Source organism: Diospyros lotus, chromosome 2, assembly GCF_014633365.1.
Source record: "Diospyros lotus cultivar Yz01 chromosome 2, ASM1463336v1, whole genome shotgun sequence".
NCBI classification, from domain to species: domain Eukaryota; kingdom Viridiplantae; phylum Streptophyta; class Magnoliopsida; order Ericales; family Ebenaceae; genus Diospyros; species Diospyros lotus.
In genome coordinates this window covers 5,597,996-5,702,815 of record NC_068339.1, presented here as the reverse complement: position 1 = coordinate 5,702,815, position 104,820 = coordinate 5,597,996, and the positions used below count along the sequence as shown (strand labels likewise).

Here is a 104,820-nt window from a genome sequence, read left to right as displayed (position 1 = left end):
TCAACTCGTCAAGAAGTTCGACAAGGGCTCAGAATTGCAAGTGGTCGCAAGTACGAATAAGCCGATGTTGCAGGCGTCTGGCAATCAAAGAAGGCGACAAATCAATAGGAGGTCGGATGCCAGTTGATCAATGAAGATGGACAACAAATTATCAGTTCTCACAACTAGTGAAGAGGAGAAGTTGTCATCGTCAATGGTCCCTAGGTCGAGAGGAGAAAAAAAGGAAAAGACAAATGTTGTCTTGCTGTTGCACCTGTTGGAGACAAAAGAAAAAGAGGAACAGGAGCCTCCACGGACGTAGTATAGTTGATTCTCAGATAATAGATTGCACCCAAGGATGTAGATTCGAATCATGATAGCCGCAGTGAGAGAGTTTTACCCTCTTGTAGAAGTGGCTCATTGTGGACACCATGCACTGTGTCTCCCACTTAATGTGCTGTCGTGTACCGTGATTAACCCCTTCTACGTGCGTGGGACAGTATGTGAGGAGTCTTTAAGGTGAGAGATTTCACCTTTTGCACTCAAGAAAAGAAACAGGCGAGCAATTAAGGAAAGAAGAGAGAAGAAAATAAGGAGAAAGAAAATAAGTTTCTTGGAAATTGCCCCACTAATGATATATCCATATATTATATATAGATATAATAAAGATATATATACATGTAATTATGTTAAATAATATATTTATAAAATAATTTATTTATAAAATTATAAATAAATTAATTAATATATTTATGAACAAATATATTTTCACGAGCTAATCGTAAACTTCTAATCGAGTCTGCTTATAAACATCTAATCAATCCAACTCACAAACTAATAAGCCAAACTTTATTGAACTCAAATTTAACTCATTTACAAATTGAATTTTAAAATTAAACACAATCTCAATTCATTTACTTTAACAAACAAACTTAAATAAATTTTTATGAAGTCAAACACCAAGTCGCTCGTACACAGCCTAACTCATTTGTGACTCTATGAGACGAGAGAAAAAAGTCACTTTTTATGCTAAGTAGACAGAATTTCAGTCTGGATGTGAGTTCTAAGCATCCATGAATAGTCCCAGATATTCCTGTGGAAACTAAAGGTCATAAACATGAACATGGAAATTATTGATGAAACTGAAAATTCAATATACTCTCGATTCATGATTGAAAGGGCCAGAAAACATAGTTGAAAATTCCCCCAGAAACTGGTAGATGAAACCACCCTTCTTTCAAAGAGCTTGTAAGCGTATAACATTCCTACAAATCATATTTAGCAGATTGACTGATTAATATCAACAAGCAAATTTTCAAGAATTCTGTTATAAGAGAGAATAAAAACCATATTTATCATTTAGTTCGAAGCTAAAAACTGTGATAAATTGATTGTTATCAACAAAAAACCAATAAAAAAGAAATATAAACAATTCTTGAAAACAAAAACTCCACATTTTCAACCTAGACCGTGGGCATCTTGCCATTTCACTGTGGCTTCCTTCTCATCCAGGGGTCCAAATATTGTCACAATTGATATACTCAAGGTAGTTAATTAATGGTACTCTAAATCTTTTTGTTTTTTTTTTTCAAATGGAAGAAAACAAGGACCACATGCAAAAACAAACTAAAGTTCAAAGTTCAATATTTTTTAGTCCATGAACATACACATGTAAAATAAAACTGTAGTTTAATATTTTGAACTAGAAAATGAAGACTAACCAACAACATTACAAATCTACCAAAAAAAAAAGCACAACACTGAGAAATTAAGGTCAGATATGTATGTGCTCCTGGGTTTGAATAAATTCAAGAATAGACCGAAATTAAGGTAGTCAAATCAGTTTCTTTACTTTTTTAATTTAGTTTTGATTTAATTCAAAAATACTGATTAAGATTAATTCAAAATTGAATTAGAGCATTACGCCGAAAGCCCTGAACCAAACAAATCATAAAGGCAAAAACCCTTCTCATTTGTGTATCACCTAATGTAGATGTTCATAGTGAACATCAGTATAGTTGGCGTGCAAACGGTATATGAACTTCTTGCTTGAGTTATAGCACCTACTATGCATGCTCCTTTCTACCCTGCAGAAAGCATATATGTGCTCCATGTTTCACTTGTTACACTTACATTGTAAATTACCCCTTATAATTAGCACCGGGTAATTAAACGCTAGTATTGGTTCTGTAACTTATCAATGGTTTAATTGTATGCTAGTCTATTGCTGGATGGGGATTTCTTAACATCTTACTGCAATTTTATTAAGTCAAACAAGGAATGATATCCTTACTATCAGAACTGATAGAGAACAAGATAAGAAAGATTTGTCAAACTCTGAATTAGATTTCATATAACCCACCTGACTGACATCATGCTCCCACTCAATCTATTGCTCAACTATCTAACACAACACATCTTTATCTTTTTTTCCAAAATCAACCAATTCTGAAGTCAGTTTTTCAACATCTCCAACATAATACAACTCTGTGAAGTGAATCAAAACTAGAAAACAACACAACAAAATTTAAGTTCCAAAATCAATTAACATTAAACAAACAGAATTTGGCGAAAAGAGATGACATTGGAGAAGGAGAACCTAATGAACCACACTCAACAAAATATAAGTGTACCAAAATCGGCCCAATACTAAACAAACAGAATTTGGAGAAAAGAGAACCTTGTAGAAGGCAAAATTAATGAACCGCACTCACAACAAAATATAAGTACCAAAATCAACCCAATATTAAACAAACACATACTTCTATATTATTGATCCCAGATCAAATGAACCAAACTCACAAGCTTCCTGTTGATTCTTCACAGCCATCCACCTAAACCAGTATCAACGGCTGGACAATCAAAAAAATGAAGCTAAGGCAAACCAATGAAGAGATCCGTAACGAAATCAGAAACCCTAGTTTATTTGTTGCAGAGAGAGAGAGAGAGTGCGTGTGTGTGCATAACACCCAAAGTATTTTTAGAGTATTTAGAGGCTAAAGGAAATAAATTCAGACTAAATTTTGAGAAAATTTAGAGAGAGTGCGTGTGTGTGCATAACACCCAAAAAAATATATACAATTATATATAACCCCCCCCCCCCCCCCCCCCCCCCCCTAAAAAAAAGAAAGAAAGGAATCCCTTTCCATGAAAGGGAACCCCACGGCTTTTATTGGGGGGGGGAGCAAGTAGGTGCAGCTACCGCTGCTCGTCTGCCTGGGGGCTGCCTTCAACCAATTTGCAGGCCTACTAGTGTGAGATGGAAATTGGGTCCATCATTTGCTTAATTCATACATCACTTATTCCATATGATTAATGTGTATTGACAAAATAATTTTCATAAAGAAAAATTTACATAAAAATTATTAATATTACTTTTTTATGTTTGGTTTGCTTGTTTGTCATAAAGAAAATATTTTTAAGAAACATTTCTTATTCTTCATGATTCTGTTCATTCTGACAATTTGATCATCTAATAAACACTCCTTTATAGACTTCAACATAACCCTTTTTTCTGATGAAGGTAGGGGTGTGCAATGGTCAGTTCTTCCTCAGTTAAACTACTAATGATGATTTTACTACACTTCAAACCACTACATGCTTGAAACCACCCAAACCATAGCGATTTGGACAATTTAAAGAAATATAACATAATGATAATTAGTATGCGTATGTGATAGGTAGACATAAAGATGCACGACAACTAATTGTTCGAGTACATGAAAAAAGAAAAAAAAATTATTAAAATTATTGTGTCATGTAAGAAGTATGTCAAGATACAAAAACATTTCAATTCTTAAAAACATTGAAATTTATCAATAATTAGTATTTGTAAGGAATCATGTAAATCTATAATCTCCTTTAGTAGTAAAGTGTTATTTTATTTGACAATCAATAAAAATTCATAGCTTTACTACTGAATAGAAAACTTAAACCCAAACTTAGTTATATTGACGTGGGTGGGTGGTCTTACAGTTTATTGGATCCCAAAACCAAACTATTTTTGGTGATTTTTGAAGTTGTAACCATAACCAACCATACAAAACCGCACTTTGATGGTTTTAGTATTGTTGATTTGATTTTTTTCCAGCTCACCCTTAGATCAAGTATTCTCTATCAAAATCCAATTCACCAACACAGAGACCACACAACCCTAAATCCCCAAGAAGAACAATTAATACACAAAGCATTCAAAACATAAAAATTTGATAGGATAACCATAATTGCTCTGCCAAAAGAGAAGGCCCCAAACCATGGGAAACAAAGAATTATGACATAAAGTAGAGAATAAGCTAAAAAAGTAATTCACCAAAATTGAGAACAAGCACACAGTAAATTATACTGTTGTGAAACACGAAATAAATTGCAAACCAAACAACAATCCTAAGCAATGCAAAATAAAAAAAAGGGGAAAAAGAAAAAGCAAGTAGAGAACAATATAACAAAGACTTGAAATTTATGATTGCAGCCTGCAACCAAATGCTAATATGCTGATGGAAATGAAATAATATTTTGACTAGTTTAGGAAGTTGATCTTGGAACACTTCCAATATCACCACCAGATCTAGAGAATAAGCCTTGTAGAACTTTTGTGCTATTGATGGTGCCACCACCTAAGGAACCCCATGCTCCTCCATTTGCACAAAACACCAAATTTCTTTGCAAAGCGAGTGGATTTTACGGTTTATATATTTCAAACTAATGGTATGAATGCCATAGCGAGTGGATATTTCTAACCATGTTTGCTAGGGGCACAAGGGGCAATAACCTTTGTTGCAACAAAGGGTGCTCAACAGTAAAGAAAAACCAATCTCCTGTTTAGCTACTTCCTTAAGTATTCATATTCTGTCCTACATTGGCCACAAACAATCCAAATTGTACATGGGTTCGGGGAGGAATTAGGTGTAAGGTTCTCATCATTCACGTTGTAACAATTTTTGGGTTTGGAATTGAATCCTCTGAAACGACTCAGCATTAAACAATCTACAGTTGTAATTTTCTAATATAGAGCTGCTAGATTATGTCTCTAGTAATAAGCTAGTCTTTTACTCTTATAAGACAATAAATTCCAAATCTCAATGAGAATTGTAATAGCCTTTTTCGTCCCAACCAACTTATTAGGTTGAAGATAAAGAGCAAATTTCCTTTACTATCTATTTAGTGTCTCTTCATCACTCAAACAATTAACACTTAGAACATCGTATAAGCTCACAAGAACTCCTTAGCCACTCAAACCAAATTTCATAAACTTAATATTCTCTTCATGCACCATAAAAGGCAAAACCTGAGCAAGCTAACAAAAGAATAAATTAATAAACCAATAAAAATCCACATTAAGGACTTCTTTTTAGAAAAAACAAATAAATAAATAGGAAGAACAAGAAGAGAGAGGTAGTATGATAGACAGAAGGTTGCCATCACACAATCAGGTCATTATTATTGTTGGAGATCATAAAGAGTGATTGCAGAATTTAAGGGCCGTCCATCAAACTATTTTTTTGAACTATTTCCTAATCCATAGTTAGGTGTACAGATTTGGTAGATTCTGTAAATCAATTAGACATTGTCTCCATTAGAGGAAATTCCTAAATTGAGAGTTTCCTATGATAGATTAGCTAAGTTTTTGTATATATACAATTCTGGACAGAATGAATAAAATTATTAAGCCTTCTCCTCAATTTCTAACGATTATCATTTGTCATGATCATTATGACCAGTAATCCCCAACTACACAAATAAATGTTACTAAAACAATATCAATGGCTAAGTAAAAGCCTTCTTGAAGAGCAACTTACTAATCACTAGAATACAAAACTTCCAAAATATCAAAAGGAATTGGTAGTAAGAAGTTCAATATAAGCTACATGAAGACCATTTGTATTAATCATTCCCTAATTATTAAATTAATTGATTTTTTACTATTGTTGACAACAAGACATTCTATTTATATAAGTAACCTTTAGCTAGAGAAACTATCACATAAATAAAAAAGTAAATGGGAATTTGTAGGAATAAGAAAATCCAAAATGGTTTTGTTGATTACTGGATATATATTTAGAGGGGCCCAAGTCTACTGAGAGATCAAACCATATTATTTTTGTGTTCCTACTTCCATCTCTTGTTTATGTGAGTGTGACTTCTCTTTAATATTGTGTGTTTTCCTATATCCCTGAGGTTAGTGATGGAGAGAGAGACTTGATTTTTTCCAACAATAACAAAGTAAAACTAAGGAAGAAAAATAAACAATCTTGGAAAGTTGTAACAAACTAACTCAATTTTGAGATAATAATTTGGGTAGAAAACACAATCTCACAAAATTAAATCACATATTTTATTTTACTTGTTTTGTTTGGATGTGTGTGTGTTTCTTTTTTCATTTTCTTTTTCATCAATGCAAAGGAGTTCATTTCTGTGATTAACTGCAAGCCATTTTGGGTCAGTCAATATCCAATTAACCTCAAGCCTAACTGGCAAGTTTGTTGAAGGGCTTGACCCATAAGGGTTGAGTATAAAGGAAGGGGAAACCTAGGGCTTGGCCCATGAGGGCTGTGTATAAAGGAGGGGAAACCCTAAAGTTTTCCCCTCCTCCTACCCATTTTCTACGAATACTCTTTCTTTGACGCTCTCTCTCTCTCTCTCTCTCAGATCTCGCTGGAAACCAACCACCTCCCCTGGATTTTTTAGCAACCCTTTCAGTTCTTGGACAATTGACAGTAGATCTGTCAAGGAACTGACCCTTGGCTTTCTATTTCCACCACTCTCAGCGACATATGACGCGTTTTTGGTGAGACTTCGAAAATAGGTGACAGACAAACCTAGGGCTTTCACCCCATAAGGTACGTTTTTAACTCCTTGGTTATTTTGTTTGATTATGTTGCATACCCCTAGGCTAAGGGTAGGATTTGAATCAGTCCTCAACAGGCGATGTCATGATTTCATTGTATTTTGGAATATTTTCTCTACTAAAAAGAAAACCCTAATAGATCTATCAAGGAACTGACCCTTGGCTTTCTATTTCCACCACTCTCAGCAACATATGATGAGTTTTTGGTGAGACTTCAAACATAGGTGACAGACGAACCTAGGGTTTTCACCCCATGAGGTACGTTTTGAACTCCTTGGTTATTTTGCTTGATTATGTTGCATACCCCCTAGGCAAAGGGTAGGGTTTGAATCAGTCCTTGACAGGCGATGTCATGATTTCATTGTATTTTGGAATATTTTCTCTACTTAAAAGAAAACCCTAAGCTGCCCTAAGCCACCCTAAAATATACATATAAGACCCTTCACATACACGAGCTAAACAATTTTAACCCTTTTTTTTTTCCCAGAAAATCTAACTATTTGATCCTTTTGGTTTTTAAGTATGTTAAATTGCCGGTCACAATAGTCTCGATGATGGTCTCCAATCATTAGCGACCATCGTAATGACAGCTGATGACAACTCACCGTTTCCCAATAAATTTTTGGGCCTTGTGATGTTCCCTTTTCTAGCTACGTACCATCTTGCTTTATTTGTTACTTTGAGTTGCATCTGGCTGTTGTTAAGCTAGTAATCTGCTTCATATTTTGCTCCAGGATACTTTGTTATGTTCTTGTTTTTTATGAAATGAACTCCTCCACGATGAGGAAAAAGAAAATAAGAAAAGAAACACACGGACATCCAAACAAAACATGTAAAATAAAAATGTGATTTAATTTTATGAGATTGTGTTTTCTACCCAAGTTATTATCTCAAAATTTGAGTTAATTTGGTAAAACTTTCCAATATTATTTAATTTTCTTCCTTAGTTTTACTTTTTCACGACTCTAAAAATAGAAAGCACAAAAAATTTGAAAAATGTTATTACTGGAAAAAATCAAGGCTCTCTATCATCAACCTTAGAGAGTTAGGGAACACACAGTATTAAAGAGAAAACCACACTCACAAGAAGAAGAGAAATAAGAACACAAAAATAATGTGGTTCAATCTCTTAACAGCCTTGGGTCCACAATCTCTTAATAAATATCCAATAATTAATACAGTTATAATTTTTGAATGGACAAAATTGTAAACCCATTTTCTTACTAAAATTATAATTTTTGAATAGACAAAATTGTAAAACCCCTCATCTCATATGTCCCCAATAAGTTGGTTACACCCTTTGGAAAGGCCTACTTATAGGCAACAACCATTTTACATTTTCTTATTCCTACCAAGAATTTGTTTCCATTTCCTGACTAGATCTGTTTTCTTTCAAACAAAATTTCATCTACTTTCATATTTGAGGTATGTTACAACTCCTCCAACTAAGGTCTATTTATATAAATAGAATGCCTTGTAGTAAACAATCAATTAATTTAATAATTAGACAATGATTAATACAAATGATTTTTATGTAGTCTATATTGATCTTCTTACCTCCAATTCATTTTAATATTTTGAAATTTCTATATTCTATTGATTAATTATTGGTTGCTCTTCAAAAGGCTTTTACTTAACCATTAACACTATTTTGGTAACATTTATTTATGTAATTGGATTATTGGTTCATAATATGTGTGATGACAACCTTCTGTCATCATTCTCCATCCTCCTCTTCTTCCCCTTTACTTATTGTCTTTTTTTATAAAAGCAAATCCTTATTGTGGATCTTTATTTGTTTATTATTTATTAATTTATCCTTTTATTAACTTGTGCAGGTATTGAGTTGGCAAAATTTGGTATAAGTGGTTGCAGGGCTCTTGTGAATATATGTGGTGTTCTAGGTGTCAATCCTTTGAGTGATGACCAAACATTGAGTAGACACTACAGGAAATTCACTCTTTATCTTCAGCCTAATAAGTTAGTTGGGACAAAAAAGGCTATTACAATTCTTATTGAGAATTGAAGTTTACTATCTTGTAAGAGTAAAAAATAAACTTATTACCACAGACATAATCTAGTAGCTCTATATTAGAAAATTACAACTGTAGGTCTATCAATGCCGATTCGTTTAGGAGGATCTAGTTCCAAACCCAAAAATAAGTATAGTGTGAAGGATGAGAACCTTGCACCTAATCCTCCCCCAAATCCACGTACATTTTGGACTGTTTGTGGCCAATGTAGGACCGAATACGAATACCTAAGGGAGTATCTCAACAGGAGACTAATTTGTCCTTATTGTCGAGCACCCTTTGTTGCAACAGAGATTCCTGCCCCTCGTGTACCCCGTGCCCCTCCTAGACATGGTTAGATATCTACTCCCTGCGACACTCCCACCATCACTTGAAATATAAACCATAATATGCTTAACAAATCATCTGCTTTGTGAAGAAGTTCGACGCTTTATGCAAATATGAGAGCACAATGGTTCTTAGATGGTGGCACAATCAGTAGCACAAAAGTTCTGCAAGGCTCATTCTCTAGATATGGTGGTGAAATTGGAAGTGTTCCAACATCAGCTTCTAAACTAATCAAAATATTGTTCCAATTCTATCAACATGTCATAATTTAATCGCAGGCAAAAATCAAAAATTTTAGGACTTTGTTATATTGCTTTTTGTTTGTTTTTCCTTTTTCCCCCTTTCTATTCTATGTTGCTTTGGATTGCTGTTAGGTTTGTAATTTGTTTCATGTTTCACAACAAGATAATTTACTATGTTCTTGTTCCCTATTTTTGTAAGTTACAGTTTTAACTTGTCCTCTATTTTATGTCATAATCTTTGTTTTCAATGGTTTGTGACCTTGTCTGTTTTTGACAGAGCACAATTGTGGTTAATTTCCTATTAATTTTTTATTTTTTCAATGCTTCATATATTGATTGTTCTTCATGGGGGTTTAGGACAAGTCATCTTTGTGTTGGTGAAGGTGGTGAGCAAGAAAGCATCAAACGGCCCAAATCTACCAAACCAACCTGTTAAATTGCAATTTCATAAAAGTACCTATTGATTATGGTTTGACAATTTTAAAAACCACCAAAAATGGTTTAGTTGGGGTTTTGGGATCCGATAGGCTGCGAGGTTGTTTGCTCGCCCCAATAAAACTAAGTTTATTACGATTTAACTTTTTTATTTAGTAATAAAGCTATGAATTTTTATTGATTGTCAAATAAAGTAACACTTTACAAAACAAAGATTATAAATGTACATGATTTCTTACAAGTACTAACTATTACTGATAAATTCCAACACTTTTAAGAATTAAAGCCTTTGTATGTTGGCATACTTCTTACACATGGCTAAATAATATTTAATTGTTTTCTTTTCTTCATGTACCTAAACAAATAATTGTCATGCATCTCTATGTCTATCTATAACATACACATTAATTATCATTATGCTATGTTTCTTCAAACCACCCAAACCACTAAGCTATGGTTTACGTGGTTTCAAGCACATAATGGTTTGGTTGTGGTTTGAAAGATAGTTAAATCACCATTAGTGATTTTGCTTAAGAAACACTTAGCAAACTGTCCAAACCAATCATTGCACACCCCTAACTTGATCGGGAAAGGGGGCTATGTTGAAATCTATAAAGGAGTGCTTATTGGATGGTCCAATTGTCAAAATGAAGAGAATCACGAAGAAAGAGAACGAGAATAATTTTTTAAAAATATTTTCTTTATGACAAACAAGTAAACCAAACATTAAAAATAAGATGAAAAATAATTTTTTATGTAAAACCTTTTTTATGAGAACTAACTTTTGTCAATATACAGTAATCATACGGAACAAGACATGTATGAATTAAAAGAAAATGATGGGCCTAATGTCCATCCTACAACCCCTTTCCTTGAAAGAGGGAAAATAGGGCCAATTGAAATATCTATCCATATACTATAAACTAATAGGGCCCACGCCCACCAACCTAGTACTTGAAGGAGGGAAAGCCCCTTCAAGAGGCATTTCAAACCATTCCCATTAAGCTAGTTCAACAGATTCTGGCTCTTGCCATGATCTAGCTAATTCAGGTATATTTATGTTCTCAACAGAGCAAAGATGTAAATATAACTTAAAGCTAAGTCTTAGAGAGAGCAAGTATGATTCCTTACACAAAGACCAGTTTATGAACATGAAATCCAGACAGTGATTGGAATCATCATCATTGAGAACTTTCCATACAGCAGCCTGCTCATACAATACTGGCCTCCACATCCTCGATATGCATACCCCTGCAGTCAAATAGGCAAATCCCTGTCATGGAAATTAACAGTTAGATGTTTTAATGATCAAACGGGAGGGGAGAGAGCAAGAGAATTGATAGGCATGTTGGACACAGAATTGGCAAATTAAACTAAAACCAAGAACACATGTATAAGTTGTACTTGTTGCATGATCTTGGAGAATTCTGAAAATAGAATCTTTCAGCCCTCTTCATCAAGAACTTTATCAAGCATTATGTCTAGGAGGGCGAGAAGAGTAGTTTCAAGCATGCCAAGCCCAGCCTGGTTAGTAAAGGTGAAAACTGCAGATGCCTGCAATTGTAATTTTGAAAAGACATCACATAGTAGCTCCTTCGTTGAAGGCAAAATAAGATTTGACAAAGCCCTGCTAGGCAAGATATGCAAAAGGAGAAATTACATTTACTTTCACAATGCATCAGTAGCACATTATTGCGTCAGAGTTGTGCCAAAGTTGTTTCAAGACAGCATCACTAGCACGGGTATTAACTCGGAGTAGATCTTGCCCTGTGTGAATTCCAAGATATAAATTGAGCAGTGAGCAAGAAGAATCAGAGGTTCAATTAAAGAAAGTAAAAACAGATGTGCTTTCTTTTTCCAATGATCAAATCCTAGATCTGCATAACTTGTGGTATTGACATCCAGCCTTCTAGCACTGTTCCCAAAACAAAGATTGCTTTACACAAATGATGCCATATTACTTGGTCCCATGAACCCTAAATGATGCTTTAGACAAATGATGCATAACTTGTGGTATTTGACAATATAACCAAGGCACCTCTTTTTTAATGTATTTTGTGAGTTCATCCATTAGAAATGCAAAGAGACAAGGGCTTTGCGCAGATTATTGATATAATAATCCAATTACAATAGGAAAAGTCTCAACATCTCCTTCAGAAGTCCTAATCCATGACAAGCAATCCATACTCCTTTCTTATACAAAACCATTGAAAAACTTCTCTAAAGACTCGTTATTAAGATTTTTTCATGTCTATGAATGCCATATATCCCTCCAACTAGCATTGGACCTTTAAATTTATGTCTGGACATTCTTGGCCTTCAGTTTTTATTATCATTCCTCCAATTTTTTGATTTGGATATCAAGGACTAGAAGACTATGTTCAGTGACTAAGCACTTTCCAACTATAACTCTACAATCCTTGAAACATACATTTTGGTGCATATGAACTGACATATTCAAATTCAATTTCTCTAGAAGAACTCTAATGCCATGAAAATTATCCTTAATAATTATGACACCATTTCTCATACAATCATTTCCTAAGTACCAAAGTCTGAAACCTAACTCACCAACATTAACATTCTCATCAACCCATCTTGTCTCTTGAAAGCAATTAATCATCACACATTCAACACCTTTGTAGATTTTATTATCAAAGTCCAATATTCCAATTGCACTGGCTCCTCAGATTTTGTTTGTTTATTATTATACTCCATATCTTTTGAATCCTTAGAGGGGATAACTTAAAAAGTTCTTTATACCTATGGACACACTCTCTGCCTTTGCAATTTGCCACTGGTCAAACCAACTTTCCTGAGGAAATGGAAACAATGACCTCCTAATATATAAAAAAAAATTAACGTTTATCTAATTATGAATAAAAGTACTGATTGTGGAAAGACAACAAAAATCTTATAGTGAATATATAAGCTAATTGTAAGTTAAAGAGGTATAATTGGGGAAATAAAATAAAGAGTCCAAATTCATATTAGTTGTCCAAATTTGATATTCTAATATATAAATGCAAAGTTTATCATCAAAACATTAATTTTAAAAATAAGAGAAAATTAATATTTATATAATTTTCATTAAATTAGGCAATAGACTTTGACAGAAAATATCAATATAATTTTTTCTAAATGAGACAAATTATGGAATATAGTCATACTTCAAAAATATTGAATGCAACTTACCTTTAAATTTATATGAAACGTAACACATATGAATATGCATGCATAATAAATTATGCTAACTGATTACTTTATAAGATATGTAATACATATCTGCACGAAATTTAATTAAAGATAATTTCTTTATATGTAGTTTAGTTAACACTGAATTCATGGGGTCAGAGACTTCATGGTTAGGGAGGTTACTTGCAATGAACTAAGAAAGGCAGTAAATGAAAAGAAAACATACTTGGTGTTTCTGTCCAAAGATAATTCTGTTTAAAAAAAAAATTAAATGAATAATGTGCTCCCGATCTAATTCCATACACAATGCAGTGACTCTCATTATGTTTAGAAAACAAGTTTATATTTTTTAAAAAATTAACCAAGAAGTTCAGTCTCACAATAAGTATGTGAACTCTTTGGGGTTTATGTTCACAGTATGCAACAACTGGAAAACGAAAAGAATAACAAGCAATCTTCTAGGTAAATCTATTTTGAGACAATAGGTTGGGCGGAAAATCACAAAACCAACAAAATATAGTCATATGATTTATATTATTTGTGCAAGTGTTTTGGGTGTGTTTCCTTTTTTCTAAGAGGAGTTCATTTCATAAAAGAAACTCTTTGGGGTTTATGTTCACAGTATGCAACAAATGGAAAACAAAAAGAATAACAAGCACTCTTCTAGGTAAATCTACTTTGAGACAATAGGTTGGGTGGAAAACAAAATCTCACAAAACCAAAAAAATATAGTCGTATGATTTATATTATTTGTGCAAGTGTTTTGGGTTTGTTTCCTTTTTTCTAAGAGGAGTTCATTTCATAAAAGAACATAACAAAGTACCGTCCTGCAGAACATAAACCTAACACCAGCTAGTAGCAACAGAACAGCAAGTAAAGCATGCAGGCATCTGGCTACAAACCCATGTGCTACAGCATTTGAACAAAATACAAGTATAAAGCGGTAAAGCAGTGAGTCAGTGCGCCAGTTGACATCCCTTCATAAAGTTTGAAGCTTTGTGTTGAAATAAAGAAGCAGCATAGCAAGAGCAAGAACAAACAGGGGGACTATTCTTCTGGACAATTTCATTTCTCAAGAAATGGACTGACAATAGCAAAGCTATTTTCAAATGAAAAATCCATTCATAGTGTGTCCAACATCACGCAATCAGCATCCAGTTTGGACTAGGCTAAACACACACGCACACACATATATAAACGGGACTAGGCTAAATATAAAACATGCACGTGATAAACAATATATTGAGTAAGGATTTCAAACGCTAACTACAAATCCTAATAACTCTTGATACCTTGCAACAAAAACACTTGCTAGCTAAAATTGTTTTCAAATGGTCCCAAAAGCAATTACAGAAAAACAAAAAATAAATAAAAAAATAATTAACAAAAAATGTAAAGTGAACAAATAATCAGATAAAATATTGAACAATATCTGCATGACAAGAAGAGGGATCCCAGAAAATGAGCCCAAATCATCTACATTTATTCTTCCTGAGCGAAAAATTAAATGAATAAAATACAATATAAATCTAACCCTAATTTGTTTTTGAATCTTACCAATTCTCCCCCAGTCAAAAAAACTCGTTTGACTCTCGCTGCTCAATCACTAAACCACGAGGACCTGCAAACAACGAATCGCGTCAAGGAAAGGCAAGCAGTCAAAGATCAAGGAAAGCGAAGACCAGTCTGCAGCAGCAGCAGCAGGCGATGATAATGCTCTTCTTCCTTTCTTGAGACTGTAGGAATATTCGACTCTGTCCGCCATTGATTGTTCTCTTTACCGTAGACAAAATCCAAGGGTTTCAAAGATCTGAATTAGATGATGCGTATGTACTAGAAGAATAAATTTAGGGTTTAGGGTGGTTTCTGTTTCCAGCAGCAACCCTTGCCGCCGAATAAGTAAAAGTAGAAAAAGGAAAAAGGGCAAGGAAGAAGAAGGTTACCTGCGGCTTCTTCTTCTTCTTCCTCCGCTCTCTCTCTCTCTCTCACGCACAAATACACACCAGAAAGCCTAGAGACCGTTGGGATTCGCTTAAGTGGGCTGATTATAATGTATCTTATTTTTATTTTTATTTTTGTTTTCCTATAACATGTCAGAAAAATAAATAAACATACGTAACAAAACTGGGTTTTTGATTAAATAATTTTTTAAGAAAATTACCGAAATTGTGTTACTTCATAATTAATTAAAGGTAATATTAATTATTATTCGTAATAATTAAATAATAATAAATATATTTATTTTTAAATATAATACATTTATTGCTATTTTATTGAGAAATGGTTAATAATAACAAAAATAAAAATAAGAGAAACAAAATTAGAATGATAATATGTTGGCAACTTTCCTTAAGTATCTTTTATTTTTTATTTATTTTTTTAACTAATATTGTTGTCAAAATAAAATAATTGAAACTTGTGATGTGAAAATAGATGTACAGTATCTCTGTATAACTTCAATAAACAATAAATGACTCTAGGTGAAACAAGTCTCTAGGAGGAATGATCTCTCAAGTGAAAGGCTCTCTCTCTTTCGAGAAAAGAACTTGCTCTAGGTGGATGGCTTTTGGAAGGAATGATCCAACTAGTGTCCGTTCATTCCACCTGGTGAGTTGTGTAACCAGACTCAGTTCATTTCATCCTGTAAGTTGTCCACTCAGGATCAGTTTTTCCCCTGTGCAGCCGTTCACCCAGAGCAAGTTCCTTCCTTCTTGGAGTCAGATCATACCTCCCAAATGCCTATTCCATTTGAGGCCGTTTCTTGTTTTTTTTGGGTGCAAAAGGTGGAATCCCTCACCTTAAGGGATCGTTTCTTGTTTTCTAAAGTCAAATATACGCTATACACTCATTTCTACATCACAAATTTTAATTATTGTATTTAAATAACAACTGAACATATAACATTAACATGGGCAACTTCCTTTTCCTAAAGATTGCAGTGATACTTTTATGTTTAGAAAATAGTTTTGATATATTTTTTAAATTACCCAAAAAAAAGTTCTTAAGCATTATAATACCCCAAAATTTTAATGATTTTTTGTAATAAATAAATATAAAAAGTAGTTGAAATTAAATCTAGGATAAAACAAATATTCTCAAATATGAGATTGTTAAAGCAGCTAAATTTTGGGTTATTTCTTCTTTTTACACCGGGACAAGCGGCTTTATATTATAATTGCTATTGCCATTAACGACTATTATATGAAGTTCCTGCACATAAATGGCAACGGTGACAAGCAAGCATAGTTCCCGGACAAACTAAACACAAATCAGCGAAGATGTTCTCTCTCTCTCTCTCTCTCTCTCTCTCTTTCCTTAAAAGCCTTTAACCACTTCACAGCAGCAATGGAGAATGGCATTTCAACACCAAAAGGCAAAAACAATGGAGCAGCAAAGAAGCTCAATCAAATGGGTTTATGGATGGCAAGAAGTAAAAATGCACAAGAGGTTCCACTTTTCTACAGCAAACAAGTTAGAATGGGTCCATTGTAACAGATTCCTATCTATAATTGGATAAATGCAAACCGTCAGAGAAAGGTTGATACAATCAAGTTCCTTGCATCACATAGTTGAGCAACAATTTAATCCATGGAATCAAAACTTGGAGCCGACCACCCTAGCTGGTCCATGATCTTCTTCATTCTTTCTTCTTGTCCCTTGGAATCGCCTAAGGCTGTGGTGAAGGGGTAGATATAGGTCACCTTTGTAGCCATACATCTGTAAGTAACCACGTCTCCTTTTACCAAAAATTCCAACACATCTCGGCCAAACCCTCCATCAACCTCGGCTTGCAGATACAGGCCTGGATTTGTTTCCACAATCAGTAAAGACACAGAAAACATCTAACACTAAACCAAGGGTTCTTAACTGCAAAAAGTAAACACGGATAAAGGAGCATAAATGACTGTTTCCTCCATTTATTAAGCCAATACATCATCAATTTCTTCGGATTCCACTCAATAATTACCACTAGGCTAATTATTTAAGCCATTCAAATACTTTCACAGAAAATACCTTATTATATTTACACATACGGGGCCTATTATAGGCACATCTACATGTTGAATTAGGAATGCTTGTGAATATATGCAAACAGACTGATGCAGGATTTGCGTATGGAGGATCTAACGCACACCCCTCAAGGGTTTGAGTTCAGTCCAATTACCATTCGGGGTATCTTCAACGATCTGAATCTTTGCATTTTTCTGCGTTTCCAGGATGGCTTCTTGCAAATTCTGCAATACAAAAAAGTAGAAACAACTACATTCAAGTTCAGAAAATTAGATGAAAACTTGATTCTCCTTCAGACCTGAATCGCGTTCCCTGTACTGCTTTCAGGAATCCCCCAAGGGAACGCGAATGATGATGATTTTGGATTTGTCGACACGCAACCGGGGTTTATTGATGGACAAGGTCTAATTTTCCTGGAAGAAGAGAGCAGCAAATTAAAACCTCATTAATTATTAGGACATAACACAGCGAATTAGAATGAACCCATTAGCAATAACGGTGATTAGGGAAATACCCATTTTCCAATCCGGTAGGCAAGTTCTTGGATTGGGAGAAGGGAGTGGTGGGCAGAGAGGGCTGAGGCTGAGAGGTGAGAGAAGGGATTGCCACAGAAGGAAGAGGAAGAGAAAGAGAAAGGGCGAAAGCGAGGGATAAGGAGAGAATGTCGTTGAGCAGAGACGGCCTTGTACTGAGATGTTGAGGATTGAATGGAGGGGGGCGAGGAGGGGAAATAATGCTGGGGGAAGAGTGGGGTTTGAAGAATGGGGAGAGAAGGTGGGCACTCAAACTCATGGTGGGTTATCAGTTCTTCCTTTCTCTGCTGCTGCTGCTCTCTCTCTCTCTCTCTCTCTGCGTCTTAGATTTGGGTGTTGGGAACTCGTGGTAGTGAAAGCGAAACGTGGGCGAAAGAAATGGGAAGAACTTGCAGTCAAAATCAATGGTCTCAATGGTCTGTAGCTGTAAATTTGATGGCCGTCTGTTGTTTTTTTTTGGAGATTTAAGTCTCAATTTTAAGTTGAGCGTGGGGTGGTTAGAGGAATTAACTGAATTTTAGGCAGACACTGGTATTTAGTAAAATAGTTTTGTATAAATATGAAATTTAGGGTACCATTATTAATAGCCGTCGATATGTCCGAGTGGTTAAGGAGACAGACTTGAAATCTGTTGGGCTTCGCCCGCGCAGGTTCGAACCCTGCTGTCGACGTCCTGATAATCCTTTTTGTGATTTCTAGTTTGTATACATTTTTGGAAGGACAAATATATAGAATCCGATTTGTTGGACCGAACAATGAAAAGTTAAAATTGCCCTTGAATGATTTGATTGTAACGAGGGCGGAGTGGGGTTGGCCGTGTTCTGATTGTAGCTTTTAAGTTCAGCCCACTTGTGTTGTTTGAAATTGTTTAAATTCCGTCTAATATGATTGATTGATTGATTGATTATTCAATCTATTCCACCTAACTCAGAACACATGTATTTTTATGGATCATATCAATATCACGTCAGATTTGATATCAAACATCACGAGATTTATCTCCGATGGATTAACCCTAATTTTCAATCCTAATTCAGAAGACAACCATTTTCCTGTTCTTGTCTCTTTTGACAATCCTGCCACCTATCTTCAGTGAAATGTATACTTGTCTTGTGATTGTGAACCCTTTTCCAACTCAGAACTGTGTGGCTTCATCATTGGTTCAGCCTTCCGTTTTACCTAAAATAAAATAAAGGTATATCAAAAATATAATATTATTTACAGTTTTTAAACAGAATAATTAATTTACTAATTAAAAATCATGCACTGAATATGAAGACACCTATTGAAGTTACTTGTAAAAGTATTGCTGTCACATCATTTTGATAATATAACAGTATCATTTCTTGTTCATATATTGCTTTTAGGATCTCTATGTATAACAACTACTTAACCAAACAATACTAATAGCTAAATCAATAGCCATAGAGTAAAATGTCTCGGTGAAAGTGACCAATTTGTCAACAATTTTGATCAGTATTGGACGTACTGGAGGCAGGTCCCGTTTCTGAAACAAGCAGCTGGCCAATATTTACAGAAAAACAATGATGATTGGACCAAAAGCTCGAGCAGTTTTCAAGCTCGATTGATTTTCTTTTTTGGCCTATTTTGCCCTTGGATCAACAATCTCATTCACCCAAATTACTAAGTGTTTTTGCTGAAATATAGTAGGTTTATGTCCATCTCTGATCACAAACTGGGATCATCTTATCTACTGCAAGCACACAAACTCAGGCTTAATTATACACAGTTGAATTGTTTTACAAAGCCATGTATCTAAATGATCACCTTCAAGAAGCATTACTTTGAAGCAAGCTATTTCAGTTGCTTCCATTGTCACTAAAAGCAGCTAACTGTAGGAGTCAGAAAGGCCATGGAAGCAACCAAACAACTATCAGAGAGCTACTCTTTATGGGATATATTCCTAAAGTAAATCAATTTGGGATATTGAGAAGAGATAAAGAAAGAGCGGGTGGTAAGATGATTTATTAGTTGTGGATTGAAGATCTGGTGGTGAGTGAGGACCTCATGTCCACAATGGCGGTCTCGTCTGCACCCAACTTGATGGCCTCTTTGCTTGCTCTGACGAACCTTGACACAGCCCCCGTGACATACTTGTGGGCATCTCTCACGCTCATTTTCTTGCTCATTGCATCCGGGAAGCTGTTCAGGAAGTGGTCGCCATTAAGAACAGCAGCCAATTGGACTAACTCGCCCTGAAACTCCGACAATGCCCTACTTTCGTCTGCTATTGTGCTCCTCAAAGGAGTCACATCTGGCAAGACCTCTGTTACCATTGTTAAAACAGCGACAAGGTTAGAGGCGGGGTTAAGCATTGGGACAAAAATCCTCTAATTGTTTGAGGCAAAATAAAGACATAATCGGTTCCTCATCTAAGTACTGGATATAAATAGTTTGCGATCTTTTGATGAATACCCTGAATACTCCGATTACTGGCAACCGGCCAGCATCAAGAAACTAGAACCTATTTGCACAAACCTTTCACAATAGCATGATGTCTTAAATTTTGATATGCTTCTTGCCCATTTGTGTTCATATTTCCCCATTCAAAACAAATTCAATAGAAGCCTTAATATTAAGAAATTTTCGTTGTATTTAACATTCAAAGAGGTGGCAAGTGTAGAAGAAAGTTACCTGGGCAATCAGTTCTCGGAGAGGTTAACTCTCCTACAACCTGCTCAAAGGTACCAGCCCAAGCATCTCGATGAGTTAAGAAGTTTGAGGACAGGTTGAACATTTTCTTTATGGTAGCGGGGATTGAAGAGTGTTCGTATTCAGAATTTGGAGCAGGTCCCCTCGGGCTGTTTATAACTGCAAACATAGCAGAGAACAAACAGACAAGGTCCAAATGGATCAGAAGAGTGAAGACAAGAAACTGAAATAAAAGAAACCACATGTGACCATACCGTGCAATCCATACTAAGATAAACATAGCCGAATGCGAACCAATAAAAGTTTTACTAATTTTCCTTGCAGATATTACCTATAAACGAAATCAAATACAACCCTTATTGTTTTAAATATCATCAATTAACAAAAAACGCCCATTCAAAACCAAACTATTCTTTACAAACTAACCAAGCACAATTTGTTAAAAAGAGACCCAAGAAGACTATTACAAACAAGGATTAGTGAAACCAAAGCCATAAAATTTCAGAGATCTAGTCCAATTCACACATGTGCAAACTTATAAATCCAAAAGTGTTGACCTTTCATATGCTAATTTTTGACATTCACAAATACTGCTAAGGTTAATTCACTTCTATAGTTTTCTGATTCTGGACGATAGCAACAATTTCCTTGTGCTCATTCTTTTTCACGTTCTTTTCTCTTTACTTCCTTTTTTCCTTATAGAAATTTCCTAGTACCATGAACTAGTAGCATTAGCATAAACTAATCATAGAAAGGTAATGAATACTCAAAATTGGTCTTACCAGACCCCTTTTTGATCCAAGGGGAGACCATGATTGTGGGAACCCGAACTCCAAGCCGGTCGAATTTAAAAAAATTTGGAGCAGGACCAGTGTTCCCATCCGGGTTGGGAACATTCTTATAAGGAGTCTGAACATGATCATAAAACCCCCCATGCTCATCATAGGTAATAATCAACAATGTCTCATTCCACTGAGGACTTGCTCTCAATGCCTCATAAGCCTCCTTCACTAGCTTCTGCCCATTGGCAACATCATGGGAAGGATGATCATCATTCGCCGGCACTCCCTTCAGATCAAAGTACCTCGGCTCGATCACCGTCAAGCTAGGCAGCTTGCCATCCCTAGCATCCTTCTTGAACTTCAAATCAAACTCATGGAACTTACATATGTACTTCAATTTCCTCAGGTTTCTATAGAACAGGGTTGCGGGTATGTTCTGGTAGTAGATTCCAAAGTTGAGGCCATTCTCATGAAGTGAATCAAATATGGTCTTTTGTGGGTACCCTTTGGCCAATTGCTTCTTGACATGGCTGATTGAGCCATGGGAGGTTGCAGAGTACACAAACAGCCTATTGGGTTGAGTTGGGCCAGGAATTGAAGAGAACCACCTATCAAAAACTGCAAATTCCCTAACTAGCTGGGCAAAAACAGGCACATTTTCAGGCTTAAACCCTTTCATTACAGTTTCAGAGAGGTTCTGAGACATGGAAAGAGCTTGTTCTACAAAGCCAGACATTGAGGGAATGGGGCTAGACCCAAATACCTGCTGCTCAACAGCTTCAAAGGAGTGACCTGGATCCGGATCCACAAACTCTGCATCATCTTTGAAGCAGATTGATTTGGGGTCCTGGGATTTAGTTGAAAGTGGGTTGCATTCTTGGCCCGTGACACCATTGATTGCAGGGTTGATGGAGTTCTTCATCCACCCAATCATGTGGTCAAAAGATCTATTCTCTAGAACCAGCACCACAATGGTTTTGATGGGTTGCTGCCGGGCAAATGCAGACCCATGTTTGTTTGGTTGGAAAACAGTGGAAAGCGTGAGAAATAGCAAGAAAATGGGCTTGAACCTCCTCATCCTCTTAAGCTTGCAAGTTCTTTTCCTGGCAATGGAGGCAGCAATGTGGAAATTAAATGTGCATAAATACCTGAACCTTGTGTGAAAATAAAATTCCTGTTTGAATGAAGATATTGTGATGAATGGGAAAGGGGTTGGCTTTACTGGTACAAAATGGAGAGAGAGTGAGAGAGAAGAAAAGAAAGATTCTGGTGCCCTTCACTTTAATCCATCCCTGTGAATAAAGAAGAGAAGAGCAGAGAAAGAAGGCAATAAAATATTGTTTCCATTAAATCTTGTTGAATTCCCTCACCTTAGGGGCCATTGTTTCCATTAAATCTTGATTTGACATAAAAGGTTTGAAAGCCATGAGCCATTGATGAATGATACCTCTTGCTTGATGGTGGCCAAAGTGGCCACATCCACCATCCACATCTTTAGCAAATTCTGTTTTGCAGGAAGTTATAAGATGTTGCAAAGTTTTAACCTTATAAATTGCGTTCATGTTGGCCTGTCCATGGTTGTATTTTTATATTCAAAAAATTGTAAATATTTTTTTGGTTAATTTTTTCAGAAATTATTAATTATTTTTAAAATTGTGAACATTTTTACTATGAGTGTAAAAACTGTTTATAGAAGTAATTGATAATTTCATAAAAAATATTATTAATTACTTTAAATTAAATATAATATTAAAACATAATACACAAATAACATTAGTGTATATAAACTGTGTCTTATGATATGTTATGTCTCTTTGTATAAATCATGGGAGATATTTTATGAAAATAGAATTAAAGACGAATTAATTTCTGTTACACCAAGATCAAGAAAAGAAAAATCCAGCTCAAAAACCACACACCAAACATTTTAAATGATAAATAAATTAATTAAATCAAACCAATAAATATATATATATATATATGTGTGATCACATAGCATCAAGATGAAAGGAGTAGAATTTGTTACATTAATTTAAGAGATAATTATACTTCTAGATTTATTAATGCTGGGCATAATATTTGTTTTTTATTAAATTTATTGTTATTTTACATAATTTATTTTTTTATTTTTAACTTAAGACTAATTTCCCCTAACGAAAAATTTCATAAAAGTAGTTACCACACTTTCAAATGATAAAGAAAAGTTTTAACAAACTTACAAAAAAAAAAAAAAAATTATCTGATGGGTTTTAAGTACCAAAGAAATCAACTAATAACTTTAGTATGATTTCATTTCATATTAAAAATATCATAAATTAACTGTAATCTCTCCTCGTGTATTTATCTCTATTGAAATGATTACAAAGATTAATCAATCTGTTGGATGACTTTAATTTGCAGGTAAATTGAGGGTCCGTTTGGCTAAGCGGTTTGACCGCTTATAAGTTATTAGTATAGCTTTTCAATTGTCAAGTTTCTTTAATTAAATATTTGATAAACTTAAATAGTTTAAATGCTCAACAGCTAATAGTTTTTTCAAAAGTTTCTTCCCCTAAGCTTTTGCAAACCATTGTGGGAGAAAAACCTACATTAACCATGGAAATTACTCATTTATCCTCAACCAAAACATCTATTTCCAATCAATATTCTTCATCTTCAACCCTCTGCAATCAATTTTCCACCGCTACTATCGCCATCGCCCTCATCGTCGCCTCCAGCTCCTTCGTTGCCGTCGCCAAGCTCGATCGTTGCAAGTCGGCTCCTTCACCGCCATCGCAAGCCCAGTTCGGCCGCTTCAATCCCGCTATCGCCATCGCCGCCTCTGCTTCCAAATTCGCCGCCGCATGCCACCCAGCGCCATTCGTCTTTGCCGCCACCTCCTATCACGGTTGCCTCCTACACCGTCGCCCATCTCCTTCTCGCCTTCTTCTTCAGTTCTTCACTGTGTATATATGTATATATATATATATAACATGTAATACTATATATTTAGTTTGTATATAAAATATATAGCACAATATATATGTTATATTATATATAACATATATAATAATTTTATACATAACATATAATATATATTAATTTTGATAAAATATATTTTTTAAGAATCTAATATAATATATATTTAGATTTTTATGAATTAAATCTAAATTTATACATAAAGTATAAGAATTATATATTTTAATTATTTTTATAATTTATTAATTGTAAGTATTTTAGCTAGACATCAATTTAATTTTTTTAAAAAAATATATATTTTTTAAATTTTATCTACATTATTTAATATCATGTCTATTTTAGTCTCTCTATCAAATTCTAATAGCTTATCAACTTTTACAAACCAAATACATAATTTTATACTAATAGCTTAAAAGCATATTTATCCAAACACATTATCAGCTTAAACGCTACTTAATTTAAACACTATTACACAAGTTAAACACTATCTAGTTTTTCAGCTGATAAAAAAAAACCTAGCCAAACTAAGCTCGAGTTAGGAGCATTAGGAAAAGTGTGATTCACCTCTAAATTTCATTTTTAAATCAGTTCAATCTACTTTATAAAATATTTGCCAACATTGATCTTTTAACCCTTTTAAATCATATTTGTTAACTAAAATATAGATAAAAAAATATGAAATGTATTCCGAATAAAAGTATTTTTTATTATATTTGTTAAATTTATTTAGAAAGAATTTATGTGACTTCTTATTTTGAATTTTATAGGTAAATTTATCTCTTATTCCATCGGATAAATTATTTTAAATTTTATAAATAAATTATGTTGATGCAAGTTTATCATACTGATTTTAATAAATGTTATTTTAACATAAGTTGTATGAAAATGTACTAAAATAACATTAAACTATATAAGTCCGAGATAATATTATTTTAAAATTTTATGATAAGATAGAATGAGAGTCTATATTTCAGAAATACCTTTGTGGAAGAGTAAGTTTAGCAATATGAAGTTGATTGATGAAAATATATCTGAAATTGAACCCGAAGTGCTAACCTATACTTATATCTGAAATTGAACCCAAAGTGCTAACCTATACTTATATCTGAAATTGAACCCAAAGTGCTAACCTATACCTGTTGTTGTTAATGCACTGCCTACTTGGTTGGCTGTTTTCACATACGCGTTAGCAAAGCGTGTCACTATTTCAGATCTCAAAGTGTTGTGTTGCCCGAGGTTGACATTTGAAGTTGAAGCCCACCGACGCCTTTAATCTTCTAGCCTGGGCCTACCGTTGCCCCCACCGCCGGCCGAACTGCGCTTTGCTCAACTCCAACTTCTTTTATTAATTAATGCTAATAAATAGCATTCTACATTAACTATTCACCTCTCCTTTAAAGTTACTGGGAGAGAGCTAGTAATGGACGGAAATTTAGTGTAATTTACACTCTTATCTTTTATTTGACCTAGAATATTTTATACATAATAAACAGTCATTTGGCAATGCAATATGTCATCAAAAAATTCAAGTCATATGCATTTGCCGCTGCATGGCCAATGTTCAAACTGCCATCACAAAAGGCAAACCTAAAAATTTATTTCCTTTTGGTGAAAATACAACAACAATTACAAATCGCAATCAATTATCACTGAATCATTTTGTGCACAAATCCACACCCCCCTCCGCCCTCCCCTCTTTCCTCCCCAAAAGTAAAAGGAACCCAAAAACTCTTGACAATTTAGAAACCACAAAAAAATGCAGCGAAGGGGGGAAAACATTACTTTGCGCTGTGCAGATCAATGTTGAGAACCTGCCTTTTGAATATCGGCTTGAGAGCACTCTCTGGGCCACAAACTGAATGGTATTAGAAGATTTATCAGCAATTAGCCCTCCTCAAGTATGCTACTACGCCCAGCCCGGCAACCAAAACAGCCCCGGCAGCTGCAGCTCTGTACGCGTTAATCCCCGCATCTGACTGCGCATAATTTACATTTCTGGGTTGTGAACCCATCCGTTGACTTCTTGCACCGGAATAATCCAAGTGCAACTTCAGTCCCTGTTGAAGGCCGCCCTTAAGCATATGTTTTCAGTTGACATACGTATGCAACACAAAGCATACATGCTACATTTTGTGCATTGTTCCAAGCAAACTAAGTAATATTGAGCCATGCCAACATTACCATGGGTGGCATTTTGAAATGCTTGTCCTAAAATGATTTGTCTGTTACGGCTAGAGGATCTAAGATGTTAACAAGTATCTGGATAGCTTGCCTATACGTTTACTTCTGAAAATAAGGACTTGATAAAGGAGCACTATACCTTCCAGCCAGCTAACTTTGCATGGTCCACTGCTGCGGTAAGATCACCATCTGACTCAAGTACAACCTTGTCCTTGTCTTCATCTTCATACTGGAGATGTGGTCATCCATGAGCTTAGAAGTTGGTATGAGAAAAATCAGAGAATCAAGATGAAACCATACGATATTAAAATATACCAAAATGTGAGGCAGGTTGTGCCGGTCGATTTCATCCCCCACCCTCTGAAGCACTGCACTCACGAGACTTGTCAAGCTATGCGTATCTGATCTCAAACGCAGGAACCAGCAGTGGGAGAAATTCAGTTAGTCAAGAATTATTACTTCTGATGGTGTGGGTACTGCAAGTATACTTAAAAAACAGAAAAAAAAACACGTTCAAGACATTTTTTTCAGCCAAAACCCCGACTAGATATGACAAATCTAATTAGTTCTACAAGTAGTTTCTTATAGGATTTGACATGAACCAAGATTCCAGTAATTCTTAACCATCATTAGTTTAATATTCTCAGCTAAGAATAATTAGGAAAAATGACGCAAAACTAAGCAGTACAGGCCGGCACTCACCATAAGACACATGAAAAATGGTACAAAATTAAGCATATTCCATACTAACTTGCATATTGATCTGCACCAACTTGTATGGATCTGAATCTACCATACCAATCAATACTGGAATTTTTTGGATCATACAGCCATGTACCAAATATTTATATTTATATTTTTTATTTTTATTTAAAAGTAAATTTATAACATGTCGATTACAAAAATTGACTCCTTTTTAAGCTCTAAAAAGTGTTCTATATTATTATTTATCTTTATATATATTATATTTTATTTTGATAGAAAAGTAACTTTTAGGGAACAGAATTTTATTTTAAAAAAATTCTACCAACAGCTAAGGAAGATAAAGATTTATAAGTAATAAAGAGGAGCATTCAAAAGATTTATATTTATATTCTGATCATGCATGATTAATAATATAAGTTTCAAAACATTTTATCTGTCTATATGCATAAATTCAATAGTATTGTTATATAAAATAACTTAATGTTAGATAATAGTAAAAAAAAAAAGGTAATATTATGCTACGGAAGTTAAATTTTATGAATAAAGTCTATATTTTGAAAAAATATAGTAAATATAAGAAATCTGAAACAGAACACATAAATACATCCGTATCAATACTTATGGTACCAAAAAAAATTGATGTTTTGTCTGATACGAGAATAATAACCATGCAGCTGAGCCATTTAGATTTATCAATATAAGAAACAAGGTCTAGCCAGTGTAACAGGCAGAACAAGAGGCATACCACATATGAATCTATGCATTCGACCCTTCTTGTCCTGAATTTTGAAAGTAAAGGTACTAGGAAGACTTGATGAAGGATAGGGAATAAATCTTGCTGTCTCGGTAGTTTCAGAAGGCAATTTCAAAGAATTTTCACTGGAACAAAAGAAATATATGTAGTAAATAAACACATACACACAAACGAAAAGAAAAAAGTAGCATTGTGTTAAGAGCAAAAGGTCTTCAACCTTCGATTATCTTCTTCGTCATCCGCAGCGGATAATTCCACTGCAGAATCCCAAAATTTTTGCATCATACTGTTCGTAGCCTCATTACTCATCCCAGCAGCGCTTCCCACCTGCCGAATGCAGGGGGGCATACCATATTATTCAGACAGAAATTAAGAAATCTGAGGTGAAAAAGAATCTTCAACTATAGAAGTTCAGATAATTTACTTTTCTCACTACTAGAATTAGCTTTTATACAATTGGAATTATATATGACAAAAAAGTTAAATTGCAGCACCTAAGGAATTTAAAGTGAAGAAGTTTCTTGGATACAACAATTACAAAAGTGTTGTTGGGTTAAGGATCCACTGGACTGCTATAATTTCCAAAGGGGTCAAGCAGTACAGTGAGACTATAAAGGTTATCTGAAAACGGAAATAGAATACCTCTTTGCTGGTATCAAGAAATCAATTGAGTGAAGTTCAGTCCAAGAATTACTGATTACGTATCCCAAGGGAATTTAGTACAGACGGAATAAAATGTTGAACAACTGCTTAATTTCTTAACTGAACTGTCAGTACTAAGTTATTGTTGATACACAAAAATGGAACCACTAAAAGCTACATTACACTCTCTTTTTTACAGAGAAATATGATTTTTGTGTCTCTGTACCAAGGTTGTCAGATTCAGGATCCTATGATTATTGGTCTACAGGATTAAACAAATATTACAAAATAACAAAAACAATAACTTTATAGAAAGAAATTTATCATAAGAAAATACAAAATGAACCTACATACTCCTAAAACGTTAAAAAATTTCTGAAAATTGTAGCAAATCCCTTAAATATGGTCATATTGGAATAAAACATAAACATTTCTATTGAAAGGCTGAAGAAAGAAGTTCTGCATTGTGTAAAGAGAAAAAATGAGGTGAACAAGAAGAGGTTTGACATAAAGCATTGTGCACTCTATATAGCCAGAGTAAAAGACTGGAATGAAAAAAAATTGAGTTTAGAGGGAAAAAAAAAAGATGAGAAAAAGAATGAAAGAATATTAGAGTGCTACATAACACAAAAGGAAAAGTCTATAGTAGTAAAACAACCTTACTTTTTGATCTGCAATTGTGATTAAATGACAAGTGTATGCACTCATTTAATCACAAGTGTCTTTTTCTTCTATAGACTTTTCCTCAAAAAGTACTGCAATTGTGATTAAATGACATCCAAAATGCACGAGGTTCCCTACTTTTTGAGGAAGAAAAAACAGAGAAGAAAAAGACACTTGTTGAGGAGAAAATAGATTTATGCCATCTAATAAACTGGAAAAAAAAAGAGAGGGGAAAATCTAGTTGAGTGATCTATGATAGGTGTGTGTGTGTGTGTGAGAGAGAGAGAGAGAGAGAGAAACTGCTTGAATTGTATGCGTGCTCCTTCAGTTCTACACCTTTGTTAATTTCCTGAAAATGATGAAATATATGGATGTTTATTTGTCTAATTTTTTTCCTAATATAATTGTTTCATTATGATTATTTTTATTCAATTTAGACCTAGTGTAAAATCTATATTTAGAAGTAAAAGGCTGTCATCTTAAGCAAACTAAAGTTAAAAATTGAATTAGATAGGATTAGGAGACTCTACAATCTAGTAAGATCCTGTTCCAATGGATTTGCTGCAGGATCTAGATCAGTTTTTTCTTAAGATCCCATCCTCTGAAGGATTTTTTTACAGGGTCTGGATTGATTTTGCCAATTTTTGGATCATAGGATTTTAAGATCCCAGCGGATTTTAGTTATACCTCAAAGTCATGCAAGATCAAAATCGATTCCAACAACTCAACCTTTATACAACAATTGACGCAGAAATATAGAAACTTTGACTTACAGTTGCCACAGCAGCATGAGTGATATGAAGTACATCAACAACAGTAACCACTTTTCCATCTGAAATGAACCAAACATAATTGTCATAAAATACAACCGAAGAAATCATAAAATGTCAAACAACCTTCTGCTGTAGATGTGATGATAAATTACCCCTATCAACAACAGGAAGATGCAGAAATTTCCCATTATGCATGGTATGCAGTGCATTAACAATGGGTGTATCCACCATTGCACATTCCGGATTTGGGGTCATCACCTAGAGTTTAGAGAGATTTTCAGCAACTTTAAGATTGTTCTTAATATCTTATAAACCATAAGAAAAGCATAAACATGATGTGCTCCTTAGAAGATTAATAATAATAAAAAAAAAAAAGAGACAAAACGAAGTTTATTTAACAAGATTATTAAAAATAAAACCAATGAAAACAAACTCGCATCAGAAAGAGACAATCACGTTTTCTACTATAGTGGATTCTGGAGGAAGATTTTGAGCTATGACCCTCATCAAGATATCCTTTGACCTGTCCAAAAATTAAAATCAGCTGTCATGATTTATGTTCTGAAGGGCCATATAACAAAGTTTAGAACTTTTGCATCATCACTTTTATGGATGTGGAAACAAACATTTCAATGTGAAGTCAAATAAAAAATCTCACGTTAGTATTCCCCGTGGTCTGTTTTCAACTGTTACAACAGCAGAGCTCACACGACTCTCGAGCATCTTCTTTGTTGCTGCTAATATTGTTTCAGATGGTGAGACTGTTAAAACCCTGGCAACGTAACAAATGGTAAACAAACTTGAATTATGTTGATGTTTAGAGGTTTGTCGACAATAGCCATATAATATGCCATATACAACCAATTATGGAAACTGACAAAGAAAAACAGAGAAGATATTACCTACTTTGAATTCTCAGAAATGATTGTGGACAGTGAGGGCTTAAACATGCGCTCTCTAAGTGTTTCAATGAATGTATTGGGACCTTTTCATCAAAAAATAAATACATAAATAAACAAAATGAAATATTCATGTCCTTGGGGAGACCAAGTAAACATCAATCAACTGCGATAGACAAAGATCTGCTTAAGAATTTTAGAACAAAGAACAAACCAGAAGCAGATGTTCCCCAATGCTTTTCAACCCCTTCAACAGCTGCTGCAATGGCTTTACCCTTTTCCGCTGCCCTTTCCATACGGGCAATACAATCGTACAAACACTTAGCTATGTCAAGCAACGCAATAACCTCACCGTGCTCCACAACAGGCAAATGTCTGAATTTTCCTGTGACAATATATGATATGAAGATCATATTCAATGGGCAAAATTAATTTACAAAAACTAATATAGTGTGGCCTTTCTGATCAATATTAACCTTGCACCATCTTTTGCAAGGCTTCAACAGCGAGAGTGCTAGAAAACACAAAAACCGGATTCCTAGTCATAACCTTAGACACAGGTGTCTCCTCCAGATTGAGACCACGAGCAATAACTCTTGTTGCTATATCCTTTTGACCACAAAAAGTAACAACCAAAGATAAGAAATTTAGACAAGGTCAACAGAAACATGTCGTCTAGCACAAACTCTTTATTGCCCAGTTATGTCTCACACAAGTAAGTACAGTCAAACCTTGTCTGTCAGGATTCCACAAAGCAATGCATTTGAGTCTGTCAGTAACAAAGCATCAACTCTGCGAGTAGCCATTTTAAGGCAAGCATCGTAGATACTTGTAGTTTCAGGAACTGTCAAGGCCTTTGAGAGCCTCAATCGCCTCACGGTACGATCTCCAGCTAGTCCCCTGTACACAAGTGGGAGTAAATAAACATTAACCAATTTCAGGTTTCAATTTTTCATCTTTTTATTAATTTGCCCTTGTTTTCTCCATGTGGATGAGTAAGTAACATGCAAGAAACTCATGCTCATGCTTTCTAAGATCAACCAGGTACTTTAAACTGAGAAAGGAGGTATATGACTTAGTCTGCTTAATAATCTTTTTAACTATCAACAGAGCTTTCTGCTCTTGATTTAGGTACAAAGAAAAGACATCAGTTTTGAGATTATTTCAAGGAAGAGAATGCTGACACTCAAGTCTGCACTGAAGAAAGAAAAATTAATGCCAGTCAAAACAGATAAAAACAAGTTGTTGCCGCGCCATACAGGACACAGTCACACAGCCACAGACAGGGAACAACAATCTGCATTTTGATTCTGCACCAAAAATGAATGGGTATGTGCATTCAGTGCTATCTGAGTCCTTAATATAATTTGTTTTTTTTTTCTGTAAGTAGCTTAATATAATTTGTTGATACAGCCAAATAGGAGCTTAATATTGTCCCTTGATACATGTATATGTTACTTCTGCATATAAGGCTATTGAGATCACAAGTCTCACTGTTTGACAGACAGTCCTTTTTTTTGGGCTAAGTGACAGATAGTCCTGTTTAATTGTTAAGTATTGCTGGTTCTAAAAATAGAATCACAGGAACACATTCTCCAATGGTACTTATCATCTGAAGTTCACCTCGTATGTGGCTCATCTGGCTAGTTTATGAGAAGGGACCTTCCAATATGCAAGTTTAACCTGATGAATCGTGAGCAAAGAAGCATGTACATCAATATGACATGGATGTGTCAAAAGATTCCACACAACAATTTTTTTTTTTTTAAAAAAAATACTTAATAAAAAAACAATAATTTTCAAAAAAATTGCTACAACAAATTAGAGTGCTGTTTTGCATTTACACGTGAACCTTTGCTTCTCATTTTGAAAAAGAAACCATGTAAACAAGAGAATCGAAGCATCTATATTAGAGAGTTTTGTTCAGAAACAATGGTTTTCAAAATTCTTAAATTTAAAAATCCTACAAAAATAGGAATGGATAGATGACCTTTGACAAAAAGGGTTGTAAACATAAATCTTTTAGAACTCATGGAGGAGGAAGAAGAAAAGAAATTAATTCAATTGTTAAGAAGAATGCTACAGAAAATGGTAGAACTCCAACATAGTTGAGTATATATAATTACACAGGTAGCACCGTAGCCGTAGGCAGAAACATGTGCATATCCACTCCAGACATATATATATATATAAATGTATGTATATATGTAGATAAGGAACAAAAGAACATACGTGGAACGAGAAGAAGACAAGGATTTTCTGGCAGGATCGAGGCCGCCGTTGTCTGGAGTTTTCCTCCTGGGATGCAAAGGCGAGCTCGTCAGCGACATACTTTTCCTCGAAGAACCCCCATGACTCGCCATCTTCCCCTTTAATTTCCAGAATCTTATCGCCTTCTAGTCTCTGCGTTATACAATTCAATCAACCTCAAATGCACGCAACAAGAATAAAAAACAAAATGAAACATTAATCACACCAAAAAGTTTTTACACAATCACAAAAACTCGCCGCCGTACTTAGGTTCACAAAATCAATCAGATAATTCAACTTGCTGTAAACGAAAAGATCAATAAAGAGAGCCTTGAAAGGTTGGATTGTACCGGGGAGATGAGGACAAGCGGCCGGGGGTCCGATCGACGAATTGGATTTCCCGGGAAAACGAACGAATCGATTTTCCGGGAAAAGGCATCGACGGGCGAAGCGATTGAGGGGGAGGAGGGCGCAAGAGAATAATGGAGAGTGCAAGCAAATCAATCGGGCAGGCTGAAATGGTGGGGGGAATTGTTTGAAGAGTTCAAAGGTAGCCAATGAGATACCGCCACGTCAGCGAGATTTTTTAACACACGAAATGCTCCATTTTTGCCGGGGAAATTATAGGCGTTGAAATTAACTGGTCGTAGCGAAGGAGCCTCGTGGCCTGCCCTTCCATTTCTCTGTTGGGGGAAGTCAGATCCTCATCCCCCTTTTTTATATTTTTATATATATATTATCCACTCAAATATAATATTATTTTAAGTAATAATCATGTTATTTTATTTATAGATGACTAAAGTCATATCCAAACCATTCACCTTTTACCATTTAACTATTTTGCCCCCTTAACTTAAACAAGGATCTATTAGCCCCGTAATCTCTCAATTTTAAAACTATTATGTACCTCAACCATTAATTTTGTAATAGCTACATACTCTAGTGCAACAAGCATTGATGCGTGAGTTGCACATGTCGTCTAATGTGGGCCCACATTGACCAAGCCAATGGAAGTGTGCCACTTGTCTCGATCTGTAAGAGAGGAAGAGGGCCGGCGGTGGCCGATAAGTGCTTGAAACGACAAAAAGATAGTGAGAATGAGAGATACAGACAGAGTGAGAGAGACCGGCAAAGAGAGAGCAAGATAGACTAACAGAGAGAGAACGAGAGAGCAAGAGCAAGAGAGAGATAGAAAGAGAGGAAAAAGACGACTGCGAAAGAGGAAGACGCCATCGTCACCCCTCGACCCCAATCGACACCCAACGCCCAGATCTGCATGCAACCCACCTCCCATGCCGCCCCCCAACCCCAATCGACACCATCGCCCAGATCTGCCCGCCACACCTGGTTGTTGCTATCGACAGCCCCCCAACCTCGATCGACACCTCCGACATTGTTGGCGGCTACCGACAGAGAAAGCCAGAGCGAGAGAGAGGTAGCGAGAGGGAGATCATCGGAGACAAGGAAGTCTGAGAAAGAGGAAGAAGGAGGTGATGTGCTGTATGCACCTCAATCAAGTCTGTAATACATGCGTTAACCCAGGTGTTTATAAGATTCAAAATTAGAAGTTGATGGGGCTAATAGGTGCTTGTTTAAGTTAAGAGGGTAAAATGATTAAATGGTAAAAAGAGGAGGCGGCTATGTATGCCATTAGCCTTTATAGATTACATCTTTTTTAGTTTCTAACTTGTGCATCTAATATAATGCTTCTTTATATTGGAAAAGAATAAAAATATGAGTGTTAAAAGACAATTTTAATGAATGGTTTTTGTCTTATTTTTCAAGTTAGAGATATTATAGCCTTTAAGGAATAAGTTAAGCAATCGGATAATGATATGATGAGTTTGTATTGGTAGGTCCTGATTTCGATTATCGCCCTACGCAGTAAGATAATTTCACACTTGTAATTTACCTTATTTATCGAAATAGAAGACACGAGCAGCGGAGGCCACGGAAAGACGATCATCTCATGTTAGAGATATTATAATTTTACCTGATAATCTATTATATTTAAGGTTTTGTTCATGAACTTTATTGAATTATATTAATTATGTCATTAATTCTTTTGTTGTTAAATATTTAAATTAAATAATAATGAAATAAAGTTGAAGATGAAAAAAAAATAATGGTAAGATTAAATAACAATGTCCCATATTTACTAAAAAAATGTTTAAATTATTCTCTGTAAAAATGTGAATGAGTTATTACAATTGATATTAAGTAACAAATAAACCAAACTACTCATTTGCCTTATAACTATATCTATGATTATATTTTTATGTGTAAATCCATATAGATTTATAATTATATTTTAATATATTTACATATACATAATCATATTTTTATATGGTTAAATTAAAAATAAAAAAAGGACTTTTATCAAACATCCCCTTAATTAAACTCAGTTATCACAACAGGGATTATATATGCTTTTGGGAATCAACAAATTTAAACTTGAAATTAATTTCTTATCATAATTATTGGATTTTTCACCCATCACTAAGTTATGACCTTATTGATTGTGATAAAATGCTGCTTTTTTTTTTTTTTTTTTCTTTTTTGGGTTTAGCAAAAAAGAGAGGGACTCGAATAACCAAAGATATAAATGGGGCTGCCTTCTAGTTTGGGGAGTTAGCAAGGAGTGGAGGTGAGAGCAATATTGGATGTTTTTGGTGGCATGGTGGCTCTGCAAGTGTCTACAAGTCCGGTGTCAGTTTTATGCAGTAAAATTGGTACCCGATAAATTCTTTTTCTCGATAGTATATATATTCGTTAAATGCATGCAATTTGAGCAGGTTTTCTTTCCCATTGCTTCTACTTAATTCTTTCCTTTTCTTCTCCTGAAGAGCACTACAATTACAATCTCCTTGTAATGAGGAAAAATAAAAATTACAATCACATCACATGTACACCAGTCAAAAAGTGTTTGGAAACCCAGAAACCTTGGGAAATCCAAAGACAGGTTTACAAAATTAAACACAGCTTAATTGTTAGCTAGCCAGCGTAGATGTGGACGCCGAGAGCCAAGATGAGAATGGTGAAGACAACGAAGAAAATGAGGGTGTGGACTAGAACGGCTTTGCCATTGGTGTGGAAGCTCCCAAATTCCACAGTGCGAGTGGTGCCTGCTGGGATCTGGAAGAGCAGCCCCGGCGAGAGCAGCATGAAGAGAACCAGCCCCACCATTATGGGCGCCCAGTCCCCCATTCTTAAATCAATGATCCCGATAGATCGATGGAGAATTAATATATATCCGGAAGGAGGGAAAGAACATCTCTTCCTTACAAGCCAGTTGCTTCTCCGAAATGCAATTTGAATATAGAGATTCTACACTTTATTTTATATATACTCAACTTTAATTAATTATACATTCATAAACTAAAAAAATATTAATAATAATAATAGTATTTATAACAACAGAATGTATAATCTATGGAAACCAAGTATATAACAGATATATAGAATGCACAAATTTCATATCTAAATAGCATTTTCCTTTACCCTTTTTTTAAACTTTAAAATGTCACTCACACCCAATTTAGTAACTTCTTTTTTTTTTTTTTTTACCAAAATTCTTTAATAATGTCATTTTCTTTTTATTTTAAAATAAATTAATAATACACTCGCATATATAAAAATTCTATTTGCATAATCTTTAACCTTATTTTCTATACAAGAAGTTAATGAGAAGATTATCATCCATCCTTTTGGGTTCACTTAGCCCAATCCACACTCAACCACCGGCCCTTTTTCTTTCTTCAGTTTGAAGAAATGAATCCAACTCATCCATGATAGCATATATATATGCTATAACTTATTTCTTACAAGTCTAATTAATGGATTATCATAAAATTATTTTAAATTTAAAAATAAAAGATCGAGTTAATAATCTTATAATCGCCATGAAATTAAATCTTTAACAAGGGTGGGTTTTGTTTTTTTGAACTTGGTGAAGCATACGAAATACATGCAAATTAGTGGAACTTGCAATATTAATTGATTCTAACTAACTTGGGCTCATATAGTATTGGGAATTTCAAATAACAAGACTTTGATTGGAATAAATTTTTTTATAATATTTGGAAAATACACCTAATTTCAGTTTCAGCTCAACTAGTCAAATTCTATTCGTAAAACTAGATCAAAGTTAATTAATCTAAAATTACTAAAAACTACTAATATCAAGTAAATTAATTTAGGTCCAAACTCATGTATATGGTTTAAAGTTTTTATATATTGACTCGCACTACAAGAAAAATCAGTTTTAGTAACGAAAAAATCTGTCACTAAAAACATAAAATCCGTCACTAAATTTTTCTATGACGGGTTTAGTGACGGGAAAGTACGACCCGTCACAAAAATTCTTAAAATAAAAAATAAAAACGAGCAATCTGTGACGGGATACTACCCGTCACAGATCTGCGACGGAGCACCCGTCACAGATATTTTTAAATATAAAAAAAATAATATTAAATAAATAATTAATATTTTATAAAATTAATATAAATAAAAAAATAATTTTGGAAAAAAATTAAATTAATATTAATATTTTAAATCAATAATATATTTTTAATTTCAAAAAATATATTTTTAATTTTTAAATTCATAAAATTAAAATTTATATTTATTAAAATTAAAATTAATATTTTCTTTTATAAGAATAAAAAAATTTAAAATAACAACAATTTTTTTAAAAATTTAAATAAAATATTAAAAATAACATTAAATAAAATTAATATTACTCACATTCACATTAAAAATAAAAGAAATTTAACATTAAAAAAAATTAATATTATTTTAAATCATAATATATTTTTATGAAATTAATATATTTTTAATTTCAAAAAATATATTTTTAATTTTTAAATTTATAAAATTAAAATTTATATTTATTAAAATTAAAATTAATATTTTCTTTTATAAGAATAAAAAAATTGAAAATAACAACAATTTTTTTAAAAATTTAAATAAAATATTAAAAATAACATTAAATAAAATTAATATTACCCATATTCACATTAAAAATATAACAAATTTAACATTAAAAAGAAAATTAAAATTTAATATTAATATTAAGATTACCCAAGTTTACTTCAATGTTTACAACATTCCACTACAATCAATCGTCATTATTATTAGCATTTTCATCTTCATGATTGTCACTCTCATCTTGATCAGCTACCGGGTCAGATCCACCTGGAACAGTCGACGGTCCAGCATCTGCAGTAGATTGTTTTGTCAATCTACTTATTACTATATTCATTTCTGACTGCCACGCTATCACTTGTTCTTGCCACTGTCGTAATTGCCGATTCTCAGCCCGGGATTCAAGCAACTCATCAGTTAATTGGGTGACTTTAAGTTTCATTTGTTGAAACTCTGGTGACATATGTGAAGATGATTGGCTAGATCGATTGGTGGTAGATGGATATAACAAATTAGCTTGGGAGCCCAGCCCGTATATTCGACCCTTTCTATTCCGACCACTAACAGCTTGATAGAAGATGTCGTGTTCATTAACTGTAGGCGATGAGGACTCTCCAGTACTTGTGGATGATGAAGATGCCTCCGCACTCAATCTTTCATATTTTTCCTATAAAATTAAAACATTCATGTAAATGAATTAAAAAATTATTTTAAAATAAAAATTTTAATTTAATTTATAAAACACACTTACAGCGATGGCCCTAGATCTATCATCGACCCACACTTCTTCTCCTTGATTATCTTTCCTGGTGTGGGTTCTCCTGAAGAATTCAAACTCATTGGGCTCACGATTCAATTCAGTTGCCTGTATAAGAAATTAATAAATAATATAGTAAATAATATAGTAAACTTATAATTTAAATAAATTAAAAAATATATATAACTTAGCATAAGTAATTACCAGCCTTCTTCGAGTCAAGGAGAATGGAATGGACCCGCCAGTGTGGAGCGACCCACCGGTCTCGGAAGCACAATTTTTTTTATTTTGTGTGGCAATTTTTTTGTTGCTTTCTTCTGCCCACTTTGCATCAAGTGCCTTACGCACGTCGGGATCCATCCACATTGCTTCGTCTTCCCCATTTCTAATTCGATGCAAATGGCTCCTAAAACTTCGTCTACCAGACTTATTCCATGTGAGCCATATGCGATCATTCTCATCGGCTTGCCAGAAATACGTCTTCTACATTAAGTTAAGAAACATATATATATATATATATAAGAATTTAAATACAAACTTATATTAATAAAGAATTATAAATTAACTTACGTTAAATTCTTCAAGCCACATCCTTCGTATTATTTCTGGCACTTCATCCCAATGAATCCACGGTTCGGTGTATCGTGCCCTCCAAATCTTTCCTAATTTGCTTGGTGGGCCACTCTCAGGGATAAAACTGTCAAACACAAAATATATATATATATATATTCATTTGCAAGTAATAAGTTTAAAATAATAAATACGATACTCACTGATTACACTGTTCATCGCAAGATAAGTATTTTCGACCGTGTCCTTGGCTGATGCCAACCGGGTCAGTTGGAATGGGCTCAGAGTGTTGTGCAGAAGCAGATGATAAATTGAGTCCTTGCGGTGTCGGCATGAATGTGTATGGGGAATGTCTGTCTGGCATATGAGAAGTTCCCCCAACATATTGGCCACTCGGTGGTACAACATCTGGTGGGTAGAAAGTTGGTGGAACACCATAATAACCCCATGGCGGCATCGTGGTTCTAGGATATGGAAATTGATAAGGCATGGGAGCAAAAGGTTGTGAGGGTGGTGGTGGGGGTGGTGACTGGAGATTGAATTGTGTGGATTGAACAACAGGTGTGGAGTCAGGAGAAGAATATTGCGAACCAGAATTGGCATCTGGAGAAGGTGTGGTCCTATAAGATGTTCTACTTCTACCTCTTCCCCTACCCGAAGGTGTTGAATGTTCTGACATCTATTTCGATAATTATATATGTATGAAAAAAAATTACATTAACATCAAAGTCATCATACTAAAAGTACAGGTACACAAATTATAAATATTCATATTTTAAAAATACAAAGGTTATTAATTAGTATGCACAAAAAAAAAAAAAACCATAAAACTATCAGTCATCTTCTTCTATATATTCATTAATGTCTTCCTGGTCACTATCTCTGTCATCAGATAATATATCTTCCTCGTCTTCTTCTGAAACAGATTCTTCATACATATCATTTTCTTCTTCCTCAACAATATTGGAGACATCAACTTCCTCTACTAGCCCATTATCATCTTGTAAAGTGCCTCCAAGGTCAATATTTACATCAATTACAGGCAATTGCAATATTTCATCCTCTTGAAAAGGCTCTTCCATGTTAGCTTCAGGAGCATTTATTGTACCTCGTGCCTTTGTTTCAATTACAACCATCCAACCATTTTTTTCACGACAGTAATCAGGATAAGACGCGTAATACACTTGTTCAGCTTGTTGGGCAAATATGAATGGATCATATTTCCTATATCTTCTTGATGATCGAATGTCTACAATTCCATATTTATCATGAATTTTAGTTCCTCGTGGACTTGGATCATACAATTCACTTTTGAACAAAATTACTCTTTTTATTGGTAAGCCTGCATATTCTAACTCAAGTATGTCTATAAGTTTTCCATAATAATTCATATGTGAAGCTCCACCTCCTGACGCAGACACGCAAACACCATAATTTTCTGTCGACCTACTCTGACTCCATTCAACAGTATGAAATTTGTATCCATTGACGAAATACATTGGCCAATGTTTCACGTTGGGAGTTGGCCCCCACCCTATGCTCTGAATTAGTGGGTCTGCAATAACTTCGCCACTCAAATTCACCTAACCAAATATTTTCATCAATTTATGTATACATAATTAATATTAAATTAAGAAATATCTTAAACTTTACAAACTTACATGATTATGGAACCAAACACAAAAATGCTCCTCGATTTGTTTGTTTAATTCTTCGTCACTGATTACTGGCGATAATTCACGTAATATGTTTGTGTACATGCTGAAACATTAAAATATATATATCAACATAATATGAACAAAATTATTAATATGAAGTCATAAATATATTAATATAGTTAAGTTTGGGTTCTTACTCAATATAAGGTTCGACCTCTGGCGTATTTAGCAAGACATATAACTTTGCTGTTTGGAACTCATTCACATCCAACCATCTTTTTTTCATTGGACCAGCTGCACGACCCGGATAATTGAAGATAGAAATTTGTGGATGCGTAGATTCTCCCCCATCATCATTTCGAGGGGCTCTCGTCCTCCTTGATTGAATATTTGATTCAAAATAATATGAACCAAATATGGCTGTCTCCTCAATTAAATATGCCTCACAAATAGATCCTTCTATGCGAGCCTTATTCCGAACTTTCTTCTTTAAAGTATTGAGAAACCTAAATCATTTTAAAGTTATCTTAATTTATGAAAAAGAACATAATAAATTTTACGACAAAATCAATAAATTATATGAATATAAAATTTATTACCGTTCAAATGGATACATGATACATCCATCTGTATTGGATTGGCCCTCCGACCTTTGCTTCGTAAACCAAATGTACCGGGAGATGTTCCATTGAGTTAAACCATCCAGGCGGAAATACACGCTCTATTTTGCATAAAATGATTGGGATGTTCTGTTCCATAACTTCCAAATGTTCAGTTCTTAACATTGTTGAGCATATTTCTTTGAAAAACTGGCATAATTCAGTTATTGGACTCCAAATTCGATCTGGTAATCCTGAAAATGCCGTTGGAAGTAACCGCTCCATAAGAACATGACAATCATGACTCTTCAAGCCAAACAATTTTCCATTCTTCATATCAACACATCTGCCCAATCTAGATGCATACCCGTCAGGGAGTTTAAGTTCTTTTATCCATTTCAAAATACTTAACTTTTGTTCTCTTGTGAAAGTATATTGAGCTTTAGGTTTCCAATATTTACCCCCACCACGTTCTACTAATTCCAACTCCTTCCGCCTGCAATATTCTTTCAGGTCCATTCTAGCTTTGCTATTATCTTTAGTTTTACCTTTCACATCCATGATTGTATTGAAAAGATTATCAAAAATATTCTTCTCGATGTGCATGACATCTAAATTGTGTCGGATAAGATTATCTTTCCAATATGGCAAATCCCAAAAAATACTTCTTTTTGTCCAATTGTGTTGCACACCATATCCGATCATAACACAATTTTGTTGTTCTAAGATAGACGGGACATTACATACTCTACCAAATACGTTTTCTCCACTTAAACGAGGAGGTGGACAAGAATTATCAACTTTATTTTTTCGAAATGCAGTTGTATTCCTTCGAAAAGGGTGATCCATTGGCAAAAATTGTCGGTGACAATTAAAATATGATGTTTTCCCACCGTACTTGAGATTAAAAACTTTTGTGTTTTCCATACAATACGGGCATGCTAATCTACCTGATGTCATCCAACCAGATAACATTCCATATGCAGGAAAATCATTGATAGTCCACAACAGAGCTGCTTTCATCATAAAGTTTTGCTTTGTAGACATGTCATAAGTCAACACTCCTTCATGCCAAAGCAATTTCAATTCATCAATTAAAGGCTGTAAAAATACGTCTATCTTACTTTTGGGATTTGAAGGACCCGGAATAATAACCGTTAAAAACATAAACTCTCTTTTCAAACATAATTCAGGAGGCAAATTATATGGAGTCACAATTACTGGCCAACAAGAGTACGGGCGACCCGATTGACCATATGGAGTGAACCCATCTGCACACAAACCAAGCCTTACATTTCTAGGATCAGTAGAGAAGTCAGGATGTGTCCGATCAAAATATTTCCATGCTTCACCGTCAGACGGGTGAGACAATACCCCAAACTCTCTCCGATTTTCATAGTGCCACCTCATGTTCGAAGCAGTAATGGTTGAAGCATAGATTCTTTGCAATCTTGGTATGAGGGGCAAATACCACATTCTCTTAAAAGGAATTTCTTTAAATTTTCCTGTGCCACTTCTTGCAGACTTAAAACGAGGATGACTACAAAACTTACAACTCCTCTCAAATTGATCATCCTTATAATATAACATACAACTATTTGGACAACAATCAATCTTCTGACAACCAAGTCCAAGCTTAGAAACCAACTTTTTAGTATGATAAAAGTCATCGGGCACACGATTACCAGTTGGCATTGTATGTTGCATAAACTGCATGATTTCATTATAACAACCTTCAGGCATGTTGTAATTAGATTTAATGCTCAACATCCTAACTGTAGCAGAAAGTTCACTCTCTGCATCACAACCCAAGTATAATGGGGATTGTGCAGCAGATAACATCTCATAAAATGCTTTTGCATTTTCATTAGGTGGTTCCTCAATATTGTACGACTGATGACCACTTTCGCTAAACGCTCCTTGCATTGTAGCAGGCGCATGTGACGGTCCTGCTGCATCCATTACCATTTGCTCATACGGATTAAACTGATCTCTAAAATTATCTTCTCTATAATATTCATTTACAATAACATTTTGAGGCATTATTGGTATTTCTTCCCCATGGTTCGTCCAATAATAATATCCTTTCATAAACCCATGCTTACAAAGATCCCTTTTCACCTCATTAACTGGTTTAAACTTCAAACACTCACATTTCATACAAGGACATTTCAACACTCCTAGCCTTATGAAACTTTCTTGAGAAGATGCAAGTTGAATAAACTCATCAACACCAGCATAAAATTCAGGAGTGATCCCACCCCTTCTTGGCATACACCGATTATCAATCCATCGACGATGCAACGGAGCTTCCATTTTCAATTCAAAAAATTGTATAACAAGCACGATTCCTAATAGATATTTTATCCTTAAAACTAACCAAATTATATTTCATCATTTCAGACTGTCATAAGTAATTGATAAATATGAACAAAAAATAAATATAATAATAAATAATTTATAGAGATAAATTTTGCATCTTTTTTATAAATTAAGATAATAAATATAATTAATTTCCTTTACTACTTAAACAATTATTCAAATTTTGATTTGTTACATTTTTTATTTTATTTTCGTTGAGTTATTAAAAATATTAAGGTTAAATTTATTGTTATAAAAATTAATAACTTTTCATGGTAAAATTTTATTTTGTATTTTTAGTCCTTAATTTTTAAGAAAATATATTCGGTAGGGTATTTTTAGTGTTTATTTTTTTATTGTATTTTATTTTTAATATTGCATTTCTTATATATTTTAATTTAAATATTTATCTAATTAATTTCTCATATTATTTTTCAATTTTAGTGTTTTATTTTAAATAATAATCTTAATCTATACCTTTTTAATTTTAAAAATAATTATCTAATTTATTTCATATGTTAGTTTTAAAATTTTTAATTAAAATTTTATTTATTATTTTTTATTTTTTATATTTTAAATAGAATTTTTTTAATTTTTTAATGTATACACTTAAATATTTTCTTATGACAATAAAATATATACTTTCTTAAATAGTAAATTTATTTTTAGTATTTAATTTTTTATGTATTTTATTTAAAATTACAATATTTTTTATTAAAAATATATCTAAACTTAAAAAAAAAAAATAAACATTATTTACACATGACGGGTTTGCTAGTCACATATCTAAATAACTAAATAATTAATTAGTTGTAGTTTAATTATTTAATTATAGTTATTTACATTTTAATTTTTAAGCATTACAAATAATATAAACAATTAAACTAAAACTAAACTAAACTAAACTAAACTAAACTAATTAATATAAAAATAAAATAACTACAACTAAACTAACACAAAAATAAAATAACTACAACTAAACTAACACAAATAAATTATAATTAAACTAACAGAATATAATAAAAACTAAAATAAAATAAAAAAACATAAAATACTTACTTGAGAGCAACGAAATTAACTGGAGAAGAAGAAGAACCAAGGAATGTGAAGAGGATGAAAATGGGACAGTGAGAGAACGGGAGGGAGGGAGGGAGGGAGCGGGGGGGCGAGACACTGAGAGAATGGGAGGGAGGGAGGGGGGGCGTTAAGTGTGGAGGGGGGAAAGAAGGGGGGGGGATTTTTAAAGGCAAGATTGCGACGGGACGAGTCAGTCCCGTCGCAGTTCTGCGACGGGACTGACACCCCGTCGCAGATTGCGACGGGACTGACTCGTCCCGTCGCAGAACTGCGACGGGATTGATGTTCCGTCGCAGTTTTGCGACGGGACATCTCGCTCCCGTCGCTGATTTGCGACTGGAGATTATTTTCCGTCACTATTTTGTGACGGGATACATATCCCGTCACAAAATAGTGACGGTAATTTTTGCCCGTCACTAAACCACTTTAGTGACGGCTTTCCATCACTAAACCCGTCACAAATTAGTGACGGGAGCATCCCCGTCACAAAACCCGTCACTAAAACTGATTTTTCTTGTAGTGTCGTTATATTTTACTTTTTAATGTTTAAGATCTTTATGCTTTATCTATTTCTTTTTTAAGACCTCCATCCATTAATATTAATGGAGAAAAATTCTTGAAAAAGAAAACCCACCCGGAATACCTTAAATTAAAAATAAAAATTTGTATAAAAATGACAACTTTTGGGTGAAATTTATCCAATACTAGCAAGGCTCGATCACTACTGTCAAATGCTCCGTTTAATTTTCCAAGGGAACAGCCATAGAGGAGGAGAGTTTTCTAGCAACAGTACTAGCGTGCTTGTTGTTGTGCATCCAGACCTTCAGAACACGCCGCTCCACGCCGTTCTCCGAGCAGAACTGCTCCACGGCGGCTGCGTCGTGCTTCTGGATGCGCCACCCCAGGCTCTTGGCCAAAACCAGCATCTTCTCTTTCTGCTCCTGGCTGAACTTGGTGCGCGACCGCTTTTTCGGCCCCCCGCCGCCGGGATTCGCCCCGCCTTCTTCCTCTCTGGAAGTCGACGGCAGCGCTAAGAGCTGCTGATAAGGCCGCGGCATGGTTACTTGATTAAGGTACCCGGAGCCGGAGGGCAGGACCGGGTGGTAGTACGGCGGTCTTTGCTGGTGGTGGAGCAGGTAGTGGTGGCTGCGGAAGGACTCGCCGGATACCTCTTTTCGGTGGAAGTTGCGGTGGCAGTGACAGGCAGCGCACTTGTGGGCGTCGAGAGTTCCTTCCTCCCCGGCTGGAAAGAATTCGTTGCAACCATCCACGGCGTGGCCACCCATGCTGGCCGCATGGTTCTTCATGCACTCCCGGTACCAACTGGTCCCCCGACCACCACTGCCTCCGCCGCCTTTGTTTGCAGCCGGTGTCGTCCATTTCGTCACGTTGACCGGATCCCTGATTCCCTCTTCTTGATTTTCGTGCCGTTCAATTTCCATTAATTCCCCCCTGATCACTGGACTTCGCTCTCTACAACACTCAGCGGATACAAGCTTGAATCTTTAATTATGGAGGGCTGTGATTCAACACAGACACACACACACATATATATAAGGCAACAATTAATCATATAAGAAAGGCTTGATCAGAAGAAAATATGAGAGTGTTTTACAGTTACAGTTCAGAAACACGATGTGTTCATTTTACTTGAATCCTCTATGTTAATGGTAGAAATAATATTAAATTAGAAATGGAAGTCTACGTGGTGTTTTTATTTTTTTTCCATATAAAACTGTACGGTCCGATGAAGTTATAGGTTGTTTAATTTTATAAGTAAAATTTAGACTAACCTAAGATTTAGTGTAATTATAAAATTGAGGGTTCATTTGGAAAACTTAAAATTCTTTTTTTATTTATTCAATTAATTTATTTTCTAACAAATACACGAATTAATTTGAATAAATGTTATAAGTTGTTTATTAATTTTTAATTGATAATATATTTATAAATATAATAGATTCATAAATAGAATGTTCAATTCGTGCAAGGCTTACCATATTTAATCCACCCCCGTTATACATGAACATCCCAAGTTTTTGTTACGTGCTTCTTATTAAACACTAAAGGATAAAAGTAATTAAATTATTTCATGTACTTGATTAAAGAGATAACTATCAATCTTACGTATGACTTTTTGAACGCATGTAACTTTTTATTTAGAGAATAATTAAAGTATGTATCTTTTATTCATAACTACCCATCATATGTCATGAAGTTAAAGCAAATAATAATAATAATAACAACTTTATGTTTCATTTCCTTATATATTAAATTGCTCTATAAAAATTCTTTAGTATCAGTAGCTACACATTTTATAACCTAAATCTTATTTGTGATTTTGCCATTAATCATGTTCTCATGCTTAAAGTCATGTCATACAAAATTCCCATGATATTTAGTACGTTAATTGTTCAGGAAATATAAGTATCATGTGTCCATTATTTATGTAAAAATTCAATTGAATCAAACTTTTTGTTGAGATCACCTCATCGTTGAGCCCACAAATATAATTGGGGTACATTCAAATTATAAAGAAAGATAAAAAAAAAAAAAAAAAGTGGTTGATTAAGGGTTTAAACTATCACTTTGATCATAAAAATATGTTGCAATTAGTGATGCACCAAAATGTTGGCTAGGGGTTACATCATTCTAGTGACATTTTTCATGTTGCTTGCCACTTCAACATATGAAAGACAAAGCACAGTACTAATGCTGTGCTTCAAACAGAGAAGTCCTATAAGATTTGGGCTCTGATTCATTATTGTAGGTAAGGGGGGAAGATAAGGATGGATTCAACTCAATGTGAACTGCATGCCTTTTGCGTGTGGCGAGCAAATTAAGATCAACGAGGGGTTGGTTTTTCCACACGGCTTTCTATTAATATGGAGGCAACATTGGGATTACTAGCATAATTGAAGGGTACAAATAGCAAAAGTTTCATGCATCTTAAGCAAACTAATCCCATCATATAACACTTAATTGATTTGTGACTAAGATATGACCTGATTGGATAGTCATTTTCCACAACTTTACTTACATCATATCCACAATCAATAATCAAGTTAGTAAATTATCATGTCATCCAAGATTCACAATTTATACTAAGGGTATGTTTGATTTGCATGAAAAATATGAAAAAAAATATTTTTTAAGTTAATTCTATCTTCGGGTGTTTGATTAGCAACTTTTTCCATAAAATTTGTTTTCTATCCATGCACAGAAGTATCATATTTTTCAAAAAACAAGAAAAATCAATTCTTAGGGAGGGGTTGATTTTGATTTTTTAGGAAAGTTGAAAAATATTTTCTTTTTCACTTAATTTGCACAATCAAACACACCCTAACTTAATTTCAACTTCATGCATGGCCTGGGGGTTGAAGGAAACCTCATAGTGGCACTAGAACAATGAATTTAATTAGTTATAATATTATTATTCACTACAAGAAAAATAAATTTTAGTGACGAAATTTAGTAACGGATTATTCATTCACTAATTAGCGATGGAATTAGTGACGGGAGATCTGTCACTAAATTTAGTCACGGAATCCCCTTAGCTAAAAAAAGAAAAAATAAATAAAATTTTAAATTTAAATTTTAGCGACGGAAAACCCGTCGCTAAAAAAAATTAATAATAAAATTAAAAATTTAAATTTTGGCGATGGGAAGAACTTGTTGCTAAAAAAAAAAAATTAAATTTAAATTTTAACTACAGGCTAACCCATCGCTAAAAAAAAAAAATAAAAGTTAAATTTTAAATTTTAACTACCGACAAACCCATCACTAAATAGAAAAAAAATAAATTTTAAATTTTAGCGACAGGACAAACCCGTTGCTAAAAAGAAAAAAAATAAATTTAAATTTTGGCGACAGGACGAACTTGTTGCTAAAAAGAAAAAAATTAAATTTAAATTTTAGCGACAGACTAACCCATCATTAAAAGGAAAACAAAATTAAATTTTAAATTTTAGCAATGGACAAACCCGTCTCTAAAAAGAAAAAAAAATTAATTTAAATTTTAGTGACGGGTTGACCTGTCACTAAAAAGAAAAAAAATTAAATAAAATTTAAAATTTTAGCGACATGCAAACTCGTCACTAAAAAAAAAAAATTAAAATTAAAATTTTAGCGTAATTTATATTTAAATTAAAAAAATCATAATTTATATTTAATGTGAAATTAATACTTTAATTTCACATTTTAGCAATTAAATTTATATTTTTGACTCAATTTAATCAAATATACTTTTTTTTTGTGACAATTTAATTTTTTTATTATTTTTATTACATCAAAGTAAATGGGTTAAATTGATTAAAAAATTAAGATGTAAAAATTAAAATAACTTAAAAATATAAATAAAGAAGTGTAATTAAATAACAAAAAATTTAAGTAACTTTACAAAAAAAAGTGTAAAAGTATATAATTGAATAATATGTTATTTTTTAGTGGATACTTATCTTTTTAATTTATTTCTTTTTTTATTTTAAATTTATCAATTAACTTATTTAATTTAATTCAAAATAATTTATTTTTTAATTAATTAATTTAATTCAATTAATTAGTTTAAAAAATTTTAAACTATGAGCTTCCCCACATAGTTTTCATAGTTAAATGTAAAATTTATAAAAATTTCAATTAACTTCAAAATAAGAACAAAAATTTTCGTTGCTAATATAATAATTTATAAATTTCTATTTGAATTAGTAATGAAATAAAATTAATAAATATTAAAATTAATATTCATTAAATAAGTTTAAAAAATTTTGGAGTGTAAATGTAATATTGAAAAATTTAAAAAAAAATACTATAACTATATTTTATGCAAATTAATAATCAATGAGTCTTCCAGATCGATTGGTTCACACACGTGACTTCCTCGCAGGAGGTTGGGGTTTTGATTTAAGGGGCAGGCAACTGAAGGATTATTGTTGGGAAATAATACCAGCTTGACCACGTGGCGAGCAGAGAGAGGATTGCGCTCGTGTGCGAGGGTTGGCCATTTTGCAGGGCTAAATTCAGCGAGGGAAACCAATCCCGTCACTTCATTGCAAAAAATTGCCCGTGGCAAAACTCGTTGCTAAATTTTAGCGACGCCAAGTTTAGCGACGAAAATTGACTCATTGCTAAATCCGTCGCTAAACTATTTAGCGATGGATTTTTAAGGTTGAGTGACGAAATTTTTCGTCACTAAACACAAGATTTTTTGTAATGATTGTTAACCTTAAGAGTTAGTAAATAAGATATTTTTAAATATTTTCATTAACCGCTTCTAATGTAAAATATATGTTTTTATGTATATGTATCTTAAGTCGAGTGATGGTATAGTCTAAGTTGATTGAAATGAGGCAGAATGTTTAAAATCTCATCGTATGCCATTTAGGTCGACTCTATTTTATGTTCGGTCGATCGAAGTTGGGTAAATTGTTAGGCTCTTGATCCATCCTAAGATCACCGGATGCACAATAGTCAGTGCGCTATGATCTTTCTTGGGATCATCGGATGCACATGAGTCTATGCTATAGGCTTATCGACATATTTTGATTGAGTCCGGTGCTATGCTCCCAAGCTAGACCCGACTCTTTGGCTGATCCGGCGCCTACGATTTCTGGCAAACTCGGACGCTCGACAAAAATCCCACGAGAGAATCTATCCTTGAGGGTTTGATTTCCTAGGGATAATCTGGTGCCTATGACCCAGGCCGAAGTAAGATTTTCGGGTATTCTGACACCAATGCTTGTAGGCTCATCGGGATCTCCTAATTGAGTCCGATGCTATGCTCCCAAACCAGACCAGACTTCTTGGCTGATTTTTTACTTTTCAATTTTGTCTAAAGACAAAACATAAGAGTGTGGGGTAATTTGTGTGCCATGAAAAATTGGAAGAAAAAATGAGAAATTTTTAAATGAAAATTTTTTGGCTTGCCGCAAAGTGGTCTCACGGCAAAGGCTGGTCGAGAGGGTTAGCCTCGCGGTAAGAAATTACAGCGAGGGGTTAGCTCACGGCAACCTTGTCACGAGGCAACTCGCGGCTAGAGGTTGGCCGCAAGGGCCAGCCTCGTGGCAACCTTGCCACGAGTTGCTTCATGACAAACGCCCACTCTCAATGAAACCTAAGCTCCATTCAACAATCGCCATGTGCCGGCACCAATCATCTTTGAGAATCGTGCCCTATAAATACCCAATTACAAGATAATGAATGGGGTTTTCGATTTTGGTAAAGATTTTGACACCTTGACTGCATTTTCACTGTTTTCGTGAATGGTCATCTTGATCCAATACTAACTTAGGCATTGAAGAGTCGTCGCGGGTGAGGATTCCCGCAAGCCTTTTAACTCATTTTTGAGTGTCAACAGGACAATATCCTTATGGTGAGACCTAGTAGCAAAGACCAAACCTCGGGACGAGACCTTGTGGAGAAGACCAAACCCTGCGGTGAGATCTTGTGGCAAAAACAAAACCTTGCAGCGAGACGAGACTTTGTGGCGAAGGAAAAACCTTGTGGCGAAGCTCAAACCTTGCGGTGAGATGTGGCGAAGGCAAAACGTTGCAACGAGATCTTGTGGTAAAGCCCAAACCTCACGTGCGAGACCTTGTGGTGAAGCCCAAACCTTGTGGCGAAGGCAAAACCTTACGACGAGACCTTATGACGAAGATCAAACCTTGCGGTGATATCTTGTGGTGAGACCTTGTGGCGAAGGCAAAATATTGCGACGAAACAGATTCTAATGGCAAAATCCTTGTGATGAGCATCCTTGAAGCAACTTCTCTCACGACAACCTCACTTCATCCAACACCGAACTCGCGTGGACCCCACATCATAAATTTTAATTGTTGTATTTTTTGTAACAACAGCAACAAAGTGGAAAGCCAATTAATCAAATTTAGAAATTTAATTAGCATTTAATGATTTTTTAAATTAAAATTTAAAACAAAATAAAAGATTAATATTATTATTCAATAATAAATTAAATGAAATATATTTTAATAATATCAATTAAAAATTTGATACATCCGCCCAAAAATACATAATATTGAGATTGTGAACAAACCATCTTGAAGGAAACCAGCGGGGCGGGAATGCAATTTAAGATAAATTAAAAATTCAATATTAAAAATATACAAATCTAATATATATAACTAAAATACAATACAATTTTTTTTCTTTTCAAATCAGTAAAGTAGATTTGATTTAGTGCGGAAACGTGACGCTTTCAATTTTTAAACAAAAGTCTCCATAATTTTGAAAAGATTTCACGCTTAACGATGAGGGAATCAAACCGACTTTCCATTTCGAAGAAGATCAGAGCCGTTCATTACCAACACCACACTCTGAGAAGTCATTAAGCAACGACTGGCGACGACCTCCTCCTCTCTCCCCTCTCTGGATCTTTCCGGTTGTTTATTGGATCTCTCAGCTATTCTCTCTCTAGATCGGGGAAATTAATGGGGGACTGGGGGCCGGTGCTGGTGGCGACGGTGCTGTTCGTGCTGCTGACGCCGGGGTTGCTGTTCCAGCTTCCCGGCAAGAGCAGAGTGGTGGAGTTCGGGAACATGCAGACTAGCGGCGCCGCCATTCTGGTCCACGCCGCCATCTACTTCGGTCTCATTACCATCTTCCTCATCGCCATCGGCGTCCACGTCTACACCGGCTAAGCCGATGCTGCTTCTGCTTCGATTCCGAAAGCTTCCGTTCGTTTAGGACCCGTCCTGTAACCTATTTACACTTTTCCGATTGCTATTACAGTGTTTAAGTGGTGTTGTGGAGTGGAGGATCTGTTCCTCCTCTTTTGTTGTTCTTGCGTTATTTTCCTTTACAGATTGGATTCGAAGTGGATGTTCGTTGTTTCTTTGCATATAGAGTGCTTGTTAATGCTCATAGATTTAGGCTGAAGGTTAGAGAAATGATGCTGATTGCAGAAATTTGTGCGCAATTTTTGGAATCAGAAGGGCCTTGTCTCAATCAACTTGTCTTGATTCCGGCAATCATCTCATCCCGACTTTACTCTTTTGCAGAAATTTGTTATCTATCATTCCTATGGTTTTTTTTTTTTTGATAAGACATCACATCAATGACTGGGAGAGGCGATAAAACGGATTTTATTATTTTTCTGAGCGAGCAAATGTATGCAATAAGCCAATAACAGAATTATGATTTTAGTAATTTGGAGTAGCTTTTAAGATTCCTTGTCTTTGATTGATTTACTTAATAAAAGTGGATTATCTTTTCATTTCAAAATTTGCACGAGCACTGGCTGTATGCTTTACAGTTACAGTGCAAAAACCGAGGCCAGATCTGCTGTCCCTAAATTGTGCTCGCTTGGCTGTCCACCAATCAAAAGCTCTTCACAGAGTGATTATAAGTTAACGATAAAAATTTAATAATTATTTTCCAAAAATTTAATAGAATATAACAATAATGTATATCATCAAAGAGTGATTATAAGTTAAAGATAAAAAATTTAATATTTTTTTAAAAAAATTATTTTATAATTTACAGAAGAAAATTTACCTCTTTATTTAAAAGTATTTTGTCTGTCTGAAAAAAATTTATTCATTTATTTAGAAAAGATGAATTTTTTTTCTGTAAATTATAGAATGAGTTTTAAAAGGAGGATATTAAATTTTTTATCATTAATTTGAGATAATTACTGTTGACGATATATATTATTATAGTGATGTGATAATTTTTGATTGGTGGACACTGAAGGAGACATTATTTGGGGATAGCAAATATGGGTCCCCAAAAACCTACCCTTGACCTTGAGAGGGGATTAATGGGTTATTTAATATTTTATTATATAAATTTTTTTATATTATTTATGTTAAATAACATAATATTTACTCGATATAAATAAATAAATACGGAACATCTTTCTTTCAAATTATATATAAAGTCTAATAAAAATTAAACTTGCTCATTTGTAGATTCTAAATTTGTATATTTCCACTATACTAATATGAATTTTTGTCACACTAATAATTTACATATGAATTTGCAAAAACTAGTAAATCTCTAGTTAATTGCCCTCACAAAAGCGATAATTTTTAATCAAACTAAACTTGCACAAAAAATGAAGAGTCCAAACGTCCATCTTCCTCCTGTCTCTGCGATTTAAATATTTATATAAAACGTGTTATTTTCGTAAAAAAAAATAAAAATAAAATCCAATTACGATTACACAAATTTGATAATTTTTTTTTCCTATTTTTGAAAGTCCAAACATCCATCTTGTCGTCTCTCTGCAACTCAGGGTTCTTCGAGCTCCAAGTTCAAGCAAGTCTCTCTTAAGTCTACCTACAAATGGCCACCGCGGTTCGATTGTCCAAAGAAGCCCTAACCTTCGTCATCTGCTCTTACCTCCGCCGCACCCTGTCGACTGAAGCGGCCGCCGCAGCGAAGATAAGAGAATCTCCGGATCGTGTGAAGTGGGACTAGCTAGGACAGCGGAAGATTATCCCTCTTGGCCAGTGGGCTCCGAAGGTGGCCGTGGACGCCTACGTCGCCCCCAACGTCGTGCTGGCCGGACAGGTTACCGTCTGCGATGGAGCGTCCGTTTGGAACGGGTCAGTTCTCCGGGGCGATCTCAACAAGATCACCGTTGGCTTCTGCTCCACTGTACAAGAGCGCTGCGTTATCCACGCCTCTTGGTCTTCTCCTACAGGTTTCCATTCATTATTCTTGTTTATTTTGCTAGAGTTTGGATTGTGGTTCGGCAATTCTTTAATTCAGGTCGTTTATGGTTTAAGTTAAAAAGTGTCATTTTTGAGCCTGTTTGTTGCAACTTAAAAACTGTAACTTTTAGCTTCTCGCTTTAAAAAAATGAATATGTAGTGTTTATTTAAATTTGAAGAATTCTAATTTATAACTTTTACTAGTTTTTATAGAAATGGTAGAAGCTGGTTTTTTCAATGTTGGGGTATCCTAGCTTTTACAACTTCTTATTAAATAGTTATATTTTTGTGACAATTTTGTCTTTATTTTTAACAAAGAATTACTCTTCTGTCTACGTAATCAAGGGTCTCTTCTCCCCACCGTCATCTCTATTTTCAGATCTTTTCTTCTCTCTCGCCATCTCCTTTTCTCTCTATACACTAATTAATTTTTTTATAATACTAAAAATTTATACATATACACTAATTAATTTTTAAATTATCATTCTATAACTATTAAGGGTATTATGGACAATTATACATAAATAAGTTATTTTACAGCTTATGGGTATCAAACACCACAACTGTTTAACTACAATTTCTGAGAAGTTTAAACAAACAAGTTCATAAGTTATTCTAAGTTTTAGAACCTATAATATAAGAAGTTAGAAGTTATAATTTCTTTAATTAAACTACAATAAACGGAGCCTTTAGCTCTTATTCCTAATAAGGGGGAAGCCAAGGAGTTAAAAAATAAACCTTCTACGGAGCATGTACAAAATTCTGGCTGAAATCTTATTCAATAGGCTTAAGGGGGTGATTGTTTGGAGTTGTCTCTACTCACATTTCTCCTTTTTAGGGGGCCATCAGATTCTGGAGGCAACCCTTATTGGCCCTAGGATCAAGATCAAGCTCGATATGGATAATGATTCTCCCATATGAGTTGGGAGTTCTTACTCTGTGCTAGAGGATGGGTTATGGATTGAGATGGGAGTTTTTGTCCCTTGTTGTATCCCGTCAATGTCTCAGTTTTTATGAACAGGAGTTCTAGAGGACTTACATAACATGATCCTCTCTCCTCGTTTTTTATTCATTATTGTTGTGGATGCTACTGTGCTACTGTTCTCTTCTTAATGATGCGGTTAATTTTTATTCAATGACTTTGGAGTTAGTAACCCGGAAGGTTCTAGCATTTGTGTTTCTCATCTTCTATTCTTTGATAACAGTATTGTTTTCCGAGCCTCCTTTAGGAAGAATTTCAGTTTTCACATAGCGTCCTTTTGTGCATTGAAGTGATGTTTGGTCTATGTGCTAATTTTTTTTTTTCTTCTTCTAAAGTAAGGTTATTCTTGTGGCTCTGGGTGTTAATGCATACCACGCCATTTAGGGTGTTGGATGGAATTGTTTCCCAAAGTTTATTTGAGTTTTCCCTAGGTTTCCCTTGTAGAGTTCAGCACCCCCCCCCCCCCCCCCGGGTCTTATTTTATTTTATTTTCTGTAAATGAGACTGTAGTTTAGAGAATGGAGAATCAACTATCTACTTGGGAAAGGAGGCATTTGTCTAAGGTGGTCGGATTGCTTTAATTAAGAGTGCCCTAACTTGTCTTCCTAGTTATAGTATTTTGTTTACAATGCCTAGTTTGATGGCTAAGATAAGAAAAGTTATTATTCTTATTATTATTATTTGAAAGATAACAATTAACAAGAGGTTTGAAAAGTTCAGAGATATTTTCTTTAGGTGGTATGGAAGACGAATTAAAGCATCATTTGTTAGGGTGGACAAGGTGTGCTTGCCCATTAGGAAGGGTGTTTTGGGTGTCAAAAGCATTGATCTTCTCAATAAGGCACCATGGGATAGAGGGCTTTGGAAGTTTGCAAATGAGAGATAGGCTTTTGGTAGGGAGTTATGGAGGCTAAATATGTTTGTGTAATGAGGTTGTTCTACTAAGGTAGTTAAGACCCCTTTTATGGTTGGGCTTTGTTGAGGGATTGTGTTGGTGTGGTTGGGTTCTTTAGATGCATCTTGTTTAAGGTTGGTGGAGTGGAGGGAATAGAGTGAGGTGTTGCCTTGATAGTTTGTGCTAGCATAGGCCTTTATGTGATATCTTTCTGATGCTATTTAATATCTGCTGCAACGGGGAGTTGCTTACATTTCTCTCTTAAAGTTGACTATAGTCCCCTTAGTTTATCTGTAATTTTCAGGACTGGGAAACTGATTCTAGATTTTAATTCTTAGTTTGTTAAATGAGCTCCCTATCAGGAGCAGGACAATTGATTTTGGCATCTGTCTGGAGATGAATCTTTGCATCTCATTCATTTCTGGACACCCAATGTGATAAAGGGAAATTGGGCTTTCTAATGGAAAGCCTATGGAGACTTTCTCCTATGGTGGCTTTAGTTGGAAAATCTCTACCAGATTGTTCTGACGAAGGGGGAATGTGTTTCTGGATTGGTGCAAACAGGATTAGGAACCGATTTGCCACCTTTTTTCACCATGTAGTGGCTTGCATATTTGGAGTTTTGTCTTATTGAATCTTGGATTCCATTGAAACTTGTTATCTGATACGTTTTGTGGCATGTAGCTCATCTGGATTATATATGCATTTATTGCCTAGTCAGCATTCAAGTTTCAATGCATCTAGTCATTATCTTCATAAATGCCTCGAATAACTTACCATACATAGATACATGCACAAACTGACCAAGTTATGAGTGTGAATAATAATTGACAAAATATTCTATGCGGGCATATTAAAAAGAGATTGAAAAGTACTTGGTTCCCATCAATCAGTGTGAGATTGGGAGGAAACGGGATCGAATCAAAGCTAAGTTGAATCTTGGAGACTTGTTAGATGCCATGCACATTGGGAGGCGTCAACTATCTTCAAATTGTTAGAACTTTAGGAGATAGAAAATAATAAAATTCACACTTGATGCTTACGTTTGAAGCCTCTCCCACAAGCAGGCAAAAAAAAAAAAAAGGCAGTACTATCTCTGGATTTAACTAAGCCAACACTGAGTGTTTATGTTCAAGAGAGTTGCTTATTTCTACTTGAATCAATGTAACTAATCACCGCTGATTGATTTCTTAAAGTTGCAAAGAAACAAGAAGATCATGATAGTAAAATAGAAGGATTACTTCTCTGAATTGTATTTGATGCCCTTGATAGACAACTTATGGCTCTCTTTGTATAAACCTCCAATAATAAAGCCAAAAGCCAAAGATTTTCTTGAGATAATACAAGATACATGAATGTAGAAATTACATGCCTGCATAAATATAGTAGAATTCATGCAGGGAGAAAAGAAAACCGGGGCTACAGATTCATTTCATTTCCTGAAAATACTATGTACTTGAGTTATGGGAAATTGAAAAACCATTTGAAATTGGAATTTGAAGCACATTCCTAAAGAAATAAATGGAGAAAAAAATTGTCTTAAAATCCTGGAAAAGATATTTTATCTCCACTAGATTTATATGTTTAGTATGAAATTGTAAAGAAGCCGAAGTAGGCAATTAGAAAAAATCATGCTTTAGTATGGAGACTCCCCAACCCTGCCCCAACAAAAAACGAGGGGGATTTGCAGATTGTGATGTTTTCAATTTGTTTCTGTTATCAGGATTGCCAGCAGGGACATCCGTCTAAAGATTTGTGACCGTAGGTGCATTATTGGGCATCATTCCATCCTGATGGAAGGTTCATTGGTGGAGACCCATTCAATCCTCTAAGCTGGGTCAATAGTTCCCCCAGGCAGGAGGTTCTCGACCGGTGAGCTGTGGGTTGGGAATCCAGCAAGGTTTATCCGGACCCTGAGCCATGAAGAGACCTTGGAGATCCCGAAGCTTGCTGTTGCCATTAGTGACCTGAGCAGAAATCATTTCTCCGAGTACCTTCCTTACTCAACAGCGTATTTGGAGGTTGAGAAAATGAAGAAGTCACTGGGGATTTCAATTTGAACGTTTGTTTTTGGGTTTTTTTAACTGATTATGGCAACCCTTTTCAGTAGGAAACAAGCAATGCCAAGACAACCATAGATTTTTCCCTTCTAGTTCTATCTTGTATGTGATTTTGATCATGAGATAAAAGAATCCATATGCAAGCACACATCAAACGGAAATACTGTTGAACAGGGCAGCTGAGCTGCCCTAATAATTTGTCCCCATGGTCTTAATCTCTTCAACTTATGTAGGATTGATTTCGTTTTTGCATATAGTTAAAATCTTTGTATGGTGTAATTACTTTTGTAGGATTGTTATTTACATTTGCTTCCCTTTGCCAGTTTTTTTGACCCAATTCATGTTTTCTTCTTTGAATCTTCAACACACTGTTCTATATATGAATTGATCTGTGCTTAAGATACGGGATGGAAATAGCATGGCTGTTGTAAAGGCCTTTGTCTTCATGACTTGTGGGGTTGAAAGACTTTAAAGAGTTTGAGAATTTGGTCAGTAGATTGAAACATTCTATTTGTTTTGTTCTATGTTTGGAGAATAATTAAGGAAGAAATAGTTTTGACTTTTTGTTTTTTCACTATCCTGGAAATAATTTCACTATTATTTTCAAATTAAAGTAATGATGGCTGCCATTTATTTCTTTATTAGATGTGGAAGTTAATTACTCGACTAATATATTTTCTTCTATTGAAGAAAGAAGAACTTTTGAGTAATTTGGGATATTGTGTATGTCTTCCACCTCAAAGGGGGCACGCTAGCCCATCCAAAACATTTGGAAAATTCTTCACTATGATGTATCTGATCTGAAACAATACATGTCACCAGTTTCCTTCTAAACTCTGATTTTAAGAATTACTAACAAATTTGTTTGTTCACAAGGGACGACAATTTGGCTAAATCATTATGCCTTTAATTTGCACTTGGGTAGTTTTATCATGATTCAATAATCCCCTGAAGAGAATGTGTCCAGTATGCCATTTGATGTAGCAAATTTGGGAGGTAATTATTATCTAGCATTTAAAGGTGAAAATATATAGCATTATATATATGATATTAGAGTTGAACAGGTTTGCTTATGGATGATAAAAAACAAAAACAGCATATATAATATAATTAATGTTGTATATTTTTTATCCTCAGGACCATTCATATATAATTTTTAAGGGGATCAAAATGCAATTTCTTTCAATTAATTATGCATATTTTTTCAATAAGACAAGCTCTAAGCAAATAAAAATGAGGCGGATCAATGGGACATTATAATGGGATGGGAATATATATAATGTAAATATGCTCAACAAACACTAAAGTTTGGCCAATCTTTTGGTTTCATTATGCATTGTAATGGAAAAGAAAGTACACCTAATAATACAATTCAATAATTGTAAAACGATTAAAGCATTTAGCACTAGCTGTCGGTTTTTCCGTCAAAAACATGCATCGTCATGGAGCCAAAATTGGCTCCAATGATTCAACCTGCTTTTCAACAACTCATGCATGCCTCAAACTCATTTAATCAAAAAAAAAAAAAAAAATTCAAACATAAATAATAAAAGAATATCCTCCTCGTGTGGCACTCATCATTCCAAAAAAAATATAGTTAAAATAGTTATATATATAAATGTGTGTGTAAATATATATATATATATATATATAAAAGAACTCACAGGTAAGATACTACTTAATATATGATTAATTCTTTTATTATCTCTCTAACAATTATTATTATAATTATAAACAACATTATCTCTCAGCAACACACACCACCATAATGATGTGGCGCATTATGGGTAGGTTTGTGGCACTCCCACTTCTTCAATCACCAAGTCCCAGTCAATGCCTTGCATGAGCCCCTTCAAGAGGATCTTGAAAATTCATATGAAATGGAATTTATGTACCAAGTTTTTATATGAAAAGCTTCTTTTAAATCTATGAACATTAATAATTCACGTTATTTTATATATATAAAATTTTTACAGAAGATAATTGCCCAACTTTCTTGATATGAAAATTCATATGAATGCATGTGCAGATAAAATTACTGAGACATTTGGATATTGAATTTCTGTAAAGGAAGTCAGTAAATAAAAGGACAAAATTAAGCTGAATATACAGACATCTACTCCAGAGTTTGCACGGGACAGTACCCTTCAATGAAGAATCAAAATAGAAACCTACAATGTATTGTAGTTTCAGTTAACTTTCTAGATAATTCAGTTTACCAGTTAATTTTACAGATATACTTTATATATATTTGAAGATTTCTTTAAGCTTTAAGAATAGAAAAAAAAAAGAAAAAGAAATTTGTTTGCATTTGAATTTGATACTGTTAAATAAAATGAGCTTATTAAGTGGTGTTAATATATATATATATATATATATGCCACCAACCATTACATCTGTCATGCAAAATTAAACGCTAATATATATAGAAAAGAATTATTAATATTAAATAATCACTCATCCAGATTATTGATCAAACCCTTGGACAACTCATCCAGTCTTTTCTTTCTAATCCCTTATTAATTCCATCTAATCTAAGCCCTTTTCTCTTTGTCTACTTTCTTCTCCACCATTCCCAATATTCTTATTATTTCTCTTCTCATTTTCCTTTCTTCTTCTTCTTCTTCTTCTTCTTCTTCGATGCCGACACGAACGAATGGACGGTTTAAGAAGTGCTAATTCATGAAGATCATCGGAAGGTGAAAGCATAGCTAGATTCAGTCCATGTATTTTCATGAGTTCTTTGTTCAGTTATCTCTTTTGCTTTTCTGGTGGTGTTGATAAGACATGATGTTGGAACGGCTCAATCAAATTAAATATCCCAAGGGATTGGGTCTTTTAATTTGATTGAGCCGTGCCAATATCATGTTCGCTCTGTAACCTATAATCAAAGATGTAATTTTCATGAATTATTAAGTTCAATATCCTTGCTTAAGAACCTGTTTGTATTGATGCCTGATGGGCAATATATATACAACTTGGATCAAGCACGTGTACAGGAATACACAGACTCATTATATACCAATCTTACAAATGTAAAATAACTAAAGGAAGTCTAGTTATGGTAAAACTAAAATATATCTAAAATGCCTAGCATTGTCACAAAAATACTTCTTTTTACTTGTAATACTGTGTATTAATTGTGATCTTTCTAAGTACTTTCTTGACAGTAAAGTAGGAGGTCTTATCATGGATCCAACAATTTGACTACTGTTTAGGAGTCTACCCAACAAAAGAAACTATACTCATAAGAGATTATAATGATATTTTTTTGTGAAATTTTAAAATTTTCTTGAGATGAAATTTGATTGCCAAGCATTTAAGTGATTGGCTCACAAGATATAACATTGTGACGCTCAATAAAAAAAATTACTTTTGTTGCTACCTAGACGGACTATTATATATTCAGAAGATTTGTTATAATTACCTAAAGTAATAGCAATTATCTACCTATGTCTAAAAATACATATTGATTTATGGACTTGTACAAATTGAATCAATCACAAACAATCCATTATATAATCTAATTTTAATTATAAAACTATCTTACATTTATACAAAATAATTAATAGAAACTCAATTAATTAAAGTAGAAATAAAATTCTAAGACAACAAATGCAATTTACCCATCAAAAACTACTATTCTTAATTTCTAGTTATAGATTTTGTGCCTATCTACCCATCAAAGTGCTCTTCTTACTAGTTAGAGATTTTACTAATATTTTATGGAATTTTAAATTTTCTTGAGATATATATTTGATTGTCAAACAATTAAATGGTTGCCTGGCAAATCACAATGATTAGGTCACCCAGGAAATTAACGGCATTTTGCTACCTAGTTAAAATATGTATTAAGATTTATTGTTATCCAATACTTCATAAAGATGTTGTATCAGAAACTTATACAAGTTACATCAAGCACAAATTAATAGTACACTCAATAATCTACAACTCGTTAATTAAGCAGTTATGTTACTAATACAAAAATAATTATAAAATTTCTAACACGCCTAATAAAGTCTAACCGTCAAGCAATAATTTTCTTACTAGTCGTATTGTTATAGCTAGTAATTTCTCTTGAAGACATTCCGATCGAGCTGTTAATGTCTAAAAATTTTACTATTGATTGAACAATTTGAATTTTTATTTATAGGTCTACTTGTTAAATTACACCATTTTAGTTAAGAGAGTATACATAGTGACATTATTTTTGTGAAATTTTAAAATTATCTTAATATATGGAATTTGAAATGACTCCCCTATAGGACACAATCATTGGGTTACCCATAAGATTAATTACTTTTGTTGCTAGCTAATTAAAATATGCATTAAGTTTTATTATTACCTAGGCCTATAGCAACTATATATGTTAACTATCTAGATCTAAAAACACATGTTGAGATAGAGAAAATCCACTATGATCTGTCTCATCATATAGCTATCTTAGAAACACAATAATTAATTATTAAGAGCTCAATTCATGAGAAAGAAATAAAATTTCTAAGAAGCTTAATATATTCTACTCATATATAAAAGATTACTTTTTTTACTACTTATTGTGTGCATTAATAGTAATTAGTTTTTTTGTATAATAATGTTGAGTGATTTTACTATATCAATCGAATAATATTATGGTTTCTGGGTCTATCCATAGAAATACTCATCTTACTACTAGAGAGTTTTACTAATATTTTACGAAAATTTAAAATTTTCTTAAAATATGTATTTGAATGGCTTCTTTATAAGACAAAATCATTGGGTTGCCTATAAAATTAATTACATATTTTGCTATGTAATTAGAATATGTATTAAGATTTGTTGTTATATAGACATATATCTATTGAGATAAGTCTCAAAATTTTAGTTTGATTAAAATTATTTTATCTCATTTAATTAATTTGATGGAAGAGACATTTTATAGATAATCTTTATTAAACGGTCACTACGATTAACAATATTGGTTTATTTATTGATACGAACTACTTATTGTGGTTGTATGTGACGTGTACTATATATTAACTTGATAATTGAAATTTGGGATATAGTGTAAATATAGTTAGTTAAAATTGTGAGGCTAATTTACTTGTTTTGATTAATAAATTATTTTCTTAGGGTGAAAATATCAAGTCAGATAATATTAATTTTTTATAAAATTATTTTTATTTCATTTTTTGATTTGCGCAATTCGTGGTTGAGTTTCTCTTGAGATTGCGATATTTCAAAAATTATTACGTGTGAGGAAATTGAGTGCAGAAAATTTAAGAGAAAAAAAAAAAAGTTTTATTCGGTGTTGTGCAGAACATGGAACTATAGTGTTCCCTCCTTGCTGAACCATCGCGAAGAGCCTTGCCAGCCAACTATCGTTGTTGAAGGGAGGAGGATCGTCAGCCACTGTGACCGGTGACCCTTAAAAGGGAGGCTTCTCGCTGGAAGAGGATAATCGGCCAAGCGTCCATTATTGTTGTTGATGGAGAAGGAGAAACCTAGAAGATGTTGTCGCTGCCTATGAAGAAACCTAGCGCGCCGAAGAAGAAGAGTCGGCGTCACCTGGATTCGCCGCGTACCCACCGATCAGATTCGAGAGAGAGGGAGATTTGATGGAGATCTGCCATCGTCGATCGTTCGCAAGGAAGAATACAGTCGACACCGCTAGCTGCTGCCTAGAAGCCCAGTCGTCATGATTACAGACCCACCGTCCGCCGATGCACTGCCGTAGTTGAAGAGGATGGCTAGAGAACCGGTCACCCGTTGTCGTTGCTCACCGCACTGACCAGAGATTGACGCCTGACGATTGTCCCGCCGGCGTGAAATAGACTAATTAAGAAGATCAATGGCTCCCTTGGGTTGCAAGGATAGTTTGGTAATTTCGCCTCATTATCAATGACGGCATTAGTTTTTGCCTCAGCATTGTTTAAAAGTTCGTTGAGAGAGGAATTGTTAAAATGAGTTTTTAAATTTTAATTTTATTAGGATGGTTTTATTTCATCTAATGACATTAATTTAAAGAAGTTGATTAATTTAATGGGAGAGATATTTCTCAAATAACAAGATATTTGGATTGATTTGGAAGATTTAATTTTATTTTGTTCGCATGCTATCTATAAATAGACAGTTTTAGAGAGATTAATTTATTTATTTTAACTAATGAATTATTCTACGTGACATCACAAAATTTTTATATTAATTTTTTTCGTTATGAGAGTCATGTATTTTCTTTTTTTTTTTGTTTTAGTTATTATTATTTTTTTGTACAGTAACGGCCTATACAAAAAAAGAAAATACATTGGTCCAAAAAATGTTTGGTATTACAAAGTGCACTTGTTATTAATTAGATATAATAATAAAATTTATATCTTGGTAAATTATCTTCAACCCCATAGATTTCTACAAGGAAAAACAATTGTTATTGTCAAAATACAATAATCTATTTTTAATTATGGATAGATGCAAGAATCTTGGGAGTCGTGTCTTTGCTGATGAAAATCTTGACAAGCAATTAGATCTGGTAAAGGTCCAGATCAGATAATCTGATAGAGTTGATGATCTGGTGGGCTGATGATCTAGTGGCTCAAAATGATCTGATGGCCTAAAATGACCGAGTGGCCTTGCTGACCGAGTGGCCTTGGTGATGAGTGACCTGAAGATGACGAGTGGCCTTGGTGACTGAATGGCCTTAGTAACGAGTGGCCTTGGTGACGAGTGGCCTTGATGACGCGTGGCATTGGTGACGAGTGGCCTGAAGATGACGAGTAGCCTTGGTGACCGAGTGGCCTTAGTGACGAGTGGCCTTGGTGACCGAGTGGCCTTGGTGACGAGTGGCCTTGGTGACGAGTAGCCTTGATGACGAGTGGCCTGAAGATGACGAGTGGCCTTGGGGACCGAGTGGCCTTAGTGACGAGTGGCCTTGGTGACCGAGTGGCCTTCAAAACGAGAACACCGTTAGGATGCGGGTAGGGGTCCCCGCCAAACCCTCCGATGCTTGAGTCAGATCTCGAGAGAAAATGAGAAAATTGTACTTCAATTAGTCAAAATTGCGTACCTTGTGATGAAGGCATGGTCTCATATTTATAGCGGAGGAGATAGAGAAGACGTGCGAGAATTAAGGCGAGAATCTCGCAGCCCATTTTTATGATTTTGTGGCCCATCCGAGAGGGAAAAGAGGAGAGATTGGCCCAAGCCCACTCGACCATGACCGAGTGGGGGGGCCACTCGGTCATGCCTTCTTTTGCCCTTTTCCTTGGCTCGGTTTTGAGTGATTCCCATATCTCAACTTCAAGCCCAATTTTCACATTGATTCAGGTCTAATCTCTCAAAACTCAAAACATGAAAGTTGTAGATGATTCTTTTATATTTTCATAGGACTTTGAATCAGCTCAATCGAAGATCATATGAGAAAGTTATGGCCGAAAAACTAAGGCAGTGTCGTACCCACTCGGCATAACCGAGTGGGGTCATGAAAAGTTGTGGGAAATTGATCTCCCCATGACCGAGTGACTCGGTCATGACCGAGAGGGGGGGCCACTCGTTCATGCCTTCTTTTTGGCTTTTGTCTTGGTTCGGATCCATCTTCCTTCAATACTTGACTCCGAGCTTTGATAGTGCAGGTGAACCAACTTCATACCCAATTTTCACCTTGATTTATCTCGAATCTCTTAAAACTCAAAACATGAAAGTTGTATAAAATTCTCTTATATTTCCATAGGAGTTTGAACCACCTCAATCGGAGCTCATATGAGAAAGTTATGCTTGAGAAACCAAAGCAGTGTCGTACCCACTTGGCATAACCGAGTGGGCCCTCCCCACTTGGTCTCTGCTCGACCTCTTGCTCCTTCGGCTTATTCCTTGACCTCCTACAACCCGTTGGGCCTTTGGGCTTCATGTCCATGTCTCACAAATTTTTTAGGTCCTATAATACTCCAAGTTTGCAGGGCATATCAATTGCTCCCTACTCTTTTAGCTGGAAGGTTCGGGTGAAAGAGTATCTTATCTTGTAAACTTTTGAACATTACTTCTATTTAGCTATTTCATCTTCTACACATCCTCTCGAGCTTGTTTTCACACCGTGCTTTTAAATTTCGGGGCTCTAGTGATTTTCAATTCCTTTGCAGAAGTATGAGGTAGATATACTAGTAAGTTCGCTTTCCATAGATGTCTAACTGTGCATCGAACAATGAGTTTGATTCTACTCCCAATTATGGTGTTGTGCATAGGATAATAAATTTGCACTTTCTTTTCCCTTGTTGTCGAACCGTGACCAGGACAATGGGTTTGAGTTCATTTTTCCCTCGTTATCGGGCTGTGAGCAGGGCAACAGGCTTGAATGTACTTTTACCTCCTTGCCGAGCTGTGAGCGGGGCAATGGGTTTGAGTTTATTTTTCCCTCGTTACCGGGCCGTGAGCAGGGCATCGGGCTTGAGTTTATTTTTCCCTCATTGCCGGGCCGTGAGCGAGGCAACGAGCTTGAGTTTGTTTTTCCCTCATTGCCGGGCCATGAGCGGGGCAATGGGTTTGAATGTACTTTTATCTCGTTGCCGGACTATAAGCGGGACAACAGGCTTGAATGTACTTTTACCTCGTTGCCAGGCTGTGTGCGGGGCAATGGGCTTGAGTTTATTTTTCCCTCGTTGCCGGGCCGTGAGCGGGGCAACGGGCTTGAGTTTATTTTTCCCTCGTTATCGGGCCATGAGCGAGGCAACGGGCTTGAGTTTATTTTTCCCTCATTATCGGGCCATGAGCAGGGCAATGGGTTTGAATGTACTTTTACCTCGTTGCCGGACTATAAGCGGGACAACGGGCTTGAATGTACTTTTACTTCGTTGCCAGGCTATAAGCGGGACAACAGGCTTGAATGTACTTTTACCTCATTGCCAGGCTGTGAGCGGGGCAATGGGCTTGAGTTTATTTTTCCCTTGTTGTCGGGTCGTGAGCGGGGCAACGGGCTTGAGTTTATTTTTCCCTCGTTGCCGGGCCGTGAGCGGGGCAACGGGCTTGAGTTGATTTTTCCTGTAAGCAGAGCATAGCAAACAAACTTTCACAAAGCAATCTGTGATGAAAACGCTTACATTTTTTTGAAATAAGTGAGTACATCCACTGTTTCATTTTGGGTCTTATTGTTGTCTCTGAGCACGAAATGTTTAGTTTCTCGTTCTTTAACATAGGCTCTCTTCAATGTGTCTGAATTTTGCTCCCAGTTTTCTCTTTGATGGCATTAATGGTGGATGACTACGTTCTTCTAAGGGCATGTCCTTTCGTGGCTTGTCTTGATGGAATATAAGGAGTCCCCTGCCATAGTTTCACCGACCGAGATGACATGTATGGGCTCATGAACTGGTTCATTGTCTAGAGGTGGATTCTCTCCGTAATCCCTTCCTCTCTCTTGACATCTCTGATTTGATCTCCCCCGCTCTTCCTATCTATCTTCTCCTCTTCGAGGCTCTCTATCTTTGACCTGTATGTACCTTTGAAGATGTCCTTCACGAACTAGCATCTCAATCTGATCTCTTAACTCCCGGCACTGGTTAGTGCAATGACCACAGGTTCTGTGGTATCTACAATATTCTTCTCTATTCTTCCCCATGGGATGGTCAACCTTTTTTGGGAGTCTAATGAGACATGACCCTTCGATGGCTGCAAGTATGGTTGACCGAGGTTGGAGAAGTTTGGTGTAACGGTGGAACTGGGGCTGAGGTATATCTGATCCCCTAACCCGCCTGGAGTCCTCTTCAACATCGCTTTCCTTCCTTTTTCGCTCTCTACCCTCATTCCCACTTATAGCTCTCATAACTTTCGTATAGAGCACGTATTTATTTGCTCTAGTAAACAAATCTTCTAGGGAAGTTGGTGAGTCCAAAGATAATGATTCTTGTAAGGGGGTTAGTCGTGTTCCGTGTAACATAGCAGACACTGCCATTGCAATTGGTAAATCATGAACTTCAAGGGTGGCATTCCGAAATCTATCCACATACTGACGTAGAGTTTCTTTGTTCCTCTGTCGAATATTGAGCAAGTATGTGGCGTCTTTTTTTCTTCGACTATTAATCATAAATGCCTTAACAAATTCCATTCTGAGCTGACCGAATGAAGAGATAAAGGCCTCAGGTAAACTGTTGAACCATGTCCGAGCATGCCCTGATAGAGTTAAGGAGAAAGCTCGGCACATTATGTCATCGTCCTATCCGTGCAATATCATCAACGACTCATAGCTTTAAATGTGATCATAGGGATCGTCTTTGCCAGAATAGGGGGTGATTTAAGGCATCTTGAATTTTCTAGGCAGTGGCTTATCCAATAAATCTGTAGTAAACGGACATTTTCTGCGTTGTTGCTCCTCCGTGGCTGGGATCAATTTCTTTCGTTCAAGTACTTCTTCAACTACCTTTTTCATGTCATCTCGTATACTTGCTGCTGTTTGGTTATCATGTCTTGTTGACGTGCCGGCCCCAATTTCATGGTATCTCCGTCTTTGGGCGCTTCTAGCCCTGTTTTTCTTTCGTGGGCTCTCATTTCTTCTGGGCATGGCGTGAGGACTCTTTCTTGGTGGTGGTGATCTATCTTCCCGACGAGGAGTGGATCGGGAATGAGAATCGGGAGTGTCCTCTCGATAAGAATCAGCTCCCACCTCGGGCTGAGGCTCAGGTGGTGGCATAAACTTTTTCAAGGTATTGGGCAACGTCCCTCTAGGCATCATACCTTGGAGTATACCAGCCATGTCTCAAAGTGCCTGCATGCCCTCAACGTGTTGTTGTCTCAATGCTTCATACTTTTCACACGAGACGATACGCGGTGGCTGTCGTGAAGTCCTAGCTTGATCAGTAGGAAGTGGCCCTAAGCCGATGTTAAGTGGATGTGGGACTGATTGGTTCCCCGCCTGCTGGCTGGGGGAAACTGAGCGATCACCTCCTTGTGGTTGAGCATTATGAGGGGGAGGAGGTGCTCCTTGTGGGTGAGAATCGGGAATAGTGGGAGGCGCTCCCTGTTGCTAAGAGTTCCGTGGTAGTAGACGTGTTTCTACGCCTTGAGAGAGAGTTCGTCAATGTCCACGGGTGTTTGTCATTCTTAAGTTGACTTTTTGTCTTGCGTTTCCCTCAAACGGCGCCAATTGTTGTTGCCAAAATAGAACAATCTATTTTTAATTGCGGATAGATGCAAGAGTCTTGAGAGTCGTGTCTTTGCTGATGAGAATCTTGACAAGCAATTGGACCTGGTAAAGGTCCAGATCTGATAATCTGATAGAGCTGATGATCTGGTGGCCCAAAATGATCTGGTGGCCTAAAATGACCGAGTGGCCTTGTTGACGAGTGGCCTGAAGATGACGAGTGGCCTTGGTGACCGAGTGGCGCCTTGGTGACGAGTGGCCTGAAGATGACGAGTGGCCTTGGTGACCGAGTGGCCTTAGTGACGAATGGCCTTGGTGATGAGTGGCCTTGATAACGAGTGGCCGGAAGATGACGAGTGGCCTTGGTGACCGAGTGGCCGGAAGATGACGAGTGGCCTTGGTGACCGAGTGGCCTTCAAAACGAGAACACCGTTAGGACGCGGGTGGGGGTCCCTGCGCAAACCCTCCGATGCTTGAGTCAGATCTCGAGAGAAATTGAGAAAATTGTACTTCAATTACTCAAAATTGCGTACCTTGTGATGAAGGCATGGTCTCATATTTATAGCGGAGGAGAGAGAGAAGACGTGAGAGAATCAAGGCGAGAATCTCGCAACCCATTTTTATGATTTCGCGGCCCATCCGAGAGGGAAAAGATGAGAGATTGGCCCAAGCCCACTCGACCATGATCGAGTGGGGGGGCCACTCGGTCATGATCGGGTGGGGGGCCACCCGATCATGCCTTCTTTTGCCCTTTTCCTTGGCTCGATTTTGAGTGGTTCCCATATCTCAACTTCAAGCCCAATTTTCACATTGATTTAAGTTGAATCTCTTGAAACTAAAAACATGAAAGTTGTAGATGATTATCTTAGATTTTCATAGGACTTTGAATTAGATCAATTGGAGATCATATGAAAAAGTTATGGTCGAAAAACTAAGGCAGTATCGTACCCACTCGGCATAACCGAGTGGGATCATGAAAAGTTGTGGGAAATTGATCTCCCCATGACCGAGTGAGGGCCCCTCGGTCATAACTGAGTGGGGGGCCACTCGGTCATGATCGAGTGGGGGGCCACTTGTTCATGCCTTCTTTTTGGCTTTTGTCTTGGTTCGGATCCATCTTCCTTCAATACTTGACTCCGAGCTTTGATAATGCAGGTGAACCAACTTCATGCCCAATTTATACCTTGATTCATCTCGAATCTCTTAAAACTCAAAACATGAAAGTTATAGATAATTCTCTTATCTTTCCATAGGAGTTTGAACCACATCAATCAAAGCTCATATGAGAAAGTTATGCTTGAAAAATCAAAACAGTATCGTACCCACTTGGCATAATCGAGTGGGCTCTCCCCACTTGGTCTCTGCTTGACCTCTTGCTCCTTCAGCTTATTTCCTTGACCTCCTACAACTCGTTGGGCCTTTGGGCTTCATGTCCATGTCTCACAACTTTTTTAGATCTTGTAATACTCTAAGTTTATAGGGCATATCAACAAAATTAAAGGGCACAAAGCAATTTTTGGACAATCACTCTAACCTCTAAATCAAATTTTTGAGAATATTTAAAAGGAGTCGTAAATATCATGAATCAATATTAAAGGCATGCTTTTTTTTTTGATAGCTCACAAAATTATTAATTACTTTATTTTCTATCTAGTTAAATTAATTGTATATCAAGATTTACTATTATCTATGCTTATATTAGCTATTTAACTATTTTTTAAGATGTCATGTGAACAATTTATACAAGTTAAATAAAACACAAGCAATCCATTATAGTTCGCATATTTTTATGCAATTATCTTTCTAACATAAAATACTTACGAAAGCACAATTAGGATCAAAATAAAATTTTCTATCATGTCAAAAGCAATCTAATCATCAAAAAGTACTTTGCTTAGTGGTTGTTTTGTTATTATGAATTTTTTTAGAGATATTTCAAACTATTAATGGTCAGAGGTTTTACTACTTATCCAACAATTTGATCATTTGAGGTCTTATTAATAAAAGGATATTTTATAAAATCTCAAAATTTTTGAAAAATACAATATTTGCAAACAAGTTTGACAAACTACCCTTACACAAATTCATGATATATAGTTTTATTTAAAATTAATAATAGTTTTATAATTAATTTTAGATAGAATTACCATAAATTTTTGTGTGTCACGTCAATTTGTGAGGATTGTTTGTTAAAGTTGATTTTCTGATACATCATTTATCAAATTTTTTTTATATATGAATTTGGTCACTCAAGCATTAAATTGCCTGCTTTATAATACACTATTAGTGGGTCACCTATGAAATTGATTATTTTTGTTGCTATCTAGAAAGAATCTATATTAAGATTTGTTTATTGTTATCTAGATTGATAACAACAAATCTTACTACATGTTGACTCACCACCAATGTGGTAACCCAATTGATAGTGAGGTCTATCTGGCCTCAATGTGTCGGGACATTAAATCATCTTAAATATGAAATTTGTTTAAGAAGAAGACCATAATCGTGATATAGGGTCTGGGGCCCTCTCTAAGCACATTGGTAAAGCTATGATGATGACAGATTCATTTTTTTGACAATAATTATTGATATTTTGTTTTTGTCGTGGTTTTGATAATAAAAAATAATTATATTTTGATGATAAAATTATTTTATTAATAGTTAGTGTTCTAAATTATTTTTATATATTTTATTAAGTACAAAATAAAAATTAATTTTATTAAGCAAATCTAATGCCAAAATGTTGAGCCAACTTCTTCTATTTAATTAGTAATTAATTTTTTTAAAATAATATTTTGAATAAATATATAAATTGAAATATCAAATTATTTTAGATTAATTTATAAAATATTTTTTAATAGTGTAGTATTTTCAAATATATTATTTTTACTAAAATTATTTTTCAAGTAATTTTAAAATGCATAAAAAAAATTTATTAAAAAAAATTCAAACGCTACAGCAACAATGAACAATAACCCTTACCGTTGTGAACAGTATTTTTGACAATTGGAATAGTGTCTTCAAATGCCTATAAATACCCCCAAATTCATTTGGAAGAGAAGCAAGGTGTCCATTGTGCATATCTAAAGCATTTACAAGCTTCCAAACACTCTCAAAGTGAATTTTCAAACATTCTAAAACTCCCGAAACTTTATCGTCCACTCATTAAAGAGTCACAAGGCAAAAAAAGAAAAATATTTCAAGTCTATTTCGAATTTCTCTATTAAGTTCACAAATTTATATTTCATTGCCTTAAATATTTGTACTTAATAGTTTTATTTATTTCTCTCTTACAAAAGCTTTACATTCATAACGTATTAAATTGTTTTAAAGCCTTGTAATTATTTTAAGAGATTCTGTATCTAAGAGATTCATCTCTTAGAATTTATTTTTTATATAATTTCTTATATTTTCTAGTTTGTTGCTAGAGAATCTACTTGTCATAGTAAGAGCATTGTAATTCCTAGTGGGTTATGCTAGAGGGCCTATTGGTTGTGATATGAGATTTTAATGGATTATTTGAAAAATTCTTAGTGAAGAATTAAGGTAGTGAATTAAGTTTGATTAAACTGAACCACTATAAATTATTGTGTCTACTTCTTTGCATTTACTATTACTTCATTTATCTTGTTAATTTTATCATTTGCTCATTTTTCTAAAATCTCATTTAATTGCGTCCAAATTTTATTTTCCAACAAAGAAGATTTCAAGTTCAATTAAAATTTTAAAATAATCCAAAATTCACTCCCTTTTTTGGTTGTGGTGTCATTGCTATACAATCATAACAATTATGACTCAAACTAGACATTTTTTAGCGATAGATGGTCGTTATGGTTATGCCCAAGAGGGTTGCTACACTGGTTGCCCTTCTCTACCTTTTACTTAGAAAAAAGAAAGGGGAAATGTGTTGAGTCATATGGATTTATACAAGTTGCATGGATCCTAAATAATCTGCTATAATCTACATCTTATTATCACTATAAGAAAAACAGAATTTAGTGACGGAAAAATCCGTAGCTAAAAAATCAAAATTTGTCGCTAAAAAATTTAGTGACGGTCAGCTTCCCGTCGCTAAAAATGGCATCGCTGAATTTCAGCGACAGGGAAAATCAGCGACAGAAATTTTCGTCGTTGATTAAAAAATAAAAAATAATTTTTTTTAAAAAAATTAAATATTATTTTAGCGACGAAAAAAGTTATGTCGCTGAATAACGACAAAAAACTTTTCTTCGCTAATACACAATAAAAATTAGAATATTAAAAAAAATTAAAATAAATTATAATTAGCGACAGAAACAATTCTGTCGCTAATCAGCGACGGAACTGTTTCCGTCGCTGACTTAAATTTAAAAAAAATTATAGCCCTCTCTGAAAGGTTGCGCGTGCCACCTTGTAGCGCCACGTGGCACGCGCCTTGAGCTGTCACGTGGCGCCCTGGGATAATTTCTCAGTGCACTCCTTTCTTCTCTTCCTCAGTTTCAATTCTTGGTTGTCCGTGCGCGCGCAACCGTTCGAGCTGCTAGCTTCTTTATCATATACACTGCACATATTAACTATATACTATACTTACCTGTCAGCCATTTTAATTTTATTTTAAATTAAGTTTATAAATTTTAAATCTTTTAAATTCATAAATTAATACTTAAAAAAATAAATATTATAAATTTTAACTCAACTAATATACCACTTAAATGTTGTAATTAATTTATCTCTTAAATATTTAAGTTTTATTTGATTAAAAATTAGTTTAATACATATTTGTTATTATAAATTTTACAATATCATATCAATTTACATATTTTTGGTTTGTAAATAAAATACATAAAATATGCATTTAATACATTTTAATATTTATTTAATCTTTATTTAATGCATAATTAATAAATTTTATTTTTTTAATTTGTAACTACTGGCTAAATTTTTTAATTATTAATTTAATTTTTTTAATTATTTAGCGATTTTATATTTAATTTAAATTTAAGTTTTTATTATTTATTTAATTTTTTTATTAATTAGTGACAGAATATCCCGTCGCTAAATATATTTAATTTAATTAAATAAAAAATATAAAATTTAGCAATAGATTAGTCCAGTCGTAAAAGGAAAAAATTAAATAAAAAAAAATTTAGCGACGGGATAGACTCCATCGCTAAAAAATAAAAATTAAAAAATTAAAAAAAAACCAAATTTAGCAAAGGAGTAATCCGTCGCTAAAAAATAAAAAATAAAAAAAATCCAAAATTTAGCGACGGGGCAAAGCCGTCGCTAAAAAAAAAAAATGCAAAATTTAGTGATGAGGTCACACCCAATGCTAAGAAATAAAAAATAAAAATCTAAACTTCAGCGACGGGGCAACCCTGTTACTAAAAAATAAAAAATAAAAATAAAAAATTTAGCGACAGGGCAACCGTCGTTGCTAAAAAATAAACAATAAAAAAAATAAAAATACAAAATTTAGCGACGGGTGACCCCGTTGCTAAAAAATAAAAAATAAATTAATTTTTTTTAATTATTTAGCAACGGAAGATTTTGTCGCTAAATTAAAAAAAAATAAAAAATTTGACGACGGAATATTACATCGCAAATCCAAATTTCCGTCTCTAATTAGAGACAGAAAATTTTCGTTACTAAATTACGAATTTTTTGTAGTGTATGGAACAATTATCTATAATCACAAAATAAGGAAAATAGTTAACCACTACAAGAATTTCGGGATTTAGCGACGGAATATTTCCGTCGTGAAATCCAAAAATCCGTCGCAAAATGTCTTTAGCGACGGATTAGCGACGGACATTTTCCGTCGCTAAAGTCTGCGTCGCTAATTTTTTTTTGCGACGGATCCGTCGCTATATTAGCGACGTCTTAGCGACGGAAATATTTCCGTCGCTAAGTTTATTTTTTAAAAAATTGCAACGGAAAATTCCGTCGCGAGATTTTAGGAAAAAATAATTTATTTTTTATATTTTTAGTAGCGACGGTAAATTCCGTCGCTATTATTGTAAAAAAATAAAATATTTACAATATAGAGACGGAATATTCCGTCGCTAAAAAAATAAGAATTTTTTATTTTTTTAAAAGTGCGACGGAAATATTCCGTCGCAATTTTTTTTAAAAAAAAAATAAGAAATTCTTTTTTATTAGCGACGGAATATTCCGTCGCTATTATTTTTAAAAAATAAAATATTTAAATATATCAGCGACGGAATATTCCGTCGCTATAATTTTCAAAAAATAAAATATTTAAAATATATCAGCGACGGAATATTCCGTCGCTAATAAAAAAGAATTTCTCATTTTTTTAAAAAATATTGCGACGGAATATTCCGTCGCAATTTTGTAAAAAATAAGAAATTCTTTTTTATTAGCGACGGAATTTTCCGTCTCTAGTAGTTTTGGAATTTTTTTTAAATTAATTATAGCGACGGAAAATTCCGTCGCTATAAGTTTAAGAATTTTTATAGAATTAATTATAGCGACGGAATGTTCCGTCGTTGAAGTAAATTAAAAAAATTAAAAAAATATATTAAAAATTTACTGCGACGGAATAATTCCGTCGCAATATATTAATTTTTTTTTTAAAATTTTAGCGACACAATTTATTTCCGTCGCTAAAAGTTATATATTTTTTAATTTTAAAATTTATTTATAATTATTTATTAAACAAATTATATAAAAATTCTAAAATTTATATTTATAATATAAAAATTAATATTCAAACAAAATACTAATAATTGTCTATTACATGCTAATATAATTGTCTGTTACATACCAACCGTTACATAAAAATAACTACAAAAACTAATCATCTAAATCATCATCAACATTAGGTGAGTTAGGTTGATGAGTCGATTGTGGCTGAGAAGAAGAAGAAGAAGGAACAATACCGCGAGTAGATGCAGTAAGTTGTTCAATCAAAAATCGCATCTCAAACATCTGTCGTCGAACATCGCTCAGCTCATGAGCCTGCGAATTTATCTGCTCCGCCTGCGAATTTATCTGCTCTGCTTGTGAATTTATTTGCTCCGCCTGCGAATTTATCTGCTCCGACTGCACTTTTAATTTCTCTGTCATTTCTTGTATAACTGGGTTTTCATTAAGACCAGATGAGACAGAGGATGAGCTACCAACGTCAGAAAATTTTGATTGGGATAAAGATCCCGTGCCATAAATCCTCTTCTTCTTATTTTTCCCCCCGGCAGCCTGGATGAATATCTGATCACAATCTGGCTGCTGAGGCTCCTCAGACCCTTCATTTGGTTGAGTTGCCTGCTCTAACAACTGTCCATACATTTCCTACAACAGTTTAATGAAGAAAATAAAATAAATCAATTATGAATATTAAAGTTTATGTTAATTATAAAAATAATATTACTTACAATTAAAAAAAACTTACAGCGACACTCGAAGAACGTCTGTCGACATACACCATCTGTCCTTCCTCAGTTTTTTTAGAATGAGTTCGTTCAAACAATTCAATCAGTGTAGGCTCTCTCCCAAACTCATGTGTCTAAAAAAACAAATGATATAAAATTAACCATATTAATAAAAAAAAAATATTAACAAATTAAATAAATTAAATTTCTCACCATTCGTCTTTTATGCTCTGCTGAAGATATAGAACCCCCAGTATGGCGGGAAGGACCAGCCCCAAGGCCACCTGTCTCACTCAAACGGTTTAGCGATGCTTGTGCAGACCTTTTCTTGAAAGCTTCATCTTGTTCCCATTTCTGCATCCAGCTATCCCAAACATCATCTGGCACAAAGATTGGTTTTCCATTGGCATGCCACTTACGAATGTTGTCGATATATCGTTTCGCTGCTTTTTGTGCCCACTCTCTTCTCACTAATGCATCAATTGTAGGATCCCACTGAAAATTTTTCTGTAAAAAAAAAAAAAAAATTAAATAATTTAAACATTTCTACATTAATAGTTAAAATATATATATATTATTAATTTGAATTTAATACCGCAAATTCATCCCAATACAAGCCCTTTGTCTCCGAAGGCACTTCTTTCCAAACATGACCTTCCTTATGAAGACGTTTCTTGAAGATTGTCGATATAATATGGGAGATATTTATTGTACGACAAAAGATGCTCCTATATACAAATAATAATAATTAGTATAAAAATTAATACATGTCATAATGTAAAAAAAAATTAAAAAAATTAAAGTTACCCATCGCCATCTTGCACTATAACATGTAATGGTTCGGATGTAAAATGACTGGCAGTCGAATGAGATGATGGATGTACTGGTGACTCTGCAGGAAGGGTCGGTGAAGAAGCAACTGCAGGGGTAGCAACAGGAGATACTGATGGGAGGGAGGCCGGTGAAATATCCCCCGAAATATGTGGTGCTGCAGTAGATGAGGTGGAAGCAGCAGTAGACCCAGACGAGTTAGGTCTAGAACCACTGCGTCCTGCACGATATCGTCCTCTAACACCTGTCATCTATATATATATATATATTATAACGAAAATGCCGTCAAAATTTTTTCCCGCCCATTTTCACTTTCTATTTCGATATTTTATTATATTTTATTTATTTTTTTCTTACCCAAAATCAATTTTTTATAAATCATTAATTAAATATAGGTTTGTGTTAAACGTGTAGTTCTTGAAACCTGTAGATGGTTTTTTTCATAATTAAATAATGTTTGGAGAATGTATAAACATGTTGGTATATGAAGAGGTAAGATATAATCAATATTATTAATTTTTAAATATTAACATAAAATTTTAATTAAAATAATTTACAAAAAAATAAGATTTTTTTTAAATCGACAAAAATCTTGAGATATCAGGTAATACCGCCAAATACCGACTACCAAGTAATTTTTTTAAAAAAATAAATTTAATTTTTTATTTTATTTCCTATAAATTACCTCTCATTCTCTCTCAATAAAGCCACTATTCAAAACTTTAAAACCCTTAATTAATTTCAGAACCATGCAAAAAAAATACAAATCTTATATATGTTTAAGTTATTGCTTAATTTTGAAAAATAATTAGTTTGTAGGTTATGTTAAATTAGTTATTTAGGTAAAATTGAATTATTTTTAATAAATTATTTAAGTTATTTTGACAAAATTAATATTTGTATATGCTATTTATATTTATCATATGTTGTCATGTTTTTTTTAAAAATTTTATTATATTTTATATTTTAATTATTTATGTTACTAATTTATTATATGTTGTCATATTATTTATTATTTTGTATAAACTATTTATATTTATCATATGTTAAATTAGTTATTAGTTTGTGAAAAATGTGTAGTTCTTGAAATTTGTATACTGTAGATAGAATTTATGATTGTGAGGTTGCTAATTTTAAATAAATTCAATATATATGAACTTTCGTGCATCGCACAGGAGGTGAACTAGTACCTATAATGAAATAAATCAATTAACAAAATCAATATCATTAATAATTAAACATAAGTATTTAAATCATAAAATTCACCTCTAATCACTATCATATAAGTCTACATCCGTGTCATTAGATTCTAAGTCATCATCAGAATCTAATTGAAGAACTTGTTCATCCTCTGATTCAGAGTCATATTCAGAGTCTGATCGCAAAACTTGCTCATCATACGATTCAGATTTATCTTCAGAATCAGATCTCAAAACTTGCTCATCATTCAACTCTGGAGCTTCATCAAATTCTGATTCCATAACTGGCTCATCATTTAAATCAGCGTGGTCACCATCATTCACTGTCTCAAGGATTTGGGCATCATCAACTGCGATATCGTGTAGTTCCACGTCATCCTCTTGGTAAGGCAACGCTTCACGTGGAAGGGTCGCCTCTTGATTATTAAAAGATTGTGGAACCTCTACTATGAACCTTGGTTTGACTTTTGTTACAACCAACCAATCGCTTTTGTTACGCCTCAAGCTTGGATATTCACAAAAATATACTTGAATCGCTTGAGAAGCTAATACAAATTGCTCGTTTGTATTCCATTTCTTCTTTTCATTGACCTCGACGATCTTATATGCATGATGAATCTTCACCCCCTCGTTCAAAGTTGGAATAAACCAATCGCCCTTGAACAATACAACTTTCTTGAATGACGATACTGAAGGATACTCGAGCTCGACAATCTCTGTTATCCGACCATAATAGTCCTTCTCGGGATCATCGTAGTTGGATCCTTTAACGCACATGCCACTATTCATAGTGCCTTTATTCGAACCATGGCTAATCGTGTGAAATTTAAATCCATTAACAAAGCAGCCAGGGTACGTTGTAACAGTGTTAAAAGGTCCTTTTGCGAGATCCCTTATGTATGAATTGGTCACATTGTTCGTAGGATCGCGAGCCTATTAAATAAGACAGATATATAAGAAATAATTATATAAGAAATTGAGTGGAATTAATATTTTAATTAATCAACTCACATAATTATTGAACCAAGAAGGGAATTCCTTATTTGTTAATTGTTCAATGATGTGGTCGCCAATGCCGAGATTACGTTGCCTTAGCTCAGCATCGTAAATTCTTGAAAAATTAAAAAGAAAAATGAAAATAACTACATTAGACTATTCAATGTAAATATAATTTAAAAATTAACAACAATTAATTAGTAAAATCTTACTGCAGATACGGCTCAACTTCTGGACAATTCATCAAAATATATCTGTGTGCAACATCATATTCTTCACCGAATAACATTCGTGACTTTTTACATCCAAATGGTCGACAAGGATGCTTGAAAATTGATAACTTCCCCTCCTGGTCATCCCTTTCATTTACAACACCAGCATCGTTGCGCGGCACTCGTGTATGCCTTGTAACAACATGGTCCTCAAAGTAATGAGAACACAACAATGACGCTTCTTCCACAACGTATGAATTAGAAATAGAGCCTTCCACTCGAGCTTTATTTCTAACTGTTTTCTTCAACTTTCCAAGGTATCTATATAAAATGTATATAGTAATTAGATAAGTGAACTACAAAATAAATATGTTTCTTATAAAATAGGAAAAAAAAATTATCAATCTAATAAATAGTACCTTTCAAACGGATACATCCATCGATATTGAACTGGACCTGCTATCCTTGCTTCATAAGCCAAATGGATTGGAAGATGCTCCATAGAGTCAAAGAAACTTGGAGGGAATATGAGCTCCAACTTACACAAAGTGATGGGGATGTCGTTCTCTAATTTCATCATATGCTCACTTTTAATAGTGGTCGATGTCAAATCTTTGAAGAAAAGACTCAACTCAGTCAATGCCTCCCATACTTTTTGCGGTAGTAATTCTCGAAATGCAACGGGCACCAACCTTTGCATGAACACATGACAATCATGACTTTTCATCCCAAACAACTTAAGCTTCTTTGTGTCAACACATCTAGCCATGTTCGACACATACCCATCAGGAAATTTTAAATTTTTTACCCACGCACACAGGACGGCTTTTTCTTTCTTGTTCAGAGTAAAAGTTGATTGAGTAATGCGGCGACAATATTGATTCAACTCTTCTCTCGACTTTACTGTGTCCTTAGTTTTGCCTGGTACATTCATCACTGTATTGAACACATTTTCGAACACGTTTTTCTCTATATGCATAACATCCAAGTTGTGTCGAATAAGTTGAGTTTTCCAATAAGGCAAATCCCAAAAAATGCTCTTACTCTTCCAACCACTACCATGACTGTTATCTGCATTAGTCTGTGCAGCATTTGGTTGTGTCGCATTCACTAAACCCAACTCGTCCAAGGAAGCAAGTATCTCAGGTCCAGACAGTACAGGAGGTGGTGTTTTTTTTACCAAAGTATTTTTGCGAAATCCATACCTATTCCGTCGATACGGATGATCTTGATGCAAGAATTTTCGATGGTTATCAAACCATGAAATCTTTCTACTCTTTGACAGGTAAAATGCGTCCGAGTGAATCGTGCAATAAGGACATGCCAGCTTTCCTGCCGTGCTATACCCCGAGAGCATTGAATATGCAGGAAAATCACTAATGGTCCACATCAAAGCCGCTCTCAGTTGGAAATTTTGTTTCAATGAGATATCATATGCATGCACACCAACATCCCACAAATGTTTCAACTCTGCAATAAGGGGTTGTAAGAAAACATCAAGTTTTGCCTTAGGATTCTCTGGTCCTGGCACTAGCACCGTTAAGAACATTGTTGTATCCTTCATACACATCCAGGGTGGTAAATTATACACCGTGACAATGACAGGCCAACAAGAATATTGCTTCCCAGATTGACCAAACGGCTGAAACCCATCAGTACAAAGACCAAGTCTGACATTCCTTTTCTCGGCAGCAAATTCCCTATGAGTCTGGTTAAAATGAATCCACGCAGGGGAATCCGACGGATGACGCATGACGCCATCTTCGACCACATGATCTGCGTGCCACCTCATTTCTGCTGCTGTTGAATTGGATGCATACAATCTCAAAAGCCGAGGAGTTAAAGGAAAATAATGCATCTTCTTATAAGGAACACAAGTTTTTTGTCGTTTACTACTGTCAGCTTGATCAACTTGCTTGTACCGATTCTCATGACAAAACTTGCATACTGTTAAATCACTGTCATCACCCCAAAAAATCATACAGTTATTTCTACAACAATCAATTTTCTCAACAGGAAGGCCTAACCCTCGAACCAGTTTTTTAGTACTGTAAAAATTATCAATCACCGTATTAGGTTCAGGAAGAACCTCCTTAAGTAATTCACAAAGTTGATTAAATCCCCTCTCAGATAGATGGTGTTCTGACTTAAAGCTAAGCAATCTAGAAACAAGCGACAACTGCGAATGCTTTTGACAACCAGGATATAACTCTTTTTTGGCAGCACTAAGCATGTCATAGAATGCTTGAGCTTCCGGATTTGGAGGTTCCTCCTCCATATTCGGATTGAAATCAGGCCCGGCAGCATCCATTACCATAGTCTCAAATAAATTGCTTGGCTCTGCTTCAAGCGTTGATGCTGAGTAAGACATATCGACCGAATCTACCGTAGCAATAACTTCCCCATGAAGTGTCCACTCATAATACCCTGGCACGAAACCTTTGGTGAGCAAGTGACTTGTCACGGTATCCTGGTCACGAAAAGCCGTGTTCCTACACTTTGGTTGATTACAAGGACATTTAATCTTATTCCCATCCATCCACTCTGGTTGACTCTTAGCAAAATTAACAAACTTCTCAACACCCTTGATAAATTCCGTAGAAACATAACCATCCTCCTTACGCCTGATATACATCCACTGACGATCTGATCTCATTTTTTTCCTGTACCATTAAATAATAAAAAATTACTAAATTATAATTATAATATTTTTTTATTTGAGTTATTTTAATATTATTCCACTGAACTACTCCTTATAACTCCCCCTTAAAATTTGAAGGTTAGGACCTATCCCATCCGGAAATGAATCGTGATATGACCACTAGCGGACGCATTTACTCACGATACGAAATTTCGGCAGCATCTCAGCACAGTTCTCCAGATGCACGATAAAGATTATGTGTTGATTCATACAAGTTAAACTCAATTTGAGTCAATTGCATAAATCAAAACATATTCCTATATGCAACCGGAGAACAACAAGAAATGCTACTGAATTTTCGTACCATGCATGAGTAAATTAATGCGTATTTGCTGGGCACACAACACGACACCAAATTTCCAGATTGTCCAACTGGACAATTCAGTGATGTCCTCGCTCCATCGAGGAAGTCACCGAACGGGAATCTAAGGTTAAGTTCCAACAAATTTAATTAAATACCTAAAAAATATTTAATTAATTATATTTTTTATTTAATATAATTTTTAGATAAAATTCGACAAAGTCTCCCCTATAAATGGACTACACCCTATGTAAGAAAAAAAAAAACACAAAAATTTAACACTTCAATTTATGCAACATCATCAATTCTCAACACAACATCATCAATTCTCAACACATCATACACTTCATAATCATCCTATAAAATAAATAAATTCGATAAACGAGAACTAAACAAGCTTTAACTGAAGCTTAAATGTCAACAAGGGAAAATAAAATAATATATTGCCTTGCCTTATCCCACCGTATGACAATAATATATTATTTTAGAAAAAATTCAATAGATTTTATGATCAGATAAACAAGGGAAAATAAAATACCCTTTATAAATGCAAGAACTTAGAATTATTTGTTAGCTAGCAAGGAACGCATTAAGAGTAATGAGTAAAAAAGACATCAAATGTTGGAAGATACATAAAGCAAAATTTTTGTGAAAAGTGGAGCATGAAATTCACCAAAAGCTAGTTGAGGTGAGAAAGGTGGGTGCATATTCCTCCTTGTGGGGTCATTGGAGAGTACTTGTGTGTATCAATTTGCATGAGCCAGCCAGCCAGCAGCCTCTACTGCTTGCCAACACTTTTATTTGTTTGTGTGTGTGTGTGTGTTTTTTCTTTAATTTTCTTTTTCTCTACTTGATTGGGTTTTTCTCCTATTATTAATCTTTATTTTGTTGGGTTCATACAAGATATATAGGTTCGTTGGTTTTCAGGTTTCTGTCTTCTTCAAACCCCACTGATCACTTCTTGACTTATGACCAAGTCATTCCACAAGGGAAAAAAAAAAAACATTCAATCATAATAGATCCCATTTTGGGTTCGAACACTGTTTTTTATTTTGGAATTAAGTGGCTTAATTTTGTTAGCTAGAAGGAAACTTTTAATTTTTTTTAAGAGAATTGACTTTTACAAAGGTTTCAAATATTATATAGTGGGGTGATTGGACTAAGGCAGGTGTGGAAAAGAGAAAAACCCAACTGTTTTCTAGACTCATTTTCGTGACCAAGAAAATGAAAGTAACCCCATTTACCTACGTACATACATTATTATGTGGGCACTGTCCTATGTTCCAATAACGGATTGCTTTAGTATTATTAATTTTAAGTTGAATTATTATCATTAATTTTAACTAAAATTATTATAAAATTTGTATGTACTATATCAATTTGTAACTTCAACATGTCTGAACTAAATACATGAAATATTATTTGGATACTCATTTGTGATCTACAATGCATGAAAACGCTCATCTTCGAAACATTTTATGTATTGAAACATCGAGAAACACCAAAAAATCATTTTTGGATTTGTTTGTAATTACAAAAATATTTTGAGATTATTTTATAATATTAAAAAATTATCAAAAATATATTTACTATTTGAAAACTCATTTGCGTCCACGAAGTTAGGTTATATTTCTGTCTCGAACAAAGTTATGTTTAATTATTTTTTTTAAATTTATTATTTATTTTTAATCAATAAGTTAAAGATTAGAACTTATATTTATGTTTGTTTATTTTATTTACTCATTTCTATTTCTTGTATTTTAAAAAATATTATTTTTTCATTTTTGCATTTGTTTCATAGAAACCATTTTCATACCATCTAGCTTGTGACACTTTAATACATTATATATTAATATAATACAAATACAACACATTAATATATTGATATAAAATATATCAATATTTTATATATTTATATTAATATAATATAAATACAACACATTAATACATTGCAGAACTGTCGCAAGTGAGCATTCAAATATCATTTTCATTAAAAATATAAATAGTAAATTATATTACTAACATATCTGTTGTTGTCATTATATTTTCATTAAATATAAAAATACAAGTACTTAAAATTAACGATAATAATTCTGTTGTTGTCTTTTATATCATCTGTTGTTGTCTTTTAACTGAGATTTTAAAAATGGGCTTCTAAATCCTAATGTATATTTAAATTTTATTTTTATAATAAAATATTAAAAAATAAATAAATAAATATTTATATCATATCAAAAAAAAAAAAATTAACAATTTTAGCATGAACAATTCAAATATTCAATCACATTCAACAATTTCAGCCACAATTAACATATCTCAACCACAACAATTCCTAACTAAGTGAAGTAGTCAAATAACAATTAGCAAAAAACCAAAAGTCATAATTGCTAAACTCATTATAATAGGTATTAAATTAGCCAAAATAAAATAAAAATACACATTAAATAGAACATAATCAAATAAATTAACTTACCTCAAATCTTTTGATCTCTAGAGTGCGAAGGGATGTCCACTGCCACTGCCTATCTGCCAAGAACAAGAATACAATACCAAAGATTGAAACAAAAGAATTTTTTGTCACTAGCATTGAATTTGAACCCGAATAGAATACAACACCAAAGATTGAACCAAACCTCAAAAGATTGAACCAAAGTGTCCCAATGTCAATGAACAGTGGCGAGCAACCCAGTCACCCATCGAAAGCAAGACTTAGAGAGCTAGATCAAGTAGCCGAGATGCAACCTCCCCAACTACCAACCGAGAGGCGACGGAGAGGGTGAGCAGCGAGAGGGCGAGGCAGCGGGTGAGGGCGAGATAGTGAGCGAGGGTGAGCCAGTGAGCGAGGGCGAGGGAAAGGGCGAGCTGCGAGAGGCGAGAGCGAGGGCGAGGCAGCCGGTGAGGGCGAGCCAGTGAGGTCAAGCCAGTGAGCGAGGGCGAGGGCGAGGGCGAGGGCGAGGGCGAGGGCGAGCTGCGAGAGGCGAGAGCGAGGGCAAGGCACCCGGTGAGGGCGAGCCAGTGAGCAAGGGCGAGGGCGAGTAGCGAGGGGTGAGAGCGAGGGCGAGCTGGTGAGGTCGACCCAGTGAGCGAGGGCGAGGGCCAGCCGGTGAGGTCGACCCAGTGAGCGAGGGCGAGGGCGAGCTGCAACAGGCGAGAGCGAGGGCGAGGCAGCGGGTGAGGGCGAGCCAGTGAGGTCGAGCCAGTGAGCAAGGGCGAGGGCTAGGGCGAGCTGCGAGAGGCGAGAGCGAGGGCGAGGCAGCCGGTGAGGGCGAGCCAGTGAGGTCAAGCCAGTGAGCAAGGGCAAGGGCGAGGGCGAGGGCGAGGGCGAGGGCGAGCTGCGAGAGGCGAGAGCGAGGGCAAGGCACCCGGTGAGGGCGAGCCAGTGAGCAAGGGCGAGGGCGAGTAGCGAGGGCGAGCTGGTGAGGTCGACCCAGTGAGCGAGGGCGAGGGCCAGCCGGTGAGGTCGACCCAGTGAGCGAGGGCGAGGGCGAGCTGCAACAGGCGAGAGCGAGGGCGAGGCAGCGGGTGAGGGCGAGCCAGTGAGGTCGAGCCAGTGAGCAAGGGCGAGGGCTAGGGCTAGCCACGAGAGAGAGGGAAAGAGGGTACGCAGAAGGGAGAAGAGGGAAAAAGGGAGAGAGGGGGGGCGGGGCAGGGTTTTATGGGGGGAAGGGAAAGGGGGGGGAGGGAATCAGGGTTTTACGGGGGGGAGGGAAATTAAGAGGCGGGAATAAAATTTATTTTTTAATAATTTATATATAAATTTATATAATATTAAAATAATTAGTATTATTATTTAATTAATAAAATTTATATTAATGTAAAATTATTAAATAATTTTATTAATAATTTATTATAATCATTTAAAATATCATAATAAAATTATTTAAATCATTGCATTTTAAATTAATATTAATTTAAAAAATACTTATATTATAAATCTAATAATTATAATAAATTAATTTGATATATTATAAATATTACTTTACTACAAAATTCATAAAAGATAAAAAAAATTCAAAAATTTTGTAACAATATTCTTTATATATTTTGAATGTTGACTAGTCTTTAATTTTTTAAAGAATAAAATTTTGATTATTTTTTCTTTCATATATAAAGAGTTTCCCTCATTGTTAGGGGTACGTAAACGATCGGTTCAATTATCGAATTAATAAAAAATCAACAAATTGAATTGACAAATTAAACTAAACTAACTTGACAGATTAAATCCAATAAATTAAATTAACTAACAATAAAAAAAAAGTAAATATAGACTACATAAACTAAATCGATTCAATAAACCAAACAAACACATAAGAAAATTAATTAAAATTGAATTAACCGATAAATTAAATAAGCTACAAAATCGAACAAGTTGAAAAATTGTGTGATAGGCCAAAAATGACGTCATTTTATTACCATAAAAACATCATTGTCTTAAAATCCAATCGATTCGACTATTTTTAACTAAAAATATAATCGAAAACAAAAAACTAATTTTTTTAAAAAACATTAATTGAATAGAAGCGAATTTAAAAAAAAATTGATAATTTTTATTAATTTGATTCGATTAATTTGATTATACCGAATTTTAATTAATTTGATTCAATAAAGTAGTAAAAACCAAAAATAAAATTAGAAATTAAAAAATAATACATTTTAAAAACTAATGACATATTGTCATACAAACAAATAGGTTATATCGAATTTTAACAAATACTGCCAAAATCTTGTTCAACATTAATGTTTTATACATAACACTTAAACTTCAAAAATAAAAATTAATCTTCTATAGTTTTTTTATAGTATAACTATTAAGGGAGAAAATCATTATTCCATATTTTAATCTGAAAATTATTTCGGACTTATCTTCATACCTTTTTATCCTGCTCATTTTAACAAGCGCTACATAAATATTTTATTATATATTTTATTTTTTATTATTTATTGTGAATGACTTAATTATACATTTAATTATTTCATTTTTATATAATTCTCCTAATTATAGAGAATAAGACATTGATAAGATAGCTCATAAACTCTTTTCTATATATGTAATCCCTCGATATTGTTTTATTTTTATTTTTATGAACATGAAATATATTAATTGATGTATTTAGAATTTAATAATATTATAATTTTTAAATTTAATATATTTATCTAAATTTTATAAATTAATTTTTTTATATTCATCTCATGTTTAAATGTATATTTAATTAAATATACATTAATATATTTAATTTCTTATAGATTTTAATATTTATAAATTTAAATCTTTATAAATTCATTAAATAATAAATAAAAATTAAATTTAGTGACGGATTGAAAGTTCCATCTCTATTTCAGCAATGGATTCGGTCAATCCGTCACTAAATTTATTTATTTATTTTTTGTTATTTGATTCCATATTAAATTTTAATTTGTTATTTTTAAAATTTGCGACAAAAAAAACTTTCTGTCTCTATATTTGAAAAGCAAAAAAATTACAATTAAAATTTAATTTTTTAGCCATAAAAATAGTTTTGCATCACAAAAAGTAGTGACAGAATTTATTATTTTTTTAATTTAAACTAGTATTAATTTTTTTTATTTTAAACTTTAGGGACATAATTTATTTTCATCTCTAATATTTGCAACGGAAGATAAATTTTGTTGCTAAAATTAACGATAGAAAATAAATTCTATCTCTATCTAAAATGTATTTTTTATTTTTTTATTATTAAAACTATTATTAAAATAAATTCCCGCCTCTTGAATTTATTTATTTTAATATTTTAATTATATAAAAAATAATATAACTTATAAAAATAATATTAATAATTATTTAATTGATAAAAATAATATATTTTAAATAAAATTTTATTATTAAATCATTTTTTAAAATCTTACTGTAATTATCTAAAATGTGATGATAAAATAATTTAAATTATTGTATTTTAAATTAATATTAATTTAAAAATTAATTTGATATATTGAATTATTTATTAATTAATTTTTTTATAAATAAAAATTATATCAAACGAAATGTACATAACATTTATAAATTTTTAGGGTAATTTTCGAGTTTCATAAAAAAATTTAAAAAGTAAAAATTCAAAACATTCACCGAACTTAGAATTATTAATTATAGAATAGAACAATACTAATGACAGAACCCATCTGATCAACATAGTAGATTTTAGATTGTTGAATTTCATCTATAACTCAGAGACAAAATTAGAAAGGACAAATAATAAATAGATATATTTATTTTTTTCTTGATCAACATTAATGTTTTACACATAACACTTATATTAGATAGTGACATATGATATTGTTATTAAGTATAAGATACAATGTCGTCCATATATTGGCCCCATTTGTTGCAACTTAATTAAATAAATTATAGTTTATAATTTCTTAGATTATAGTTTTTAAAACTTAAAATAAGTTGTGAACTTGTTTGTTACAACTTTTCAGAAAGATGTAGAAGCTGTAGAAGATGAGGTACCTTAGCTTTGAAAAAGCCAGCTTCTACCATTTCTAAAAGGTAGTAGAAGCTATAAGTTATAATTCTATAAGGTAAAACAAACAATACATTATCATTTTTTTGAAGCTAGAAGTTAAAAATTATAGCTTTTAAGGTACAACAAACATGCCCAATATGTTTGGTTTTTAAACTTTTTAACTTAGCAAAAAATTCTCATATTTATAAAGAGAAAGAGATTGACAAGATAACTCCTGGACTCCTTTCCATATAATGTAATTTCTCAATATTTTTTTATTTTTATGATTTCTAAAATTTAAAATATTTTTTTTAATAATATTATGATTTTTAAAATTTTTATTTATTTTTCAATTATAATGTTTGTTTACATTTTGTACACAGTTAATAAATATTATAAATAATTAATTATTATACATTTAATTGATATAGTTAGAATTTAGCAATATTATGATTTTAAATATTAATATATTTATTTAAATTTTATAAATTAGTTTTTTAATATTCATCTCATGGTTAAATGTATATTTAAATTTTTATAAAATTTAAATATTTATATATTTAAATATTCATTCCAAATTTAAATATTTATAAATTAATTAAATAAAATAATTAAAAATTAATGGTAGCGACGGATTTGGATAATCCGTCGCGGATTTAGAGACGGATTTGAATAATCCGTCTCTAATTTTATTTTTCTTAATTTGTTAACTTAAAATAATTTTTTATTTTAAATATAGCGACAGAAGGATATTTCCGTCGCTATATTTTAATAATAAAAAATTAAATTTAAAATTAAATTTTAATTATTTAAACTAATATTAAAATTAATTTTTACTTTAAAATTTTGCGACGGAATTTTTTTTCCCTCGCTATATAAAAATTTAATTTTTATTTTTTTATTATCATTAAAATATAACGACGGAAATAAATTTCCGTCGCTAAAATTAGCGACGAAAATATATTTCCGTCGGTAAAATTTTAATAATAAAAAATAAATTTAAAATTTTATTTTAATTATTTAAACTAATATGAAAATTAATTTTTTATTTTAAAAGTTTGCGACGGAATTGTATTTCCGTCGCTATATAAAAAATTAATTTTTATTTTTTTATTATCATTAAAATATAACGACGGAAATATATTTCCGTCGCTAAAATTAGCGACGGAAGTATATTTCCGTCGGTAAAATTTAATAATAAAAAAATTAAATTTTAAATTTTATTTTATTTATTTAAACTAATATGAAAATTAATTTTTTATTTTAAAATTTTGCGACGGAATTGTTTTTCCGTCGCTATATAAAAATTTAATTTTTATTTTTTATTATCATTAAAATATAACGACGGAAATAGATTTTCGTCGCTAAAATTAGAGACGGAAGTATATTTCCGTCGCAAAAAAATAAAAAAATTAATTTTTTTGCGACGGGAAAAATTCCGTTGCTAAAATCCGTTTCTAAATAAATTAAAAAAAAAATTTCACAATCCGTCGTAATTCCGTCGCTGTTTCGTCGCAAAATAGCGATGGAAATTTCCGTTGCTGAAAATCCGTCGCTAAATCCAGAAATTCTTGTAGTGAACGAAAATTTAACTAAGGAAGAAATAGTTTCCGTGACACCAAACACAATCCGCCCAACAATAATAATTTTCTGTAAAGTTGTAGTGTGTATATTAATTAGTATTTTTCTAGATATTTTCTAGACTATATAAATATTGAGTGATTTTACTAACAATGATCAAACAATTTCATCTTTTATATGTCTCCCATCAAAGTATACTTCTATTACTAGTTAGATGTTCACTAATGCTTTATGAAATTCTAAAATTTTTTGTGAACAAGAATTTAAGTAGCTACCTTATAGAAGACAATCATTTGATAGCCCAAGAAATTATTAGTTACTTTATTTTCTATCTAGTCCGTGTATCAAGATTTACTATTACCTATGCCTATATTAGCTATTAATAAAAGTTCACAATATTAGAGGGTATAAGGATATTTTTATAGATTAATCTCAAAATTTTTGGGAAATGCAATATTTTACAAACAAGTTTGACAAATGACCCTTACACACAAATTCATGATATATAGTTTTATTTAAAATTAACAATAATTCATAATAATAGTAGATTTATATTTAATTTTATATAAAATTATCATAGATTTGTGTGTGTCTCGTCAATTTGTGAGAATTATTTGTTAAACTTATTTTTATAATACATCATTTACCATTTCTTTTATATATGAATTTAGTCATTCGAGCATTAAATTGCGTGCCTTATAATATATTATTAGTGGGTCACTCACGAAATTGAATACTTCTGGTGCTATCTAAATAAAATTTATATTAAGATTTGTTATCTAGATTGATAACAACTATCTAACTACATGTAGAAAAATATGTTGACTCACCACTAACATGGTAACCCCATTGATAGTGAAGTCTGTCTTGTCTCATCAGGTCAAGACATCGAATCATCTTAAATATGAAATCTACTTGAGAAGTTGACCCTAATCGTGATATAGGGTCTGGTCCCCCCCTCACTAAACACGTTGGTGAAGTTATGATGACCAATTCATTTTTTTTGACAATAGTTACGACTCAAACTACACATTGTTTAGCGATAGATGGTCGTTATGGTCATGCCCAAGGGGCTTTGCTACACTGGTTGCCCCATCTTTGCCTTTTACTTAGAAAAAAAAAAGGAAAAACTATGTTGAGTCGTGGACTTGTACAAGTTGTATGGATCATAAATAATCCACTATAATCTACATCTTATTATGGAACAACTATCTACAATCACAAAATAATTAAGGAAAAAATAGTTTCTGTGACACCAAAAACAGTCCACCCAACAAAAACTATTTTCTTTAAAGTTGTAGTGTGTATATTAATTAGTATTTTTCTAGAGATTTTCTAGACTATAAATGTTGAGTGATTTTACTAATAATGATCAAACAATTTCATCTTTTATATGTCTCCCATGATCAAAGTACTTCTATTACTAGTTAGATGTTCACTAATGTTTTATGAAATTTTTAAATTTTCTGTGAACAAGAATTTAAGTAGCTACCTTATAGAAGACAATCATTTGATAGCCCATGAGATTATTAATTACTTTATTTTCTATCTAGTTAAACTGTATAACAAGATTTCCTGTTATCTATGTCTATATTAGCTATTTAACTACTTCTTAAGATGTCGTGTGAAAAATTTATACAAGTTAAATAAAGCACAAACAATCCACTATAGTTCCCATATCTTTATGCAACTATCTTTCTAACGTAAAATACTTGTGAAAGCACAATTAGGATCAAAATAAAATTTTCTATCATTTCAAAAGCAATCTAATCATCAAAAAGTACTTTCCTTAGTGGTTGTTTTGTTATTTTGAATTTTCTTAGAGACATTTCAAACTATTAATGGTTAAGAGGTTTTACTTTACTACTTATCCAACAATTTGATCATTTGTGATCTTATTAATCAATGTTCACCATATTAGAGAGTATAAGGAAATTTTTATAGAATCTCAGAATTTTTGGGAACTTCAATATTTACAAATAAGTTTGACAAATGACCCTTACACACAAATTCATGATATATAGTTTTATTTAAAATTAGCAATAATTCATAATAATAGTAGATTTATAATTAATTTTAGATAAAATTATCATAAATTTTTGTGTGTCATGTCAATTTGTGAGGATTGTTTGTTAAACTTATTTTTGTGATACATCATTTATTATTTTTTTAATATATGAATTTAGTCACTCAAGCATTAAATTGCCTGCCTTATAATACACTATTATTGGGTCACCCATGAAATTGATTACTTTTGTTGCTACCTAGATAGAATTTATATTAAAATTTGTTGTTATCTAAATCGATAACAACTGTCTCACTACATATAGAAAAACATGTTCACTCACCAGCAATTTGGTAATCCAGTTGATAATGAAGTCTGCTTTATCTCATCAGATCAGGACATTAAATCATCTTAAATATGAAATTTGCTTGAAAAGTAAACCCTAATCGCGATATAGGGTCTCAGGTCCACCACTAAGCAAGTTGGTGGAGCTATGATGACAAAGTCTTTTTTTTTATACAATAGTTATGATTCAAACTATACATTTTTTAGCAATAGAGTCTTTATGATCATGCCCAAGGGGCTTGCTACACCAGTTGTCTCATCTCTCTGCCTTTTACTTAGAAAAAAAAAAAGAAGAGAAAAATGTGTTGAGTCATGGACTTATACAAGTTGTATGGATCATAAATAATTTACTATAATTTACATCTTATTATGGTACAACTATCCACAATTACAAAATAATTAACGAAAATTCAATTAAGGAAGAAAAAATTTCTTTGACACCTGACACAGTCCACCCAACAAAAACTACTTTCTTTACAATTGTAATGTGTATTAACTAGTATTTTTCTAGAGATTTTCTAACCTATTAAAGTTATTGATTTTACTACTGAGCAAACAATTTTATTTTTTATGTCTCATCAAAGTAGTCTTCTTACTAGTTAGATGTTCACTAATAATATTTTATGGAATTCTAATATTTTTTGTATATAAGAATTTAAGTAGCTACCTTGAAGAAGACTATCGTTAGATCACTCATGAAATTAATGATTTTATTTCCTACATAGTTAAAGTATGTATCGAGATTTATTGTTACCTAAGCATACGTGCACCAGCTATCTAACTATTTCCTAAGACCTCGTGTGAAGAATTTATAGAAGTTAAATAAAGTGCAAACGATGCACTATATTTTACATATCTTTATGCAGCTATCTTCCTAATGTAAAATACTTAAGAGATGAAAATAAAATTTTCTATCATGTATAAAGCAATCTAGTCATCAAGAAGTACTTTTCTTATTACTTGTATTGTTTTTTTTGAATTTTATTAGAGACTTTTCAAACTATTAATGGTTAAAGGTCTTACTACTTATCGAACAATTTGATCGTTTATGATTCTATTCATCAAAATACACCATACTAGTTAGAGTAGAAGGATATTCTTGTAGAATCGTAAATTTTTGGAAAATGCAATATTTACAAACACTACCAAAAAAAAATGATTTTAGAGAGAAATTTTTTCCGTCTTTAATTAACATAGATTTAGAAAAATGATTTTAGACAGATTTAGAAATAGAATCAGAGACAAATTTCTTCTGTCTCTAATTTGTTTTTTTTGCTCAAAGACATATATAGAGACAGAAAAATTGTCATCTCTGTATGTTTTTCTCGGCCACAAACGAAATTTTTTCGTCTCTGAAGAGACAAAATTAATTTAATCTCTAATGGAAATAATTCCATCTCTATTTGTGCAAAATTAAAGAACATAAAGGAAAACTAATCAAAAGTGAAAGTATGTGAGTAATAATAAAATAATTGGTATTTTAGAATATAAAGTATGCACACAATAATAATTGGTATTTTAGAATATAAAATAATTGATATTTATATGTTAATATTTATATTCTAGTATATGTAGAAGTATTACTAAATTCTATACTAAGAGTTTTTTTATTTTATAATAAAATAATTATTATTTTTCACATATAATAATTTAATAATAATTTGATTGGTCGTTAGTAGGGTCAAGAGTCAGATGGGAAGTTGGGATTTTATTATGAAAGAATAGCTTAAAGATAAGTTGGGGCAAAAAAGTAAATTATCAAGGTCATACACTTGTGGCAAAGCGAGCCATGTTAAGCCTTCGATCACACCAGGTTTCAAGTTTGAGTAGTAGAGGAAGCACTATTTTTCAAGAAAAATGAGAAGCCATGCGTGTGGGGGCTTCATGGTTGGGTAACACACACTTGTGTTGCACGCGTTTTAGTGCCCCTTGTTAATGTTGTTGCACCTGTTAGTATAGCGATATAATATTTTAGAAAAATTCTATTCGCACCCATCTTTTTACTATTCACAGTCATAATTAAAATAAATTTAATAATTACTCTTCACAACTAGAATTATTACTTGTTGCAGTCACCTATATTCCAAAATTACCCTCATATATCCATACATCTCTATCGCTTGTGACTCGCCGCCGTTCTCTACAACATTTGTTGCTTCTTTGCAACCTCTACTCGTTACTGTCGCTTCCCTACAACCGCACTCGCCGCCGTCGCCTTTCCTATTTTTACTTACATTTTTTGATTTTTTGGGTTGGAAGATTTGAACTTGGATGCTAGAAGGGGAGTGGTTGGATGGGCGAAGGTGGTGGCCACCTGGGTTCGGAGGCGGTGGCCTTCGAACTGTGGGTTCGATCGGTCATTGCCATTGGAGGGAGGCAATCGGAGGCAGCGCCTTCGAATTGGGTTCGAAGGCGCCCAACGCCTCCGAAACCCCCCAAAACCTGGGTTTCGGAGGAGGCCTGCACCTCCGAAACCCCCCGAAACTTGGGTTTCGGAGGCATGTGCTGGAGTTTGGAGGTGGCCAGCGCCTCCGAACCCTAGGGTTCGGAGGCTTTAATTTTTTTATACAAATATTTGAAAAAATTTAATTTTTAATTAAATAGTGCTAATTAACATTTTTTTATATTTTAATTTTTTATTTAAGTATTGCACTAGAATAATTTAATTTTTAATACAAACAAATACATATTTTTTACTTAATTTTTTTAATCTAATAATGGATTTTCCGAACCCACGGGTTCGGAAAATCCGTAGTTCCCCGAACTCCAGGGTTCAGGGAACATATCTTTTATTATTTTATATTTTATATTTTATATAATTGTATTAACATATTTTTTTTATAATTAATTTTTTATTTAAGTATTGGATTCGAATAATTTAATTTTTTAAAAAAACAAATATATAATTTTTTGCTTAATTTTTTTTTATCTAACTATGATTTCCCGAACATGTGGGTTCAGGAAAATCCATAATTCCCCGAACTCATGGGTTCGGGGAACACATCTTTTATTTTTTTATATTTTATATTTTATGAAATTATATTAACATATTTTTCTAATATAATATATTTTATATTAACATATTTTTTTATACTTAATTTTTTTATATAAGTATTGGACTCGAATAATTTAATTTTTTAAAAAAATAAATATATATTTCTTCCTAAATTTTATTTAATATCATGTTGCTGAACTCCAGAGTTCGGGAAACACCATGTTTCCCGAACTCCAAGGTTTGGGGAATTTGGAATTCTCCAAACTCTGGGATTCAAGGAATCTCAGCTTTCCCGAACTCCAGCATTCAGGGAAGGCTAGCGTTCCCGAATGCGAATGAAGGCTAGCTCCAGCATTCGGATTCTTCCCCGAACTCTAGCATTTGGAAAAGTTCTAGGATGCGGGGAATGTTAGTTGGGGTTCGGGGAGGAGAGTCCATGCTTCCTGAATCGCAACTTTCAGGAAGTAACTTCCATTCTTACACATACAAACATTGTTATAAATACAAACATATTATATTCTTACAAACACAGATACATATTACACTCTTACAAACATAAATTTACTTATCTCTGTGTGATATTCTTTTTTTGAATAGTTGTTTTGTTCTTCCTCAAACTTTTCCCAATTATTCGTCAACATTTTAGTGTAATAATCCATGATGGATCATAAAATGGTTGAGTCGTTGATTTTCAGAGAAAATGGATTTAAGTGAAAATGAATTAGTATGGGTGTGAGTATGAAATAAGAGGGATAAGAGATTTGAACAGAAAATAAATTTGATTGGGATATTAGGTGGGTGGTTGAGTTTAGGAAGAATAGAGATTCGCTGGCGGAATACAGTATGTCAGCTGAGTGGTTGAGTATTGAAGATGAGGGTAAAATTGAATTTTTATTCAAGGGTATTTTAGGTATATGGAAAAGTGGTTGTGAAGAGTAAAATTCTGGGGGAAATTCTATTCACAGCCAAAATTTTACTCTTCGCAACCACTTTTTAATATTCCTAAAATATCCTCGAATAAAAATTCAATTTTACCCTTATCTTCAATACTCAACAACCCAACTGACATACCACTGTATTCCGTTGGTGAATCTCTATTCTTTCTCAAACTCAACCACCCACGTGACATTACATCACAACCAAATTTATTTTCTCTTCAAATCTCTCATCCCTCTTATTTCATATTCACACCCATACTAATTCATTTTCACTTAAATCTATTTTCTTTAAAAATACGAGCGACTCAGCCATTTTATAATCCATCATAGATTATTACACTAAAATGGATAACTGGAAAGAGTTTGAGGAAGAACAAAACAACGATTTAGAAAAAGAATATCACGCACAGGTAAACACACAATTTGTGTTTGTATTTATAACAGTATTATATTTATAATAGTGTTTGTTTGTATGTGTTTGTATTTGTAAGAATGAAGTTGCGAAAAGCCCTCCCCGAACCCCAACTAGTCTCCATTTCCTGAATGCTGGGATAGCCTTGTCGAACTATAGCATTCGGGAAGGCTAGGCTTCCCCGAAATCCGGAGTTCGAGGAAGCCTAGCCTTCCCGAATGCTGGAGTTCGGGAAGGATAGCCTTCCCCGAACTCTGGGATTCGGGGAAACCCAGCTTCCTTGAACCTTGGAGTTCGAGCAACATGGTATTAAATAAAATTTATGAGTAAATATGTATTTATTTTTTAAAAAAATTAAATTATTTAAGTCCAATAATTATATAAAAAAATATGTTAATATAAAATATATTATATTAAAAAAATATGTTAATATAATTTCATAAAATATAAAAAAATAAAAGATGTGTTCCCCGAACCCATGAGTTCGGGGAATTATGGATTTCCCGAACCCACAAGTTCGGAAAATCATAGTTAGATAAAAAAAAAAAAAAATTAAGTAAAAAATTATTTATTTTTTTAAAAAAAATTAAATTATTTGAATCCAATACTTAAATAAAAAATTAAGTATAAAAAAAATGTTAATATAAAATATGTTATATAAAAAATATGTTAATACAATTATATAAAATATAAAATATAAAATATAAAATATAAAAAAATAAAAATATGTTCCCCGAACCCTAGAGTTCGGGGAACTACGGATTTTTAGAACCCGTGGGTTCAGAAAATCCATTATTAGATTAAAAAAATTAAGTAAAAAAATATGTATTTGTTTGTATTAAAAATTAAATTATTCTAGTGTAATACTTAAATAAAAAATTAAGTATAAAAAAAGTTAATTAGCACTATTTAATTAAAAATTAAGTTTTTTCAAATATTTGTATAAAAAGTAAAATATAAAAAAATTAAAGCCTCCGAACCCTAGGGTTCAGAGGCGTTGGCCGCCTCCGAACTCTAGGGCTCAGAGGCAACACATGCCACTGAAACCCAGTTTTCGGAGGCATCCCATACCTCCGAACTCTAGAGTTTGGAGGCGTCGCCTCTGGCTACCTTCCTTTGATGGCGGTGATCAATTGAACCTAGGGTTTGGAGGCTGTCGCCGCCACCGCCTCTGAACCTAGGCGACCACCACCTTCGCCCATCCAACCTCTCATCTTCTAGCCTCCAAGTTCAATCTTCCAATCCAAAAAATCAAAAAATGTAAGTAAAAATTACCTCACCAAGCACACAGCATTGAGACACGGTTGTAGGGAAGGCGACGCGACGAGTGTGGCTGTAGGGAAGCAATGGCGACGAGTGGAGGTTGCAGAGAAGCAACAAATGCTGTAAAGAACGACGAGGAGTCGCAGTAGAGATGTATGGATATATGAGGGTAATTTTGGAATATAAGTGGTTGCAACAAGTAATAATTTTAGTTGTGAAGAGTAATTATTACATTTATTTTAATTATGGCTGCGAATAGAATTTCCCAAATTCTGTCTGTGAATAGAATTTATCAATATTTTAATCCATCTCTAATAATAGCGATGGAAATCAAAATGTGATTTTTGTATCTACAACCAAAATGTGACCGATTATGTGACCAATTTAGTGATGAAATTTTTGGCTCTAGGGACAGATTTTTTCTATCTCTAATTAGCGACTGAATTTTAGGCATTTAGCAATGAATTTTTTTCGTCGCTAAAAGTCATTTTTTTTTTTTTTTTGTAGTGAAATAAGTTTGACAAATAACTCTTAAAGATTTACATGGAAAACACAAATTCATAATAGTTTTAACAAAAATTAATTTTATAAATATTTTTTATTTTATATATAACTATTATAAGTTTGTGAGGGTTATTTATAAACTCATTTTTGTAGTATACGTGCCATTCTACCAAAAATTTTTCATATGTGAAATTGATCGCCCAAGCATTAAATTGCCTGCCTTATAGGACACTATCATTGGGTCACCCATGAAATTAATTAATTACTTTTGTTGTTATTTAGATAGAATTTCTATTAAGATTTATTGTTATCTATGTCGATAGCAACTATCTAACTATATTTAGAAAAACATGTTGAGTCACCACTGACGTGGTAGCCCAATTGATAACGAGGTCTTTCTCGCTTTCTCGAGTTAGGAAATTGAATCTTATAAATATACAATTTGCTTGTGGGAAGTAAACCCTAATCATAACATAAGATGTGGGGCCTACTACAATGCATCTTGGTAATGTCAGGATGACAAATTTACCTTTCTGGCAATAACTATGACTTAAACTAGACATTTTTTAGCAATAGAGAGTGATCATGGTCATGTACGAGAGACTTGCTACACCGGTTGTCCCATCTATGCTTTTTACTTAGAAAAAAAAGGGAAAATCATGTTTTATCATGGGCTTGCATAAGTTGGATCAATCACAATTAATCCACTATAATATGCATCTTAATATACAACTATCTTACAAACATAAAATAATTAGTGGAAATTCAATTAAGGAAGTAAAAATTTCATTGACACCCAACAAAAACTACTTTCTTTAAAGTTGTAGTGTGTGAACTAGTATTTTTTTTTTTTACAAATTTTCTAGACTATAATAAAAATTGAGTGATTTTACTAATGATCAAACAATTTCATCTTTTATGTGTCTCCCATCAAAGGACTATTATAAGTTAGATGTTTACTAATATTTTATGGAATTCTAAAATTTTATGTAAACAAGAACTTAAGTGGCAACTTTGTATGGGACAATAATTTGATCACTCATGTAATTAATGACTTTATTTTCTATCTAGTTAAATTATATATAAAAAATTATTGTTACCTAAGCATATGCCAGCTATCTAGCTAGTATCTAAGATATAGTGCGAAGCACCTTTACAAGTTAAATAAAGTACAAAAAAATCAAATATAATCTACATATCTATATGTATGTAGCTATCTTTCTAACATAAAATACTTGCAAAAGCCAAATCAAGATCAAAATAAAATTTCTATTGTCTCTAAAACAATCTGGTCATCAAGAAGTACCTTGTACTGTTATTTTGAATTTTCTTAGAGACATTTCAAACTATTAATGTTTAGAGGTTTTTCTACTAATCAAACATTTTGATAATTTATGATTATATTCATCAAAATATACCATACTAGTTATAGAGTATAAAGATATTTTTGTGGAATCATAAATTTTTTGGGAAATGAAATATTTATAAATAAGTTTCAAAGAACCTTTATAGATTAATGCGGTACATACAAATTCATATCAATTAACTATTATGAATTTAAATACAATTATTATGAATTTGTGCATGCCACGTCAACTTGTGAGTATTTTTTGTCAAATTTATTTGTCGAAATTGCATTTCCCAAAATTTTTTTATATGTGAATTTGATCGCTCAAGCATTAAATTAGGCTTACAAGACACTTTCATTGGGTCACCAATAAAATTAATTACTTTTGTTGTTATTTAGATAGAATTTTTATTAAGATTTGTTGTTATCTAGATCAATAGCAACTACCTAGCTAGCTCTATCTAGAAAAATATGTTGAGTCATCAGCAAAGTGGTAGCACAGTTGACAGGGAGGTTTTTCTCGCTTTCTCGGGTTGGGAAATTGAATTTTCATAAATATAAAATTTATGAAAAATTTATTTGAGACCTTAAAGATAAAGAAAAATGACCCATGTGCCTCTAATGTATTCTAAAAAATTTAACAAACAATCTCCTAAAAATCTTAGAATATTTCTTAGTCTTATTTTGATTATTACATATCTTGATTTAGAAATTATTTAAATCTTATTTTGATATAAGCTAATCTTGTTTATTTTAACAAATGCTAACTAAGCATATACCAAGTATCTGACTACTACCTAAGATATAGTGTGAAAGCAACTTTTAGGGCATAGGTCGAGCAGTCGGGCAAGCGATATACTCATTGTCCTGCACAATAAGATGAAATTTCATACTTGTGATTTATCTCTCCTGTTATAATTAAGGGCACGAGCACTAGGGATTGTGCAAGGACAATTATCCCAAGACATAATGTGAATCACTTTTTACAAGTTAAATAAAGTACAAAAAAAAAAAAAAACAACTATAATCTACATATCTATATGCAGCTATCTTTCTAACATAAAATACTTGTAAAAGCCAAATCAAGATCAAAATAAAATTTATATCATCTCTAGAACAATCTAGTCATCTATTGTTATTTTGATTTTTTTTTAGAGGCATTTCAAACTATTAATGCCTAGAGGTTTTTCTACTAATCAAGCAATTTGATAGTTTATGATTCTATTCATCAAAATATACCATATTAGTGATAGAGTATAAAGATATTTTTGTGAAATCTTACATTTTTTTGGGAAATGTAACATTTATAAAAACGGATAATCCGTGATACACATAAATTCATATTAGCTAGCTATTATGAATTTGAAAACAACTATTATTAATTTGTGAGTGTCAATTATTATTAACTTGTAAGAATTGTTTATCAAACTTATTTGTGGAAGTTGCATTTCTCAAAAAAAAAAAAAAAATTATATGTGAATTTGATTGCTCGAGTATTAAATTGCCTGCCTTACAAGCCATTTCATTGGGTCACCCATAAAATTAATTGCTTTTGTTGTTATTTAGATAGAATTTCTATTAAGATTTGTTATTATCTAGATCAATAACAACTATCTAGCTATATCTAGAAAAACATATTTAGTCACAAGTAACGTGGTAACCCAGTTGATATTGAGGTATTTCTCTCTCTTTTTTTATTAAAAAATTAAATATTCATAAACATAAAATTTGCTTGTGAGAAGTAAACCCTAATCGTGATATAGGATTAGGCCCACCACCGTGTACATTGGTAGAGTTATGACGACAAATTTATTTTTCTCACAATAACCGACTCAAATTAGATATTTTTTTTAGTGATAAAGGGTATTAATGATCATGTCCAAAGGGCTTGCTATACTAGTTGTCTCATTTATGTCTTTTACGGAGAAAAAAAAGATAGAAAAACATGTTTTATCATGGGCTTGTACATACAAGTTGGATCAACCACAAATAATCCACTTTAATGTACATCTTATTATACAACTATCTTGCAAACACAAAATAATTAAGGGAAATTCAATTAAGGAAGAAAAAAAATTTCCGTGTCACCCAACATAGTCCACCCAACAAAAACTATTTTCTTTAAAGTTGTAGTGTGTATTAATTAGTATTTTTTTTTTATAGATTTTCTAGACTGTAATAAAAGTTGAGTGATTTTACTAGTGATTAAACAATTTCATCTTTTATGTGTCTCCCATCAAAGTACTATTTTTACCAAGTTAGATGTTTACTAACGTTTATGGAATCCTAAAGTTTTATGTAAACAAGAATTTAAGTGGCAACTTCGTATAAGACAGTGAGTATGATCACTCATGTAATTAAGGTTATCTCCAATCACACTCCTTATTTTATTTTCTATTATATTATAAATAGTTCACTCTCTATTTTAATTTTGCTCAGAAAATTGTGCGTGCTTCAATAAGACTCCCTATTCTCTTCCCTATCACACTTTCTATCCCACTTATTTATTAATAAATTTCAATTCTATTTATTTTATCTCACTTATAATTTTTATTATTATAAGATTTTATTATTTAATTGATAATTTAATAATAAATATGACGGTATTGGATTTTTATAATATTTAATATATTTATAAATAAATTTTTTAATATTTTTTAAAAATAATTATTTAACAAAATTATTTAAAACATTTTCATAATTCAAAATTTAATTGTCAAACTGTGTAAAAAAATTACAAAAATAAATGCTATCCTTGTAATATAATAATTATTATTTTAAATACAACATTAAATAATCTAATTGAGTAATTTTGACATTCATTTTTAGGATCAATTTCAAAACATTACATTAAAACATATAAAAAAATTATGTAATACACAAAATGAATTAAATACACATAATCAATAATCAAATACACACATACACATATAAACAGATACACACACATTACATTAAAATAATGAGATATACATATACACATAATCAATAATTAAATACACAAAATAATCAAATACACATAAAATAAATAATCAAGTACACAAAATAATTAAAAATTTACATACAAATAAATATATAATCAAATACATAAAATATAATTCCCTCAATATTTTAATACATATAAAATATATATATAATGAAATATGGAGCAAATTTCAGCTCCTTATCTATAGAGAGTCATTTTAATCAAAGTTAAATTTTGAGGAATGACAAGACATATAGGGAGCTGCCTTGGAAATGAATTCGAGCACTTTTCTCCTCATTTTTTGACTTAGGGAGGATTCCTCTCATGCATTGGAGATGGCCTAATGATTAGTTAAAGTATGTATCAAGATTTACTGTTATCTAAGTGTACACCAGCTATCTAACTACGTCCTATATATATATAGGATGTAGTGTGAAGCACTTTTTCAAGTTAAATAAAGGACAAAAAATTCACTATAATCTACATTACTATATGCAACTATCTTTCTAAGATAAAGTACTTGTGAAAGCCAAATCAAGATAAAAATAAAATTTCTATCATGTCTAGTAAAACAATCTAGTCATCAAAAAGTACCTTGTATTGTTATTTTGAATTTTCTTAGACACACTTCAAACTATTAAAGCTTAATCAGAGGTTTTACTAATCAAACAATTTGATAATTTATGATTCTATACATCAAAATACACCATACTAGTTAGAGAGGACTATCAAGATATTTTTGTGGAATCTTAAAATTTCTGAGAAATGCAATCTTTATAAACAAATTTGACAATAACTTTTACATATTAACATGACATGCACAAATTTATATTAGTTAACTA

The 104,820-nt window shown here is 33.3% G+C and overlaps 7 protein-coding genes, 1 non-coding gene and 2 pseudogenes across 9 annotated transcripts; 3 read left to right on the top strand and 7 right to left on the bottom strand.

Annotated features, from left to right (window-relative positions):
* Positions 1-864: 864 nt before the first annotated feature.
* On the bottom strand, positions 865-14,820 carry LOC127794275 (homeobox-leucine zipper protein ATHB-14-like; annotated as a pseudogene).
* A 1,568-nt stretch (positions 14,821-16,388) lies between these two features.
* On the bottom strand, positions 16,389-17,999 carry LOC127794098 (thylakoid lumenal 17.9 kDa protein, chloroplastic). The gene is made up of 4 exons (XM_052324988.1): positions 17,581-17,999; positions 17,365-17,479; positions 17,221-17,290; positions 16,389-16,857 (listed from the first exon to the last, which is right to left on the bottom strand). The coding sequence occupies exons 1-4, from the start codon at positions 17,856-17,858 to the stop codon at positions 16,637-16,639; spliced, it is 684 nt and encodes a 227-aa protein (XP_052180948.1). The 5' UTR covers positions 17,859-17,999; the 3' UTR covers positions 16,389-16,636.
* Positions 18,000-18,188: 189 nt separating this feature from the next.
* TRNAS-UGA (transfer RNA serine (anticodon UGA)) lies at positions 18,189-18,270 on the top strand. Its single transcript has one exon. It is a non-coding gene; the product is annotated as a tRNA-Ser (tRNA).
* An 826-nt stretch (positions 18,271-19,096) lies between these two features.
* LOC127795918 (non-specific phospholipase C6) lies at positions 19,097-22,467 on the bottom strand. Its single transcript, XM_052327897.1, has 3 exons — positions 21,055-22,467; positions 20,255-20,431; positions 19,097-19,886 (listed from the first exon to the last, which is right to left on the bottom strand). Exons 1-3 carry the CDS (start codon positions 22,130-22,132, stop codon positions 19,588-19,590), a joined length of 1,554 nt encoding a protein of 517 aa, XP_052183857.1. The 5' UTR covers positions 22,133-22,467; the 3' UTR covers positions 19,097-19,587.
* A 3,066-nt stretch (positions 22,468-25,533) lies between these two features.
* LOC127795917 (CBS domain-containing protein CBSCBSPB5-like) lies at positions 25,534-33,478 on the bottom strand. Of its 2 annotated transcripts, none has more exons than XM_052327895.1 (15): positions 33,230-33,478; positions 32,862-33,032; positions 31,361-31,529; positions 31,106-31,238; positions 30,844-31,014; positions 30,637-30,715; positions 30,389-30,502; positions 30,187-30,253; positions 29,883-29,988; positions 29,731-29,789; positions 27,870-27,979; positions 27,644-27,777; positions 26,509-26,594; positions 26,333-26,422; positions 25,534-26,069 (listed from the first exon to the last, which is right to left on the bottom strand). In XM_052327895.1, exons 2-15 carry the CDS (start codon positions 32,990-32,992, stop codon positions 25,890-25,892), a joined length of 1,629 nt encoding a protein of 542 aa, XP_052183855.1. In that variant the 5' UTR covers positions 32,993-33,032; positions 33,230-33,478; the 3' UTR covers positions 25,534-25,889. The 2 variants fall into 2 exon arrangements, with proteins under 2 accessions (XP_052183855.1, XP_052183856.1); XM_052327896.1 differs by lacking the exon at positions 33,230-33,478 and adding an exon at positions 32,253-32,312 and having other exon boundaries at positions 32,862-32,991.
* A 4,520-nt stretch (positions 33,479-37,998) lies between these two features.
* LOC127794274 (uncharacterized) lies at positions 37,999-39,811 on the bottom strand. Its single transcript, XM_052325250.1, has 4 exons — positions 39,343-39,811; positions 38,767-39,026; positions 38,557-38,670; positions 37,999-38,472 (listed from the first exon to the last, which is right to left on the bottom strand). Exons 1-4 carry the CDS (start codon positions 39,809-39,811, stop codon positions 37,999-38,001), a joined length of 1,317 nt encoding a protein of 438 aa, XP_052181210.1.
* Positions 39,812-45,507: 5,696 nt separating this feature from the next.
* Positions 45,508-46,328, bottom strand: LOC127795612 (zinc-finger homeodomain protein 2-like). The gene has a single exon (XM_052327394.1). The coding sequence runs from the start codon at positions 46,267-46,269 to the stop codon at positions 45,568-45,570; it is 702 nt and encodes a 233-aa protein (XP_052183354.1). The 5' UTR covers positions 46,270-46,328; the 3' UTR covers positions 45,508-45,567.
* A 5,783-nt stretch (positions 46,329-52,111) lies between these two features.
* LOC127795188 (uncharacterized) lies at positions 52,112-52,681 on the top strand. Its single transcript, XM_052326707.1, has one exon. It carries the CDS (start codon positions 52,270-52,272, stop codon positions 52,477-52,479), a length of 210 nt encoding a protein of 69 aa, XP_052182667.1. The 5' UTR covers positions 52,112-52,269; the 3' UTR covers positions 52,480-52,681.
* A 1,290-nt stretch (positions 52,682-53,971) lies between these two features.
* On the top strand, positions 53,972-58,687 carry LOC127794095 (gamma carbonic anhydrase-like 2, mitochondrial; annotated as a pseudogene).
* A 20,315-nt stretch (positions 58,688-79,002) lies between these two features.
* On the bottom strand, positions 79,003-82,776 carry LOC127794273 (uncharacterized). Its single transcript, XM_052325249.1, has 4 exons — positions 80,561-82,776; positions 80,142-80,462; positions 79,945-80,044; positions 79,003-79,866 (listed from the first exon to the last, which is right to left on the bottom strand). The coding sequence occupies exons 1-4, from the start codon at positions 82,774-82,776 to the stop codon at positions 79,003-79,005; spliced, it is 3,501 nt and encodes a 1,166-aa protein (XP_052181209.1).
* Positions 82,777-104,820: the final 22,044 nt, after the last annotated feature.

Bases quoted from the DNA above. Each gene is read 5' to 3' on its own strand.
- LOC127794098 (XM_052324988.1), bottom strand. From the start codon at position 17,858: ATGAGTTTGAGTGCCCACCTTCTCTCCCCATTCTTCAAACCCCACTCT. The intron at 17,480-17,580 runs GTATTTCCCTAA...CTCTTCTTCCAG, and splicing joins CCTACCGGATTGGAAAATGG to GAAAATTAGACCTTGTCCAT. The intron at 16,858-17,220 runs GTAATTGGACTG...AAACAAATCCAG, and splicing joins CGTTGAAGATACCCCGAATG to GCCTGTATCTGCAAGCCGAG.
- LOC127795918 (XM_052327897.1), bottom strand. From the start codon at position 22,132: ATGAGGAGGTTCAAGCCCATTTTCTTGCTATTTCTCACGCTTTCCACT. The intron at 20,432-21,054 runs GTAAGACCAATT...CTATGTTTGCAG, and splicing joins TTGGATCAAAAAGGGGTCTG to TTATAAACAGCCCGAGGGGA. The intron at 19,887-20,254 runs GTAACTTTCTTC...CAATGGTAACAG, and splicing joins TCCGAGAACTGATTGCCCAG to AGGTCTTGCCAGATGTGACT.
- LOC127795917 (XM_052327895.1), bottom strand. From the start codon at position 32,992: ATGGCGAGTCATGGGGGTTCTTCGAGGAAAAGTATGTCGCTGACGAGC. The intron at 29,790-29,882 runs GTAATTTATCAT...GGTTCATTTCAG, and splicing joins TCTTCCTGTTGTTGATAGGG to ATGGAAAAGTGGTTACTGTT. The intron at 26,423-26,508 runs GTATATTTTAAT...CCACATCTCCAG, and splicing joins ACAACCTGCCTCACATTTTG to TATGAAGATGAAGACAAGGA.
- LOC127794274 (XM_052325250.1), bottom strand. From the start codon at position 39,811: ATGTCAGAACATTCAACACCTTCGGGTAGGGGAAGAGGTAGAAGTAGA. The intron at 39,027-39,342 runs GTAATCAGTGAG...ATTTCTGGCAAG, and splicing joins CTTATCTTGCGATGAACAGT to CCGATGAGAATGATCGCATA. The intron at 38,671-38,766 runs GTAATTACTTAT...TTTCTTATACAG, and splicing joins CCTTGACTCGAAGAAGGCTG to GCAACTGAATTGAATCGTGA.
- LOC127795612 (XM_052327394.1), bottom strand. From the start codon at position 46,269: ATGGAAATTGAACGGCACGAAAATCAAGAAGAGGGAATCAGGGATCCG.
- LOC127795188 (XM_052326707.1), top strand. From the start codon at position 52,270: ATGGGGGACTGGGGGCCGGTGCTGGTGGCGACGGTGCTGTTCGTGCTG.
- LOC127794273 (XM_052325249.1), bottom strand. From the start codon at position 82,776: ATGTATATCAGGCGTAAGGAGGATGGTTATGTTTCTACGGAATTTATC. The intron at 80,463-80,560 runs GTACTATTTATT...CATTTTATATAG, and splicing joins TGGATGTATCCGTTTGAAAG to ATACCTTGGAAAGTTGAAGA. The intron at 79,867-79,944 runs GTGAGTTGATTA...CTTATTTAATAG, and splicing joins CTTCTTGGTTCAATAATTAT to GCTCGCGATCCTACGAACAA.